Consider the following 144,179-nt stretch of genomic DNA (forward strand, 5'->3'; position numbering starts at 1 on the left):
AGAGCTAATCACACTTTCATCAAACATTCAAATACGAAAGCACCTAAAGTAGCAATCCTCTTTGACTATCTAAGGATTTTATGTGAAATCTAGAGCCAATTGAGGAGGACTAGGGCATGGGGCACCCTAGTCCCTGAGATCTAGGTCCAATTTCCTATTATGGGTTTGTGCTTGTTTGTTAATATCTCCCAAAAAATTTCAGCTTTGACAGAAACCTTTAACTATACGTGGAAGCCAAAAAATGGTGTGTTTAAGGCTATATAGGGTTTTTTCTTAGTCAAACCCCTTGTTTTGCTGATTTCCACCTCCACAAATAGCCAATGTTGTATTTGAAAATGTGTGTGTGCGCTCTAGAATCTCACATGTCCATAAGATTGTTATGGGCTAAATGCAAACTAAAGTTCTACCCTATGTTTTGAGTAAAAACCTAAAATGAGTGTAATGACAATGCTTTAAATCATAAATACAATACAAATATAAAGAAATAATACAAATTTCAAAATTAGTATTATGTAGATCTAAAGCTCAATATAGAGATATGAAAACAACATGAAACCATACCAAATCCTAAGGAAGTGGTACAAGCCAATAAATAGTTGGTGATTTCCTTATCATTCTTCAATATCTCCTAAAGCTTTCACAATAGATAAAAATGTTGATGAAGACTTAATTAATGGATGAATTGCAGATCTGAGACATCACAAAATAATAACACTTTCACTTCACAAGGATGTCCTTTCAAATTGCTAGAATTAAATCCTCATCAAATGAGGGAAATAAATGCCATATATATAAAACCCTAACTTTAAATTTGATAAAAAGATGACTTAGAATTGATGAATTTTGACACTAAGAAAGATTTGAATATGATAAGACTGACCAAATAAGCTCCCAAAATTTAGGGAAAAAACTATACTACCTAGTCCGACCTTTTTTTTTAATTTTCTATGAATATGAGCTATCATGATTCTAATGCTAAATCCAACATGGTGGCACAAGTTAAGATGTTTAAATGTGTGAAATATATCTTGAAGATTGAAATTAGGGTAGGACTAGGATTAAATAAAAAGGGGTGCACCTAATATTAAGGGCCCAATTTTATGATATCTAAATTGATGAGAGAGGACTTAGGTTTAATTAAATTAATATTTAAATGCCTAGAAAGAAGTCCTAAAATGTAAAATGCAATGGGACACACTAAGGCGAGTGCTAACCTAAGCGATGAATTGGATAACCTAATTAAGGGTGTACAATTTACAATGCTACATGTAGTCCCCACTTTAGTGGTCATATGACACCACGTGCATATGCAAGCTAAAGTACAAAAAAGTAAAAATTCATGGGAAAAGGGATATGTCCAGTATGCATGTAAAATTCATCTTATTAACAATGTATCAATTAGAAATCAAGGGAAATCACAAATCCCTATCTAATCAAAGAATCTAACAAACAAGACAATGAAATAATGCAATATCAAGAAATAAGAATTATAAATCATTCAAATCAAACTAAAACTCCCTATTCCAAGATTGCATATTGCTTCCATTGCTCTTCTCTTCTCTGTGGTATGATGGCTCTCAAATATTGCGCTGGTAACCTACAAGTGACACAAAGATTCAAAGTTCATGATTATTGAAAATGGAGACTAGATGCTCAATTTATAGATTTTTGGATGAGATTGATTGAAAGGTGGAACAGATTGATCAAGAGGTGGAACTCAGGTGAGCTCACATGAAAATTGATAGTTGAACTGCTGATTGTAGGAGTGAAACTCAATAGATTGAATAGATTAATTGAGTCAACTGATTGAGAAAAAGCTGGCTAAAGGAAGAAAAAGAATGATTGGAGGAAATAAAGAGGATGACAAAGAAAGCTTAATTTAGAAAAAGCTAACGGGAAGATAGAAATAGAGACTAGAGAGATAAATGATTTAATTAATTAATTTAGCATGTACTTGTATTTTGACATAGATTTTCAATTTAATCTTTGCATGAGATTTTAATTCAAATATTGAATTTATTTAATTCAATTTAGTATTTGAATATATTTAGAACTTGACTTTGATTTTCAATTTGGTTTTTGAAATCATGCACATGTAACTGAAATTAGAAGAATATGAAATTAAATGAAATTAGAATTTGGGGATTTGGAAATGGAATAATTAATTAGTTAATTAAATAATTTAAAGAAACTATTTAATTATTAAAAAATTGAATTTTAAGAAAATAATAAAGATTATTTAATTTAAAGGATTAAACCACAATTAATTATATAATAAATATTTAATTAACATTTAGAAGAGAGTTGAATGATTAGATCATTGGAGATAGAAATTGAATAATTAGTAATTTTTAAATAATAAATATTATTTAAATTGGGGAATTAATTAGAATTAATTAAATAATAAATATTTAATTAATATTATAAAATGATTAAAATGATTAAATGATGATAGAAATAGAAGATAGACTAATTAGTAAGATGATGAGGAAATATGAAATAAGAAGAATATGATTAATTAAATTAATTAAATAATTAAAGAATTATTTAACTAATTAGAGGAATAATTAGTACATGATCAATGAGACATTTTTAGGTGTCTACATTTGCCCCTCTTTGAGACAAAGTCGAAATGACATTATTTCAAAGAAAACAAAAAATTCTGCCTCGGTACTACTGTAGTGTAAATATTGCCCCTCAGAAAAGGTGGTCGGAAAATTTCAAAATTGAGACCATGTTTTTGATATCAATTTAATGAGAAAGCATGTAAAATTTCATGCGATTTCGAGATCGTTTGAGTAGGCTACAAGGTGTTTGAAGTTGGCAGGGACCACGTGCGTCGAGGTGTCAAGAAACCCTAATCTTGTGCTTTAAATAGAGATTTTTAGGTTTTCACTTGCTCATTTGCAATTTGGGAATTCCTTGGTTTTCTCTACATTTTTTGTGCTTTTTTCTGAATATTTGATCGTCATGGTTGGTTATAGAGCTTGATTGCACCTGTCTGACCGAGTACGTTCATATCAGAGACCTCCTAGGACTAGCGGCATGGTATTTGTCCAAATTTTTTCCTGATTTATGCCTGTTTTTCAAAAAAAATTCCATGATCAATTTTTGCACTGTGTCACGCATTCACTTGTCGATGTTTATGCATTCATTGTTAATGTGTCGCAAACGCTTTTATTTTTACGCACATGTCTTAAGTGTTACACATTAGCTTTAAACATGTCGCATTCATGTATAACTTTACACATAAGTGTTTATTGTTATGCAAGAGCTCATATCATTACGCATTAGCATCAAACATCACGCAAGAGTCATAATTGTTCCGCATTAGTCATAACTATCAGGCATTCGTTGTAAATGTAATTTTTGTCATGCGTTTGAAAATATTTTAGTTTTTCGGGATCTGATATCTGATATTTTCAACATTTTCTCATTGTAGGAGAACATTGGTGTGTTATACTACCGACAGAGCAGGCCTAGTGGACTTGATCTTCGAGCTAACTTACTTGATGAGGAGATTGAGCATATCCGACAACTTGGTCTATATCATGTTTTACATTTGCCAGAGGTTACGGCCAACAGGGCCATGATTACAACTTTGATAGAGTGGTGGCACTTTGAGACTTGTTCTTTTCATCTTCTAACTGGTGAGGCATCCATCACCTTAGAGGATGTATGGCATATAACGCATATACCTATTCATGGTGAGAGAGTTGTATATGACCATGATGATGGCATTGTTGGACTATGTGCACTTTTCGAGTGTGAGATTCAGGACTTGCAGATCAGTGGTCGTTATGACATCCCTTGGGCCCGATTAGACTATGATGACATGACTATTGTATTATGCGGTGTTGTTGGTGGTTTACTGATACCTGACAGACGAGGTCATGGGTTTCCAGTTGGATGGGACAAAGTGCTCCATGATATGATTGTTCATCGTCGACTATATGCGTGGGGTCCTTGTCTACTAGCCATGTTATACTATCAGTTGCATGGTATTGTGTATCTTGGATACCGATCTATCAGTTGTGGTGTTACTTTGCTCCAGACATGGGCATGGGAGCATATTTCTATCTCTAGGCCTATCATTCATGTAGATTTGCAGCCTGGTGAGCCTTATGCTTTCAGGTATACAACAGGTATCAGACATAGGGGTTCGGGGAACACCTTGTATTGGAGACATCAGTTTGACATATTGTAGCATTTTATTTGGAGACCATACTTAGATTGCCCCGGTTGGGAGGATGATGCAGTACACTTGCCTTTCTACCGACAACAAAAATATCTTATTGGGAGGACCTTTGAGACCCAACGGATTATCTAGATGTATCTTCCAGGGCAGGTTTTGAGAAAATTCGGTGAAGTATAGGGGACACTAGTGGTTACTGCTTATTTTGCTAGGCATAGGCCAATGCCTTTGACTAATCCTATTGTTTCGATTATAGCACAACAAATTCACCATCCTAGACAACGGTTGAGGATAGACGCAGGGGAGAGAGTTGGAGGAGAAGGAGAGGGTGGAGCTAAGAGAGGAGGTGATGCACGCGACCAAGCAGATAGGTATTTCATTGTTGTGCAGGAGGCTATTTATTATAGATAGGCATATGAGAGAGCCATCCCTGAGGGTCAGAGAGAGCCTAGCTTCAGTGTGTTTATGGGGAGGAGATCGAGTAGATCTACTTCACAACGGACTAGTAGTGGTGGCGTTATGGGACCACCTTGACATCCTGGGGCAGGATCTAGTGGACAGGATCCACTTGCTAACAAAGGCAGTGTTGGTTGAGACATTTTTTGATCATGTTATCTGAGCCTCTGGGCTTTATTTATTGTATTCACACACATTATCATTTTTGAGCTATATATATATGATATGCAGGCTTTTTGACAATGATCTATTTATGTTTTGCTTCTTATGTATGCTTATATGATGCTATGAGTTTTTATGATGCATATCTATTTGATTCTATATGCAATGGTAGTACATGTATGTATTAATGATGTAAATGAAATCTTAAATGAATGCAATTAACTCTATAATGAATGCAAATGAATCTATAATGAATGCAATGAAATCTATAATGAATGCTTAATGGAATCTATAATGGATGCAAATGAATCTATAATGAAATGCAATGAAATCTATAATGAATGCTTAATGGAATCTATAATGGAATGCAATGAAATCTATAATGAATACTTAATGGAATCTATAATGAATGCTCAATGGAATGTATAATGAATGTTTTTTGTATGATAATGGTTGAACCAATTTTAACTCAGATACACCTTGAAGAAATGTTAGATAGATGATAGAGAGAAAATTTGATGATAGAAAGAATGTTAGAAAGAATGCGATTTAGACAGAAGATGAGAAATCAACAAACTATCAATAAGCAAATGAGATTAGAATGAAATTGAATGAATCATGATCTTGTGTCACATATTTTATTGCATCAATATATATTCATCACTGAGCCTTATTATTGAACAATGAAGCTTAGCACATCAGGGTATAAGGAATCAAGATTCAAAGATATCTCATTGTAGAAACAAACATGTAGCAGACAAGGAGTGAACCCTCCATTTTGGGAATTACGCTAGGGGTCGAGGTATGTGTGGCATCCAATAGCTGGAAGCTCCTTCACAGACACCCACTAGAGCAATTTCCCTAGAATTTCATCGGTTCACACCACAAACAACAAACAAAGAAAAAGATAATGCCCATCATAGCTCCTCTAGTCACTTGTGGACATCCTTACGTAGCATAGGAACAATATCTATCACCAAATGATAAAAGATAAAGACTGACCCAGACAAAATTCAGCAGCTATACTGACCTTGTGCCTTCGTTCTCAGTTGCTTGATGTGATGGTTGATAATGTCTGATCTTAGAAAGTTGCGGACCCTGTTTAAGATTGACCTGTTTGATTTCGAGTGTATCCTCTTATGTTTAAGACAAGATAATGATCACGTTGATATGGATATGATACGATTGATAAGACAATTTGATCAATTGATTGTAGATGTTTCACTGGATAGTCGTATCCTTTGTTAACTTGGTGCGAAGTGTTTGTTGGATATCTGCTAGGGTATTTGTTTCTCACAAGACATTTTATTGCAAGTTTTTTGTGATTGATTTTCATTTTTTAGTTCTTTTCCAAGACCTTTTTTGATGTTTTTGGATTATGTAGATCGATATTTGAATGTTTTTTGTTTTTCAGGACATTTTTCATATGTTTTTGGTCTTTGATTTTTTCAGGATGTTATATGGATGTGTTTGATTGTTTTTAGTTTTCCAAAGTTTTTTGGATTGTGAGTCTTTTTCAATGTTGTTGGATTTTGAGTTTTTTCAATGTTTTTGGATTTTGAGTTTTTTCAATGTTTTTGGATTTTTTCAGTTATGCCCCCAATGTGCAGACCTGCATGACATGATGATCTGTAGAATGCATGTGGAGACAAATGAATTTTTGACATGACCTATGTGAATGCAATATGCAGGATGAATATGCATTTCCTATTCGAACAAGGTAGACTATGTTTGTTTTTGCCTTTGTAATACATCAATTGAAATGGAGGTGCAAAAATTTTCATAGATAAGCAGTCAATCGACCCCTAAGGCCCTTTGGAACATTCATCTCAACACACTTAGTGACTAGGATTTATAAATGGAGACAGAAAACTTCCCCATTAGTTCTTGAAACTTTGATCTTCTTTTGCCCATGTGTGTGCAGATGAGTTAATTCCTACTCTTGTGTTCACTAAAGATCCTTAGCATCCTATATGACTAGCTACATGGATTATCCCAACTTCAAAAGCATCTCAAATAGAGCCTCGCTGCCAGCAAGCCTTGAGATCTCCGATGAGGTTATAGACTATAATTTCTCAAATATTGCTTCATTGCCAGTAGGCATTCATAGCCCTGATGGAGTTACTTGCATGTTCCCATAGTCAAGCTTTTTTATCGCATTTGTATACATGATATTTTAGTTATATATCATTGCTCTTTTTCCTTGAGATGGATATTTGGCATAGCTCTTTTTTTTTTTTTCCTTTTTCTCTTTTTCTTGCCTTGACTTGTAAGTAATTAAACCTACTTGGGTGTGACAATTACAGCGGCGCTGAAGTAGAATTTTAGATTTTTCACTAGTCATATGATCAACTAGGTGTCTAGAATGAATTAGAGATTTTGTTAATATGTTTGAGATATAGCAATTGATAGATTGTGGGTTAACAAGTCTCAAATAGTGAAATCACTACCCAACCATAAGTAAAGCATTGTCACAGGGTAATGTTGAAAATGAATGACCTCAGGGTCTCAAAAACTTCATGTCTGAATATCTAAGAAAGGAAATGACCCTTGCTGCTCTTAAACGCAAACTAATGATAAACTTGGATAGTTGCCTTGTTTTATTAATGTTGCTATATGAAAATGTCGAAACTTTTGAGAATGCAATACATTTAAAAAAGAAACTATATGTAATGCAGTGTTTTAAATGATATGATATGCAATGCGGAAAGTAAAACCTAAACTACATAGCCCTTAGGTATAATATCGCTTAAGGTGCATGTTGTTCATAGGGTCACAGAGTGGATCTCCCTCCATGGTAGCCAAATTATATGCTCCATTGCCTATGACCCTTGTTATAATGAAAGGACCTAGCCAGTTAGGTTCAAATTTCCTAGGCCTTTCTCGTTCCGCTAGGTTCCTTTGATTCTCTTTAAGTACTAGATCTCCCACTTGAAACGTTCGTGGGTGGACCCATTTATTATAACTTTGTCTCAATCTATTTTGATATCCTTGTAGATGGCTAAACGTTGTTTGTCTTTTTTCATCAAGGGTTTCGAGTTCTTGTAATCTTGCTACCCTGTAGTCTTCCTCTGATATGATGTTCTATAAGGAGACTCTTAGAGACCGTATTTCTATTTCAATGGGGAGTATCGCTTATGTCCCATAGACCAAGGAATATGGTGTTGCTCCTGTAGGTGTGCGCACTCCTCTTCTGTAAGCCCAAAGAGCAGGATTTACCTGGAGATGCCAGTCCCGTCCTGTGTCAGTGACTACTTTCTTAATAATTTTTAATATTGTTTTATTTCTAAGGAGGATGTTGTATGCATTTCCTTTTTTGTTTCTGTGATCTTTAATGTTTCCAATTGTGTAGTGAGAGGTGCGGTCTGATTGATAGGTACCTGATTATCCACACTGTCTTTCAGGTAATTGCAATGTTGGAATGGATTTGGATCACCCTTTATGGTGATTTCAATACCATTGTATGGGAATTTGACACAATGATGAAATGTGGATGGTACTGCTTGCATGGTGTGGATCCATGGGTGGCCCAATAACATGTTATATCCCAGTTCTTTATCCAAGACTTGAAAAGTGACCTCTTTCGTTATGGGTCCTACTTGTACAAGTAATGTTACAATGCCTTTTGATTGACGTTCTTCATCATCGTAAGCCTTGATATTTATCCTCTTGGAAGAATCAATGTGAAGTTCAGAATATCCTAGTGCTTTGACCAACTTTAAAGTACAAACGTTGAGACCAGCTCCCCCATCTATGAGTACTCTTCCGATTCTTCTCTTATGAATGTAAGCTTCCAGATGTAGTGGGTCATTATGAAGCAGTCTATCACTAGGAATATCTTGTTCTGTGAATGCAATACATGTGCCTTGTGTCATATTTCCCACCATAGACTGGAAGGAACTTTCATCTATATCTCTGTCCACTACTGAATCTTGAAGTGCTTTGTCCAGTATAGCTCTATGAGTGGGCGAAATATGCAATAGTTTGAATAATGATATTTGTGCCAGAGTTTTCTTAAGTTGCTCAACAACATTGTAAGTCCCTACTACTGGTGGTTGATTTTGTGGTATTCCTTGTAAAGTTACCTTTGATCTGTGAGTAACTACTGCACAATCTCTGTCTCTAGGAGTTATGGTGATTGTAGTGACTGTATCATTTGACGTACAAGATTTATCTATATCATAGGTTGTTTTACCAAGATTTATGTTAAATCCATCTTCATGGTCTTTATGTGTATGTTTGGCATCCATAATGTGCTCTATGAGTTCATATTCAAACCAACCTGAGTGAGATGGTTGATCATGCCCCCAGTCTCTGAGACAAAGATTTCTATTATCATCGTACTTCGGTGCCTCTGATATCATGCAAATTTGGTTATCATCTCTATGAGTGTCTTGATATTGGTCATCTTGATCAAGTGTTTCTTGTGAATCATTGTTTGCTATATCTGTTGAGCTAATGGCATGAATAGTGTAGTCGTATGAGACCTTTGTGTAGTTAGTTGTATTGTCTTGGGTACCCGATGTGGTAGCTTTCCCTTTGTCATGCTTAACAAAAGGATCCTTAAAAATTGTATGATTTGTGTTTACTGAGGTTTTATCGATATCAATTGTGATGTCCCCTTGGTCTATCATATCTTGGACCAAGTTTTTTAATTTGTAGCAACTTGTTGTTTTATGATCTTTAGTCCGATTATAATCGCAGAAATCATTATCATTCCACCATGTGGGTTTGAAAGAACCTGGTTCATATATTCTTACTTTAGGTAAAGTGATCATGTTTGTCTATATTAAATTTTTGAGCACTGACTCAATAGAGGTGTGTAATTTCTTCTTGGAGCATTTACCCTGGGGTATCTTGTGTTCATGTTTTGTGTAGAATTTACATTTTCCAAGGTTGTGTTATTCCCTATATGTGGATTAGATGACTGACTCATTCCCAAAGATAAAATGGGTTGAGTTCTATTTATCATTCTGGCCTCTACAATACCATCATTGGTTACATTTTTGTTTTTCGACCAAAACTTAGATTTGTCATTGTTGTTGGTGTTGCCATACTTAATAAGACCTTGTTCTACTAGTCCCTTCTCACATTTGAGAGCCTTTTCCGTGATTTGTTTGAATGTAGTTAAACATTGCATTTGTATTGGATATTTAATCTTAGGAATCAAATTTTTTGTGAACATATCCACTTGCTCTGTTTCTGGGATAACTTTCTTGCACCTCCTATAGAGAGCCCTCCATCATTGTATGAAGGATGCAAATGTTTCATTCTCATATTGTTTAGCGGCACATAAGTCCATCAAAGTAACCGGGGTGTCAATATTGTGTGAGAAGTTTGTAATAAATTGTTCAACTAATTCTCCCCATGATGTGATGGTTGGTGGTAAATGTGAAAACCACTCTAAAGTCAGCCCTCCCAGACTTTTAGTAAATAGTCTCATTAGATAAGTATCTTCAGAGGCAACCTCTATACATCCCGTCAAAAATTCTTTGATATGATCTCTAGGATCACCCTTCCCTTGATATCTATCAAATTTAGGCGTTTCAAAATGTTGTGGGAAAGGTGGCACATATAATGTGTGATTGAACAGATAAGGACGTAAGTCCTACATTGTGTAGCTCTTTTTATCGTTACCAGTTTGCATGGTCGCCATTTGTTGTTGTAAATTCTGTATTTGTTATGTTAGAATATCTGTTTGTGTCAAAGGTATACCTTGTGTTTGTGTATGCCCTACAAAAGGATTCGTGGTTGCATAACTAGGAGGTTGTTGGAAGGTTGTTGTTCATAAAAAATGATTAACCCAAGTTCACCTGCAATCCTTCTATGAAATGGCCAATTTCAGTCTATGAAACACATCAGGGCTTGGACAACATAACATAAGACCCTAAATGATCCTCTTGCACTTCAGGTTCTGCTAGACCTGGGGGGAACACCCTTTTGATGCACTGAATCAAACTCATTTACTCATCATGACAACATCAATGAAGCAGATAAACCATTCCACAAGCTCAACAAATTAGATAACACATACAGATTGGCTAAATCTTGTACAAATAATGGGTGAAACAAAACTTGGGAAGGATACAACACAACCCCTAAACACAAAGGGAAAATATTTTCTTTAAATTTGTAAATCTGAAACTATCCCCAAATCTGCAAGACCAGTGCCTTGTTCATTGGGCAATAGAGTCACACACAGAACTACAAAAGTGTATCCTAGTCACAAATTGGTTTTCCTTAAACAATATTCCTGCATTAATACCTTATCTAATGCATTACTCAATTTATTCACAAAATCATCAGATCTGGGACACATTCCATTATTCATGACTGATTACAGAGTTTAAAACCTTCATTGAAGGATACCCACAAACAATCACACAACCTCCTTGAAATTGACAAATTTCATACTCCTTGAGGATTCAATTCATAATAATGGAATACATACACAGAGACAATAATGTGGGAAATTTACTCATGCTTGACACGAATAAGACCTACAACTAGAAAAAAATCTACTATCCTGCAATGTAACCTTTATACCCTGAAAAGATCCATAGAATTTTACACATTTGGGTCAAGCAATTCAAAACTGGAAGCCATGAAAACTGGAGCACTTCCTCACAAAATTCTGGAACCCTCACAATAGAGAAGAAATGGGAATAAGAAGCGGAGGGAAAAAAGATTAGGTCTGCAACCAAAATTGCTTGTATGATTCTATTCCTTATCTTGAGAGCTTTCCAGTGATATATAATACTTGGTATTTTGGGCAAAAATGGACCTCTGGGCGAATTAATCTTGAATATGGATCCATCATTTAAATTTTTGGATTTTCAATATAGTTTTCAACTATATATTTAACTTGATTTTAACTTTGATTTTTGGCCTGACACCCCGCCACATGGTAGTCTCTGATTCGCCGATAGGGTCCACTGGGTGCCACCTCGGATGACACCTCATCAATCTACCACCTCACTACCTCGTGTATGCCACCCGTCTGCTTACTTGTCGGCCACATCGTCGCCACCTCAACGACACCTCAGCGGGACCCGCGAGTTGGACCTCCACCTGGACCTGCCGCTTGTCTTTCGCCATTTCGCAATGGCGAACGGGCGTGCATCTTCGGGCTCCAAAATCAAGCGTGTCGTTGATCATCTTGAATCTACATGCTCTTTAAACCTTCGCGATTTCGCAAAGCTTAACCGGCGAACATCTTCCTTTCGCAAAATTGCGTCAGCCATTGGATCTCCTGTACTTGCAGGGTCTTTAACACTTTGCCATTTTGCTTGAGCTTTTCGCCATTTCACAGGGTTTAACCAGCGAGCATCTTTGGCTTGTGAATCAGCACTGACCGTCGATCTCCTACAACTTTCTCGCTGGTTAAGCTATCCATTCTCTGCAAAACTCGCCTACCTCGAGATCCGTGCCTGCGTGGGGTCCACCTGGTCACCACTCAGCCTGCTTGGTCACCTCGAGAAGCACGCCAGTGCATGCGGAGTCTGCCTGGGCGCCCATCAGCACCTTGTGTCAAAAGCCTCTAGCTTTCGACACTATACTTGTGTGGAGCCTTGCTTAGAAATGCTAAAGTTTTCCCTTGCCCAACCAATGTGGGATTAATACTCAAGCCTGGTACTGCACTTTTGAAGGTTTTCTGAATGTTTTAATGGCATTTTTTGCATTTGCTTGGAAATTTTAATACACCTTGCTTCATACCAAACGTAGAGGAGGGAGGACTGGAGATTTTCCTGCGAACTACATTTATTGAAAGTTTAAAATGCCCTTTGCCAAGACCACACAGGAGGACAGGAGGAGAGGATGATGGCACTTGCATTGAAATAAAATTTAATAACCTTTCAACAATCACACACTGGAGAGATTTTGGATTTTGGATTTTGGAATGATACTGCTAATTGCCTTTGCTTTGGTTTCAACGCTGCTCTCTACAGAATGCTGGCTATTGTATTTGCAGAAACCTCCTTAGCCATACCACGCTGCCAATTGCATTAATTTAAGAGTTTCATTGACATACAACCATGCCACGCTGCCTTCACTAGTACCCACATGGGGAAAGGATGCTAGTAGAGTCAATTTCATTTGGTTAAATGCTACCCTCAAAAACTCCACGCAAAGGATTAAACTGTTGTTTGCATTGGCTTGAGGTTTTAATGCCTTTTCAGCAAGCTCATGCAGAGGGAGAGGATGAGCCTTTGGGATTTATGCCTGGCAAAATATTTGACTGGTTGTAACTTCAATATTTCCCATGAGTCTGTCACCATGCCACGTAAAGGATGCTGCTGCTATACAGCTGCGAATTACATTACCTGGAGTTTACAACACTGTTGTTACATGCCTTCCCTTTAATGCAGAGGATCCACGAGGGGAACTAGGGGGATGACTGGGAGCTCAATTTTTATAATCTGCAACCACACGATGCTCCACCTCCTAGCTTACATGTACCAAAGGAAATTGGCACATACACCCGCTATTTGCTTTGGCTAACAAGTTCCATACTACTTCTCCTCCACCATACCACGCAGGGGGGTTTCATTGGTTTCCATGTGAGGGAGAAGATGCCTGGCAAGAGAGCTCCATGCCACACTCTACCAGATTGCATTTTGTTGGAAGTTTCTATGGTCTTCCTCAGTCTTCCACACTACAATCGATGAGAATCTTGGTCTTCATCCAGTGGCAATGTTGCAGTAACAAAAAGATATTGTGCAGCCAAGGGTGCAGAACTCGTAACAATAGTTGCCAAATTCTTATCTATACTGAGGCAATTTAATCAATCACCCGCAAGTGGCACATAAAAGAAGAATGGATCAACAGATATTGCAACCATGCATGATATAATAAAAAATATGTTCCGCCTCTGAAGGACCTCATCTTGAGGATCAAATAACCTTTTCTCTTTTTTGATCAATTTAAGATCCTCTAGAAAGACTACCCTGGACACTTCATTTACTAATGAACAACCATTTAAATATTCTGAAATTCTCTCAGGGAACCAAGTCGCCAATAAAATCAATCTGCGAGCATAAGCCAAGTTGGGCCCCAAAGTCGGTCCGACAAATTTTTTTTTTCGTTTTCATGCAACAGACCTTTGAAATGCCTCAGCAAACTTAAAAATACCCTTAGAATCCATCGGCACCATTTTCGGATCATCAAACTGAGTTTTACAACTTTCAGGCACTTGCACCACATTTTCGCATTTAATCGCGAAGACGTAATTTTCAAACCGGTCAAAACACCTTTCTGGACCTCGCCATCTGATAGGCATGTACTTTGATATACAAGAATGAACTCTACCAAATGGTTTTTCAAGATGAATCTCGAGTGAAGAGATATTAATGGTCAAAGATGACCAACTAGCTTTGTCGGCACTGTGGACCTGATGAAGTCAATGCGCAAGCAACACATGATGCCTTTCTTAAAAATATCAAACGATCTCCGTAGACCCTCAAATCTGAGACATAGGTACCTTGAAGTATATATCAAATCTTAGAACACTCAGTTCGACCAAAAGAATGACTGGGTGCGAATGGCACGCTCATGAAAATAGCAACTTTAACTAATATAGCAATGAAAGTACGGATCACTGAAATAGATGGCCTAAGAAACCCTTTTGAAAACCGATGAAACATATTAGCAGGAGCTTGAAACTGGAAACATATCTTGTCATTTATACCAAAAATAGCTCGGAATAAACATTCTAACATGACATTCATAGAGGCAACTTTTACACTTATGCAAAACAGGGCTACGACTAGGTCCTGAAACAGGGACTTGTCAAACCATACAAACTGCAAACAGATTGAGCTTTGAAAACTAAGCAGATGGATTCATAAAGACTTGAAATTTTTCATAGAGGCACACTTTTATGCATATAATTCAATTCACTTTTAAATTCTTCATGACGATCAATAGGACAAAAGATATAAGGACTCAAAGTAGGCTACTCAATAAAATCTGCATTTGCACTTACCATACACTTTCAGCTCACCCCTTGAAATGGGTACCTAGTAAACTTATCCAAACTGAATTTTGAAAGTTGCAACACACTAAATAGGCCAAATGAAAGGTGTAGGACACATTTCCCAAGCCTTACCCTTTGAAAATCAACTGGCTCCATTTTACCTTCTCTCTAACTAGGCCATTCAAACTGACTCATTTTATGATGATTTAGAAATGCAAAGCAAAATTTTGAAATGGGCCTCAAAAATTGACTCAAATTTAATGAGTCCCAACAAGTACCAAGATTATAACCTTGTGTGTTGTGCATTCCGCTAGGTACTGTGAAATAGGTGATATGCGAACCCATGTTTGGTTGAGTTGTACTTGTTGTATTGGCAAGACCTAGATTTGCATTTTGATGACTATATGTGGATCCCATAGAATAGGAAACTGGAGGTTAGGTTGCACTTGTTGCTTGTGTTTGAATAGGTGCCGAGACACTTGATATTATCGATATGCTTTGTGATGGTATACTAGCATTGATCGTCGAGGATGACACACTTGTTTGAAAGTTTGCATTTGTGTTGACATTTGTTTGGATAGGTACGCTTTGAGGAAAACTGGAGGTTGTTGCTTGTATTTGTGTCAAGGGTGGTGTTTGACTGTTATCTTGACCTAAAGTTTTTCCTGTTGGTAAGATTTTTGTGACGTCAAAATCCTCAGGTAGTTTTGCCCCATTCTGTATTAACAACAAAAGATACTTGTCCCTATCGCTATGTATAAGTGTATCTAGGATCATGAGGACATGTGGGTTTTTTTGTGTGGACTCAATTTCTTCCTTTGTCAAATGTTGTTGTAATTCATTTAGGGTGGACATTGTCTGTGTACCTGAGTGTTGACCTGTTAACATGTCCATATTCCAAGTAGGGTTTATAGACAGTGTGTTGTTTGGGTCCATTATTCCTTTTTCTTTTTGCGACCTTGTGATGGGCATCTAAAATTGCTTATATGAGGGTGGTTCTATGCAATACGATGACTTAACACTAGAATGTAGATGTAAATATGAGGTATGCAAGGCTATACTAGACTCTCTATTGAGGATTTTGATGTGAGACCTTTTGAGCATTTCTAGATTTCTCTAATGCAAGTCTTTCCATTTCTTGACTAAGTTGTTCAGCCTCGATCTCTCTATCAATTCTACAGGAAATATTAGACTCAATGTTTATCTCATGTATGACTCCTATATATTGAGGTGCGCTTCTTATTAAGTCCCAAGCTAAGTTAGCTAGACCATCAATGATTTCTCGTTGACCGCCGTTTGGAACTAGATTAGGTTGCTCGAAGGGGAGAAAACCATCACCTGGGAGACCCATGAAGACACATGCTATGAATCTATAATTGACAATGAATGTAGATGTATATGAGGTCTAGATGGTGACATATATGATAATGTAGGACTATGTAACTAATATGGATGATAATGCAAAAGACTTAGGATGATAATGAGGATGTAAGTGGGACTATGCAAAAGATGTAGGACGATAATGAGACCGTAAGTGGGACTATGCAAAAGACGTAGGACGATAATGAGGACATGAGTGGGACTATGTAAAAGATGTAGGACGATAATGAGGACGTAAGTGGGACTATACAAAAGATGTAGGACGATAATGAGGACGTAAGTGGGACTATACAAAAGATGTAGGACGATAATGAGGACGTAAGTGGGACTATGCAAAAGATGTGGGACGATAATGAGGACATAAGTGGGACTATGCAAAAGATGTAGGACGATAATGAGGACATAAGTGGGACTATGCAAAAGACGTAGGATGATAATGAGGACGTAAGTGGGACTATGCAAGGACTATGTAAAAGATTGCCTAGGGTCACAAGTATGTACGGACTTTTGAGTTTTGGTTTCAAAATGGACTTTGTTTTATCTAACTTTGTGTGTGGGACAATGTTTTGTAGTTTTCCAAATCAGAGAACAATTGCTGGTAGGTATGTATAGCTGACTGACTCAATTTTCATACAATCTCAGAAAATTCGGAGATATGTGGGATAGGGCCTAAAATAGCCCAAGGGACTGACTCAATGTTGGTCTAGCACAATGATACATAAAAAAGAATGGAATACAATCTTAGGCTAGATAGGGGAAACCATTCAAATGAGGCTCTTACAATAAAATACCGAAACAAAATGAATAGATAGAGAGTCTGGCAGCATTGGCTCCACTCCACGGCACACACTTCTCGGGCATGCCAGTCTCTCTTACCCGGAAGATCTGAAGATCTTATAGCTGAGGGATTTCTGTATCATAGTGTAAGGTACATGAAGGGTATCTATGGGGTACGATCCGCACTCCCAGAATCACTGAATGTAGGATTTTTGGCAACTAGATTGGTTCATAGTATTAGGTTTCGAGGGGTCTCGATCCAACAACAAATTCTCAGAGTAATCCCCTTAAGACTTTAGTTGAGCTTATCGGTGTAGGGAAGGCCCCCACATACGTCGAATTCACTCAACACTCTAGCCACCTGACTAGTATATTTATATAGCGACTCGAAAAACCCACTCGAGAGTATGCTGGGAGAGATGATATCCCCAATGCATCCCAATTCGAAGTACCTTTGTGGGGTGATGAAAACCCCAGTCAAAGATACCCCTCACTATGTAGAATAAAATAAAATTTGGATGTTGTTTTCACCTTCCTCCTTTCTCCCAAGACCCCGAAGGCGGGTGGAAAGTTGGTTAATGTAACAGTAGGTCCACCCTAGACATAATAAAAAATTCTTTACCTTAAAAAAAAGAAAAATGATTTAATCTAATGCAGCCTGATTCACATTCATTTTATAGCCCAAATTTAGGTGTTAGATACGCATGTGCATGTCTATTTTAAACACCAAATCAAAATATGAAGGCATACATGTCAATTTTAACCATTTGTTGATTTTAAGCACCAAAAAAACCAAGTGTGAGATACAAGCATGTCAATTTTAGCCCATGTTCATTTTAAGCACCAACAACGAAGTATGAAATTATCCATGCATGTCCATTTTAACTGTTGTTGATTTTAAGCACCAAAAAAATGAAGTGTGAGGTCATGCATGCAAAAATACTAATCTAATCCTCTCTGCAAATTCGTCATAGGTTGTAAACAGAAGATTAGTAGTAAAGTCCAACCAACAGAAACTCAAAACTTGACAGAAATGAATGCGTAATCCTACCTATGTGATTGTGTAATACTTATAGATCGAATGCATGAACCTGACAGATTGAATGCGTGATGATGACTGATTGATTGCGTAGCACTAACAGGTCGATTGTGTGACAGACATGCAGACAACAACAAAAGTTAAAAACTAAAAAAAATAAGAAAACTAAACCTGATCAGGAACCTGCAAAACAAATTGTGAAGCCCTAGCCAAATCTCTCATCAGCCATTCAATATTGATTAGATCATATTTAACTTGATAAGAAAGAACTCAGCTATTATATCTATCAAGGGCCAGTTGTTCTTCTGAATCCTGTATCAATTTTTCTGCCTTGAGAACCTTTTGATAGCGTTTGACTTCTCTTCTTTGTTGTTTCATCCTTCTTGCACCTGAAATCCTGAACTATACTTTTCTTGCCATAAAGTATTATAATTAAATTATGAAATAAAAGCAATTTGATCCCAGATTAACCTAGTATTAAGGGCCCGATTTTATGATATGTAAATTGATGAGAGAGGACTTAGGTTTAATTAAATTAATATTTAAATGCCTAGAAAGAAGTCCTAAAATGCAAAATGCAATGGGACGCACTAAGGCGAGTGCTAACCTAAGCGATGAATTGGATAACCTAATTAAGGGTGTACAATTTACAATGCTACATGTAGTCCCCACTTTAGTGGTCATATGACACCACATGCATATGCAAGCTAAAGTACAAAAAAGTAAAAATTCATGGGAAAAGGGATATGTCCTGTATGCATGTAAAATTCATCTTATTAACAATGTATCAATTAGAAATCAAGGGAAATCACGAATCCCTATCTAATCAAAGAATCTAACAAACAAGACAATGAAATAATGCAATATCAAGAAATAAGAATTTTAAATCATTCAAATCAAGCTAAAACTCCCTATTCCAAGATTGCATATCGCTTCCATTGCTCTTCTCTTCTCTGTGGTATGATGGCTCTCAGATATTGCACTGGTAACTTGCAAGTGACACAAAGATTCAAAGTTCGTGATTATTGAAAATGGAGACTGGATGCTCAATTTATAAATTTTTGGATGAGATTGATTGAAAGGTGGAACTCAGGTGAGCTCACATGAAAATTGATAGCTGAGCTACTGATTGTAGGAGTGAAACTCAATAGATTGAATACATTAATTGAGTCAACTGATTGAGAAAAAGCTGACTAAAGGAAGAAAAAAAATGATTGGAGGAAATAAAGAGGATGACAAAGAAAGCTTAATTTAGAAAAATCTAACTGGAAGATAGAAATAGAGATTGGAGAGATAAATGATTTAATTAATTAATTTAGCATGTTCTTGCATTTTGACTTAGATTTTCAATTTAATCTTTGCATGAGATTTTAATTCAATTTAGTATTTGAATATATTTAGAACTTGACTTTGATTTTCAATTTGGGTTTTGAAATCATGCACATGTAACTGAAATTAGAAGAAATTAGAAGAATATGAAATTAAATGAAATTAGAATTTGGGGATTTGGAATGGAATAATTAATTAGTTAATTAAATAATTTAAAGAAACTATTTAATTATTTAGAAATTGAATTTTAACTAAATAATAAAGATTATTTAATTTAGAGGATTAAACCACAATTAATTATATAATAAATATTTAATTAACATTTAGAAGAGAGTTGAATGATTAGATGATTGGAGATAGAAATTGAATAATTAGTAATTTTTAAATAATAAATATTATTTAAATTGGGGAATTAATCAGAATTAATTAAATAATAAATATTTAATTAATATTAGAAAATGATTAAAATGATGATAGAAATAGAAGATAGAATAATTAGTAAGATGATGAGGAAATATGAAATAAGAAGAATATGATTAATTAAATTAATTAAATAATTAAAGAATTATTTAACTAATTAGAGGAATAATTAGTACATGATCAATGAGACATTTTTAGGTGTCTACATGTCCATAATATGACAAACGAAGCCCACCGTAATATCTGTAGTACATTGTTAGGACCTGCATCCTACAAACCCACATTGTTAGTTTAAATCACAAAATCACCTAAAATGCTTTCTAAGAATGATGAAATTTGAGGTAGCTATACACTTCCCCTATTTCAGCTTTCTAATTAGTGTGTTGAAATAGGGTATCATGTATACCATATTGAATTGTGAAGGATTTTGGTGAAAATGCTTACAATGAGATTCGATTCAAGATCAAATTGAAAAAAAAGATTATTTTGTAAGAAAGAGAGTTGAAGCATGATTCCAATGCAACCAACGGTGTGAGAATCAAAGCTCTCTAGCTCAAGATATGAGATATTAAGTGTAAAATGTAGAATTAGGGTTTAGAAAACAATTACCTTTAAATAGCATCATAAATACTATTTACATGTCATTTTCATATTTTTGTCTTATAGCATAGAAGAGACCACGAAGTGATAAATTCCATGATGACAACTAGAAGAGCCCATCAGACTGGAGAATCTAAGGCAATCACTCTTGGAAGACGTCCCACTTGATGAGGTAGGCACGACAACTTATGCTCTATTGATCTTGTTGTGTTTTGATTGATTTCATAGCCTAATTTGGACATGGGCCACCCAGCTTGGATGTCATCATCCTAGCTGGGCGGCATGGTTCCCTCAAGGTGCCATGGTCCCAAAAAGGGCACCAAGTGGCACACATGGGGCTAAGGTAGATTTAGTCTTGATGATGTTACTAATACATGACATTTGATGTGTTTAGGAGTTATCATATATGTGGGAACATACCTCAAGTCATATATATAACCATCTTTCAAGCCAGATCCCTCACTTCACACTTGATGAGTAGAGACTTCTTCAAGCAGTCAAATTATGGTGAGTATGTTGCTTGCTAGCGATCAAATTTCATGGGCCAATGATGATGGCCTTGATGGAGAGGTGGGATCTTGATGTGTCTGCCTTCTATTTAATTGTCGGGGAGATGACAGTTACACTAGAGGGCGTTTATCACATCTTGCGATTACTATTGAGAGGGAGGACTGTGAGATATCAGTCACCTCAATCATGAGAAGATTTTAGGGAAGAGAAAATATACTGCATCAATACAATCATGCCTTGAGAGACAAGAGGTCAGATATTCATCTGATGGCTATTGAATTTGATGAGTAATATCCCATTGATCGGGAGATTGATGATTACCACAATGGTGTTAATCATATGCCTAGATGGTAGTGGTCATCACATCCATGGAGGATTGAACTATGCCATATGTGAGATGGAGGAGAATTACATTGTGTTTTCATGGGGACACAACATGCTAACACATCTATACCATGACTTGGGAGATTATGTTTACTATGAGGGGAAGAGTTTGATGACATGCACTCTTATACAAGTGTGAATTTTCAAGCACATTTCATGTACATAGCTAGTAGGGTTCCTTGTGGATGTTGCTTTTTATGAGCCTCAGGCACATGCATATCCATGCACGAGATCCTAGTAGAGAGGTGACTTGCTATATTGGAGAGTTGTTATAGATTGTCTTCAACTAGATGGTATTGTATGGAGGTCATACATATGGATGGACACTTGGCCAAGTCAACATGTATAGCTATGAAAGATTTAGTGGGACTGTCAATTGGAGGGTTGTCAGTTACATCATCATCCCATTATATTTTGATAGAGTGATGAGGAAGTTCAATCTAGAGTAGGGCTACCATAAAATAATGTTGATCTACATATGACACTATTGTAGTGTCATGAGACTAGGAGCCAAAGCTAGACCTACAACACAGGAGGTGGAGATTACCTAATGATGATAAGGATATATAGGACAAACCCATGCCACCATTCAAGGATGACGTAGGGATACAACATAGCTGTGTGAGATGGTGGGAGGGTTCCTATCTAGAACCCATATTTCCTCTAGACTACCCGAGAGAGAATCCTAATCCTTGGGTGAGGCCAATAGATTCATGCAGCTATGAGGGAGGAGAGGAGACCTCAGAGAGACCTAGCGAGATAGATGGGGAGGTGCATGAGTAGGCGGAGGATCAGGTATAGGATGATGATGATGCCCCAGATCATACACAAGATGATATTCAAGAGGCTGATCCCCCACTAGTAGAGGATAGAGGATAGGTCATGGTAGAGGGAGAGGGAAATGACACAACCTTAGAGAGACCTACCTCGAGGATATGTAGGTCATCCACACCTATGCCACACTCTACAATATTGAGATAGCATGAGTGAGGGGAGAGTAGTGGGGTCATGCCACATACCATAGTGGCTTGGATTCCGGTCTCAGTCGGTCCTACTTGGAAGGAAGGGGATCCAAGTAAGAAATGTTATTAGAGTTAAAGTTAAAGTTTATAGATTATTAAGTTTATGTTTCTAATATTATATTCTCTCTCTCTACAACCAGCCCATATGGGTGGCATGACTTTCTTTGTCAAATACTTGGAAATATCATCACTTCATTGCACATTCCATAGTCCTCGTAGATCATGCACATATCTCAACAGTTTCAGGTGACATGAGGATGTATTTGATGTTGTTAGAATGGAACTACAGCTTGGATGAGAGGAGAGAGTGTGGCTACAATGTGATCTTACTAAGGCCCAAGTGGAGTTGGTGATGTATAGAGGCATTGTGATGAATAGGGATAGGAGGTGATTTCTTGGAAGATTTGGCTTCTCAAAAGACGTATTGATGATGTTACTTAGTTCTATTTTTAGGTCTGGCTTGATCTAGAAGTCAAGGTGTTGATTTGAAAGTCGAGGTTGTTGTATAGTGTGTGGATAATGTTTTGGGTGCGGTATTGGTGATGTATGTAACATGTTGATATGTTCAAAGAGGAAAATTGTGATGTGGTCTACTTCTCATTCCTTCCACCACCACAATGTTTAGTATTGACCTATTTAAGATCTTTGTCTTGGCTTACTTGGAAGATTATGTTTTTTTTGGAGATAGTATATGTATGCGTATGATTTGGATGAGTTAGCCTGGCATTTTTGTGAATGGTTAATTATTCAGAAGATATGTGAAATTGAAATAATCCATTTATTATTGTGAAGTGTGTTGCAGATAGTTACTAGAAGTAGTTCCGACAGTGCAGACTATTTTTCAGTGTTGGAGTTACTTTTCTATCTTTCTTTCTTCGGCAGTCAACCCTCTGAAAATGAGCCTTTCTGAGCAGTGAGCCCTCCTGTAGTGAGCATTTTTGGCAGTGAGCCATTCTTTGTAAAAATCACCTTAATCGGTATCACCTTAACTGATGTTTTTATATTAAGAATTAGCATTCTCTGTGGTTTTTCCCTTCTTGGGTTTTTTCCATGTAAATTCTGGTGTTGTTTGTGTCTGATCTATGTTTTCATGTTTATATGTCTTGATTAAGTCTGGTAGTTATTCCAGATCTGTGAATAAATTTTTAAAGAAGATTTTAATTGTCAACTAATTCACCCCCCCTCTTAGTTGCCTAGATATTCAACATTGCACATGGTTCACTAGGACCTAATATTAATAAGGGTCTTATTAAGCTCCTATTTCTAGATGGAGGCATATGAATTTGTTAAATACTTCTTATAAAATTATAGCTAAAGTTATTGCTACAAAAATTAAACTTGTGGCAAAAGGGATAGTTAGACTAGAATAAACTAGATTCCTTGGTGGGAGATTTATTCTTGATAACTTGATTCTTCCTTGGGAAACTACTAAATGGGCCCAATAATCATGCCAAAATGCTTTATTAGTGAAGCTATATTTTTATAAATATAATGATAGAATGTGTTGGAGCTTTCTTCTTAAGATGTTTCCATGGTTGGGATTTGTGCCTAAGATTTGTAAACATGTCCAAAATCTCTTTAAAAATGGTAATGCTCAGCTAGTTATAAAAAAACAATTGCCAAACACCTTCCATTTACAATGTTCAATAAGACAAGGATATCTTTTATTATATTATATTTATGTTCTTTCTACTGATGCTCTTGGATATTTGTTACAAAAGTACAATCATATGAACTTGATAAAGGGTGTTTCTATACTTGATGATGTAGCAGTCCTTAACTCTCATTTTGCTAATGATAGCATGCTCTTTCTTCAAAACTATAAAGAAGAGATTGATAATATGAATGAAATAATTAAAATTTATTTTGTCGTGTCTAGTTCTTAGTTAGCACACCATAAAATTGATTTCCTTATGGTGAAAAATGATTCAACCCCTTTATTGGATACCAAAAGAATGGAAACAATTTAAACACAGGCAAATTTTTTGCTACTTGGGCATTCTCTTTTGGCTTGGTGTCACTCTTTCTAATATGTGAACTTGGTTTCTAAACAAGCTAAAGAATAAACTCTACACTTGGGGGAATAGGTTTTTATTCTTGGTAGGGAAGATTCAAGTTGTGAACTGTACATTTTTTGCTTCACATTTGTGCTACTCATCTTGTTGGATGCCTTCAGAAAAAAGGCTATGAAGATTTAAATGAATTCATCCATCATTTTTATGGTCTAATTGGAATGGTGGGGTTGGTTTTACATCTACTCCATGGCTACATAAAATCCAAACATAAACTAAAGGGGGTAGGGTTTGTTGGACCCAAAAACTCAAGGAATGTGGTTGCCAACTAGATAGATAGTTAGAGCAATTTCCAAAGATGAAGCATGGAATATCTTGGTTCATCATAAAATTATATTGGCTTCTATCAAAAGAAACGACAATCAATTTGATGGTTAGATAAAAAAATTCTTGCTCCTTTCTTTCAACTAAAAGCTTCATTCTCTCTTTTATCTATATGGAAGGCTTTGCAATTAGTTTGTAAATGTTTAAACTAGAAAATTTATTCCTTAAATCATGGGGTTAGTTTTGATTCATCATCCATTTGATGGAATGGATTGGTCCAATATCAAGAAAACCCTCCTATTGTTGTATTCTTGAAACAAGCTTACTACCTATTCAATGAAGACATTCATCAATTTGGGAATTCGTGAGATTTTAATATTTTAGATTGGGAAAAATGGCAAAAAATTATTAATGATTTTGGTTTAAACAATAAGTTTGAAGTATTTATTATCTTCTTGAGATCGTTGGTGCCCATAGACCATGTTATAATGCTATGCTCTTCCATAAAACGTCATTTTATCAAAGATAGGTGGTGGTTGTCTAGATTTCATTTTGGTTGTTTTCCTTTAGAAAAAAAAAATCTAAGTCTCATTCCTTGTTGTCTCTAACTCCAAGGCTAAATAAAAAATGGAAATGAAAATATAAGAAAAAAATTGGAAAAGTTTGAGTGCTCAAATTTGGAGTTCGAAAGTAGAGGCTATTGCACAAGTTTTGGCTTTGAAAGTCTCACACTTCAAACTTTTCATTGGTGTCAAGTTAAGATGCATGATGGTGTAGTCAATTAAGTGTCCTTTCTATCAACTTATTGAAAGCTTAAAACATATTTTTTGAGATTGTTCTTGGGTCAAAAGGATATGGAACGTTATTCCAAATTCTTTCCCATCAATTTTTAGCATAGACTAAGCTATAAAGAAGCTATTTTGGGCCTTAATTTGCAAAACAATGTTGTAGATTCTATGAGACATGTTTTGCTTAATATATGAAAAAGTATAAGTTTTTCAGTTTTTTCAAATCATAATTCTCATCAAGAAGGTGAAATGTTAAAGTTTTACACTAATATCATTTTCCAAATCGTTTCTTTGTGTTGTCAATTGTAGGGGATGCCTAAAGAAAAGATGAAGATTGGCAATTGCTTAGTTAAGATAAGTTCCAAATGTTACAATTTCATGAAAAGGACACCTTATGTTCAAAATAGTTAAATGTATGTTAAAAATCAGAATCTGACATCAACATTGTATGGTAGTTCTTGGGGATATTCCGATTCATTATGGACTGTTTTCTAATGACTTTGTAATTATTGATAATTTGGTAGTTTGTTAGTTGTCATTCTAGTTTGTTTATAAGTTGTTTTGTAATGTCTTTGTAACTAATGTTTATTTGACAGCTTATTGGTTGCCATTCTATTTGTAAATTTGTATACCATACTTCAATTAAAAAAAAATTGGTTTGAGTGATTCCAAAATAGAAAAATTAAGATATACTGTTGTATTATCATCTAATCACTATACTCACATCTTATAATTATCTACCATATATATTATACTAACATATGTATGGTGATTAAAATTTTAATGAATCTTGATATATTCAACTAACCATTCTTTAATTTCTTATATAATAATAAATCTCTTTCAATCATCAACTAATTATAGGTATTGAACTATCTAATCCTAAGAGAATTTATTGATTATACTCATTTAAATATTTGATCAAAAATATGATTTTAAAAGAGAATCTAGTCTCCTTTCACACATTAAAAACATGTCCACATAAACTATTGAAAATCTCACTAGTAGAGTACCTATATGTCACTATTAGAATACCTAAGGTTTTTTGTTGTGAGGGATAAGGTGGTCACTTAAAACAAAATAATGGAAATGTAGTGTGGTATCTTTTTAGGGTCAAAGTCATGTGGCCTACAAAGAGAGGGACACTTCAATTATCTTATGCTTATCCAAGGGTCACACCACGTTGATATGCTTGCCTAGGTAACAAACAAAATGCCTTACATAACCCCTGAAATAAAATATAAAATATGGTTCCTACTTTTAAAGGATCATATAATGTTAACATGTATGTTTAAATAGCCTTTTTACTACAATTTTAGTAATATTCTTGGGAATATTTCTTTAGAAACTAGATGCTTTGTGGCATTTGGGCATATTCTTTTGATTCATGCTAGGAAAGTTAATTTATTCTTATTATTTGCTTTCGTAGTGGACTATAGTGAGTATGATTAAATAGTTTAGACGTTTGTGTAAATTAAAAGGAAAATTAAATTTTAATTATTAAGAATATTCTAAGTTAGAATTATTAGTGTGTTGTTGGATATGATGCCATTTAGTTTCTAGTTGGGTGTTTAAGTTATTAATAGAAATGGAAAAGGGGGAGGGATGTTGCGTGTAACTCTTTAGATGCATGTGATATGTTACATAGGTTGTTGGGCATATATAGATTTTTTTTGTTTTTTCTTATTGTTGCATTTATCATGAAGAAGTTAGGTTTGCATAGGGTTAACTTTAATTAATAGTGTATCTTTTATAAAGTAAGGAGGGGTAATAGGCACATTCATCCATCATAAAACTATAAGAGATTAGTAAAACATGTTTTTACGAGAGGTAGAATTATTAGAGAAAGAATCATTAAAAAGTTAATTAACAAGAGGTAGAGACCTCAATTACAACTAGTAGACAAGTAAGATCCTTGATTGCTTTCAATACATCCATCACCAACTTCACCTTATCTATTAGAGAAGTGGTATCCACCATACCCATAACCTTGTTATGTTGTCCCAAGATAGCTTTTCCTTTGAAGGTACATGAGAAAATTATTGATTGTGTTTCTTGACCTTCTCAAGCTCTTGAATCGAGAATAATTATACTAGTCATGGAACTCTACATCAACTATTTAATGAAAGCAATGAAAAAAGAGAGATAAGCCATGATATTAAATCTTGATTACCAGCAATATTATGAATGCTAGTTTCCAAATTGTCGATCTTGTCTCTCAAATGGCCTTGGGAGGTCCAAGAATTTTTTTTAATGTGCAACGAGAGTTACACAACTTTTTTCCAATTCCTCTTCTCAAATGGCCTAACAAAGGTCTAGAGGGTGTCATTTCCTCAATTTGGATGGAAGGAGGTGAGTTATGTTTTTATTTAACATGATACTCATAGAGTTGACTTGAGTGTTAGCAAGATTAGTAATGAGGATGGAAACTTTCCCAAAATCAGGGTTGTGACTTTAGATGTAGACACATGACTGACACTATACAAATGAGCCTAGGTGAAGACACATGATTGACACTACAAGTTTTACAAGATATACAAGGGATTGGGACTGTGGATGAGGATGCAAATACAAGCATGATATTTCCCTAGTCAAGATGAAAAGCCATCATGGATTTATGTTTGATGGGTTGTTGTTGATGTGGGAAGGATGTATCACGAAACATCATAAGGATTGGGAAGGATGCATCCTGATGATGATTACTAGATCGTGATCAAGGTTTGCAAAAAGGTTGGGAACAATACCATGGATGTTATTGGAGTGGTTGATAGATGTTTGATGTTAGATTGCAAGAAGGATGTGGATAGTGTTTGCATGCAATGGTGGCTTTCTAGGAGCACTGGGATTGATGGGATGGATGGCATTGGATTGCATGGAGGTAGCCTAGATCAAGATACTAATGGAAAAGGATGGGATAGGTGATGGAATGATATGATAGGAGGGATGAAAGGATGGAGGATAGGATGTCAAGGATTTGGAGATGGAAGCATTATGGGTGTGGATGGGACATGAAAGGATGAGGGATGCAGGGATTAGTAGATGGATGGTGGGTGTGATAGGGTCTCTTAGGACTATGTCACAAGGGAAATAAGATGTCCCCACTCTAGATATTTCATGTGTGATGAGGCATTAGGAGGCATGTGATAGGATGGATTATGGGGTGACAAGAGCATGAGGTATGTGGATGGAGGATAGGATGATGGATGGATAAGGACTATGAAGTTATGTGTAAGGATTATATGAATGGGAAGAAGGATGTTTAGCTAGGGGGTTAGATGGATGAAAAGTTTGATGGGGAAATGGATGCCAAGAGGTTTCCAAAGCATGCATACATGGTGGCCTTTTCTTTTTATCAAGATCCAAAGGAGGGTGGAGGAAGTCAAATGGATAGGATATGATGGGTATGATAGATAGGATGAATGGAGGAAGAGATGAATGAATAGCTAGAAGAACGTGCCCCCCCAGTATGGAGAGAAAATGGATTAGGGAATCACACAAGATGCTTGTTTGTTAGGTTTTCATCATGGTACTTGCCCAAGGTGCCTGTTTGCTAAGTTTTCACCATTGGGTCTGTGACTCTTTTTTTTTTTTAAATTATATTTTTTGGGAGGAGTTGTTGGCAATTTGGCATTAAGTTGTCATTGATGTCAACCAGTTTGGAAAGGTCACCGGTAAGTTAGAAGTGGTGACCGATATGATGGAAATACACATGAGAGTGAGCTTAGAGAAGGAAGGCTATTGGTGTTCACCCCAACAATAAGAATAATAACTCTAATTGAAGTCTCAATCTGAAGTTTGGACATTCATTTGGTAAAGTCACTATTTCCATAGCTAGTGTTCATTTGATTGTCAACCCAGGGACGTAGTACTTGAAATGGGTCTGCATTATATATGCACTAAGTTCCTACAACAACTATTCTGCATTACTGGAACAACTAACATTATGCAGAAAAAGGTAAACAAGAATGGAAACTATGGAAAGGCTATAGGAAAATTTCTTAATAAATTCATAAAAGCAATGTTGGATAAATTCAATATGGATAAACAAAAATTACTCTATTCTGGCTTGGCTGCAGGAACAATCAGTGGATCTATTTCCAGTGGCTATAGGAACAGTCAATGCAAGAACTTCTACTGCAGCTAAGGAAAGAAAACTAATTTTAACGAACACACATGATCACTCACTAAGTTGGCCCCCTTGGATGACTGATACTAGGCTTCCTGAAAACAACTCTTAACATATCATAATAACAAAACTTTATTCATTGCTTTCTAAAAGTGATTACATAGTTTTAATATGAAAAGAAACTCAAGAATGATTATCAAAAATCCTCTACTCTATTCTTCTCCCTTCCGTCTAACTAAATTTGAGAAGAAGAAGAGATTCTTATTAAAATGAAATTAACTACAATAGACAACACAAATCACACCCAAAAGAAGAGGCAGATGATTGACCAATAGAAGAGATAACTAGAGTTATGTTGTAGGAAACGTGGATCTAAACCGAACCACACTCATTGCATGTCATGGCGGTATTTGTAAATTCAATGCCCACTGAAGTTAGACATTGGTAGTGTTGCTTGACTACTCCGCTTGTGTCGTCCCTTATGCTTGCTCATCTCTTCTACAGTTTGATCTTCAGTTATCTCTTACGTATCCTTCCCTTCATCAGGCGCAATAGGAGAATATCCACCACAACATCATTTATTACCTGCACTACAAAATAAATAACATACAATAACATACACACACATTTTACTTAATCAACACATCTATTAATTTCACACATGATCTTGCCCGAAATAATCTGCATGGCAACAAGAATAAATCACATGGCTGCAAGAATAAATGGCATGGCTGCAGGAATATACTGGTAAAGATTAAACATGATTTAATAAGTTCAGGCTTAACATATGGAATACATAGAGTCAATTTCCAATACATCACTACTACTATGCAAACCAAAAGATGTCAAAAACTCAAGAGTTCTGAGGATAAAAACATGACAAAGTCTCAACTTATCATGCCCCCCAACTTTAAGAGCTTGTTGATTCTACAGCAAAAGGAAAATTTCTAACTCTTGCACCTGCTCTTAGATCACCAATGGTTCCTTGACATGTTCCTCCTGAAGCTAAATTCCAGTAGAATCCTTTCATCTTTTCCAGCCTGGACCATCTGGCTGATTCTTTTGTAATTGCATTATAAGGCTGATGCATAGGCTGACATCCCAATAGTGGCCACATGAGAATAGGAGGCTAAAAGATCAGTGGTAGCCACTTGTTGGTCTTCTCTCTGCCTAACTGTATAAATCTGGGGGCTCTCTGCATAACTGCATGAAAATTTTGTAGTGAATAAGGTTCTCCCTGCTTCAATTTATCTAGTAAGTTATTCCAGTGTTGAGTTAACCCATCTATTACAGTTGCACTGTCAGTCTGAACTAAATGCTCATATGCCTAGTATATCTTTTCTCTCATTGGAAGAACTAGTTTCCTAACATCATCTCTTACCAGTAATTTCTGCCATTCATAATAAATAACTCTTGGTTGTTTTGATTCTTTCCTTAATGGCAATGGACAATCAAACTCTAAATCTTTATATGCTCTAGCTTGTGCCCCCATGCTGATCTCATTTTGGATCCATGACATTAAAGCTTTGATATAGATATCCCCAATATATAATAAAGGGTTCCACTCACTGTCTGAGGGTACAACATAGTTATGTAAATAGAATTTACATAGCAAATTCTTCATAGCTAGTGGAGAGGTCTGGTAAGCATAAAAGAATTATTTAGGGGTTTCTAAAGAGGGGCTAAGGTCCCTATTAATGTGGTTCAATTTGAAATTTAAATACCTTTCCTTCAAATGCATAGAATAAATCCTTGGAGGTGCCCTACATTGCATCAATTCGGGGACCATAATAGCAATTGTTTCAACCTTAGCCTCTAATTCCTTAATTTTGTTATCCCTCTTTTCTATTTCTTTTTGCTATTTATCAATAATCCCTTGCAATCTAGCCCTCTCTATTTCCCATTGTCTATAAAATGTTAAAGCAATAGATAAAATTCTTAGGGATAAAGGAGGTCAAATAGGTGTTACCTTAGGTCGTGGGATTTCTTCAATAAATTCCTCAATCTATGCTGGAATCTCTCCAACGTTTTCCTCAAACTGATGTGAAGTGTGTCCAACAGTCTCTTCAAACTCCTCTGGAATCTCTCCAATTATTTCTTCAGGCTGCTATGAAATATCTCCAACAATTTTCTCAAGATGTTGTGCATTTTCTTCAACAGTTTCCTCAAGATGTTGTGGAATTTCTTCATTAACCTCCTTAAGCTATTGTGCCACAAAAGCAAGATTTGACAGTCTATCTTCATCAACTTCTACCTAGATTATAGCATCCGCAAGGCTTCCTTCTTCTTGTATTTCAATATCTACATGGCTTCCTTCTTCTGATGTTTCCACTGCAATAACCTCTGTTGGATCACCTGCTGGATGAGGCTTTTGGTCCTACTTTGTGTTCTTCTCATATAAACCTTTGGAGTGGTTGCAGGAATGGTTTCAGCTGTTGTAGGAGTTTTTCTTTTTGTCCTACGTCTCTTGGCTGCATGAGAAATTTGAGTTGCATGCGGATAGGCCATAGGTTCCTTCCCTTTTCTCTTAGCAATTGGTTACTCTCTTTGAAGAGAAGTGGAGGGTTGCTCCACATTTGCTTCACCCCTCTCTTCTTCCACATTAACCACAACTCCTTCAGCAATGAGCAAATCATCCTCTGCAACAACTATGGGAGAAGAGGGTTCTACCATATTTTCTTCTTCAACTGGTGGATCCTCTGCAACAGAAGCATCTCCAATGGGAGCATCCTCATCCCCAAACTACAATATATCCTCAAATACCCCCCATTCCATCTATTAAATGTCTCTAAGGGAATGTTCTACAAGCAGTTTAACCAATCCATGATGCCTAACAGAACGATTTCCATTTTTCTGCGTCTCCTTAGCACTTGCAGAAATGAGGTGGTATAGAAAATTAGGGACATTCACTCTCCGGCCATGCCGTAAATGACTAAGTAATTTAAAATGTGGTGAATGTAGATTTGAGTATCTCCCTTCACAAGTAATGTATTTCATGACATACAAAGCTACCTGAGGCCACTCTATTGGCAGGGAAACTCTTCTAGTTCATTGCTTGTCCATCGTTAGAGGTCCATCTGTGGGAATTGTAAATTTTTCCCTGGCACTCCTTGCATCTTTTGATTCTGGAAACAATTCTCCTTCCCACGGAAACCCTATTACTTCAGTTATTCGTTGCTTCGTAGCAATAACCCTTAAACCTTTAACCATAGCTTCTCTTTTGTTAAAGGAATGCATAAATTCTGTAGCTATTTCTTCATTAAAGTCTCTTATTTTCAAAAAGTAATCAATTCAGCCATGGTGTCTAAAATAATGCTTACAAAGAGCATCCTGTAGCAACACTTCATGAATTGTTGGCTCATGGTGGATTGGATCACCACCCATCTCTTACTCTGCTAGTATTGAACACTCTGTAGCTGAGAAATGGAGGAACAAAATATTCGACAGACTTGCTAAATTGAAAATTCCATACATATCTCAATTTCGGCGACAAAATTTATTATTTCCTTGCACGAAATAATAACTTGTTAAACAATGATGGCAAGCAATCAATTCTAGGAACCAAAAAGGATGGATAATTACTAACTTTGGAAACTGAACCATAAAGCACCCCCCCAAACTTAACCTAGAACGTGTCCACACAAGCTAACGAGATTTTAGGGAGTGTATGCGGATTTAGAAAGGCTTAATCATAATGAAATAATAAATGCGTAATTAAAACAAAAAATATATGTACATACCTGTAGTTGTACGAAAATGATGATGAAATGAACTGAAATGACATATAAGAAAGTGAGATGGAATGACGTGGATGAAATTTTATTTATGGAGAAGAATATTCCCATAAGATATGGAAATATTTATTGTGAAATGATGCAAGAATAATTATGAAGCGGCAAGCATGTTCACTGCAATGGCTGCAAGAACCTTACCTTTATTACTTTGCTCAATTGCAACATGAAGCTGAGCAGTTATTGCAGGATCCTTGTCAGTTGCTACAAGAACCTTGTTAGTTGTTGTAGGAACCTTTGTTGCATCCTTTTGGTCAAATTGCTGCAGGAACTCCTCTTTAGTGGTTGGCTTATGATACAGACGCAGTCGGTGACCATTCACCAAAAGCTTAAACCAAACATGATCAATTGTGGTCAAACGAACAACTCCATTATTGAAAACTTCTTCTATCTCATATGGACCTAACCACCTAGTTTGTAGCTTCCCCATAGCATCTTTATATCTAGAATCATACACTAGTGCTTGGTCACCTGCTTTGAACTTCTTCTCTTTGATATACTTATCATGCCACTTTGCTCTCTGATTTTGAATCAGTTATGTCTGCTGGACAACCATTTTCCTCCATCTGTCTAAGGTATTCAATTGCTGAATATGTTCTTTTTGTGCTTCAGATAATGTCATATTTAATGGCAAAGCTATCCTAAGAGTTTTATGCTCAAATTCAATAGGCATCATTGCTGCTTTTCCATAAACTATCTCAAAAGGTGTAAAACCAATTCGTGTTTTCCAAGTTGTTCTGTATGCCCAAATTGCTTTTGAAAGCCTATGAGACCAGTCTTTTTATGAACAGATACTATTTTAGTAAAAATAGCCTCAAGCTCCCTATTTGTAACTTCTACCTGCCCATTAGCTTGTGGATGATATGGAGTAGACTTCTTGTGTCTTATATTGTATTCATTGACCAAAGTTGTTTTCAATGTTGAAGTAAATTGAGGTCCCTGGTCTGAGACAATCTCTCTTGGTACTCCATATCTTGTAAATATCTCTTCATAAAGAAACTCAACCACCTTATTATCTCTTGCATGTGTCATGGCACGAGCTTCCACCCATTTTGTTACATAGTCTGTACATACCAAAATGTAGGATTTACCATTAGGAGGTGGATCAATTGGGCCAACAAAATCTAAACTCCATTTATCAAATGGTGCTACTGATATTAGTGGATATAATGTCATCTCATCAATTTTTGTAGGTCTTCCCATACGCTGGCATCTGTCACATTTCCTTGTATACTATGTTGCATCCTTGTGTAATGTGGGCCAATAGTATCCTGTATTTAGTACTTTGAGTGTTGTTCTTTTGGTAGCAAAATGTCCTCCACATGGCTCATCATGACATGCATGCAGGATATCATATGTTTCATCTTCTCTCACACATCTTCTCATGACTTGGTCAGGCCCAGTATAAAACAAACAATCAGCAATCCATGAGAAGTTAAAACTTTTTTCAACTAGCAATCTTCTTTCTTTAGGAGAGAAATGAATTGGCATTTTAGCAATAGCTAAATAGTTGGTAATATCAACATACCAGGGAGTATGAGCTTGGATAAGAAATAAATGTTCATCTGGAAAAGTATCATCTATCACTGTAGAATCTTCTTGTAACTAAAGTCTTGAAAGATAGTCTGCAACCACATTAGACTCCTCTGGCTTATCAACAACTGTGATATCAAATTCTTGCATCAACAATAACTAGCGAGCCAATCTACCAGTAATTGAAGGCTTATTCATGAGATATTTGATTACAGTATGATCTGTATGCACAAATATGGGATATCATGTGATATAGTGCCTGAATTTGTTGAGTGCATATATAACAGCTGACATTTCCTTTTCGGTGACTGTGTAATTTAACTCAGGTCCTTGTAATTTCCTGCTAATATAATATATTGCACTTTCCAATTTGTCAATCTTTTGTCCTAATACTGCCCCTATTGCATAATCAGATGCATCTGTATGAATTTGAAATGGTAAAAACCAATTTGGACCTTTAAGAACTGGTGCTTGAGTCAAGGCAGCTTAAGCTTTAAGAAAGCTTCATTGCATGCAGAGGTCCATTTAAATTCCATATCTTTGGTAAGCAATGAATATAATGGACTTGCAATTTTACTGAAATCTTTGATAAACCTTCTATAGTATCCAACATGACCAAGGAAACTTCTTACATCTTTTTGCTTCATAGGGGCATTAATATGCTAAATGTCTTCAATCTTTGTTGGATCCACCTGTATTCCTTTTACAGAGATATGATGACGAAGGACTATTCCTTCCTGCATCATGATGAAGCATTTCTCACTATTTAATGGCAAACTATAGTCCTCACATCGCTGCAAAACTTTTTTCAGGTTCCCTAATGCTTGTTCAAATTTAGAACCATAAGTTGTAAAGTCATCCATATAGATTTCCATAATGTCTTGAGATATATCAGAAAAGATACTAATCAATGCTCTTTGAAAAGTGGTTGGAGTATTACACAACCCAAAAGGAAAACAGAATATGCATATGTGCCCCAAGGACAAGTAAATGTTGTCTTCTCTTGATCCTCTGGGGCTATTTGATTGTAACCACTGAGTCCATCAAGGAATGAAAAGTATCTTTTACCAGCCAATGAATCCAATACCTGATCAACAAATGGTAATGGAAAATGATCTTTTCTTGTTGCTAAATTCGGGGCTCTATAATCAACACATACCCTCCATTTTCCTCCTTTCTTAGGGACTATGACCAAAAGTGATACCCATTGGCTATCAGAGATAGGATAGATAAACCCGACCTTTAACAACTTCTGCAATTCTTCTTTAACTATCTCTTTTAAGGCCCAAGATTGATTCTTCTTTGAGGCTGTCTGGGTGGGCAACATTCTTCTTTTATATAGATACCGTGGGTGCAAACTGTTGGATCTATCCTATGCATATCCTTGTAATCCCATGCAAAAGTATTTTTATGATATTTCAACAAGTCCACAAGGGCCTCTTTTTGAGTATTTGAAAGATCTCCATTGATATTTAAACATTTATTCAAATCAACTTCTATCTTGATAGTAAGATCAATTTGGTTCATATTAGAAAAATGAGAAGATACTTCCTGTGGCAACAAAGTATGCAATATATCAGTGGCTGCAAGAAAGTCCAAACCTGCAATATTCAGAACCAACTCCTGCAATTTATGTTCTTCTATTAACTCATTTATCAGAATTTTATAAAGAATTGATTTTTCATCATGTAATTGCATGAACGACCCTCGATTAATCATCATAAGGTGATTAATAGAGTCAACTCTCTCAGATTCTTCTCCCAAAATAGGCCAAACGGCTTGTTGTTGATCAAGCTGGGGTTGTGCAAGAGAATACAAGGCTAATGTTTTTGTAGAATTCTCATCTAAAATATTCATATCCCCTAATCTACATCCAATATATGCATCAGTTGTGGCAAGCCAAGGTCCTCTCAAAATCATCGGATATCCTCCCAATGTTGCCTTTGGAGATAGAATCATAAAGTCTGCAGGGTATTCCCAGGAATCCAAAATAACCACTACATCTTCAATCATACCATCAGGTCTCACTGAACTTTGGGTGTAGGCCTTAGACTATTGATTCCAAGTTGTTTCATTACTTCTCTTGTCATCACATTAATGGCTGCCCCTAAATCAATTAAAACATTTCTTATCTAGCTGCCATTAATGACTATACTTACCACAGGACTACCTGGATCAAAATATTTTGGAATGGCAATCTTGCCTAACAAATATCTGCCAGTTGACCCATAACATGCACTATTTGTGGATCCTTCTTCTTCCTGCTAGGTTTTTTTAGACATGCTTCTCTCAGTGCCTTACCATATATGAGAACATCTTTTATTGCTTGCAACAATGGAATTTTAACACAAATATGCTTCAGTTGATCTATAATATCAAAGTCTTGCTCTTGTTCTGTGGGAACTTCCTTTTCTTGCAATCTCTAGGGAAATCATGGTAATATCTGCTTCTGAGGTATTGCATTTGTTGGATCAGAGATTTCTTGTTCTTCTTGTACCTTAGTGATAACTGGAGGAGATGTATTAGGCAGTTTTGTCCCAGATCGGAGGTGAAAATCACTTAGAGATAGAGAATAGGCTGGGTATTGATTAAGATTTGTTGAATAAGCTTCTTGTTGTTGCTGAGATTTAATATTAGGATTTGGTAGTGGTTGAGTAGGCAACTGCGTCGGCTTAGGTGTGACAATAGTGGCTATAGGAGGAGGCATTAGTGCAGGAGGCTGTGGTTACTGAATAGGTTGTTGATAACTAGAAGATTGGGCATTCCATGGCTAACTCCCCCTCCATTGAGAAGTAGGTTGCCAATTCCCTTGAAACTGACTTCCTTGGCTTTGAGGTGGACACCAATTCCCTTGTGGCTACTGCCACTGTGGCATTTGATTACCAAAATGCTGCCCTTGGGCTTGAGAACCATACCACTTTTGATAATTACCAAGATTTTGAGCATAAGGTAGTTGCCATTGATTATTTGGCACATAAGAATTTCCACTATAACCAGAAAAAGATAGTGGATCCAGAGGCATACCTTGTCTTTGGAAATTTGGCCTTCTTTGAGCAACATAGAAGACTTGCTCATCCTCACCTTGTATTGGCTTAAAGTCAGGAACTTCCATGTTTGCAACCATTTTGCATTAGCAATCCTTCTTTTGCTGTCTACAATGAGGGCAAAATTCTGCAAGAAATGCATCAGATTCTTCATGCTTCTTCTTAGCTGCAAGTGTATCCAACTAGGTAGCCATATTATTTATAATGTCCTCCTTAAAGTCCTTCAATAGATGGCTAAGTTCCAATCTAGAAACTCTACTACCAGATGCTGATAAAGGTGTTCCTGGCTTGAAACGCCTATTCTTCTTAGAAGAAGATCTAGAATACTTCTTACAAATTTGTCTTATTTGAGCCCAAGTGGATTGTGTAATGTCACCTCCTCCCATAAGATTCAAAGAATCAATGCATTCATCACTGATTACCCTCAAAAATATCAACTTGAGGGAATCTTCATTTAGAGTACTATGTTTGGACTTCTTGACACTAAATAGAAACCTCTCCAGATAATCTTCAAGACTCTCATCTTCCTTTTGTGTCATTCTAAAGATATCATCCCCATGACGATCAATGCCTCTATAATAATATTTATATTTTGCAAGAAACAACCATTTCATCTCATCCCATGTATTGATTGTGTTACTACCCAAGCTCATAAACCATCTCAAAGATGACTCCTTCAAGGTGGCAGGAAATTTTTTGAGTCTGTGGGCATCGGTAGTATAGTCAAAACTCCTACAGAGAACATCAAACTCAAACATAAATGTGTCTGGGTCCTCTGTCACCAATCCATAGAATTTAGGGAGGGAAGAAGCTAGAATGTTCTTGAGATTGGCATTATCATGTTGATCAGATATGGGGAATTCAAATAGTGGGTCTGGTTGTGGTGGTGGATTATTTCCACCAGGAGGTTGGTTTCCTTGCATTGGATTTGTGGGGGTTGTTACTATATGAAATTCTTCTTCTTGAGGTCCAAAGAGGAAATGAAGACTACCTTCTGGGAATTCAGATTCAGGGTGATTCAAATTCTCTGGGGTTTGATAAAGTTCAGCAAAAGGATTTATATCTGAGGAATTATTTTCTACATGATTAGGATGTCTGGGCAGAAATCTACCTAGAACATCTCTTCTTCGTCTATGCATGCAGATTCATGAAATTTTTCGAACAGTCAAGTATGCCAAAAAAAACAATTAACTGAAAACTGAAAAGACAATAACCATAACAGGTTCTCAGTTTGACAACATCCCCGACAATGACGCCAAAAATGGTCACCCCAACAATAAGAATAATAACTCTAATTGAAGTCTCAATCTGAAGTTTGGACATTCATTTGGTAAAGTCATTATTTCCATAGCTAGTGTTCATTTGATTGTCAACCCAGGCACGTAGTACTTGAAATGGGTCTGCACTATATATGCACTAAGTTTCTGCAACAACTATTCTGCATTACTGCAACAACTAACATTATGCGGAAAAATGTAAACAAGAATGGAAACTATGGAAAGGCTACAGGAAAATTTATTAATAAGTTCATAAAAGCAATGTTGGATAAATTCAATATGGATAAACAAAAATTACTCTGTTCTTGCTTGGCTGCAGGAACAGTTAGTGGATCTGTTTCAAGTGGCTGCAGGAATAGTCAACGCAAGAACTTCTACTGTAGCTAAGGAAAGAAAACTAATTTTAATGAACACACAGGATCACTCACCAAGTGGACCCCCTTGGATGATTGATACCAGGCTACCTGAAAACAAATCTTAACATATCAGAATAACAGAACTTTATTCATTGCTTTCTGAAAGTGATTACATAATTTTAATATGAAAAGAAACTCATTAATGATTATCAAAAATCCTCTTCTCTATTCTTCTCCCTTCTGTCTAACTAACCCTAAGAAGAAGAAGAGGTTCTTATTAAAAAGAAATTAACTACAATAGACAACACAAATCACTCCCAGAAGAAGAGGTGGATGATTGACCGATAGAAGAGATAACTGGAGTTATGCTATAGGAAACGTGGATCTAAACCAAACCACAATCATTGCATGTCATGGCAGTATTTGCAAATTCAATGCCCACTGAAGTTAGACATTGGTAGTGTCACTTGAGTGCTCTACTTATGCCATCCCTTACACTTGCTCAGCTCTTCTACAGTTTGATCTTTGGTTATCTCTTACATATCCTTCCCTTCATCAGGCGCAATAGGAGAATATCCACCGCAACATCATTTATTACCTATACTACAAAAGAAATTACAAGAACATACATATGCATTTTACTTAATCAACACATCTATTAATTTCACACATGATCTTGCCCTAAATAATCTGCATGGCAACAAGAATAAATCACATGGCTGCAAGAATAAATTGCATGGCTATAGGAATAGACTAACAAAGATTAAACATGATTTAATAAGTTTAGGCATAACATATAGAATACATATAGTCAATTTCCAATACATCACTACTACTATGCAAACCAAAAGATGTCAAAAACTCAAGAGTTCTGAGGATAAAAACATGACAAAGTCTCAACTTATCAACCGGTACACATGACTTGTGTCATCTACCGGTAAAGAAGGCTTATCGGTAAGGCATAAAATGGGATGAAGGTTGTTTGTTTGTTATGAAGGCACAACAACTGGTAAACAAAACATAAAGGATGTTTGATGGTCATACCAGTAAGATAGACTAAACTTGTAGTCAACCTTGGTTGATAAAGTATGCCAAACCAACATAGGAATCCAAGCAAAGGTGAATGTCGACAAGCATGATAGCTGGATGTTAGGTGGAGGTATTGCACAGGTCGGTGGAGTGTGCATCGATGTAACAAATCTGCAAGCAAGTCGACTTTTATGAGGAAACCGCAAGTCACGAAGGATTCCAGAAGATTGCGGCTTGAAGATTCCACAACTTCATTGATCATGCAAGAAGATTTGATCTTCGTACCTATTTGGTGAAGGAAATAGCAAAACCATTAATGGCAAGTGACAGAGAAAAGTAGAAAAGCGTGGTGTAGACCTCCAGATTTAAAAAACGCACATTGGAATGCAGAATTTGGCTGGTGATTGATCGTTGTCATAAAGATCATATCCCTGAAAAGCAAATCGAATCAAAGGGGATTCAGATTGAGATGGAAAAGGAAAACCTAACACGACAGTGTTTGAATGCATTCTTGGCGGGAATCCATGGTTATAAATACATAAGCTCAAAACATAAAAGATTTATTCTTGAGGAGAAGAAGAAGACTGAAGAGAGCTTGAATGCAGAGAAGAATCATCTTCCTTAGAATTTATTCTAAGAAAGTTGTAGAGTGAGTCAACAAGCAAACCGGTGAGAGGCTTTAATCGATAGTGATTGAGTACCGGTATAACTATAGCAGGTCCAGCTGCTAAGCAAAATGGTGAGGTGTGGTTGAGCAAGGTGGCATCCAAGTGTGACACAGTGATTTGTGAGACTGTGAGAGAGAAAGAGAGAGAAGAGAGGCCAAGAATCAGAGAGAGTGATCTCATAACTGGCAGTGCAGGATCTTGTAAAGAAGAGAAGACTGTCAACCGATAGTAACATATTCTATCAAGAGTTATAGAACTCATTTGCAACAAGAGGCCATAACTGCATCTAAATTGTATTTCAATATACATCACCAAGTTGGAGTTTGGTGCAGGGGTTCGTGCTCCTTGGATTGGTGCTCCTTGAGTTGGTGCCCTTAAAACTTTGTAATTCAGTGTTTCACTTGTGAGGCTGGATTGGAGCAGTAGTCTCTTCTTTAGTCTCCTCATTTGCTTTACTAGTTTGGTTGTTTAGTGCTTAAGATAACAACCAGTATTCTGAAGTTGCCTTAAAAGTAAAAATAGTTTAGGAACCACTGATTCGCCTCCCTCTCAGTGGTACTCTATGTTCAATAGGAGTTTTATGGATGGAGATGGATGTGGATAAATGGATTTGGAAGATTAGGGAGATGGATGGAGGACTCAAGCATCAAGCTCCATATCAAGGTAATCGGATCCCATGTGTAGTGATCAATGGATGTTGGTCCAACCTTTTTAGGATGAGTGGATTATGTGAAGGCATGAATGAGATGGTTTTGATGGAGGATATATGTGGTGTAAGGGATATGATGGTGGAAAGTGCTGAGATGGAGTGATGGAAATTTAGTTTGACAGGGGAATGTTGTTAGGACCAACATTGGCACATGTTGTGGGGGGTGGAGGAGAAACAAATGGAGGATATGGGGATGATGGAAGAGTTAGGATGGGAAATTTTTGGACAGAGGGACCCAAAATGGATTTAGGAGATGGAGGAGGGGAATAACTACCTTGTGGATTAGCAACATTGGATTCCATTGGGGTTTTTTATTTTGGTTGCATTTTTTTTTCCTTTGGGATACATATCATTTTTCCTTTTCCTTTAGTGGGCCTTTGTGGCCTGTTGGGAGTGTCGAATTTTTGCCTTAGTCCATGACCCTTTTTGTCTCCTAAATCCCCTTGGAGTAGGGTTTTACAGTCGGGTTGGAAGGTTTAAGTGTTGCCTTACAAATCTCTTGGTTCTATTATTTTAGTTTATTGACCAGTGGTAGCGGGTTTTCGATTTTTAAGTTGTCATCAAGAGGGTTTCTTGTCTTGTTTTGACCGGCCCTGTGTGTTAGGTCTCCTATGTTGGGTCGGTTATGTTAATAAAAATGTCAAGGTTTTCTTTGTCACCAGTGAGATTAAGAATTTGAAATCCTAGATATCCTAGCATGCCCACAACTCACGACCCCATTATCCATCATTAGTAGTAATGTGCTAAAAAGAATCACTTAAGTGTCATCTTCATGAGTTTTGGCATCGTGGGATGGCGGGGTCATAGTTTTGGAGATCTTAATCCTTACCCTGCAAGCCTCATCTTGAAGTTTCCCAGACATCGTGGGGTGGCAGGATACTAATTAAGTCAAGAAAAAATTTACCCTGTGTGGCCCCCATGGTGAGAAGTATCTACTTGCAGGATAGAAGGATAGGCTATAAATTTGGAAGTAGCCTTACCTCGTGAGCAACATAAGAGGCAAACATTACGCTCATGGGATAGTGGGACACCTCGATATATTAGCGCCGAGTTTACCCTGCAAGGGTTGTGATGCACTGAAGATTTGGTTGCAGGGTAGCAGGGTAGGTTCAACTAGGAAGCAAATAAGCTACCACCATGGTTTAATTAAGGTATGAAAAGGAACTATTGAGCAGGATAGTAGGATGTTGTTGGCAACTAAGGAATTATTGCCTCACAATGGTCAAAAGGTTAAGCAAAATATGGTGTAGGATAGTGAGAGTAAAGAGAATAGTGGCCCCCATCCCCCTTCATGGATGGAAGTAGGGATGTAATGAAAGGAGAGTAGCTCATCCCCAATGTGTAAATATAACCCAAGGTAGGTATCTTGCTGGCTAGCTAGGAAATTATAAGAAATAAAGAAAAGATTACCCCACAGGGATAAAGATGGCTCATGAAGGATGATGCAAGGCAGCAGGACAAATACATATTGGCTTCTCTGCTACCTCGTAAGAGAAATACAAGGTGGATGATCATATTGTAGGATAACAAGTGTGAAGAGATAGTGAGGCCCTGCTATCTCCTAGCATGAAAAGCGATAGAGATATGACCCTGCTATCTCCTAGGATAACAAGTGTGAAGAGATAGTGAGGCCCTGCTATCTCCTAGTAAAAGAAGAAGAGGGTCCCTGCTATCCCGCCCAAGAAAAATTTAACATGTGGACATGGTTTTAGAAATAAATAAAGAATCAAAGGGGGTGAGGGTTGAGTTGTGCATGCAATGTCATCATTCAATGAGGGTCATGTTGGATATTGTTGCTGCTACGATATGTTATTGTCATTGATGTCTATATATTCCTGTGTTGTTGAGAGTTGTTTTGTATTCTAGTGATTGCATTGCACTAATATAGTTGATTTATCTTTTTGGGATGCTGGAATAATTTATTCCCTATTGGTTTTAGTGATCCAGGAGACTGCTTGATCATATTATTTGATCTGGTTTATAGTTCAATCTTTATGTATAGTGGTTGACAGAGTTTGGTATTTTCTCCAGTGAGCTTCAGTATGATCATATCTTTGGCTACGTATTTGGGAGAATGTTTTTGATGTTCATTTGTATCTTCATTTCAGATGGTTCATGATTTGGTTCTCTGCAAGTTATCTTTCTAGTCTGAATTGCTACTATTGAGTGTTCTTGTGAGTTAGCATGTTGATCGATGAAGACTTGCATAAGTGGTGTTGGTGCAACTATTGTGGATGGTTCTAATGTGATTGTTGGTGTTTCTTGATTATGTCCTATTTGTCTTGGTGGTCCACATTGATTCTTGTGTGCATTCTTGGTGATTTTGTTGATCCAGTGATATTCTTTGTGTTATGCGGTATTCTTGGTGGTGTAGCGTGTTGTGGTTGATCTTGGTAAGATTTTTGGTGGTGATGCGTGTTTGGAGATTTGATTTAGGTCCATGTTATGTTATGTATATCATTATATTGGTCTGGTGGATCACATATGTATCGTGTGATGTAATTTTGTAATTGTGAGTTGAGGGTTTGGCCGACCTTTTAGTCAAGGTTGATGATTTGTATATATAGATGGTATAGTCATGTAATTTGGGTATTAGTGTTGTGTCTACATTATTAGAGAGATATATTTGTGGTGTATGAACGAATTTATCATTCGGTGTGGTATGTTGAGCTGAGATTGTTGTAGGGCAGACAAATGTGCTTAACCAAAACTGTCATCAGGCATAAGGAGATGCTATATTTGCAATTCATGTAATTTGGATTGTAATTCGAATCTTAGTGTAAGGTAGTGAGCCTTCCATGAGGATTGTATCCTTCTGCATCATCTTATTTTGAACAATGAGCTCTAGGTAGTATGCTTGAATGGATGTACATTCCCCATTGTAATATTACACATACTACTATAGAGTATCATCTTATTGTGGGCAGGTTCCCACCATTGTTTTTCCCTTAGCCGGGTTTTCCACATCAAAATATTGGTGTTATGTGTTGTGGTTTCATTGTTCTTATCTTTATTGTTGTTGTTGTTGTTGTTATGATTTGAGATCATGCTTAAATTTTTTAATCCAGTAAAAACTGATTCACCCCACCCCCTTAGTTTTCCTTCTTGGTTGCTGCTAACAATTGGTATCAGAGCTAGATCCTTCAGAAGAAGCTTGACCTTTTGAGGAGATCCAGGATGGAAACTTATGTGTTCAAGAAGGAGAGTCCTAGATTTGATAGAAGTAATTACACTATTTGGAAGGACTAGATGGAAGTTCACTTGAAATGTCTTGGAGATGAGTATTGGAAGACCACAAAGAATGTTTACAATATTCTTCGAAATGGACCAGTTACTACTACTAAGATCAAGGATGTCGAACATAACATAAGGGCGAAGAAAGAATTGATGAGTGCCTTGACCGATTCAGAGATGACTAATGTGATGGGTTTACACACTGCACATGAGATCTGGAAGAAGCTAGAGACCTTTTATGAAGGTGATACACAAGTTAAAGTTGCTAAGTTGCAGAGCTTAAAACGGAAGTATGAAGCATTGAAGATTGCAAAAGACGAAAAACATATCAACCTTTATGGCTAAGGTGAATGATCTTGTCATGAATATCATATGTTTTGGTGTAACCCTTGAAGAAGATAAGATTGTTGCTAAGGTGTTGAGATCATTGCCTCTTGCTTACAAACATAAAGTACCAATTATTGATGAGATCCAAAGTGTGACTACAGTGACTAGAGATATCTTGGTTGGAAAGCTTATTACATTTGAATTGAGCGAATTTGGAGAATCTCATAGGAAAGAGAGAAGAGAGATATGGAAGAGAAAGAAAGAGAATTAGATGAGCTTGAAGCCCTTATTTCTCAGAGATTGCCTAAGGGAGTTGGTAAGCATGATGGAAAGTTACCTTTGAAATGTTTCTCTTGTAATAAGATATGTCATTTTGCCTCTAGGTTCCCTAAGAGAATGTTTGGATATGATAAGCATGATAAATTTGAAAGGCGTGATAGATCTGACAAGAATGATAGATATGAGAAGCATCATAAGTATGATAAGCCCTATAAGCTCTACCAGAAGTACATAAATCAAAAGAGATGCTATTATGCTATTGATGAAGGCGTGATAGATGAGGAATCTGAAAATGGGAATTCCAAACATGAATTTGTATTTATTGCTATCAAGGAAGATGATCTGGTATCAATGAATCCTACAATTTGCATTGTTGAAGAGAAATATTTAGCTACTAAGATTGAAGAGAAAGATGAATGGGTGATTGACAACGGCTGTTCACATCATATGATAAGTGATAAAAGTAAATTTGTGAATATGGAAAGGTATGATGGTGGAATAGTGAAATTTGGAGATGACAAAGCTTGTGTGATTTGTGGTAGAGGTTCTATATCTTTCAATGGTAAGCATAATACTGATGATGTCTTGTATGTTGAAGGATTGAAGCATAATCTTTTGAGTGTTGGATAAATGGTTGACAAGGGATATGATTTGCAATTCAAGAATGGTAAATGTAAGATCCTAAATGTCTCTGGTATAAAGATTGCATCAGGTACTAAAACTAAAGGTAATATCTTTCACTTGAATGCTAGCGAGAAAATTCGTTTAATTTCTCAGGTTGATAAAAGTTGGTTGTGGCATAGAAGAATGTGTCATGTTAATTTTGACTATATGGTAAAGATAAGTTCTACTCAAGCTATTAGAGATATGCCTAAGATTGTGAAGCCTACTAATCTAACATGTAAGGAATGTCAGATGGGAAAGAAAACAAAAATTTCATTCAAGAGTAAGTTGTATTCATCTAATGGATTGCTAGATCTGGTTCACACTGACTTATGCGGTCGTCCTAGAGTGAGAAGCATGCACAGAGAGAGATATTTCATGTTGTTGGTTGATGATCATTCAAGGATGATGTGGGTTACCTTCTTAAGAGAGAAATCATAAGCATTGGAGAAATTCAAGATATTAAAAGCCCGAGTGGAGACTGAGACATGATTGAAGTTGAAATTTCTAAGATCTGACAAAGGAGGAGAATCTATATCAGGAGAGTTTGATACATTTTATGAGAGGAATGGAATTAGAAGACAATTATCTGCTTCTAGAACCCCTCAACATAATGGAGTTGTTGAAAGGAAAAACAAAACTATCTTAGATTGGACTATGTTGATTGAAGGAAATGTTGCATAGACCTTTTCAAGAGAAGTTGTTAGCATTGTTGTTTACACATTCAACTGGGTGCATATTAAAGGTGATTCTGGTATGATTCCTTATGAGCTATGGTTTGGTCATGTTCCTATAGTTAGATATTTTATAATTTTTGGAAGTAAAAGTTATATCAAAAGAGATGAGGATATAGGAAAGTTTGATGCAAGATGTGATGAAGGAATCTCTTGGGATATTCTACTAAGAGCAAGGCCTACTGGTGCTACAATAAGAGACTGAAGAAGATGGTTGAGAATGCAAATGTAAAGGTAAATGAATGTCTTGGAAGGATAATCAGAGCATGCAATTATGATTTTGATGATTAAGATATTCCTAAGCATGTGTAGATAGAGATCTGGAAGCAGATTAATCCAGTGGAGACAGGTAATCCAAATATTGATGATGTTGGTGAAGAAGTACAAGAGCTTGGAAATCAAAACAATCAAAAGACACTAGGTATGCAAGATTGAATCATTCATAAAATCATATTATTGGTGACAAGAATAAAGGTGTGATGACTAGGAGAAGGATTGGTGCTGAAGAAATATATATTCGATTTCAAAGATTAAGCCTAAGGATGTTGCGGAAGCATGTAAAGATGAAAACTAGTTAAAATCAATGAAAGATGAACTAAATCAGATTGAAAATAATAACAGTTTGGAACTTGTTTTGAGACCTAAAGACAAGAATGTGATTGGTACTAAATGGGTGTTCAGAAATAAAATGAATGAAGTTGATGAAGTTGTCAGAAACAAAGCTAGATTGGTATGCAAAGGTTGTTCTCAGATGGAAGGTATTGACTATGAAGAAACTTTTTCTCCTGTAGCTAGGATTGAAGATGTTAGGTTGTTGCTTGCGTATGCTACTTATAAGAAATCCAAGGTATATCAAATAGATGTCAAGTCATCCTTTTTGAATGGTGACCTTGAGGAGGAAGTCTACATTGAGCAACCAAATGGATTTTTGTTATCAGATGAATGAGATATGGTATACAAATTGAAGAACTCTCTGTATGGATTGAAGCAAGCCCCTAGAGCCTGGTATGCTAGATTGGATAAGTATTTACTGAAGTTGGGATTCTGTAAAGGCACTGTTGATAGTAATTTGTACTTCAAATTTGAGAATGATAACATTCTGATTGTTGAAGTCTTTGTTGATGATATCATTTCTGGCAGTAATGATGATTTGAGTATGAAGTTTGTTGATGATATGCAAAAGGAATTTTAGATGTCTATGACAGGTGAGATGAAATTATTCTTAGGATTGCAGTTTACTTAGACCGGTAAAGGTATTTTCATTTCTCAATCTAAGTATGTGAAAGAATTGTTGAAGAAGTTTGGAATAGTTGATTCTAATCCCGTTGGAACTCCTATGGTGACTGAATGAAAATTGTCTAAGAATCATGAATCTCTGAAAGTTAATCAAAGTTTATATAGATCTATGGTTGGTGGGTTTTTGTACTTAAGTCATACTAGACCAGATATTATGCATGTTGTTTGTCTTTGTGCTAGAATTCAATCAGATCCTAAAGAGACTCATGTTGCTATTGTAAAGAGGATTTTCAGATACTTGAAGGGGACTATTAACTATGGTTTGTGGTATCCGAAGAATGATGATTTCCTTCTATGTGCCTATATTGATGTTGATTGGGCTGGTGATGTTGATGACCGAAAGAGAACTACCGGTGGAGAATTATTTTTGGGAAAGAAGTAAATTTCATGGTCCAACAAGAAACAAGATGATGTGTCTTTATCTATTGCTGAAGTTGAATGCATTGTATTGTCATTGATGTCAACTGGTAAGTCTTCCAATCGGTAAGAAAGTCGGTATGCAAGATATTGTTACTGACATTGGATATTGTTGGCATGTTGATGTCAACCGGTATGGGATGTCAACTAGTAAGTCTGCCAATCGGTAAGTAAGAAAACCCATTTAGTAACTCAGTGAAATACAATGAGATACACTCACAAACATGCAACATATAATTTCACATTGCATAGATAAAATAAAGTGTCAGTACATAGCAATAATCCATAAAATGGCATAAATAACAAGTACTAAAATACTGCAAATAAATTATGCATCTCATATCCATATAAAGCATGAAATAATGTCATATAAGTCTGAATAACACATCATGGTAATGTATCCACTAAAAGTAAACAATAATAAAATATGAGTCTAATGAGTTCAAACAAGGAGGGGTACTACAAGTGCAGTCTGATATAAAATGACCTAACCAACAGAATATTGAAGTGCACGATACGAATATTAACCAGTTAGTTTATACTGGTAGCATGTTTAGTCGGTAACCAAAGTTGAACCAACAAAATCAAGTGAGCTGGATGTTGACAGAGATGTCAGGTGGACTCTAAGTGGCAAACATGCATTGGGTAAATGAATGGTGTGTCGGTGAGGTAGTTGTCGACTAAGTCCATATTAATTTCAACTATGAAAATCATGGATCGGTTGTAGAGGATTGTGGCTCAAAGCAGATCGAAGGGCATAAATTTGATTCTTTGGCATCATGATCGAAGCATGATATTTGATCATCTAGTTGATCTAGAGAAAGAAACTGTTGAATCATTTATTGATCAAAAAAAACAAGACTGATAAAAAGAGTCAAGTTTGCTAAATATAGTAAATGTTCATAGGAAGAATAAAAAAAATGACAAAGCTTTTTGATGTACTATTTTAGGTTGTCGATTCAGGAAAGATGAGATCCAATTTCATTTGGATCGAGGTTGATAAAGAAAACCCTAAGCATGTGAAGTTTGAGTTTGTGTTTTGGTGGGAAAGCATATATATTAATATGTAGATCAAAAACTTAAGGTTCTTGGAGAGAGCGTGCTTGGTGAGAGATTTATGATACAGTGAATCTGTGCGAGGAAAGAGTTGATCAGTCTAAGTTACAGAGAAAATATTGAAGAGACTGAGTGTTGGAGAAGAACCAGTAAGGAAGCTTTAACTAGCAAGGGTTAAGGTAACTGGTAAACTGTTATAGAGTATAAAGGTTTGTTAAATCGGCAGTGTTTGTTAGGATTAATGATAGTCCCAAAGATGCTAAGAGGGGGGGGGGTGAATCAATATCTAACCGGTGAACATAATATTTAACCTTATTAAGTATTTTGTATTCCAAAATAGTGTACCGGTAAACAAGAATTAATGCAGTAAATATGAACAATAAAGACAACATAGAAAGCATACCATAACACAAGATGTTTAACGAGGAAACCTGGTGTGGGAAAAGCCTTGGTGGGATTTGTGACCCACAATATGCACTCACTGGCCAATGAATGGATATTACTTACAATGTGGTGCCTGCACATGCAGGAAAGCCAACTACCTAGAGCTCACTACTCAATTACAAATGGAAGTCTCACTGACTTACAAAATGGATTATGAGAATCCAACATAATGTATTGCTACAATTCAACATTTGCTATGCCAGGTTCAGTACTAGTTTAAGCTCATACTATAACCATAACCATATACAAAATTTGCCTTAATATTTGCTCATCACTTTTCTACATCCATACTTCTTATGTAAATGATTTAAAATATCTCATACATATATGAGTCTATTACAATATGCCATGTCGGGTTTACAAAAAGATATTTATAATTAGATACAATAAACAAAAGTTTGTTCATGTCAGCTAGGGTGCCGATATACATTCTTGCCGTTGTCAGTGAAGTGTTTGTCAGTGCCAGTGTTTGCTAGTGATTTACCAGATGAATGCCACAAGGTTGCTTGTAGGTTTCCAGTAGGTTGCCATCAATGACAACACCACCATTTCTCACTAGAGTGTAGAATGGCAACAGTGTTTGAACCGGTAAGGAAGCTTTGACTAGAAAGGGTTAAGGTAACTAGTAAACTGTTATAGAGTATAACAATCTATTAAATTGACAGTGTCTAAACCGGTAAGAGATCAACAGAGAGTGAAGGAGAGAAAGGTGAGTTTCAAAGAAGATCAGGCAAGGCTAAAAATGAGTTGATAGAGGATTTAGAAAGTAAGAACAAAATACCAGTAGAACAAAGAAGAAGTAATACAGAAAAGAAGTTTAACCAGCAGAGTGAATAGTTTCCAAGTGTTACAAAACTCATTTGTAACTAGGTGTTTATCATTGTATTGAGTTTATATCTCATTATGTTTCACTCAGTTGGTGTTCAGTGCAAGGGTTGGTGCTCTTTGAGTTGGTGCTCAAAATATAATAGGAGTTGGTGCTCCTATGGGTAGGTGCTCCTTGGGTTGGTGTCCTAAACATTGTAAAACCCTTATATCACTATGAGGTTGGATTGGAGTAGTAGATCTCTAGCAGCATTTCTCACCGAGGTTTTTCCCACATTGGGTTTTCCTTGTATATCCAGTGTTATATGATGTGCTCTTGCATGATATTGCTTGTTATCAATTTCATTATCCTACTGGTTGCACACATTGTTTGAAATTATTTATAATCACTTATTCACCCCCCCTCTCAGTGATATCTTGTGTTCTACATTTGGTATCAGAGCATTGATGAATACTAAGAGGGGGGGTGAATTAGTATGCCAAAAATCTCTGTACTTAAACATTTACACAGTCTGAATATAAATTGGTAAAACAGTCTAACAGATAGACCGGTTATCACACATGCAAACCAAAATGCGAATAAAGAATTCACCCACAAAAGCAATACAACCATAACACAAGATATTTGATGTGGAAACCCAACTGGGAAAAACCACAGTGAGATGGAACTCACAAGTCACTATCTGCAGAATAGAAACCATACCGGTTAAGGTCAGACCGGTTAAGGTCTTACAATGTTCTTCACCAGAACAGATCCTGTTAGGAATCTCAATCTCTATTAGGAGATAAGTATGATTAAAGACTACCTTGTTAGAGGATTTTAGATTCACAGAAGTGAACCACCTTGTTAGAGGATTTTACAAAGGCTTTGAGGCCTACCCAGTTAAGGGCTACAGACTTGTCAAAGATGTGAGTAATCAACAAGTTTTTGATCTATCTTATAGCACAGACTGCTTGGTTAGATCCAGTATAGTTCACTGCTAATGCATTCCAGCATTACTTCAGTCTTCTTTATATCTTTCTATTTACAACTTGATCTTCTCAGATAAGATCACTTTTACAACAACTTAACAACCACCTTAAACCCTAGCCACAACATAAACCCCTTTAGCAATAGTTACAACAACTCAAAACCCTAGACATGATGTCCTTTTAAAGGAATCTGATTTCATGTTGGTCCAATAGGATTACATTACAATTTCCTAGGTTCAATGAATCTAGACATACTTAGTAACACGACACAAAAATCACCGTCAGTGTGTCGGCACCATCAATCAATCGGTGGGTTGGTAACTCATCACAAAATGTCAGTTGGTAACTCATCACAGAGTATTACCGGTTCATACAAAATACCGGTTGCCGGTTTGGCAAAAATGAAGACTGGTGAGAATGTGTTATGTTGCTTTTCTCCCTTGTACCGGTTGAGATCTATGAACTGCTTGGGGTCGTTATGCCGCTTCAGACTGGGAAACAAATTCTGAAAAATCATTAGTCTAAAGACTAGAATACAACATACCGGTTGGAACAAATATCAGTTGAGCTCTAGCTCATACATATAAAGGGGATCTTAATACAAATGTGTGTCCATCAATGACAATCACAACATAAACATCAAAAATGCCAACAATCTCCCCCTTTGGCATTGATGGCAACACTTAGGAAAATAAAATTTTGACATCTAAGTGCTTTTACAACAAAAACTTGCCATTAACAAAATTGCTCCCCCTAAGCATATACACTATCCCTTAATCAACACAATGTATAGCAATTTTGCATACAGAGCATAATCATTGAGACATCAGAGCATATAGCATATATCAAAATTTCAAAAATAGATACATCTCCCTATTTGTCTTCAAAATAGATAGAGTACTTCTCCCCCTGTATCAGAAGATCAAAATTTTAAAACCAAAAATAGATACTTCTTTCCCTTTGCCAACAATGACAAAGTACCACTGAACAACCCTGTTACCATTTGATATATTAAAAAAAACTTATGACAACAATGAATAATATTTGTCAAAAACCGATTTATAGTCCTGCGAAAATTGTTTCATGGATAGAGACCAGGACTCAAGTAAGGAGGTGGCCACTTCTTTTTATGTTTGCATCTGGTATATCTGTTCCTCCATGGCATCAACTGTGCTCAACTCCTACGTGACTATCAAGACATCCAGGTTCAGATAACACTTCTGAAGAATTTGCAGATGTGGAAGTAAAACCAGTTGTAGCTCCTGCAAATCTTTAGATCGTGTACTGATCTCTTGCTCTATTTTGGCTGACTAGATCTAGAACCAGTGAATGGTTTGCCCATATGTTGCAAAGGAATCATAAGGTGTCTTAAATGTGCCCAAGTAGGATTGTAAGTCCATTTGCAGTTTTTGCTTCTTGGCTAACACATCATCGCAGAATAGATGAGGTTGACAGATTTTGCTTAGTAGCAAGTTTCCCTCATCCAAGGCACTCCTTATGTCCTTTTGGTCTTTCAGCAGTTCAGTCCTAAGCACATTCATCCTTTTCACCAAAGAAATGTTAAGAGCCTTTTGGTGCTCTTTCTTGACATTTGCCTCGGCTGCTTCTTCCAGACTCTGCACCTAACCATCCACTACAGTACATAGTAGTTTGAGCTGTGCTAGTGATGATTCAGTGTTAGGAAGATTGGTACCGAGGATTAAATCGGTAAGGGTGTCTACAGCCACCTGAATTATGTCCTGTTCCTTTTTCCTGCGAATAATCTCAAGGCGCTCTTGAGCAACCTTGATGCTTTGCATAAGCTCCGACTCACTTGCAGATTGGAGATTGATAGGACTGGAGATATCAGCCGGTTTGGCTTGACTCCCGGTTGCCTTCAAAGTCTCCATTTGAGTGCTCTCCATTGCTTTTGCTGCCTTGTCTGCTTCTGCCTTTTTCCTTTTCTCTGCTTCTTTCTTTTGTTCCTTATCTTGCTCTTCTTTCTTTTTCCTATCTTCTTCTTTCCTCTTTTCCTCTTTTCCTCTTCTTTCTCTTTTTCTTCCTTCTTCTTCTTTTCTTCCTCTTCCATCTTTTTCTTCTCTTACTCCTCCTCCTTCTTCTTTTCTTCCTCTTCCTTCTTCTTATTTTCTTCCTCTTCCTTCTTCTTCTTTTCTTCCTCTTCTTTCTTCCTCTTCTCTTCCTCTTCTTTCTTTCTCTTCTCTTCCTTATCCTCTTCTTCTTTCTTCTTCCTTTCCTCTTCTTGCTTCTTCTCCTCTTCATCTTTTTGTTTCTCCTTTTCCTCTTTTCTCTTTTTCTCATCTTCATCCCTCTTCTTCTTCTCTTCCTGTTCTTGAGCCGCTTCCTGTGTGTCCTTAGCTTGCTCACCACCCTGTTTGGCTTGTTGCCCCTGTTTTGTTCCCTCAGAAGGTATGTCTTGAGTGATATCTTCTACATCCAGGGCATCGACATCAATAGTGTCGATTGGTTCTTCAACCAGGTTTCCTTCCTCATCAAAAACTTCATCCGGTTTGGATACAACTGGTTCTTTTTCCGCTTGGAGGTTGGCCATTTTTTCTTTGTGAGAGTTGATAGCATAATCCATATGCTGATGAGTATCTTTTTCAACATCATCAATTCTCCCCTCCAACAACCAGAGTCTTCTTCTCCTTGTGAAGAAGAGACCTTTATTTTGATCTAGGACATCAAATAATTCTGAATTTGAGAGGTTGGGAAAGTACTGTGCAAAGACTTTCTCCCTAATCTCCTATTCTTTTTCAATGGCAATGCACCATTTATTATCTAATCCTTTAAATAAAGAATCCGGTGTCTAAGATTCAATCTCTGATGGTGACCGGTCATTTTTACATAGAGAAATGATGATTTCCTGTAATACTTCTTCCTTTTCCTCATCACTAAAATCATCATAATAATCTACTAAATCATGAAGTAATTTTCTCCTAATATTCTTAACCGTCCTTTGAAAATGTGTCAAAGGTTTGTATGAGGAGATATCAATATTTACCGGTGCGGATGCTGCCGGTTCATTCTTCTTCATTTTCTTTGACTGTCTGGCCTTCTTTGGCTTTTCATCAAACTCGGTCTCTTCGAGTCCGGTTCATTTGTCTTCATCTTCCTTTTTCTTTCAAAGAATTTTACCGGTGTCTCCTTCGGTTTCTTCTTTGTCGGTGACCACCTGGTCAATCTTGGAGTTGCAGTGGTAGCTGGTGTCGATGCTGCAGGCATTGCTTTGGCTTTCTTTGCTGCCGGTTCTTTTCCTTTCTTAACTGATGGTTCTTTAGCTGGTGCAATCCTCTCTAAGTAGGTTCCAATCCTTTTAGCCTTTGGATCAAGAGGTGAGGCAATAAGGGTTGAGGCATACCCTTCCAGCATATCATACATAACTTCATAGCCCATTGGCTCCACTTCCTCCATTTTGGGTGCAACAGCCTCCATTAAGCATTTGTCCACCTGAATGGTGAAATAGATGTCATCTTCATATTTCTTAACTATATCACCTAATATCCTTACCCTTTGACTCATCTTTCTTCTGAACTCATCAAAATATTTGTTTAGTACTTTAGGGTAATCGGCTCCAATGGCTTGTATACTTTCCTTGATCTGCTTGGTTACCGATTGGTCAGAAGACCACTTGACATCTCTTACTCTAGGAAAGTAGCCTTGGAAATAGAAGAACAACCCTATCAGTAGTTGTCCAAACTTAAACCTTAGTGCATTATCCTATTTGATCGCCTTTAAATTCAACAAGAGTTACCTCTACATACCGATGCATAAGTCAAAAGATGCATCCTCCTTAATCATCCAGTAAGCAGCATTTACTGCTACAGTAGATAAAGAATTAATCCTGCTGGCTAAAAACATTCTGTAGCCTATCACCATGCAGGCTTATTTCACCAGATCATCCTTGATAGGATTAACTGTCATACCTTGTGAGTCACTTGTTGAACCGGTGAGCTTGGCCATTTCAGTTTTTCTTACCATTCTTAGGGCTGGCACTTCCCCTGTGTTGCAAAAACTGGTGACTGCATGAATTTCCAAAGGCATGATATCATGCGTTCTCTCTAGGTACATCTTGTCACCGTGGACTCTACTCAAAATGATCCTGATGTGATCCTCCGTAAAATCTTCTAGAAAGTATACTACATTATGGAGTTCTTTCTTCTCTAAGATACTAAACTCTAGTTTTATCTTTGTGTCCTTGCCACAAAATAAACCTAACTGGGTGTGAATAGCTAAAGACCCTAGGTCTTCTATTTTGCAATCAATATAATCAGAAATTCCTTCTTCAACTATGACTCTAGCTAAAACTTGTGATAAGGCATTATATTTGGACTTCCTCTAAATAAATTTTTTTGACTCAATGGATGTACTGGAACTGGAATGAGATGCGGAAGCCATTGTTGAGTATTTTCAAGAACACAAAAAATACCTTTACAACGCGAATTTAGGGCTTCCTGATTCTGCTTCACTCCACTCTCTGTCGGTTGCCAAATCACCACTTTGTGTTCTTCACGACCACTTGCAAACTAGATTTGAATCTCCTTCAAGTTTTATCAATTTCTTGAAATCTTCGCTCAAATCGCCTTTTCTTCGCTCTGCACTTGAAAAACTTTCCTTCACTCAAAAATAGATAGTGAGAAATGATTTGAAATATGCTTTTATACATGTCTCTCACCTCCCGCCATTAATGCTCCTCTATTAGGGCGAAACCCCTAATTTGCCTCCTTTATCATTTTTGGTCTTCTGCCAAGCGACAGGTATCACGTACCGGTTAACGCCTTTTACCTATGTAACCAGGGGTTCATAATCATTTCGTCATTTGCTCCCCCTAAGCCTCTTTGAAGCTTAGTTTACCGATTCTGATATTTCCACACTAGGTGCAGAAACTGGTTCCTCTTCCAACATTGTTGGTTTCTTCCTCCAGGTTTTATTCATGTTTGCTTGAACTTTTTCAACATCAACTTCTCCTTTCTGAGTGACCGGTATATCATCAAATATACTCTTTTTGCTTCTACAGAATCTTACAATGTGACCCAGTTTGTTGCAGTGATAGCAAACCAATCCAGGTGCTCTCCAAGGTCCATTGTTCATATTTCCATTCTTCCTTCTGCATGTAGACACAGTGTGTCCATGTCCATAACAAATCCAACAATTTTCTCTCCATTTGGTTGCTGGTTGATAATCATTGTTTCTTGACTGATAATTGTAGGCATTGAACTGGTTAGGGTTCCGGTTTACAAAAGATTCCGGACCAGCTGCTTGGGTCCTCTGAGGATATCTTCCGATATTGTTCATGACAGACCTGCATTCAAATGCTTTATGCCCAAACTTGTTGCATGCATAACAATGACCATTGAACTTATTGGATCTAGGTACATTGTTGATAAAATATGGAAAATTATTGTAGGCTTCACTCCTACATACATTGGTAGTGTGTCCTTCTTTAAGATAGTTAAAGCAAACAGGTTTGAATTTTTGCTTACCTTTTCCTTTGTGTCGATTGCTTCTTTGATTCTTCAACGTTTATTCCTGAGGATTCTCCTTCCTCATGTCCAGAGAAACCAAGACCATTGGTATTCTTTACCGGTCTAGATGACTCAAGCTTTTGCTCTAGCTTGACAGTACTTTTGCCAAACTTAGCAAGTATTTTCTTTGACTCAGAGAGTTAGGAGATAAGTCTGATTAAAGACTACCTTGTTAGAGGATTTTAGATTCACATAAGTGAACCACCTTGTTAGAGGATTTTACAAAGGCTTTGAGGCCTACCCGGTTAAGGGCTACAGACTTGTCAAAGATGTGAGTAATCAACAAGTGTTTGATCTATCTTATAGCACAGACTGCTTGGTTAGATCCAGTATAGTTCACTGCTAATGCATTCCAGCATTACTTTAGTCTTCTTTATCTCTTTCTATTTACAACTCAATCTTCTTAGATAAGATCGCTCTTACAACAACTCAACAACTACCTTAAACCCTAGCCACAACATAAACCCTTTCAGCAACAGTTACAACAACTCAAAACCCTAGACATGATGTCCTTTTAAAGGAATCTGATTTCATGTTGGTCCAATAGGATTACATTACAATTTTCTAGGTTCAATGAATCTAGACATACTCAGTAACATGACACAAAAAGCACCGTCAGTGTGTTGGCACCGTCAATCAATCGATGGGTTGGTAACTCATCACAAAATGCTAGTTGGTAACTCATCACAGAGTATTACCGGTTCATACAAAATACCGGTTGCTGGTTTGGCAAAAATGAAGACTGGTAAGAATGTGTTATACCGCTTTGCTCCCTTGTACCAGTTGAGATCTATGAACTGCTTGGGGTCATTATGCCCCTTCAGACTGGGAAACACATTCTAAAAAATCATTAGTCTAAAGACTAGAATACAACATACCGGTTGGAACAAATACCGGTTGAGCTCTAGCTCATACATATAAAGGGAATCTTAATACAAGTGTGTGTCCATCAATGACAGTCACAACATAAACATCAAAAATGCTAACAAGCATTAGGTTCCATGTTTGTCAAAGCTTTCTCTAGCTTGGGTAGATTCTGGTTTATGAACACAATGGCAAGGAATGAATCCTCCTCCTCCAAAGCTCTCACATTTGATGGTACCAACTATGCCTTCTGGAGCAGAAGAATGGAAACCTCTATGTCCTCCCTAGGTTTTGATGTTTTGATTTGTGTGCACAATGGGTATATTGTCCCTAATAATCCTCCTACAAATCTAGATGCTAAGAAGCAGTACGAAAACAATGCCAAGGCCAAGCATGCTATTCTCAGTGGTCTGTCTGACAATGAGTTTGTTAAGGTCATGCACTTCTCATTCACTAAGGAAACTTGGGATAAGTTGAAAATATTGTTTGAAAGAGATGTCAAGGTCAAGGAGGCTAAATTGCAAACATTAAGGGGTTAGCTTGAAGGCTTGAAGATGAAAGATGAAGAGAATATTGATGATCATCTTCATAGAATTGATGAAATGGTGAACACTATTAGAGGAGTTGGAGAAGATATAGTTGATGAAGTGATTATCAAAAAGGTACTTAGATCACTCACATCTAAGTATTACACAAAGGTCTCTTCAATAGAAGAAGCCAAGGATTTGAAAACCTTTTCAATGGATGAGTTGTTTGGGTCCCTAACCGCTTATGAGATGAGAACAATCGGTGAAGGAAATTCAAAGAAAGAGGTTTTCAACTCCATCAAAAATGGTAAGGAAGAAATTATTCATGGAGAATCTAGTGAAGACTTGGACACAGTGGTAGCAAAATTTGTAAGGAAACTTAAAAGAGGATCCAGTAAGTATAAAGGAAAATTACCTCTAAAATGTTTTAACTGTGGTAAAATAGGACACTTTGCTTCAAAATGTCCCTATAGTGAGAATGTTGGAGAGGAGCAGCAAGGCACCAACAAAACTTTGGGTAAGGAAAAAAAGAAGAATTCTTACCGACAAGATAGAAGAAGCTATCGAAAGCAAAACAACTTGTACACTATTGAAGATGATGCCACAGATGAAGAAAGTGCCTTAGAAAATGACTGTTGTGAGGATAAAAGAGAAACTAATCTCTTTATGGCACTAGATGAACCGGTTGATGAAGATAATGAATCTAAAGACATTGAAGCTAAAGTAGACCTGGAAGGTGAGCTTATAAGTGCTCTTGAGGAGCTGAGTAAAACAAGAAGAGATCTCAAGAAGGTTAAGTGTGTTGTTGTTGAAGAAAAAGACCGTTCGAAGCAATCCCTGGATGAGTTAAAGAAAATAATTTATGATTTGACACTCCAGTTGGAAGAGGCCAAAAGGATATCTGAAGTTGCATCCTTTGATTTGATAAAGAAGGAGAAGGAGCATCAAAATTTGGAAGAAGAAATTGTGAGGCTCGGAAAGGAGCTTGAAAAGATTAAAGATGAATTGAAGATGAGAAGCAAGTATGAGGGCAACACTGAAGCCTTGGACAAAATGTTGAGTAATCATAATCACTCAAAAGATACCAGAGGTTTAGGCTTTGAAGAAGGACATAGTTCAAATAGAAAAGACACATCTGGCAAGGAGATACAGTTTACTTCTTCAAGTGAGAGTAAAGAAAAACAAACCTTTATTGTCGACAAAGCTACCGAGAAGAGGACCTATGCTGAAGCTACAAGAAATCTTCCTGTGAACTGAAATACTCAGAACTAGAAGGCTTACTCTCTGTACTAGAATGCAAACCATAAAAGCAAGTTAAATATTTATGAAGAGGGGTTCACTAAAGTAAATGGCATGAGAGGAAAAAATTTGATGAGACAAAGGTTTGCTGGTCCAATGCACCAAGATTGGTATGTACCTAAATTCCATGGTTACTGTTACCAGTGTAATAACTTTGGTCATAGAATTTATGATTGTAGTTTGTTACGTAAGCCTCCTACTAGTTTTGAAAGTAGAATTTTGTTTGCTGCACTGGGGGAGATTAATGTCACATGTTATCAATGTAATGGTTTTGGTCATAAGAGTTTTGAATGTAGGAGAAGTCAACTGGTATCCTACAATAGTTTTTCAAATTCATCATTCAATGTCAATGTGAAATGATATCATTGTCAAAATGTTGGCCACATTGCAAAGCATTGCAAACTCAGGATCTCTAAGAAAAAAAATCATTACCGAATTAGAAACTAGAAGCAAAACCAGAGCAAAAATTTGCAACTGACAAGAATAAGGAAGCCAACCCGGTTTGAGTTGAGAAGGATAAGAATAAAGCATAATCAAGTCTGATTGTGCAAACTGCCCTGTATCCAGAAAGAAGAAATTTATGGGTTGTAGATAGTGGATGTTCCAATCACATGACCGAAGACAAAAAGAAGTTCATCAAGTTTGATTATTGGAATGGAGGTTCGGTGAGGTTCAGAGACAACTCTTCCATCAAGATAAAAGGAAAAGGTACTCTGAATATAGATGGAAAATTAAAAGAACATGATGTATACTATGTGTTGGCATTATGATGCATTTTGTATGACCAATGAAATGGTTGTCATTGTTGGCAACATCATATTCTAAGTCTCTATAGTCCATCAATAAAGGAGTAAAGGGTTCTTATTCCTATCGGCAGTGAGTAGACCGGTATACAGAGGTTAACTGGCTAAGCAGTGAGTAGATCGGTATATAGGAGTTAACCGACTAAGCAATGATTAGATCGGTATATAGGGGTTAACCAACTAAGTAGAAAGTAGATCGGTATACAAGAGGTAACCAGTTAGGCAGAATTGGACCAATACATAGGCAACAACCGATAATATAGGAGTCTCAATCGATAGACTTAGAAACATCTAGTTGAACTGGCAGTCTTCCCTATTAAACCAGCGAGCTTTTCAACATGAATGGTTGTCTTGACTGATATTCCCGGGATGAATTTTGGAGAGAAATTTGAGGCACGATAATAGATTTTTTGAATTTGATTTTTGAAAGGAAAGTTGGCGCCAGAACTAAAGGCTAATATATTCACATCATTCATTCTGATTATTATGATTGGGAGTATGAGAAAAATATCTGTGTGAATATTAACTATTAGGATTCCCAAAGATACTGAGAGGGGGGGTGAATCAATATCTAACTAGTAAATAGATTTTCTGATCTTATTAAGTAAACTGCATTCTAAAACAGTGTGTCGGTAAACAAGAATTAATGCAGCAAATATGAACAATAAACAAAACATAGAAAGCACACCATAACACAAGATTTTTAACGAGAAAACCTGGTGTGGGAAAAAACTTGGTTAGATTTGTGACCCACAATATTCACTTACTGGCCAATGAATGGATATTACTTACAATAGGGGCCTGCAAATGCAGGAAGGCCAACTGCTTAAATCTCACTGCTTAATTACAAAAGGAAGTCTCACTGACTTACAAAATGGATTATGCAAATCCAATATAATGTACTGCTTTAGTTCAGTATCTGCTATGCCAGGTTCAGAACCGGTTTAAGCTCATGCAATAACCATAAACCTTACTCAAAAATTTTCCTTAATATTCACATGTTACTTCTGCAATAATCTTCCCATGTTCACATCTATAAATGATCTACAAGATCTCATACTTATATATGACTCTTATTACAATACGCCTTGTCAGCTTACAAAAAGATATTACAAATAAATACAATATGCAATAAACAAAATCTTGTCGGTTAGGGTGTCAGTAATCATCTTTGTCGTTGCCGGTAAACTATCTGTCGATGTAGACTCTGTCGGTGCCATAGGATTGCAAGGTTGCCATTAATGACAATACCTTCAATCACCTACAATTTCTCATTGGAGTGTGCAATTCCAACATTAACAAGGCGAACAAAATAGAGTGTTATAGATAGAGGTATGAATCGGTGAAGCCAACATAGATCAAAAGAACAGAGCATGCAAAGTGGATCTATGAGACACAGGTAGTGTCATCAGACATATCAATAATCTTCATTTCCTTTTAACAATTGCAGCATTGTAAATCCCTTAACAGGGTGAACCTTAACCAATTTTTTATATAAAATCTCTTAACAAAGTCACTTCAGATATGAAGTTGTAAAATCCTCTAGCAAGGTGAACTTTAACAAGTTCTAAGGTATTCTTAACCAGATACCAATCACTTCTAACAGGGTGATGTTCTCAGAAATAACTAGTTGTAAGCTCTTAACAGGGCACTCTTTTTCACTGCAGTAAAAGAGATTGTGGGTTATCCCCACCATGGTTTTCTCCCTCTAACCGAGGGTTTCCATGTATAATTGCTAGTGTTATGTAATGCTTATTTGTGCATGCAACTCTCTTTTCTCTGATGTTCTTTTCTTTCATGAATAATGCAATGTTTAAGTTAATTTGGAAGGATAGTTGTAGATTGGTCAGTTTGAAAGTTTGAATTGTGACTAAACTATTTTGACTGATTCACCCCCCCTCTCAGTCATTGGTTAATACTGACAATTGGTATCAGAGCCAAGGTCCTCTGAAGAAAAGTTTGAAAACTTGAGGAAAAAGATCATGGAAGAATACTAGTATCAGAAGCAGATTGATGAAGCTAATGAAATGATTTCTCAACTAAAAGAAAGACTAAGAAAATCACTTGCTAAAAGGAAGGAACTAGCTCTACAACTAAATGAGAGTCAAGATATCATAGATAAACTCTCTGAACAAAGTGGATCTAAAGAAGCAGAAGAAGCAGTCTCAGAACTGATGGAAAAGAACAAGAAGCTGACTGAAGAAATCACATATCTAAAAAGAGAGCATGAAAGTCAAGCCCTTAGAATGACTGAAATACTAGAAGCCAACAGGATAGCATATGAAAGAAAAAGAGATGCAGAAGAAGTTTTGTCAAAAGACGAAAAAGCCAAAAGGTTTGCTGAAGAAGCCCTAAGAGAAAATGATGCAATCATCATTGAAAAAGATGAGGAAATCCAAATTCTCACTCAGGAGAATGAAGCCATGCATGAGCATCTGCATGACAAAGCATAGGAAAATGAGAAGATGATGAAAGAGATTGAACAACTAAAAAATGAGTTGAAAGATGCAAATTAGAGAAATGAAAAGCTGAGAAAATTTAATGAAAGCTCTGAGAATATAGATGAACAATTAAAAGCTCAGAGGAGAACAAAGGAGACAACCGGTCCTGGTTACTCCAGTACAGTTCCTATGGAAACTGGAGAATCATCTAAATCCAAAAGGATGAAGGATGATAAAAGGAACAAATCAGAAATGAAAGGTATGAAGTTTTCTAAATCTTCTTGCAATTATTGTGGTAAACCGGGTCATAAGTCTAATGTCTGTAGAAATCAACCGGTCAGTCAAAAGAAGTCTTTCACCTTTGATGGTTATTGCTATAACTATCACAAGTATGGACACACTACTTATGAGTGTATATCTCAATCTAGCGGCATGTCTAGTAGAAGAATCTTTAATGGATATTGCTTTACATGCAATAAATATGGACACAAAGTTGAGGAATGCATGTTCAAGACAAATGCATCAATATCTCTGTCCAAACCGGCTGGCCCTAGTAGAAAGAGTAATCAGTTCAATGCCAACTATTTCAATTGTGGCAATTTTGGTCATGGTGCAACAAATTGCAGAATGAGAATGGGTCAGAGAAATAACACAGGACCATGGAAAACAACTAGTATGGCATGTTTCAATTGCCATAAGATCGATCACTTATCCAGACAATGCAATAATGGATCCTATAACTGGTCTAAAGACAAGAACCAGTTTGGAAAGAATAAAGGGCCAAATGACTTCAAAGGAAAGAAGATAATTGAAGAGGTGAGGAATGAAATGAAAAAGATATGGACTAAGAAGGAAGAAAGAAAAGAAGGAGATAATCATTCTGAAACTAAGTCATCATCCACCAGTGATGACAAATCTTCTTCAAACTAAGCATATTGATGCTTAGGGGGAGCACATATGGTAAGATCATTATTGAATCCCCTCGACCAATATGAGGTTATGTCTATCTACATAGTTTAGAAGCTTAAAATTTTGTTTAAAGCTCTTATTTGGTAAATGTTTTGAGGGTTAGTGTAAATGTTGTTTGTGTCCTGGTATCTGTAACAAGAAATCGGTAAGAAGTAAATCGGTGCACCTTAAGTTGTAAATGGTCAAAAATAGTCGTTGTATTGAAACACTGATAAACCTTAACAAATAAATAAAGAAATGACAATACATTTCATTTACCTTGCTTTCTTGTGAACATTCTTGAGCTCTCGTGCGACCTAAGGCGATCGAAATCTTGCTAGTGCTATTTGTGTGAAGTGATCAAGCAGTGTGATAGTGGTGATTGGCAACCCTAGAGGAGAAGGTATTCAAACCTTGTTTTTGAAAAAAATGTTTGAATTTTATCATGGAAGCTTTTGTGTCAACTCTTGTGTTGGTTGAAGCAATTAAAGAACCACAACCCAAGTTCAAGCTGCATCCTATGAAGGCTGGAGAGATCGACATGAACGGTGCCCTATCATCTATTATCCTCCTATGTGTTACTGATTGAAGATATTCGCTCCTTCATCCACTGCAAGCTTGAAAAACTTGGAGATAAATTCATTTGAAATAAATTCAAAGGGTTATGTGATCGTGATCTGTTGAAGGTAGAACATTTGCATCAAAATACCAAGGGTTTGTCGAATCTTGTTGATTTTTCCAATCAATTTAATGTCGATTAGGTCAGGTTTGTGCTAAGAAGAGTGCATGATCAATTTCTATGGCTGGAAACTGAAGCACCAATCAAAATAAAAAAGGATGTGATCCAAAGAGTAACAGGGTTAAGCACAACCAGCGAAGCACTAACCCTAAGAACAATATCATCCACTGAAGTCACTCGGTTGACTCAATATTGATATGACAAGAGAGAAATGACAATCACTCACATTGAGAATGTAGAAGTGAGGTTTTCTTCTATAGTGCTGGGTTATAGGGTCTATCAATCAAGCCGCATGAATAGTGTGTCGGGCGGCGATATCCATGCAGCCTATCGAATCATCAAGGAGGATTCTACAAATGATATCTGTGAGATTATTAGAAGTCAATTCCTGGTGATCATGGATTGAATTAAGAAGGACAAGAAGCAATCATTCAAGTATGGTTCATTACTAGTATGTATATTCTTCTATGTGCAAAATTTCTTTCCCGGTAAGGGAAATGTAGTGTGGTATGAAGATAAACCTATCATGGTTCATATAGGTGAAATGATTAGAGATTTAGGTGATAAGTTTAGAGAAACAATGTAGGGTTATTTTAAAGAATTCCAAACCAGAATGCACAAATGAGAGAGAATTACAACTGGTATAGTTCAAAAGTACAAGGACAACATTTATTTTTTTGTTGACACTGATTGTTGCATTATTCAAGCGGTTCAACCTAGAACCTTTTGGATACCTACTATGGGTTATGAGGTCGGGCAAACATTACTAAAGTATATGAAAACATGTTACTATCTAAATTAATAGATAGAAAAGGAAAGAGATTTGGAACTTGTGAGGAGGCAAGCTCCAAAATAACAAGGGAACTCAAGGAGCCTATCATACAAAAGAGAGTAAGGAAAATGATTGACACATTAGACAAGAAGTATGGAGGTGAAGCATCTGGTGCCACTACTTCCACTAGTACAAGTGAACAAACAAGGTCCAAATCAAACAAAGTTGAAGAACAAATAGGAGAAAAGAATAAAATGTCGAAGGCAAAACCCAAGGGTACTGCATCTAGCAAGCCGACATCATACGCCAAAGGAAAGAGCTTAGATACTCATGCATCTTCCCCAGGTAAAGGTAGACTGGTAGGAGTGGCATATGCAAGAAAGAAAAAGAGTGAAGGGATAGTTGACACAAAGGCAAAAAAGGAGCCCAAGAAGGCTGAAAAGGAGGGTGATAACACTGACACCCAATCTGATGTGGAAATAGAAGAAGTCATAAGAAGTGGTAGAAATGTAGTTCCAACTGTTGATGAATTGGTCCATGGGATCAAATAGTATGGAGGTCTATCTGGTGTTGGGAGAAAATATCCCCTCTGCAACAAGGAGGACAAAAGAAAAATTAAAGAAGCACTTGTTTGGAACATACATAAGTTCTACAGAACTCCCAGTGAACTATATGGAATAATTCCATTAGACTTGCAAAATCAAATTGAAGCGAGATGGAAAACAACTTTAGCTATTCAGAAAGGGCATGGGATAAAAGCACTCATGGAAGTGCAACATGATCTTGATTATAATCAAGCATCTATAATGGCAGAAGCATGTGTTCAACGCTTTAGAATAAGGAACATAATAGGGAGAGTGGCCATAGGAGATGTCCAAAGTGTGCATGATGAGTGTATTTCCTCATGGAAAACAATCTTGAGCCAGCAAAGGGAAGTTGAAGAAGAAATAGAAAAGGGAATAAAACAGGACCAAGGTGCAATTGCCCTTGACAAAGGGAAAGGAAAAGACAAAGAATCTACTGAAGGTTTTGATGTTTTCATAGTTTTGATATCATAGGTAATGTTGTGTCAGATATTCCTAATCTGACAAAGGATTTTGAGCAACTGGTCAAACACAAATCAACTATTTAAACTTTTGGTACTGATGTTACATCGGTAAACGGAACTGATAAAACTAAGCATCCTGATGAAGATGAAGTCATAATTGAAGATATACCTCATAGAACTTTGGTAACAATAAATCCTATTGACAATGAACCTCTTTTGTCAGAAAAAGAGGAAGGAAATCCAAAGGAAGCAAAAAAGAAGGAAGAAGAGATGAAGGAAACAAAGGAGACCAAGGAATCAAAACAACACAAGAAGAAAGAGGATTCTTCATCTGGTCAACCTAAAGATGGTAAGAAAATAGTGGTGGACACCCCTCTGGTAAAGAGGAAGTTAGATTTAGAAAAGGAGAGTGAAAAGAAGAAAGTTAAATTCACCATCGTAGCTAGCTCTAAGGTTAAGGCTGAAGAAAAGGAAGAAGAAATAGAGGAGGAAGAAGAGGAAGAATCTATAATCGACATAAAGAATATGACCCCTAAATAATTAATGAAAGTTTCTGAAAAATTGAAACTTCAAGCTGAAAAGGAAAAACTTAGAGGAAAGAAAAAGAAGACCAAAATTCTTAATACTGCAAAGACCATTTTGTGTGATCTCATTCCTGACATTGTTGTTGATGACAATGCACCACCATTGATCAGTTGGGCACTCTTATCAAAGAAATCAATTCAGAGCCAACCAATCTGGAGAAGGTTGCAATTAGACAGTATGAAACAATGAGAGGTGAAAAATTAATGGAACAAATATCAGTTGACAAAGTTGCTCTCTCCACCAGCACTGAAGAGGTCAAATCTATACTACAGAAAGTTGGCCAATTATTGGTCAAATCATCAAGTTTCACTGATTTAATCAAATATCTTGAAGATAAAAGAGCTCAAACTCAAAGGGAAATCCAAGATTTGATAGGTTCTTTTGATCCTCTTAGAAGCTCTGCAATGACCTTTAGTGGAAAGGTCAAATAGTTAACTCATGAAATCAAAAAGTTAAAAGAGGAAGAGGATAAATGAGCTCTTAATCTGTTAGAGCTATAGTGCTACCTTGTACCGATCATTGATTTCATGGAAAGGGATGTCAAAGAAGCCGAGAGCCTCATAAGTGCACCTGACTGTAAGACAGTAGATGATATGGAGGATTTTGTTACAATTTTGCATGGATACTTCAACACCATGAAACAGGTAAAGCCTTCATGGAAATCCTCTTTGCAAGCTGCTAAGGAAAATTTCAAAGACATTTTTTCTTTACTTTCATGAATTATTTTGTATATTATTTGCCACTGATTTCAAAAGGGGGAGTTTGTATATACATAAGGCACATAAACAGGGGATCAAAACTAGCACATACATGACTATTTTGCAGTGTTTCCCACCAATTCCAAAGGGGGGGTTTGCTGGCATTATGATGCATTTTGTATGACCGATGAAATGGTTGTCATTGTTGGCAACATCAACTTCTAAGTCTCTACAGTCCATCGATAAAGGAGTAAATGGTAACCGATGAAGAACAAGGGTCCTTATTCCTATTGGCAGTGAGTAGACCGGTATATAGGGGTTAACCAGCAAAGTAGAAAGTAGACCAGTATACAGGAGGTAATTGGATAGGTAGAATTGGACCGGTACATAGGTGACAACTGACAATATAGGAGTCTCAGCCGATAGACTTAGAAATGTCCAGTTGAACTGGCAATCTTCCCTATTCAACTCGTGAGATTTTTAGCATGAACGGTTGTTTTGACCGATATTCCCAGAATGATTTTTGGAGAGCAATTTGAGGCGCGATAACAAATTTTTTGAATCTATTTTTTAGAGGGAAAGTTGGCACGAGAACTAAAGACTAATATATTCACATCATTCATTCTAATTATTATGATTGGGAGTATGAAAAAAATATCTATGTCAATGTTAATAGGGCGAACAAAATAGAGTGTTGTAGATAGACGTATGAATTGGTGAAGCCAACATAGATCAGAAGAACATAGCATGCAAAGTGGATCTATGAGACAGAGGTAGTGTCATCAGATAGATCAATAATCTTTGTTGCCTTCTAACAATTGCAGCATTGTAAATCCCTTAACACAGTGAACCTTAATCAGTTCTTTATGTAAAATCTCTTAACTGAGTCACTTCAGATATGAAGTTGTAAAATCCTCTAGCAAGGTGAACTTTAACATATTCTAAGGTATTCTTAACCAGATACCAGTCACTTCTAACAGGGTGATGTTCTCAGAAAGAACTGGTTGTAAGCTCTTAATAGGGCACTCTTTTTCACTACAATAAAATATATTGTGGGTTATCCCCACTGTGGCTTTCTCCTTCTAACTGAGGGTTTCCATGTATAATTTCTAGTGTTATGTGATGCTTATTTGTGCATGCAAATCTCTTTTCTTTGATTGTCTTTGATTTCATGATTAATGCAATGTTTAAGTTAATTTGGAAGGATAGCTATAGACCAATCAATTTGAAAGTTTGAATTGTGACTAAACTATTTTGACTAATTCACTCCCCCCTCTCAGTCACCGGTTAATACTAATAGTATGTGGAAGGACTAAAGCATAATTTTCTAAGTGTGAGTCAAATGTGTGATAAAGGATACAAATTCACATTTACCTCTACTGGTTTTCAGATAAGGAAGGATAGTACCAGACAAATTGTTGCAGAAGGTAAAAGGTCAGATGGAAATGTGTACAATCTGAAGGAATACTTTGAATCCCAATGCATGATGGGACAAATAGATGAGAGTTTGTTGTGGCATGGAAGATTAGGCCATATAAACTTTGATAATCTAGTTAAGGTGAGCAAGAAAGGTTATGTAAGACATATACCACCAATTATCAAACTGATAATTACTTTTTGTGATGAATGTTTAAGAGGAAAGAAGACTAAAGTAACCTTCAAGATCAAAGAACATAATACCTCAAGGCCCTTAGAACTTTTGCATACAGATCTGTGTGGACATGGAAAGGGTTAAACCTTCACTGTCTAAAATTCTCCAAAGAAAAGGATAGATCTAACTACAACCAGTGAGGAAATGAAGCTGGGGATGAAGAATGGTATTGCATGGAGGAAAAATGTAGACCTGAAAGGAAAAGGGAAAATAGGAGAAGATCGCTTCACCAGAAGCAAGAACATGAGAATGAAGTCTGGAAGGCCTTCCACTAGTAGAAGACAAGTAGATGTTGCTGCCCACACATCAAGTCAAGTGTGGAAGAAGAAGGGATCTGATGGAAGACCTGCAAAGAATGAACATCCCAGGATTCATTCCCAGAGAAGCAGATATGGAGATCCCAAAGCAGTAAGATCACCTCCATAAATTTTTAAGTAATAAGCCTCCTTTCTCTGGTTATTGTTTTGCATGTTAAGATTATGGCCATGAGGCAGAAGAATGTAAAATGAGATCTAGGAATAGACAAAGTGTTCTTCCTAGGTATAATAAATCATATGGCTATAGATTTCATGCATATAAGCAGAATGTTTCACAGAGTAGAAACATGCATGTTCCCTTTCCCGGTTATACTAACAAGAATCCATGCACTGCTCCTAAGAATATAAACATTGGGAATGGATTAGGTCATAAAAGTTATGAATGCAGGAAGAAGAATATGCATTCCTATAGCAACCAGTGGATCAATCATGATCTGTGTGAGGGAAGTTATAGGGGATATGAGCAGCCTAGACCTGTTGGGAACAAGAGGAGAAATGTTACTGCACAATCAAGGAATTCAAGGAAACCGGTAACCAGCCAAAATGGTATGATCAAAAAAGGAAGAGAAAAATGGTATGTTATAAGGTTCCCCAATCATGAGATTGGCATGGTGTTGGCATTTTTGACAATTGAAGCTGTGATTGTCATTGATGGACACACACTTGCATTGAGATCACTTTTGTATGTATGAGTTATGCTCAACCGACAATTGTTCCCAACCAGTATGATGCATTATAGTCTTTAGACTATCGGTGTTTTGCATAATGTGTTTACCGGTCTGAAGTAATATGTTGACCCCAAGCGATTCGAGGATCTTAAGTGGTATGAAGGATCAAAGTGGAAAAACACATATTTCCCAGTCTTCATTTTTGTCAAACTGGCAACCAATATTTTGTATGAACCGGTAATACTCTGTGATGAGTTACCATCCACCAATTGTTTATCGGTGCTGACACTTAAAAGGTGCTTTTTTTGTCGTGTTACAGAATATGTCTAGATGCATTGAACCTAGGAAATTGTAATGTAATCCTATTGGACCGACATGAAATCAGATTCCTTTATAAGGACATCATGTCTAGGGTTTTAAGTTGTTGCTAGGGTTTAAGGTGGTTGATGAGTTAGAGAGAGTGTGAATGTGTGGAAGACTGAAGTAATGCTGGAATGCATTAGGAACGAGCTATCAAGGATCTAACCAAGCAATCTGTGCTATTTGCTAGATCACTCACTTGTTGATTGCTCACATCTTTGACAAGTCTGAAGCCCTTAACCGGGTAGGCCCAAAAGCCTTTTGTAAATCCTCTAACAAGGTGGTTCACATCTGTGGATCTAAAATCCTCTAGCAAGGTAGTCCTTAACCAGACTTATCTCCTAACAGAGATTGAGATTCCTAACAGGATCTGTTCTGGTAAAGAACATTGTATGACCTTGACCGGTCTGGTTCCTATTTTGTATATAGTTACTTGTGAGTTCCATCTCACTGTGGTTTTTCCCATTTGGGTTTCCACATCAAAATCTCTTGTGTTATGGTATTTGTGCTTCTATGGGTGAATGCATTATTTGCTATTTGGTTTGCATGTGTGCTAACCGGTTTGTCTGCTAAACTGTTTTACCGGTTTGCTGGTAGTCTAGTAAAGTGTTTAAGTACAATGATTTTTGGCATACTAATTCACCCCCACTCTTAGTATTCATCAATTGGTATCAGAGCCAATGTTTCTATAAGTCTAACCACTTGGAAAGAGATATGGGGGAATACACTATGAGGGAACTTACTCATCGGCTCACTCAGTCTGAGCAAGCCTATGATGATCTTATGGTCAAATATAAGGCCTCTCAGGCAAAAAGGAGAGAACACGTTGAAAAACTAATGGAGCTATCTGAAAATAGTTCTTCCGATGAAGCGGACATGGAAGCCATAATTCAAGAAGTAGAAAAGCTAAATGAGTCCAATTCCAACTAGAGAAAAGAGTTGGAAGGACTAACTATTTGAATGTGCTAAGAGCTTGAGAACTGGAGGAAAGCTAAAGATCTGGTAAAAGACAAAGATCATGAAATCTCCAAGCTGAAGCAAGAGATCAGTGCCCTAACTGCTCAACTCCATGCGAGCAAAGTGGAAAAGGAAGACATGAAAGGAGAACTAAACATGGCCATCTCTGAGAATGCAAACTTGATGGAAATAAATGCTGCTATTTCCAAAGAACTCTCTGAGTCAAAGGAAATACTTGCTAAGTTCAACAAGAGTACTATCAAGCTAGAGCAAAAGCTTGAATCTGCCAAACCTGTCAAGAATACTGATGGACTTGGTTATTCTGGTCATGAGGAAGGTGAGACCTCTGGTAAAAATGTTGGAGCATCGAAGAAACAACCGACATCAAAGCATAAAGGTAAGCAAAAGTTTAAACTTGTTTTCTTTAACTGTATTAAAGAAGGACATACTGCCAATGTGTGTAGGAGCAAAGCCTATGATAATTTTCCTTACTTTTTAAACAATGTACCTAGATCCAATAAGTTCAATGGTAATTTTTATGCATGCAACAAGTTTAGGCATAGAGCATCTGAATGCAAGTCTATTATAAACAACACTAGAAGATATCCTTAGAGGACTCAAGGAGTTGGTCCAAAACCTTTTGTGAACCAGAATCACAACTGGTTTAATGCCTTTAATCATCAGTCAGGAGGTGGTGGCTATCAAGTGGCGACCGGATGGAGAGCAAATTGTTTGATCTGTCATTGTCATGGTCATACTAATGCAACATGTAGGAGGGAAAATGGTAACATGAATAATGGACCTTGGAGAGCACTTGGAATGGTCTACTATCATTGCAACAAACCAGGTCACATTGCTAGATTCTGCAGAACAAGAAAGAACATATCAGATGACATATCGGTTACTCCAGAACGAAAGATTGATATTGAAACTATTCAAGTGGATATGAACAAAACCTAGAAGAAGAAACCAGCAATGTTGCAAGAAGAACCGGTTTCTGCACCTAGTGTGGAAATCACGGAACCGGTGAACTAAGCATTAGAAAAGCTTAGGGGGAGAAAATGGTGAAATGTTTCGAACCCCCAGTTTACACTGATAAAAGACCTTAACCGGTATGTGATACCTGTCATTTGGTAGAAGACTAGAAATGGTAACATGAAAATTAGGGTTTACACCCTAATGGTGGAGCATTTATTATGGTAGGTGAGGAATATGTTTAAAAGGAATTTTCAAATTATTTCTCACTATCATTTTTCAAGCGAAGAAAAAGTGATTTGTGTTGCGATTCAAAGAAATTTTGAAACCCTGAAGAAGATTCAGAAGCAATTATCAAACGATCAAGAGAAGAAATCAAAGTGGTGATTCAGCAACAGATGAAGTGTGAGGTGAAGTGGAATTAGCAAGCCCAAAATTCTTGATTTTCGAAAGGTATTTCTTGAGTTTTCTATTTTATCATGGCTTCCACATCACATGCTATCTCTAGTGCAACTGTTGATTCTATGAACTTTATTCAATGCAAGTCCAAATATAATGCCCTATCACAAGTACCTGTTGGTGTAATAGTGGAAGAAGGCATTTCTAATTATATAGATTGTAAAATTGAAGACCTAGGGTCTCTTGCAATCCATTCTTAGCTAGGTCTATTCTGTGGGAAGGATAAAAAGATCAAACTAGAGTATAGCATCTTGGAGAAGAAGAAGCTTCACAATGCGGTTTACTTCCTAGAGGATTTCACAGATGACCACATTCGAATCATTCTGAACAGATTTCATGGTGACAAGATGTATCTTGAGAGAACTCATGATATCACACTACAAGCTATTCATGTCATCACCGGTTTCTGCAACGTCGGTGAACTGCCAGCCCTAAGGAAGGTCATCAAGACCAAAATGACCAAGCTCACCGGTTCAGTGAGCGACTCACGAGGAATGAATGTCAATTCCATCAAGGATGACTTGGTGAAATATGCATGTATGGTGATAGGATACTAGACATTTCATGCCAGCAGAATTAACTCTATATCAGTTGTAGAGATAAATGCCGCTTACAGGATGATCAAGGAAGATGCATCGTTTGATCTATGCACCTGCATGCAAAGATAACTTCTGTTAAATCTCAAATCAATCAAATAGAATAATGCATTGAAACGTAAGTTTGGACAACTACTGGTAGGGTTATTCTTCTACTTCCAAGGTTATTCCCCAAGAGTTGGAGATATTCAATGGTTTGTCGACCAACTGGTTACCAAGCAGATCAAAGAGAGCCTGCAAGCAGTTGGAACTGGTTACCTTGAAGTTCTGAACAAGTACTTTGATGAGTTCAGAAGAAAGATGAGCCTAAGGATGAGGATATCCAATGACAATGTCAAGAAATATGAAGAGGACATCTGCTTTATCATCAAAGTGGATGAATGCATAATGGAGGCCGTTGAGCCCAGACAGGAAGAAGTGGAGCCTATGGGCTATGAGGTGATGTATGATATGTTGAACGGGTATGCCTCTACCCTACTTGCCTCGCCTCTTGATTTGAAGGCAAAGAGAATAGGCACCTATCTAGAAAGGGTGACACCAGTTAAAGAACCCTTAGCAAAGAAAGGGAAGGCAGTGCCTTCAGCATCCACACCGGTTACTCCATCAAGTCCCAAAGTGACCAAGTGGTCACCTGCAAAGAAGAAACCAAAAGTGGCACTTGCCAAATTCTTTGAGAGGAAGAGGAAGACAAAGAATAATTCACCGGACTCAGAAGAAACTGTGTCTAAAGAAAAACCCAAGAAGAGAAGACAAACAAGGAAAAAGACAAAGAATGACTGACATCATCGGCACTGGTAAATATTGACATTTCTTCCTACAAACCTTTGACACATTGTCAAAGAACTATTAAAAATATTAGGAGAAAGTTATTGAATGATTTATGAGATCATTTTGATGATTTCAATGATGAAGAAAAGGAAAAAGTAGAGCAAGAAATTATTAAGTATTTGTGTGCTAATGATCGGTCACCTTCAGAAATTAGATCTGAGACACTAGATTCTTTGTGTAAGTCTTTAGACAATAAATGGCGCATTTCCATAGAGAAGGAATAGGAAATAAGGGAGAAATTTTTTTCCCAACACTTTCCTGACCTGTCCAATTCTGAGCTATTTGAAGTCATCAATCAAAATAAAGGACTCTTCTTCACTAGAAGGAGAAGACTCTGGTTATTAAAAGGGAGAATTGATGATGTTATAAAGGACACTCATCTGCATATGACAATTGTTGTACATATGCACAAAGTGCTTCAAGCCATCAAGAAGGTTGAGCAAGAACCGGCAATATCAAAACCGGATGAAGTGTTTGATAATGAAGGAAACCCGGTTACTGAAACTGTAGACACTATTGATGTTGATGCTCTAGATGTAGAGGATGTTGCTCAAGGTACACCATCAAAAGAAACATGATAGGAGAAGCAAGGAGAATAGGTAGAAAAGAAAAAGGAAGTAGAGGACAAAAAGGAGGAAGCAAAGAAGAAAGAGGAGGAGAAGAAAAAGGAAGAAGATGAGGAGAAAAGGAAAGAGGAGGAAAAGGGAAAGGAGGATGAGAAGAAAAGGAAAGAGGAGGAAAAGAGAAAAGAGGATGAGAAGAAAAGGAAAGAGGAGGAAAAGAGAAAAGACGAAGAAGAGAAAAAGAAACAAGAAGATGCGAAGAAGAAGAAATAAGAAGAGGATAAGGAAGAGGAGAAGAGAAAGGAAGTGGAGAAGAAGAAAGCAAAGGAGGATAAGGAAGAGGAGAAGAGAAAGGAAGCAGAGAAGAAGAAAGAAGAGGAGGAAAAGGAAGAGGAGTGGCAAAAAGAAGTGAAGAAGAAAAAGAAGGAAGAAGAGAAAGAAGAAGCGGCAAAAAGCACTCAGATGGAGACTCCAAGGGCAACAGGTAGTCAAGCCAAACCAGCTGACCTCACCAGTCCTATTGACCTCCAGTCTACAAATGAAATTGAGCTTCTATAGAGCATTAAGGTTGCTCAAGAAAGCCTTGAAGTGATAAGGAGGAAGAAGGAGGAAGATGTGATCCAAGCTGTGGTGGACACTCTTATCAGTTTGTTACCTAGCACAAACCTCCCCAATACTGATTCATCACTGGCGCAATTGAAGCTCCTATGCACCATAGTGGATGATCAAGTGCAGAGCCTAAAAGAGGTAGCAGAGGCAAATGCCAAGAAAGAGCATCAAAAGGCTCTCAACATTGCCCTAGTGAAGAAGCTAAATGAGCTCCGATCCGATCTACAAAAAGCTCAAAAAGATATAAGGGATGCTTTGAATGAGGGGAATCTACTACAGAGTAAGATTTGCCAACCCCATCTCTTCTGTGATGATGTGCTTGTACAGAAGCAAAATCTACAATCTGACTTGCAGTTATACATGAGCACCTTCAAGCCACCATATGATTCTTTTATAGCTTATGGGCAAACCATTCACTGGTTTCATATCCAATCTGCCAAAATAGAGTTGGAAATCAGCAACTGGACTCGAGATTTGCAGGAACTACAACTGGTTCTACTCCCACGCCTGCAAATACTTCAAAAATGTTATCTCAATCTAGATGCCTTAATGGTGACTCAAGAGATGAGCACAATAGATGCCATGGAAGAATAGGTCTTCCAGATGTAGACAGAGAAAGAAGTGGCTACCTCCCTACTTGAGTCCTAGTCCTTATCTATGAAACAATTTTTGCAAGACTTTAAATTAGTTTTTGACAAGTTTTACTCTTTACTGTCATAAACACTTATTCTTTTAATACTAATGAAACAGGGGTTGGTCTATAATATTTTGTTGTCATTGTTGGCAAAGGGGGAGAAGTATAAATTTTGAATGTTTTGATGTATATTTTCATGTTATTTCTGTTAAGAAGTAGTATACATTGTATTTTCTGCAAAAGGGATAGTGTATATGCTTGGGGGGAGTAATTTTGATTATGGCATATTTTTGTTGTAAAACACTTAGATGTCAAAATTTTCCTAAGTGTTTCCATCAATTCCAAAGGGGGAGATTGTTGGCATTTTTGATGATTGAATTTGTGATTGTAATTGATGGACACACACTTACATTGAGATCACTTTTATAAGTATGAGTTATGCTCAACCGGAAATTGTTCCCAACCGGTATGATGCATTATAGTCTTTAGACTATCGGTGTTTTGCAGAATGTGTTTACCGGTCTGAAGCGGTATGTTGACCCCAAGCGGTTCAAGGATCTCAAGTGGTACGAAGGATCAAAGTGGAAAAACACATATTTCCCAGTCTTCATTTTTGTCAAACCGGCAACCGGTATTTTGTATGAACCGGTAATACTCTGTGATGAGTTACCAACCGGCATTTTGTGATGAGTTACCATCCACCGATTGTTTAGCGGTGCCGACACTTTAACGATGCTTTTTGTGTTGTGTTACAGAATATGTCTAGATGCATTGAACCTAGGAAATTGTAATGTAACCCTATTGGACCAACATGAAATTAGATTCCTTTATAAGGACATCATGTCTAGGGTTTTAAGTTGTGTTTAAGGTGGTTGATGAGTTAGAGAGAGTGTGAATGTGTGGAAGACTGAAGTAATGCTAGAATGCATTAGGAATGAGCTATCAAGGATCTAACCAAGCAATCTATGCTATTTTCTAGATCACTCACTTGTTAATTACTCACATCTTCGACAAGTCTGAAGCCCTTAACTGGGTAGGACCAAAAGCCTTTTGTAAATCCTCTAACAAGGTGGTTCACATCTGTGGATCTAAAATCCTCTAGCAAGGCAGTCCTTAATTGGACTTATCTCCTAACAAAGATTGAGATTCCTAACAGGATCTATTCTGGTAAAGAACATTGTATGACCTTAACCGGTCTAGTTCCTATTCTGCAGATAGTTACTTGTGAGTTCCATCTCACCGTGGTTTTTCCCATTTGGGTTTTCACATAAAAATCTCTTGTGTTATGGTTTTTGTGCTTCTGTGGGTGAATGCATTATTTTCTATTTGGTTTGCATGTGTTCTAACCGGTTTGTCTGCTAAACTGTTTTACCGGTTTGCTGGTAGTCTAGTAAAGTGTTTAAGTACAGTGATTTTTGGCATACTAATTCACACCCCCCCTCTTAGTATTCATCACATGGATGTTGTATGCTACTATAACACTATTTGCAAAGAGGGGACCAATGAGGATAAGAAGTTCAACCCTTCTGCCAAGACTACAGATGTGGAAAGGAAAGAAATCAAGCAGACATGGAGGAAGAAGTCAGAAGATAAGAGCATGGATCGTCATTGTGCATTCAATGCACAAGTGATATCTCTTGTGGCTTCAAGGAGATGCAGGACTAAGGGGGAGTTACATGTTGACCAGATCTTTCACCCCTTAGTTGAAAATGGACAAGAAGATGAACAAGTTGCTGCAAGTAAGAGGAAGAAAATGAAATGGAAATGTGTTTGTAGTTACCACCTTGACTACACATGGAAGATGGTTTACTGCTATAGGTAAAATGAATGGTAGCAGAGGTAATTGGAACCGAGAGACAAAGGTAAAGAGGAAAGTGTCCTGGTAGAGATAAGAGACTGGTATGTGCAACATGTTACCGGCATATATGTTGATTAGTGTTGCAGGTTACGTAAGTCAATGAGTTGAGGGATAATTGCAGTAACTCTGGTAGCTTGGATGGATGAGGCTATGTCTTAGGTGTTATTGGAAAGGACCTGAATGACACATGTTGGTCTAGTAGTTGATCTTATGAGCATACATATTTATGGGTCAACTTGTTGGATATGTGACCTTCAGTTGGCATTGTCATCATGATGATAGATGTTACAGGTATTGACGTGGGTCCCAATTTAGGACCTGACTAAATTGATAAAGATCAGAGGTCTGGGTTTTAGGGGGAGTTCAGGGCCTTACTTTAGATTAATATCAGATATATGGAACATAGAAGCAGATCAAGTAGATGCTTGATAATACTATAAAATAAATTGCTCATCTGACTATGGTTCATCAGTTGAAAGTAAGAGAAGTCTGGAAAACCGGTAGGACCACATGCACAAAAGAAGAAATTCATTCCTCATCTGGTTCTCAGCAAAAGAGAGAGAAACCGGTGTATGTTGTTAAGGGTTGTTTGGTACTTGAGTCTTTCCATCTCAAGTGTTGATGATTGAGATGATGTTGTGTATAATCTTCAAAGGGGAAGAAATATTTATGTCAGTGCCTGATAGATAGGAGGAATGTTATCCTGAGAGTGCCCTTTGCCATTGTTGTCAAAGGGGGAGAAATATATTGTAGTATATCAGATACTACATGTGTTGACATCAATGCCAAAGGGGGATATCATTGGAATTGTGTTGTCATTGATGTCAACTGATATAGGACGTTACTGGTATCACTAACATCAATGTCAACTAAATAAACAAGAGGTTGTTGGCATTAGAGTGTGATGTCAACTGGAATAGAAGATGGACTGGCATGGGAGAAGAAATTATGTGATGTCATTGGTGACAACTAGGTGACCATCTTCATGCAAAAGGAAGAACCGGCATGTACCGGTATGCTAGAGGTGCAGTAAAGTGACCACTAAGTAAAAGGGTTGCTGATATGGTGTTGCATATAACCGGCATGAAAAGACTACATGATGGGTATTGATTGTGATGAAGAGGGGGAATGCTATTTGAATCACATCAACACTAGAGGAGAAGTATGATAAGGCCACCAGATTGCTAGTGTAAGGTTAACTAGCAAGACTCCCATCGGATGAAGAAGCTATCGCAAGCTAGGTGATAGGTTGATAGAGTGTACTGCCTCTGTGTGCAAGTTGACTTATGGAAAACTATTGGTAAATATGTCATGTTGAAGATGTGTCCTCCCCTCGATAAATTCACACTTGTACTGACACAATAATTCCCTGAGATAGGTAGGTGATTGAATAAAGAAACTGGATGTACAAGTGGAAGATGAGGAAGTCTCCAAAGCATGAGATTAGAAATGCATATTGGATAAGCAAGTGAAAACAAGGTGAGCTACTGGGACATTGAAGGAAAAATAAAGAGTTGAGATGGTGTATTTGTCATCTCGACAAACTAGTTGAGAGGAGAGCCGACTTGATGAAGAAGGATGCTAGTGAGTCTCCAGGAACATACATGGTGATATCGGGATGCCAATGAAGGTTGATGCAGAACAGTTGGGGTTTGATGACTTGGTGTCAACAATGAGTCTCACCAGGAAGAAGGAAAGTATTTTATTCCACTGGCCGACACATCTACCAAAATGTGCATTGGTTCATCAAAGAAGAAACAAGGAAGATAAGGTTCTCACCTATTAAAGTGAAATGTAGACATAAGGGTTTCACTGGCATGAAGGAAACGATATGTTGTCGATCAGGAGAAGATGTGCATGATGCTGCTGCAAAATGAACAAAGCTATACATGGACAAGATAGAAAAGGTGATGGCAGGAATGATAACCAGCAAGATGATTTGCGTCAGTAGGGTCAGTAAATCGGTATGTGTGTACCAGTTATGTGGGTGGTCGGTGACTAAGCTAAACTGACAGAGCAATGTGCCAAGGTGGATAATGATAGTAATTCCACATAGAGGTGAAGTGGTGAACTTGCACAGGTCGGTGTGGAGTATCGATGAGGTAGTTGGAAGTTGGTCCAACATTAATGGTGACTACGAAGCTCGAGGGATGTTTGCAAAGGGGTCGTGGCTCAAGGTAGGACGAATATGATCATATCCATGACGTGCACTGATCGATGCAGATTGTCTGGATGTAGATCGAAGTTGTTGAAGCAATCCATCAAGTCATTAATGGTGATTGGCCAAGAGGTGTATCGATAGGTTGGTTGTAGGTTGTTGAAAAAGGAAGGTGTAATTTGAAAGGCATGATCAAGAAGGCACAACAATGGCAGAGATGTGCAGATAGCTTTCCTTGATAACAGATCAGATAAAATCTGATTGGATTTGGTTTGCCTCGAGGTTGATGACTAAACACTAACTGCCCATATTTTTGAATTTTCTTTTGGTGGGAAAACTAGGTTATAAATAAGGAATCCAAAATCATTGAAGGTTGTTGCTGAATAGAAGAAGATAGAGTTGCTACATGTGAGAGAAGATCAATCAAGTTCTCATCAAATGAGGTTGAAGTGTTCAACCGGTAGAAATGCAGAACTGGTAGTGTCCATATCGGTAGAGAAGAAGAAAAGGTAACTGCAAAGAAGGAAGGCATGGAACCGACTGAGTGAAGTATCGGTGGAGAGTAGTAGAGAAGTTGAAAGAAGTGAGAACCGACAGAGAGAGGTGAACCGGTAAAGTAGCAGTAGCAAAGAGAGAGGTGTACTGGTGTAGCAAAGAAGGTGTCTCATCGACAGAGTAAGGTATATGAAATGGTTACAAGATTCACTTGTAACAGAATAACTACTTTTATATTTGATGCTATCATTGTGATCACTGAGTTCTAGCTCGGTGCAGGGGTTGTAGCTCCTTTGGGTTGTATCCCATAAATTATTTAGGGGCTGGTGCTCCTTGGGTTGGTGCCCTAAACTTTGTAGTAGATTTCATTGTGAGGCTAGATTGGAGCAGTAGATTTCAGCAGCATTGCTCACTGAGGTTTTTCCTATCTTGGGTTTTCCTCCTACATGCTAGTGTTATGTGATGTCCCTTTGTGTGTGATTGCATTTGTGTTGGTATCCCCACTAACCTATATGTCTGCATTGAGTTAGTTCTGTGAACTGGTATACTCTCATAAGATAACAAAAGGGAAAATATTGAGAACCACTTATTCACCCCCTCTCAGTGGTGCATTGTGTCTAATAGTATATGTGGATGATATAATTTTTGGAGGCAACAAGGATATACCATGTAAAGAGTTTCATGATCAGATGCAATCAAAGTTTGAGATGTCAATGCTTGGAGAGATGTCATATTTTCTTGGTTTACAATTTTCACAGAAAGATAAAGGAATATTTATCTCTCAAACCAACTATGTAAGAGATATGTTAAAGAAGTTTCAGATGGAAGACAACAAACTAGTAACTACCCCCATGGTGACCGGATGCAAGTTGAGCAAGGTTGATGAGTCACCAGAAGTGGATCAGACACTGTATAGATCCATGATTGGTAGTCTGTTATACCTTACCGCCTCAAGACCGGATATAGTGCAGGTGGTATGTATGGTGGCAAGATTTCAAGCTGCACCTAAATAGTCATATGAGAATGCAATTAGAAGAATCTTCACGTACCTATAAGGAACACCTAATTATGGCTTATGGTATCCAAAGCAATGAGATTTCAATTTACAGGCCTACATTGATGCTGATTGGGCAGGTTATATTGATGACCAAAAAAGCACAAGTGGTGGTGCATTCTTTTTAGGTGACCAGTTAGTTTCATGGCTCAACAAGAAGTGGGATTCAATCTCCTTATCTGTTGTCGAGGCAAAATATATATTGTTGCTGCTACATGTTGTGTTCAGGTGTTATGGATGAAGAAGACCCTCAAGGAAATTCAGATAGAAATATCTGACCCTATTTCAATCTGGTGTGATAACTCAAGTGCAATCAACATTTCAAAGACTCTGGTTATGCACTCAAGGACGAAGCACATTGCTATCAAACACGACTTTCTTAGAGAGAAGGTTGCAGAGAAAGAAGTGAAGGTAAAATATGCTCCTATAGGTGAACAAGTTGTTGACATTTTCACAAAACCTCTACCGGTAAATTCATTTGAATATCTAAGACACAAGTTAGGAGTTTTCTCACCAGCTTTATGCACTTAAATATGTATGCAGATCTTTGGTTCAGGGGGATTTCATAGCCATATATTTTTTACTCTTGGACCATATGTTGTACTCAGGGGGAGAGTATGCATCCCCAACTTGTTTGTGATTTTCTTAGTTGTGTCAGTTGATTCTTCAATTCACAAGACTGGCAGAATTTTTAGTATCCAAAAGGAAATTAGGTTTGGGACTTTGGAAAGTTGTCTATTCAATTTGTCTATCTACCAAAGTCACAATCAGCTTGACAGGTAAAGTAACTTCATAGGGGAGAATGTGCTCCCTAGTCCATGTTTGTGGTTGTTTTTTAGTGCCTATTCAATTTATACTTAATAAAATATCACAAATTGACCCGTCCGGTCAAAAGGTATAAGTAGTCTGGCCTACCAAGAGATACAATATACTAGTTCATGAATTAATTGCAAAGGGGGAGACCTTAGAAATCTATCCTGGCCCTTTGTCATTGTTGTCAAAGGGGGAGAAAGTTAGCAGTGGTTAAAGTTAATAGGGGGAGAAAGTAAATAACTAGAAAAAAAAAGAACTGTAGTTAGACATAGTGCATATTGTAAGCCCAGGTTGTGGAGATTAACCCGATAATATGGGTGTTGCCATCAATGCCAAAGGGGTGTATTGTTGGCATTGTATTATCGTTGATGTCAACCAGTAAGTCTACCAATCAGTAAGCAAGGTGGTATGCAAGATATTGTTACCGACATTGGATATTGTTAGCATGTTGATGTCAACTGGTATGGAATGTCAACCAGTAAGTCTACCAACTGGTAAGCAAGAAACCTAGTAATTGTAGTCTGATATAACATGACCTAACCGACAGAATAGTGAAGTGCATGATATGAAGGTTAACCAATTAGTGTATACCGGTAGCATGTTCAATCGGTGACCAAAGTTGAACCGACACAATCAAGTGATTTGGATGTTGACAAATATGTCAGGTGGACTCCAAGTGGAAAATGTGCATTGGGTAAATTAATGGTGCGTCGGTGAAGTAGTTGTCGACTAAGTCTGTATTATTGTCAACTACAAAAATCACGGATCAATTTCAGAGGATTGTAGCTCAAAGCAGATCGAAGGGCGGAGATTTGATTCTTTGACATCATGATCAAAGCAAGATATTTGATCGTCTAGTTGATCTGGAGAAAGAAACTGCTAAAGCATTTATTGATCAAAAAAATCAAGACTCATGAACATAGTCAAGTTTGCTAAATATAGTAAACATTCATAGGAAGAATAAAAAATATGACAGAGCTTTTTGATGTACTATTTCAGGCTGTTGATTCAGGAAAGATGAGATCCAATATGATTTGGATCGAGGTTGGTAAAGAAAACCCTAAGCGCATGAAGTTTGAGTTTGTGTTTTGGCAGGAAAGCATATATATAAATATGCAGATCAAAAACTTGGTTGGAGCACTAATACATTTGGCCTAAAATTCCAACAAAGGTTTCCAATGGAGAAGGCATATTGTGACCAAATTTGATTTTTTTTTTGAAAAAATGCCCGCATTCGTTAGAATTCCGATGATAATTCAACATTTTGTTTTGACAGAGAAGGAATTGGCAATGAGATTTGTGTTTTTTTTAAAAGTGCCTGCGTTTGTCAAAATTCCGATGACCGTAGAAAAAAAAAAAAAAAGGTCATTTGATAAACATTAACCCCGCCTCTTCATCCCATCGACCTTTGCGATATTCACAAAAACATTGGGCATTACAAGGAGGGAAATAGTTCTAGATTGCGGTGCCGCCAAGATCCAGTTGACGAAAAAAGGTAGGATTATCAACCAATTCATTCAAGCAATGTTTTCTTGAAGAAAAAATCTTTATGTTTGTGACAATGTGTCAAATTTTCTTTATGTAGTGATGAAATTGTTTGAAATATACATAGGAGGTTGCATTTGTGTTGGTTGATGATCAAGTTTTATCTTTATTATAATGAATTTTCCTGCTCATAATGTTTTTTTCCCTAGCTCATATTCAGTCCGGTAGAAAAAGAGAAAAATAAGATTGATTTGGATGGTTGGTCAAATGAAATGATCAATTATCCTCTTTATAGGCATAACCTCTTAGGGCAAACCCTAATTAAGGACCGGGATGACCTAAACCTGTGTGATCAAATAGGGAAGAACACAGATTGTGCCACTCTTGTATCCGACATCCGTTGGAAGTGGCCTGAACGTAGGCACTAGCTGAGGAGCTTACCTTGGGTATGGATGTTGGTATATATGTTTGTGATAGAAACTCCCTACTATAGGACTGTCAGACCACTGTGTAGTGATCGAGTGCCATTTTTTGTTGGTGTTTTGGAAGGGAGGATAACCATATCGTGATAGGAAGGTGGTATACAATAGAAGCTGAGAGGTATAAGGTTATGAGGTGTGGGTTAGGATAAGATAGGGAGGTATGTGATGAAGGATGTAATGGTGAAAGAGTAGGTTAGGATATGTTAGGATCGAGATAATGAACTCTTTTGTGAGCTAACTTAACTGGTGAATCCCTCACAAAATGCATTTCTCTCAACCAAATCAATTTTGATCTAGATTAACTTATTTGTAAAAACACTCACAAATATTTCCCACTCTGCACTTCATGCTTGAAATTCCACTTAATTCAACACCAAACATTTAGTTTTCCCACAAATCCTTACTGAAACTACTATTAACAATAAAATTAGGAACAAACAGACGATTTGAATACTTTCAACTTAAAATTAATGAATCTTGACTTAGCTTAGCCATGTCAAAACTAGGGGCAGCAAAAAGATTCAAATTTATTTCCCTCAAAATTGAGTCTTGACCTCATTTAACCACATTTATTAACACTTGAAATGATCACTTATCCCAATTACATCAAGTTACTCACCTAGGATACAAATTTCAAGGCACGTGGAGTAAGGAGACACTTTAAAAAGTGCACAACATATTCAAATAATAAGTTCGACCATGATACCAATGGATAAAGTGCCAAGGTTATGGTACCAAAAAAAATAGGGCACATCCAAGATTTACCTTTGTTGACAGATCTTAAGAATGTGTTTCACGCAACCCTTAATTCACATCAAATTAAAGGAGGCTCATAAACTTGCCCACAATTTTTTGTGAAAACAACAACAAAAGCTTTAAAATCTACAAGAACGCTCTAGAAAACCATTTGTTGCAAACTACTGAGTGGCTATCTAATGCAACCCCAACAATGACAGGGCAAATTCTAGATAAAGGTTCAATTCTCTCACCAAAAAAATTATTATATTTTGATCTCATCGTAGAAAAATTCAAAAAGATTTCTTGCCCCAAAATTATTGAGTATCAACCATATTTAACAAGCTACATGAATTATCTAAAAGATCACTTGATCTATTTTACTTTATTTTGACATAGCATAGCCAACCATGAGTAGTAGCTCAAAATGTTATCAAAGATAGGTTAGGTTATGAGGTGTGGGTATAAAATGGAAGCTGAGAGGTATAAGGTTATGAGATGTGGGTTAGGATAAGATAGGGAGGTAAGTGATGAAGGATATAATGGTGAAAGAGTAAGTTAGGATATGTTAGGGGTTTGGAAGGTAGGAAAGTGAATGGGGGAGATAAAAGGATGTGAATGATGGAATGGGGTTAGGTAGGTGAAGTAAAAGTAAATGTGTATGAGGTTAAGGTTTAGGATAGGATGTAGGAAAGTGAAGGAGGTTAAGAGAGGGGATATGAAAGGTAGATTGAAGGTAATAATGATAGGAAGTGAGGTAAAGGTTATGAGGTGTGGGTTAGGATAAGATAGGGAGGTAAGTGATGAAGGATGTAATGGTGAAAGAGTAAGTTAGGATATGTTAGGGGTTTGGAAGGTAGGAAAGTGAATGGGGGGAGATAAAAGGATATGAATGATGGAATGGGGTTAGGTAGGTGAAGTAAAAGTAAATGTGTATGAGGTTAAGGTTTAGGATAGGATGTAGGAAAGTGAAGGAGGTTAAGAGAGGGGATATGAAAGGTAGATGGAAGGTAATAATCATAGGAAGTGAGCTAAAGGTTATGAGGTGTGGGTTAGAAAATAGGGTGTAGGAAATAGAAGGAAAGGTCATCCATGCCATAGTGCTTCAAGAGGAGCACATTCACATGAGGGATAAGACAAGTCATTTCATGTTGTAGTGTACCTCCTTAAACCTTCCACCAACACCAAACTCAATACCAAAATCTTTCCCAATCTCGCTAATGGACTAACTCAACTTACTGTCAAATTGTGACAGTCAATGCAAGGTTTAGGACAGTAGTAATTAGGATCTTCTAATCATGGTGGGGCCTAGCCAACATAGGGTTATATGAGGCAGGGGTAAGTTCAACAATGATGTGTATTAAGATTTATACCTATAGTGATATGTATTATTGTGCCCTGGATAGTACAGAGTCAAATGATATTGGGTTCTAAGGCTGTTTTTGCTTATGGTGGCATTGCACAATATAATTTGTTGTGGATTAGTGTTCAAAATGAAGTTGGTTAATTAATCAGAATTAAGAGAATAGGCCCTAAAAATGGACTCTAAGGTGATGGGGATCATTACTATTTATAGGTACTATAGTTATATTCATTCATCTGATTTAGAATTTGGGCAGGTTTGTGTAGTAGCCGAATTATGACTTGAAATATGAATGGAGCCATTGACTGGGAAGACCCACCATGTGAACATAACTGTTCACCAAGTAGGGTCCAACTTGTGGTGACAACATTGATGCATGCATGCTATGAAACTCAAATTGGTTATAGTCCTAGAGGAGCTTTGATGTTCATATCATTAATTGCTTTAGGTTTCTTGCCATGATATACATAATGTTTGAGTAGAATGCATTGCATTCTAACTATAGAACAATTGTTTTCTGTCTGATGAAGCAACCTGTAACACAGTTCACTTTTTCACAAGTCCATTATTTCCCTTGGAAGACTTGATATGCACGGAGTTTGACATGGTTTGCCATGCCAAAATCAAGCTCCCCTTCTCATTGTGATTAGGTGGGTCATGTGGTTATTGATATCAATGACTTCTTTGAGTGTTTTCTTGAAGTAGTTATTTTCTTTCACTAGGATTTACTAGAATTATCTTATTTGAGTTTTCTTTTGTTTTCAAGAGATACCTAGTTTGATAAGCAAACATACATGTTTTTTTGCTATTGATTTTTTTGAGAATTATAAGTTCCTATTTTCTTAGACTTGTTTTCTCTTTGGGAGGAAGCCAAAACAAAAACTTACAGCTACACAACCAAACAAAAGAATTCTTAAGGAAACCTGAATGAATTTGTAAAGAAATCAGATATCATTCAAGATCCAAGTTGAAAGTATCCTCAAGATTTACCCTAGTGCTATTGGACATGTTTCTTGAACAGTAGCAAGCCTGAGGAAACCTTAACAAAATGGCATGCGCCTAGTCATATTTCTAATCACTATTGGTAACACAAAATCATGTTTACAATGTACATCTCTTCTGTAGTGTGGCATTTCTCTTGATTGTTTCTCTCTGATGAGCATTAAGGCCAAAACTTAAAGAGTTGCACTTTGTAGTGATGACATGAAGTTTTGATTGTCTATTGATTTCAGTATTAGTATATACATTATAAACTCATCTGAATCAAAAACCTAAGCAGGCATCTTAGTAACTTCTGATGGTTGCCTATTGCTCTAAACATGATTAGGCTTTTTCACTATGTTGACTACCACCTTTAATGAACTTCCATCATAAAGACTTATTACTATTGCCCTCTTTGACTATCACAAGATGACTAAAATGTTTGCATAGATCTAGGACTAGTAAGATCCTTATATAATTACTAGGAGTCATGTCAGAGACACATAAAAGCATGAGACCCAAGTTAGTAAGATCCTCTAATACTTAGTCATAGATCACATTCTAACAACAAATAGAAGGTTATATCTTGGTAACCTAACTATTCCATGAGTAGTAGCTCAAAATGTTATCAAAGCTAGGTTAGGTTAGGAGCCCCAAGAACCTATAATGTGTCTTATGATGGGTGTTGAAAATAATCTACACTCAAGCCAACAATGGAATGGTAAGAAAGGGGGCAGTAGATAACAACCTCTAGTCACCTTCATGTACCAAAGCCACTAGTACCACACATTTAGTATGAAAAATCCTTCACTTATCATCCACCATATGGCCTAATTATCAAATTTATTTCTTCTACATGTAAAAGCCATATGCACAAGATGGAATGACAATTGGTAGATTTAAAACCAATATTCCACAACCTTTGCTAAGATCCTTTCTGCCATTACCAAAATGTGAGGTTTGTAATAGGATGCGACATCGATCAAAGCATAATAGAGATGAGATTTCATAGTGTTTTAAAGAAGATATCATAGTTTTTCCAAAAAATGTCAAAACCCTACCTAGTGTTTACCAAGAGGAGTAAATAATGTATAGTTTTGTCTCCCATGCATATAAATTCACCCAAATGTGTGGGAAGGCCTTTTTTCATGCTATGTATCATATTATGTTGTGTGCAGGGCTCCAAATTAGATTTGGTACGTGTTTGGGCATGAGGACAGTCTGATATCTCTTATGTATCAGACAGTAAAAGGCAGTAAGAGTGAAGAATTTGGTGGGAAGACCAAGCGATTGGTATTTTGAAGTGGTTGATGACAAAGAGAGGGGTGAGGTGATCCTATGCATCCTTTGGAAGGGTTTGTGGATCAAAACCAAATGAAATAGATTAAATTTCTATGACTGTCCTAAGGGTATTGATTGTCACAGTCATAGTTTTACTAGTGATATTGTTTTTGTTTTACAGAGTTGTGTTTGTAAACCCAAGTGTGGACATGTAATGGAGTCATGAGATGTCTTAAGACTACATCAAAACTTAACAACAACATAGTGTGTAGGCACCTAAAATATGAAAGGACTACATATTGGAAGGCGTGTGTGATGATGCCATGAAAGGTCTAATATCCCTTTGTATCGGACTGAGAAAAGCAGTGAAAGACAAAAAAATGCATTGAGAAGGAAAAAGGTTGAATTGCCTAACATTTGTTGTTGAAGTGATGTGTGGGACCCTACCAAGTCAAATACCTTGTTGTAGTTTCAGAGGGTGGAAAAATAATAAGAATGTTATTTACCGTCCTAATAGACCATCCATCATAACAATTATTACCAATATTGATGTGTGCATTGCAAACAAAGTTCTAGAGGATGGCTCTTTCTATTGTAATACCAAGTGAGTGTTCATAGACCTTGTGTAGGGCCCTCTAAACCTAGAGTAAGGAGTTTGAAGCCTACATGCATTGATTTTGCCTTGTGGCCATCAATGAGTGTTGACCCAATATGGGAAGTCTTGAGACTGACAATTTTGGAAGTGTGGCATTGTTGAGAGCCAACACTTATGTGTGAACCCCATCTTCACGTATTGTGATTAGTTGCCATGATACTTGACCCTATCCTCATGGTGTTGGCTCAATTCATATTATTGTGTTTTGTTGAAGAAACATGATGTGAGAAGTTTGATGCAGAGGTAAGGGCAGAACTCAGTATTTCATATTAGGACAACAACCACATTGATTAGGCAAGTCAGATAAGGTCTCTCCAATGTTTAGGATATTGAATTCACATTAGACACTCATGGATTACCCCAATTAGACATTAGTCAACTTAAGATATGATACAAGGATTGCATACCACAAAGACATTAGATATGTTTTGAGATGAAAAAGAAGAGTTAAATGGTTTTGATTCATTGATGATAATTTCTATTTTCAAGTAATTTAATTTGGTATATTATACTGAAACGTGATTTCATAACTAACATTTCAACTTCTATATAACCAGTTCTATAGCTCGATTTTCTTGCCTGTGAAGAAAGACCATGTCAGACAATATCAACGAACAACAAAATAAGGAGACAATTGCTAGATTGTGGTCTAACTTGAAAAGAAAAGGTGATGGAAAATGTTACTGTCCCTGCAAAATTTGTAAGGGGTTAAAGACTAGAAGACTTCTAATCAAAACAACTAAGAAACATTGTAGGCTGCATGGTCACATTGAAGGTGGACATGATTATCATCCATTGGTAAGTTTTTCATTATATCGTTTTAACAATTTGTATACATAATAAATCACTTGATGATGAGATCATGATCATGGTTTATTTATGTTTATCAATTTCATATAGGTCGAGCACCCTAGAGCACATGATATGGAACAACACAGCCCAGAGAATATGGTTTTTGAAGTGGACGAACATGGAGGTGTGAATATCGAAGCTGAAGATAATGATCCCATGGAAGATGATGACCATGAGCCACAAAACACAATTGAAGATGATGGTACAAATACATTGATCCATGACACATTTAGTACTTGTGCAGCTAATCATGATGATGAAGATGACCTTGATGTTGTTCATGATGTTCCTCTACTTGAGAAGGCATCTGAGGCCCTTTACGAAGGCTCGCAGACAACTCTTCTCTTCGTTGTATTGATGTTGGTGAACTTGAAGGTTATGAATGGTTTATCCAAAATAACAATCTCACGTATGCTAAGGTATGTCATATATGTCATAATAAATGGTGAATCATGTTGTACCATTAATATTCTTTATATTAACAAATTATATTTTTTTGCTATAGATTGATAGGTGAGTTTTTGTTAGCACCATCAAATATTCTACCTCGCTCATACCGAGAATTATCTGCCATTATGAAAGATATTGGAATGGAGTATCAAGCAATAGATGCTTGTCCCAATGATCATATTGTATATCACAAATAACATGAATTTCAAACTGAATGCCTTGAACGCCATATTAGTAGATATCGAACAGATCAAATAACAAAAAGGGTTCCTCACAAGGTTCTTTGCTATATTCTCATTATTCCACGTATGCAATGATTATTCAAGTGCACTAGCTTGGCACAATATATGGATTACCATGCACACAATAGAAGTCAAGATGACATTATTTGAATTCTTGGGGATGGTTCAACATTTATGGACATAGAGGAAAAGTGGCCACTCTTTAAAGAAGAACCTCGTAATCTCAGGCTTTCAATGGCAACGGACGGTGTCAATCCATTTGGAGAGATGAGATTTGTTTACTCAGTGTGGCCTATTTTTGTTATCAACAATAACATTCCTCCATGGATGTCAATAAAGAGGGAGCACATAATGTTAGCAATGATTGTTCCAGGTATTTATCATTTAAATATAATCATCTACATTTAATTATAATTATTGCAGTAAAATGGTCATAATAATTATGTAATGTTTTTGTTCATTCGATTAGGTAAGTACCAAGTTAAAGATATGAATGTATATATCAAGCCTCTTATCGACGCATTGCTGGAGCTATAGAATGGTGTCACTATGTATGACGTCTCTAGACCAATTGGACAAAGACAATTTCAATTCCATGTGATGCTTCTATGGACAATACACAATGCCCTAGGACTAAAACATTTTTGTGGTATGTTATAGTGTTTAAGTTGTGCATGAACATTATAATTCAAAAAATTATCATATTTAATCCAATTATACATTATCTTGTAGGTCTTCAAACAAAGGGAAAATTTGCATGTCTTGTTTGTGGTCCAAAGATGAAATCTCGTCATTCAAAAAGTTTAGGAAAGCAAGTGTTTGATGAGTATAGGAACTTTCTCCACAAAAATCATAAGTATCAAAATACTGAAAAACATCTTTTCAATGGGAAAGAAGAGAATACATCAAAGCCACAAAGAATGACACCTCACCTATGGAAGCTGGAATATAATAGAATTAATCATCAAGGTAATGCCATTTCATCTAATGGTTTGTCATAAAACATCTTCTCTATTTTGTTTTGTTTACTGATGATGTGATTGATGATCATGAAGGTCGTGAAGGCATAAATGACCACCTTCCTAAGGGACTAAAAAGTTATCCTCAAAAATTTAGTAGGTTTCCCTACTACAAGCAGTTACATATTGTACATTTGTTTGATACTATGCATATTGGAAAGAATATAACAGAGACATTATGGAAAATATTGGATGGAAGGCATGACAAAGAAAAAATTGTCAAAACATGTAGTGACATTCAAGATTCCAATCATGCAATGATAAATGTCATTTAATCAAATAGCCATAGAGACCACATTAATATAAGTGCGCTTCATTGGTTATTAACGGCCCAGCAAAACAATGCTATAAAAGAAGTCATATGAAAAATTCAATTTCCCACAGGATTTGTTGCGAACATAAACAATCTCATATCAAAGAAAAGTGAATTTGGGCCAGGGATGAAAACGCATGATTGACATACCTTCATTAAGGTAATTTATGTTCTTGTGTTTTTACTATGTATTTAAGTATTGCGTGTATGTGTACTTTTTATTGTATTATGTTAAAAAAAACATTGTTGTAGTACGTTCTACCTCTATCTCTCCCAGACGACTTCGACAATAATGTCAAGCAAGTCATATATGATCTTGAAAAATACATGAGGTAAGTAGTGATATTTGTTCAGCTCGTTGTATAGATATTATATTTGTGATTTGTTTTACTTGTTATGTAATATATTTTTTTGTGTCTTGAATATCTTGTAGGTGGTTGTCATGTAAATAAATCCTTAAAGAAGATATAAAATATTGGAAGAGAAAAATTCCTCTTTTAATGTGTGAAATGCAAAAGTGTCTACCTCTAGCTTTTTTCAATGCACAAGAACACTACCTCATACACCAAGTTGAGGAGATTGAATTGTGTGGACCTATACACACTAGGTCAATGTGGATGGTTGAGAGACACTTGAAATTTTTGAAGGTTTTGGTTCGACAAAGAACACATCCTGAGGGTTCTATGGTAGAGGGATATATGGTATACCATACTATGGTGTACATTTCTGAATAGCTTCCTAAGTTTGTAGCAAAGATCCACGTGGATCGCATTTGGGATCCCAACCCCATTAACAAATTCGAAGGGGAGTACTTGATAGGGAAAGGTATATTGAGGAAAGTGAGAGGTAATTATAAGATGTTATTGTAGTTGATTAATTCTTAATCTTCAAAATAATTCAGTTGTAAGACGTCTATTTATTTTTTGTACAGTTGGTCGAGAGTGGGATGCACTACATTTGTATATTGCAAACAATCTTGATTGAATGACGGTATGGATTGAACGTTGTCAAAATTTTGGACACACGTTAACATGGGAAGGTGTGGCTTCATTGGTTAAAGAAGCTCATTGTAATGGAAATTCCAATGTTACACAAAGGGAAATTGATTTAGCATATGGTTTAAGAGATAAACATGTACGTATAAATTTATTAAACACACATATGTTTATCAACTCACAATGCAATAAATTTTACATGTTTGATATATCACAGGTCAAACACCACAACGCTATGTGCTGCAATGGTCATAAATTTCGCATAAAAAAGTTGGATGACACAAAGAAAACTTGTGATTCTGGCATCACTGCAGTCTTTGAGGTGACAAATATTTCATCGAGAAATGACATACTTCCTCAACATACTCAAAATCGATACTATGGCATTTTGGATGATATGCTTGGCAAAGAGCTTCTAATCGATTACAGTTTGAATCATATAGATACAAACAAAGTTAATATCATGGGGGTTGTACATACTATATACCATTTAAATTAACCAACCTCCAATTAATGAATCCAATATACCATTTTATTATGAATTTTTTTTGCTAAGTCTATTGGGTTAATTTCGCTAACATTTTTATAGTTTTGTCACAAGGCGACATGGATCCATCACATATCGTAGACAGGAATGTAGGTTGTGACACTTCTATCGAGAAGGTAAACCTCATTGTAATTGTACAAATTAGATAGAATTAAATTGTTACATTATTATGTTCTTTTTTTTTAGTGATTTAGACTAATTTTGTAATTGTTAATGATATTCTTGACACACACGGATGTTCAAGGAAAGGGAAAGGGAGCTGTAGTACCTGAGCACCTCTCTAGGGATGTGGAATCAATAGGATTAAGCGATGATGACCCTAAAAATTCCACACACCCTATGGAATTCATAAAAAATCCTCTTAGAAAAATTACTAAAGAGATTGTTGCTTTGGAAGTCATGCATCCTATGACTGATGAGATATGAGAGAGGGTGCAAGTATTGATTTGGACAGCAGAAGACTTGCAAGTAAGCAGTAATGAAAGCTTTAATTATAACAAAAGTTTAATAATGGTTTATATTTTATTCTCTTTTATATCATTAACTAAAATATGCACGTGTTGTTTTTACAGCAATTTATCCGCCCTCATGAAAGTCATTGCCATGATCAGGGTGTTGCAGGTTCTTCAGGTGATGACGATTTTATTGTATTATCGCTTGCTTGGCTTATCACTTTCAGTACCCAAAACGCATTATACTTGATACTGTAAATCTTCAAAATAAAGGTTCATCCTTGTTTACAATTATTGCACTTTTCATATATTTAGTGTTTGATATATTTAATGTATTATTCTTTAGGTGTTGTCAATGTTCCTATGCAAATGTCGTTGCTACCTCATCAGAGGTTAGCCTCACCTGTATTGCTGACTACAATGTTGGCAACACGTAGCATGCAGACATCCTCTATTGCATGTCATATTAGCCCGCCCACTATTGGTAGATCCCTCTTTTTCTCTATCTTTTTTCATGTGTTTATTTCCCTTCAAGCGTTCTTTCTTGGGGGCATTTCATAGTGGATTCATTTTTTGTAGGAAGAGATGCACATGAGGATGCGCCACAGGCGACTACTGCTGATAACATACCATCATTTCTTGGATCTTCTCGTATTGCTAGTATGGGAACGTTGAAGGCCACATTGGTGGTGAGCGACGAAGAAATGATTCCCTTAAAGATACAAAAGGTTCCAGGTACTTTAAAATTATAATTATATATAGTCTAATTGTAATTTACTTTATGATCACTCGTTTTGGACTAATGATCCCATGAATTTTTTGTAGGCAATGATATTTTCTATAAACATCTTAGTGACATTGCATTGCAGATATTTGGGCCCACCATACGTAAAAGGTGGTACATCATATGTGAACTAACCCTAATCCACTATTTTGATTTCATATCTTTCTACAATAGTTTTCCTTTGATCCATTTCTTGAATTGTAATAAATGTAGTTTCAGTTCATTTCTTAATTTAACAGGTTTTTTTTGCTTTAAAAGGTGGAATGACCAAGAAAAAAGGTTAAAAGATGAATTGACAAACCAAATGGTTGAGTGGTTTGGAAATGACACCTTTGACAAAACCAAGCTCCTTGAAAAAGATGGCACATATCTAAAGTATGTGAGGGACCAATACAGGACCCATTTAGAGAGGAACCTAAAGTACAAGTGTCCCTCGATGATTCCAGAGAGGGAGTGGAAGGACCTGATTTTGGATACCAAGGAGAGAATTGAAAGGAAAAAAGGAAATACACCACCAGACGCTAGAAGAAGGTACATGATACTATTAAGGATGTAATTATGTACTAATTAATTACTCTTTATATTTATATAATCTAACATATTTCAAACTTTTTATAGACTGACTGACATGTCAAAGGCAAACAAGGCAAGACAAGAAAAGCACGGGCAACACAAACTTGGCTCTGGCGGTTATATGAAACTTGTTGCACGAATTGTAAGTATCTCATTTAAACAAAATATTGCATCAAAATATTAATAAATTGCAAACGATTTTTTTTTATCAAATAATGCAAGGAAAATTCACGATACCAAGCAAAAATGCAAGGCTCTATATTCAATAGAGCACCCACAGAAGATGACAAGAGAATTTCCTACTAGCAAGGCTATTTAGTTGTGGTTGATCGGCTACGAGAACTGAGTGGGCATACACAATATTCGAGTGCATCCGTCATACAGGTAAATATGCTAAATGGAAATTGTTTCAAATTGAATAATTTACCAATAATCTAATTCACGTTGAGTTCCAACATAAAGTAACTATATTTATTTTAAATAAGCAAGCAATGATAACAATGTGCATGACATTGGAATGCAGCCTGATAATCATGAAACACCACCTGCACATGAAGGTCCGGATGTTCATCCTTGTAGTGGAGGTATTCATTTGCTATTCAGATTTATTTATGTAGTTATTAATACAATTAAACATCTTAATTTGTAATTAGAGTAGTAATTAATGTAACATTTTTTGTTAATATTTTAGAGCATGTAGTCGGTGGTGACCAAGTGGAGCATGATCTGGGTACAAAACATCAGGAATGTGATGCTCCCCACTCAGGTAAAGAGGACTATTGTTATTCCTTTAAACAAATATAATTGCAATTGGTCTTCAACATTAATGTAACCTTTAGTATTTCAACTCTAGATGATCTAGAGGGTGTTCAACATGTTGAGGTTGAGGCTAGAGAAAATGATGTGGCCCCATCAGTTAAAGAATGCAACAGTTATGTTCTCTAAATTAATGAAATACTTGTAACAATAATAAAACATATTTTGAATTTAACCCATTTCTATTATTACAAAGGACCCCCCTTCGCTTCAGTGTCCTCGTCCTCAGTATAGGACTAGGCATACATCAAGATCATGAGCAAAGGGTGAAACAACTACAGAGGGGGGAAATGATGAAGAAACCGATGTTCCACTTAGTCTTTTCATAGCTTCAAAGAAAAAACAAAAAAAGAAATGATTGTAATCTACCTTATTTGATAATGACTAATTTTTATGTGTTAGTGAATGTAATTATGTGCTAATTAATGGTTATGGATGATATGTGTTAATTAATATTGATGAATGTTGCGTGTTAATTAATGTTAATCAATGTTATGTGTTAATGAACGTTATGTGATATTAATAAATTAATGTTATATTTTATTAATGGTAGAAAGAATGAATGAATGAATGTTATCAGATGTTAACGGGGAATTTAGAGTGATGTTGTGGGGGGGGGGGGAGGGGCCAAATGAGCTTCCACCTTCATGTGGTTGGCCCTGTTAAGTAGAGAATATTAAACTATTCTCGAAACCAAGCGAAGCTCAACAAGATAACGCACTTTTCAATATTTCATTATGTTGCATAGTTAATCTTATTGAATAATGTATATTGAATCTTAATTGCAGGGTCCAATAGAGCCAACATGAACAACAACACCACAAGTTGTTGGGTATAATGAACTCCCATATTGTCTTGTTTGTACAAAAACCATATGAGTTGCTTCTAGTGTTGATATCCAAGGTGGGACTACAAAAGTTATGAATATGCCTCATCCTTGTAAGTTTTTTTATTACTTGTCATTTTCTTTAGCATTTTGTTACTTCATGAATGAGATGTTTTTAGATGTCCATTCCATGAATACCTCTCTATTGTATGCTTTATGATCTCGCTTCTAATTCAACTCTTTATATGTCCTAAAATTGTATGAGCCTAATAGCTTCTACTCTTGTTGATAGTTTGGTGGCTCTGAACAATGGCTCCTTTGAAGAAGCGCGATCCTTGTAATTTTGGCCTTCCATGATGTGAAAAAGAGGTTATGTTATGAATAATGGTCCAGATGATTTAGTTATTTCTTATTATGTTGAGTTTGAGTAAATTTGGGCTTCCTTGGCTATGGTCACTATTTCATACTAACTATTATCATTTAGTGTGATTTGAGCATGGACTTCAAGTAATCATGAGGGTAGAAACAATATTCAAGTGTAAGGGGGTACGCGGCCTTGACCAAGGGATGAAAGTATCGGGAAAGTATAAGTGATTCATGTGTAGATCAATGTATCATTCACCTATTAATTCCTAGGAACATTCTCAAATAAACAAGCAAAGAGGTATGTTGAGTGCATATATACATTTTATGCTGCCATGATATAAGTAAGATATCAAACATGTAACTTAGATTGATTTGCAATTTCATTCATAAATATTAGATCTTCCTTGTGGATTTTTTAATGCATATTGTCTCATTGATTTCAATATCTTTATTGCATGTACTTTTTTCAACATGAAACTCCACTCATTGAGGTCTCTTACTAAATGCAAGTCAATTATCCTATCAATGATGATACGTTTTGCATGCATTTTATGGGGAAATCTTATTAATAGCTACGATTGGGTTGTTAATTATTTTGTGAAAATATATACAAGTAGATTGGGACATTAGAGTTATAAACACCGTAAATTGTGTTTGAGATCATTGTACTAATTGTAACAGTCAACCACCATTGGCCCAAGGCCACACCAACACCATTGTGACACCAAGGTTTGTGCATACTAGTGTAAGGGCTACTCTTAAGAACTTTCATTACCATTATATATACACACCTAGTGGGGTTTCCAAACACAACTTGTTTGAGTAGGCAATATCACTGTTAAACATGTGATTGTCACAATTGGTACCCTTAGGACAGTCTTCAACCTATAGCCCACACTTCACCACTAATCCTTCATCAATAAAATTATGCGTGGATCCACTATCCACTAGACAAACCATTTGTTGCCCCTTAAGAACACCTCTCAATCAAAACGGGCAACTTCTGGGAACTCTAGATAATGTGGCTATGGTGCTGAGTGGAATTTCTTTGGTTGTAGTATCCTTCAATTCTACCTGTGGTTGTTGATCCTCATGATCTCTATCACCTCCAACACAAGCCTCTTGTTCTTCTTGTTCTCCATTATTATACATAACCTCAATCAAATGAACTTTACCATTCCCAAGGCAACAGTGTCCACGCTTCCAAGGTTCCTTACAATTGAAGCATAACTTCTTCCCTCTTAATTCATTCGTGGACTCTTGATCAATTTTTGGTGGTGTTCTCTTCTATTGATTAAAGCTCTTTTTATTCAATTTCCAAGGGTTGAAACCTTTCTTCTGTGGCTGAAAAGAAGGTGTGGTCTCAAGGTCAACTTCTAACTCAATGGCATCATGCAAGGTGTTAGGCTTATGTGCCTTGACCAATCCCCTTAATTTGTCACTCAAACGTTCCACAAACAGTATAGTGACTCTCTTTTCCGATACATCTAGAACCATGACAAAAATATTTTGGAACTCATTCATATGTGATTTCACATGTCCAACTTGTTTAAGATGAGCCAAATCCCTATAATAGACTTCTACATCTTTCCAGTCAAAGTGAGTAATTAGATTATTAACAAATTTTTCATAAGAGTGTATAATGGCATGATCTTGTGACACTAATCCATGGTGCCACCAGTCATATGTTACTCCCCAAATGCATAGTAGTAGACTATATAGTCTTATCTTCCTCCATGGGCTTAAGTGATAAGAAGGATAAGCTATACAGTTTAATAAGGTTTCTTACATAATTAAATGGAATTGAATTCCATTTTATCTTTTTGCTCCTCATATTAATTTTATCATCTTATTCCCTTAATGATTCCTTTCCTTAGCCTATGGGAACAAAATAGGCTGGAAAATTATTTATTATTTAAGCTTGGTGAGAAGGGACATCGCAATATGCTTCATATCTTATGTGTATTTGCTTCATGCCTGATGTGTTTTCAGCGTGTTTATTCCATGTGTGTTTTACATGTATGCATCTCTCATGTATGCTTTTGTCTTGTGTATGCTTCATATCTTATGTATATTTTCTTCATGTCTAATGTGTTTTCAGTGTGTTTACTCCATGCGTGTTTCATGATTACTTTATGCTTAATAGTTATGAAAATGCCACTTCTTGGTAGTTTTTCCCACTTCTTCAAGAAGCCATAATCTTGCATCCAAATTAAAATAAGGTACATGTTTGAGACCATGAAGGCCCTTCTTCAATCTGCAAACATGAGTCTCATGCTCAAGCACTTCAAAGTCCCCTGACATTTCTTAATAGGTTGATTAGGGAGGAAAATAAATGTCTCAAACACCTCTAAAAGTTAGATCTCGCTAACAAATATTCACTTCCACATCTTAATAATGGCAATATGAATGAATTAACCATAATTTGTTCCTCATGTGCTAATCTCTAGATGATACAACGAAGCTATTTGTCTCATTTGCAATAAATAGATGAGACACAGCTTGTAAATTGTCACAAAAACACCTCACAAGAAGTTCACCTAATTCTTCTTGATCCTAAACATGTATTACCTTACATACATATGAATTGCAGTGCTAATACACAAAAATCCTCCTTATTGAATTCTTACTACCCAAAGTTCAAATACATAGCTTTGCAAGCTTATGCTAGAGAGAATTTGATGTCTCATAGAGCATCATGCATTGAATACAAGCATCTATTATAGGGAAGATGTTGGGCATTACTAACTGTTGTAGCTCGAGGTTCCTGATGCAATCTGGACCTCTTCTTCCCAGTAAGAAAATCTCTCATTAATCTTATTACTACAAATGTTGTTACACACATAATAAGTTTTAAAGGAAAGTCATAAGGATGTACTAAATAGTCAAGAGAGTGTTTCAATTGCCCTACAAACCTAAGTTAATAATGGATGAATGAAACAAATCAGGAATTTGCAAAGACTTTGGAGAGCATATGGAGAAAGGTTTATATAAGTGTCATGAAGACAAAAGACTGTGATAGGTATAGGAAAACATTGTAAAGTGAAGTGTACAGTGAATAGAGTTTAAGTGAACAAGAGAATAGTTGGATAGAGGTCCTTGCCCTACTCATTTTCAAGGTTGAGTTCATCATTGTGTACAATAGCGAAGATAGGGAAAGATAACAACCTATATGAGTATGAAGACAATAATCATGTCCAAAATCATGAAAAGTAAGGCCATATAATGTATGAAAGAAAGTGTTGTGGAGTCAAAGTATGAAAAATTGTTGTTGCATTTGTGTTTTCAGTGTATTAAGAATCTCTTCAAGGCATAAATCTAAAATAATTGCCTTCATTGTGTCTATGGTGGGCCTTTGTTATTGTTTTTGTAATATTAATGTTGTTGCAAGGTATCAACATTGTTTGAAGTATATGGATCCTATTGCACATGTTGAAGTTGCAGCTATAATAAAATCATATAAATATAAGGTAATCAAATTTAAGTTTCATATAATTGAGTTCCAGACAACTTGCAGCAAGTAGAGAGCAAGGAAATGCTAGACACTTCTCAACTTATGTCTACAGTGAAAAGGCATGCATATAGGAAGTGTTGAAATAGTAGCTAGCTCAAATACATGTCTATTGTATTTTAATATTGTCAATGATAATTAAAATACACATGTATTATCTCTCATACAATTTGAACTATTTTGGGTTGGACCCAAACGCATGTAACATGAAGGCAAATGATGTAACTTCGGGCTGGGATCAAATACATGTAACTTGTAATTATATCTTGCTATGGATAGGACAAGACCTATGTATAATGTAACTTGTAGATAGGGTAGGCCCAATTTGGGTAGTAAAATCAAATATGTATTTTGAGCAATTATGTAATTGGTTGGGCCCAAACTCATGTAGCGTGTGGTAAAAGGCAAACAAGCAATAACGTGTTAATAGGTCAAGACCTATTTGGACGATATAAATAATATTATTATTAAATTAATAAGCAAACTGACTTAGGGTATTGGCGCCAAAGGTTGGATATAAAACCAACAAAAAATGAAGTCATCTTCATTATCATATGCAATCTGCTCTCCAATATTGGTGATCTCTCTCTCTCTCTCTCTCTCTCTCTCTCTCTCTCTCTCTCTCTCTCTCTCTCTCTCTCTCTCTCTCTCTCTCTCTCTCTCTCTCTCTCTTATGCGAACTTGATTCTCATTTTCTGTGTGAAGTTATTAAGGCTGGAAGTTAGGTGATGCTATCAAGATCATCTTGCAAAATTAACAAAGACTCACCTTGTGCAAATTTGATGTTGATCTTCCCTAGTCATATGTTGTTGATAAGGGCTATGATCTTCATTGTTTATATAAAGAGAAATTCAGATCTGCTAACCTAATGATTGGACAATAGTCTTAGATAAGTTCACTTGCCTTGTAATTGCCTACATTTGAGATAATACATATTGTAGTTTGTTGAAGGTTTTTCACCTCCAAGAGGGGGTTTTTCCCAGGGTATTGGTGTGTCTTGTCTTGTGTTTTCATTGTTGTTATTGTTCTGTTATAACTTGATTATTTAAGATTAACATCTGATTTCTTAAAATTAACTTGGGTAAAGTGGAATAGGGTATGTAGAGACCCTAGGAAGTGTTGGAACAAGTTGGTGAGGTTGATAGTTCTATTTGGGCATCTTGGTGAAGCCTAGTGAAGGAAGGTGAAACAAGAAGAGTTGAGTTTTCAAGAAGAAAGAATGATGAGTTGCATCTGTTCTCTTGGTGTTGTACTTATAAGATCACACTTTATATGAGATTATCAATTTAGGATATACTTATAAGTAATGTGTATATATAGTAGATAAATTCATTTCATGTATATATGTAGTAGATAATTTTTGGTAGCTCCCAAGAACAACTAACTTAGATAAGGTAGATAAAGTCATTTCATCTCTCTAATTGGCTTTAAAGGCTCTTATATTTGGGTTAGCTAATTCCCTATCAGCACCGTTTTTAATAGGTTTACTAGTACTTAGTGGTTCATACAGTCCTCTTAGGAGTTGGACCATCTCAACCATGGTGCGCCTGATCATATTAGCTTGAAATCAGTGCGCCTCATATTAGCTTCAAACCTATGCCCCCTATTGGTAGCTGATGGGGATAGAATATCATTCGATGTATATATCAATGAGGTTTTCTTTAGGTCTAGATAATAATATTTTTAAAAAATAAAAATAAATGTTCGTCAGAATTATGACGAAGACTAAGCTTTCCACCGACAATGGGATCGTCGAATCAACAGCATTCTCATCGGTGCAAAGTTTCTGGAGTCATCAAAATTCTAACTCAAACTACACAAACATCTGACGAGGATATTGTATGTCCGATGACACTTCATTATCGGATGGTCATCGATGCATATTAATAGACCAATGACACAACCATCAGACAAACAACATCCTCGTCAGTGCAAACTTTTAGACTTTTGTCGAGTTTCTGACGCAGTCTAAACAAACATCCGATGGGGATGTTGTATGTCCAACGACTTTTTTGACCGAAAGAGCGATCATGCCCGTTATTAGCAGAGTCCATCGGATTGTTGTATTTCTAACAGTTAGAGGCATTGTTGACAAGTCTGACAACAATTTTTCGACGACTACTTTTATCGACACTCCAATGAAAAGTAGTCACAATCCTGACAATCAGCCGTCGGAAATTAGCCCCGAATGTACTAGTGGAGAGAGTGTTCTTTATGAGATATTTATGATACAGTAAATCTCTACAAGGAAAGAGTTAATTAGTCTAAGTGAGAGAGAAAATATTGAAGCGACTGAGTGTTGGAGAAGAACTGGTAAGGGAGGTTTAACTGGCAAGGGTTAAGGTAACTGACAAACTGTTACAGAGTATAAAAGTCTATTAAACCGACAATGTCTGAACCGGTAAGAGATCAACAGAGAGTGAAGGAGAGCAAGGTGAGTTTCAGAGAAGATCCAGCAAGGCTAAAACTAAGTTGATAGAGGATTCAAAAAGTAAGAACAGAAGACTAATAGAACAAAGAAGCATTAATAAAGAAAATAAGTTTAACCGACAGAGTGAATAGTTTCTAGGTGTTAAAAAATTCATTTGTAACCAGGTGTTTATCATTGTATTGATTTTATATCTCATTGTATTTCACTGATTTGGTGCTTGGTGCAGGGGTTGGTGCTCCTTGAGTTGGTGCTCCTTTGGGTAGGTGCCCATAAATTGCTAGGGGTTGGTTCTCCTTGGGTTGGTGCCCTAAATATTGTAAAACTATTATTTCACTGTGAGGCTGAATTGGAGCAAAAGATCTCCATCAACATTTATCATCGAGGTTTTTCCCACATTGGGTTTTCCTCGTATATCTAGTGTTATGTGAATTTCTCATGTGTGATTGCTTGTTAGTACTTTCATTATCCTACCAGTTGCACACATTGTTTCAAATTGTTTATAATCATTGATTCACCCCCCCTCTCAGTGATATCTTATACAAATTGTACTCAAGTATTTTGGATGAAGAAGATTGTGAAGGATATCAGAGTAATTTATGATGAGCCTACTATTATATATTGTGACAATTTAAGTGTTATTAACATTTCAAAGAATCTGGTGTTGCATTCTAAAACAAAGCATGTGTCCACAAAATATCATTTCTTGAGGGAAAAGGTCAATGATGAGGAAGTCAGATTGGAATATGTATCTATAAAGGATCAGATTGCACATATTTTCACTAAGCCTTTGTCTATTGATACATTTTCTTATTTGAGAGACAAGTTAGGGGTCTCTTCCCCTCCTATTGAGAACCAGATGCATGAAGTTACATCAATTCGATGGATGTCAGAGCATTATCTTTTTATCCATGTTAATGAGTTGGTGTTGCTACTCAGCCAGAGTAGTCAATATGTGGTTCTTATTTTCAGTTGTGGGTTTATCCAAAGGGGGAGATTGTCCTTCTTAGAGGATGTGTTTTGGGAGAAAGCACAATTTGTATTTTGTCTTTGACATTGTTGTCAAAGAGGGAGAGAGTCATGTGAAAAACTACTTTATTCTTTGGAGCTTTGTGTCCATGATCTTAGGGGGAGTTTGTTGTAGATTGTTTGTGATGATTTATTTCCTTTACATTGATTGTTTTTACATTCATATGTTGCCATCAATTTAAAAGGGGGAGATTATTGGATATTGTTACTACTAAGATATGTTGTTGTCATTGATGTCAAAATATTCCTATGTTGCTGAGAATTATTTGGTGTTTCGGTGATTGCATTGCACTGATATAGTTGATTTATCTATTTGGGATGTTGTAATACTTTATTCCCTATTGGTTTCAATGATTTGGGAGACTGCTTGATCATATTATTTGATCTGGTTTAAAGTTTAGTCTTTCTATGCAATGGTTGGTAGAGTTTGGTATTTGCTCCAGTGAGCTTCGGTATGATCATATCTTTGGCAACGGATTTGGGAAAATGTTTTTGATGTTAATGTGTATCTTCAGTTCAAATGGTTCATGATTTGGTACTTTGTAAGTTATCTTTCTAGTCTGAATTATTGTTGTTGAGTGTTTATGTGAGTTAGCGTATTGATCGATGAAAATTTGCATAAGTGGTGTCAGTGCAGCTATTGCAGATGGTTCTCATGTGCTTGTTGGTGTTTCTTGATCATGTCCTATTTGTCTTGGTAGTTTGCATTGATTCTTGTTTGCATTCTTGGTTATTTTGTCGATCCAATGATATTCTTCATGTTATGCGGTATTTTAGGTGGTGTAGCATGTTGTGGTTGATCTTGGTGAGATTTTTTATGGTGATGCATGTTTGGAGATTTGATTTAGGTCCATTTTGTTGAGACATGGACCAACTAGGAATCAAACCTAGGACCTTCCAGACACTACTAGAGTGCTCTACCACTGAGCTACTAACCCCTCTTGGACCAGTCCATCATCGGTCCAGGTGTTGCTTATTTCCAACACCGACACCCCTCCTTAAGCCACACCTCTCGTGTGCTTTGGGATCCTATCCTAGACCTAGCTCTAATACCATGTTGAGACATGGACTAGCTAGGACCCAAACCTAGGACCTTCCATACATTACTGGAGTGCTCTACCACTGCGCTACTAGCCCTTCTTGGACTAGTCCATCATCGGTCCGGGTATGGCTTATTTACAACACCAACACATTTTATGTCATTTATATCATTATATTGGTCCAGTGGTTCACATATGTATCATGTGATGTAATCTTGTAATTGTGAGTTGAGGGTTTGGTCAACCTTGTAGTCATGGCAGATTTGTATATATAGATGGTATAGTCATGTAATTTGGGTATCGGTGTTGTGTATGCATTATTAGAGAGAGAGATATGTGGTGCATGAGTGAATTTATGGTATGGTGTGGTATGATGGACAAATGTGCTTAAACAGAACTTCCATCAAGCATAAGGAGGTGCTATATTTGCACTTCATGTAATCTGGATTGTAATCTGAATCTTATTGTAAGGTAGTGAGCCTTCCTTAAGGGTTCTAGCCTTCTGGGTCATTTTAATTTGATTAGTGAGCTCTAGGTAGTGTGCCTGAATGCATGTGCATTCCCCATTGTAATATTTACACACAATAGTCTAGAGTATCATCTTATAGTGGGTAGGTTCCCACCATGGCTTTTCCCTTAGCCATTTTTTCCACGTCAAAATCTTGGTGTTATGTGTTGTGGTTCCATTGTTCTTATCTTTATTGTTGTTGATATTGTTATGATATGAGATTGTGCTTAAATTGTTTAATCTGGTGAAAATTTATTCACCCCCCTCTTAGTCTTCCTTCTTGGTTGCTGGTAACAGATCAAAGCGACATCTTGATCATTCAATTACAAATCAACGGTGGATTTTAAATCTTGAAGCCACCAACCTGTCAGAGAATGCACGTATTAATTAAATGGCAACTCCTTTCTAAGCGATAAAAGCAAAAATATGAGTTGTAATCATTCACCTTGCATTCAAGAAGATATCACAAAGTGAATACAGAGAGACCGAAGGCGACCCATAGCATTCCTCAAGATACCATTGCGACCAAGTGCTTGCAGAAACCCAGTAAGTTAATTTTAAACCTCTCTTTGTGCCTTGTGTAGGGAATTAGTGAGTGTGTGAGGGGTTTTTTATGAACAAAATCATAGTTTTTATCCCAGCTATGTGGGTAGGGATTTCTTATTTTAAATTTAGAGCATTTTAGCAACCTAGAGCTCTAAAATGGCCTCCCCAGTGAAATATTTCACCTCCCCTACCACCAAAAAAGACTCCTGAAATGGGAGCAAGCTCTAATGTGCCAAAAACTACCCATGTCATCTCGCTTACCATTGTGCACCCAATCTAAGAAATCTCAAATGTGTTGGCTACTGAACCAATCCCTACAACTATTGTGTAAGCATCCCCTAGTGCTTAATTAAGCATGCCCTCTTAAAAGGATCCCTCGAAACCCAAAAGAAGGAGAGGACCAAAAAATGTAGCCACTATAATCTCAGAGGATGAACCATCTGAGGAGCCTAGTTCTTCCCTGACAAATAGGAAACCTACACCCAAGAGAAGAAGGGTTTCCACCAAAACATCAGTTGCAACATCATCTGTAGAAGTTCCTACCACAGGAAACCCCTAGGTGGTTGAATCAGACCCACAAGAAGAGGCTCCCAAGCCAAAAAGAAAAAGCCCCCCCACTAAGAAATCCACATCTTTGGCTACATCATCATCTGAGTAGGCCTCTACTTTGAAACAAAATCCCCCTACCATAGACAATATAAACTCTTCTCATTAAGAGTAGCATGCACAGGCCTCGAATTCATCATTCCCAGCTAAGACTACTAAGGAAATAGCTAAATAGGTGGAGGAGAAATTAGAAGAGATGGAACATAAGAAGAAGAAAGAGACAAGAGGCCTACATCAGGATCTCTTGGAATTATTCAAATGCTCAAACATGCATGAGACCTTTAAAAATGTGTTCAATGACCATATCTCCCACTACAGAGATGGCATTACTATTGATAGAGGGTGGGACATGTTCTATTAATTCTATGGGAATAGGGATAAAGCAATCCTAGTTTCAAAAACTTGGAACCTTACCTTGGGGAAACTAGTAGTCCCAAATGTTTTTGTGGAGACAATGCTAATTAGAGAGCTAGGCAAGCATTATCACCCTCAAAGTATGACTGTAAGAATGGCCAATGACTACATTTTTCTTGATATATCAAAGCAGACCATCATTCAATGTTTTGACCTAGATTAAAGTGTCATCAAGGGAATTGATAAGAAGAGAGTAGCAGTTGAATATACTTTAAAGAGAAATTTTTACAAGGAGTGGGTGATGTCTCAGTATAGAAAGAGGATGTACAAAGGTGGGTGAAATTACATTCTGGATTTAGAAAGGGAATAGTCTAGAAACTTTTGAAGATTGTTTTGTGAAGACTTATTATGCCCTTTGCCAAGTTCTGGGTGAAGATTGTGGGCTGACCCAGATGCTAATTAAGTACATGACGATGGCAATTAAAATCCAGCACTTTGAAATAAATGAATTATATGATTTTGTAACACACATTCAGGAGAAGCTACATGAAGGGCTCATAAATGCAAAAGATGATAAATTTCAATTGAACTTCAAACATTATTCTTTATTATGTCACAAGATTATTTTTTAGAATAGGACAGATTGGGATGAGGCCTTGTAGGTGAAAAGGTTTGACGCTCGAATAGGTGTAAGATGGTCAATTTAGAGATGGACCCAAGTGTGGGACAAGGGTCTAAACACTTTATCCACATTACATTTAAAAGAGGGGGAAATTCACTAGATCCAATCTCTTAGGGAAGAGATTGAATACTAAATGAACTGATAATGGGATACAAATGACAAGCTAACCCCTCTTTTAGATTGGAAAATGATTGAATTATGTGTTGTAGAACTAAGTGTAAAAGTAGCAAAGAACTGATTATAACTCAAGATAGAAGCGTGAGATGAAGCTATGCACCAGGATCTGGCTATAATATGTCGAGATGAAGCTTCTCTACGAATCTAAGGAAAAGTTGTCAGGATCGTGTTGAAAGTGTCCATGATCCTCCGAAAAATCCGCGAAATGAAAAAGGGTTTTTCTACCTCTGCAAATGGAGTCCGAATCTGCAAACACATCTACACACCTACAACCAACACATAGAAAAGAGAGGGAAAGGGGTTGGGATTGGGGGTTTGCCTTTAGTTCAGACCCCAATTTTGGAATTAACCAAATGATGAAAGAAAGTACTTGCAAGTAAATGTAAATGAAAGATTGAAATGTAAGTCACCTCAAGGGAGGTTGTACATAGAATGTATGTAGATTTTATTTTATTGAATTGAATGTTGAAAGGGATCTCCTCTTCAATGGTTGAATACTTGACTTGAATGCAAGACCTAGCCTTGAAGGGAGACTTGAGAATAATCAAACCTGGAAAGAAATGCTTGAAGGCTTGAATGCATGATCTCATATATTCCGACTTATTCAAATTCTCACTTATGCCAATGGGAAGGACAAATGTGACATATATACTTGTCAATTACATTTAATTGACTGATTTTTTGCCACAAGCTGACACAGGAAAAGTTTTTCCCACTTTATGCAAAGTCCAATGCAAAGATAGGACAGAGGGGGGCCCCAAAATAGGGAAAGGACAAGGGCGCCATGACCCTATCCTAGGGGGAACAGGGGTGCCATGCCCCTATCGTGCTCTTGTCTCAAGATAGAAAGTAAGTTTAGGCAGTGCGAAGGGCAGAACAAGTGCGATTTCTGGGGGTTGAGCAAGTCTTGGGTCTTCGATCAGGCTTGGGGATTCAAATCACCAACGTGAAGACCCTAATGTGGTCACAAATTATAAGGGTCACAAGTTTATGACACTACATTTAGCCCCCACTTTAGCGGGAGTATAAGTATATGCCAATACTGTCGGTAAAGTACAAGGAAACAAGATTGAAATATTTCTACCATGTTAAGGAGGCAAGATGCACCAAGCCCCCAGTGGATTAAGGATCTTACAACATCGATTGACAAAGTAAAAGGGAAGATCAAGAAGGGAAAACCATGACTACAAGCAGCGAGGTTCCCCTCACTATGAGTCACGAAAAAAATACCAAAATTATAAAGCAAAGTTGAGTTCACTAAATAATTCTAAGTATCGAAAAAGGAAAATATGAGCAGACTGTATGCCCCCACGTTAAAGCGATCATGCACGCCTTATCAGGAGTGATTTCTTTAAGGTAGGATAAACCCAAGAGAGAGAAGAGAGGGAGCATGTTATCACAGGGATTTAGCCCCCAAATGAGGAATAAACCTAAGGATAATAAGCACAAAATATGAGGTAGTTTCTCTTTCCTTGGGGTCAGTATGTTGTATGATAACTCATCTATATCATATATGTATATGTGCATATAATAATCATCATTCCCCAAAGAAAGGACATTACCTTGGAAGAAAGGGAATAGAGGATGTCTTTCACGTCAACATGAAAGAGACCAAAAGAGATCTCAATGCTTTGCATCATCCTCAAGTAGACATTGAGGGAAAAATAGAAGAACAAGGATACACATAGAAGAATAGTCACAAAAGAGAAAGAAAGGAGAGAGAGAAAGAGAAGATCTACAGTGCTAATATTGCTAATTTAGCATGATATCCACCTCCCAATCTTGTTGATCACTATTTCGGGAAGGCGAGCAACATGCCAAAGGAGTGACATTGAGCATGATTCATGGAGCTATCACAAGATCCAAACAAAGACTATGCTCATGTGGTAAGTCACTTTGTTCTATTTTAGGAGCTAGAATTAGAGTTTGTGAAAAATCAGTTTATAAATGCTTGTCCACATCAACATATTCATAATCACTATCAGAAGCATTAGGAGTTTTATTGTCATCATGAATAACATTTTCACTCATTTCTTCATCAATATTTATAAAAGGAGGAGCACGAACATGAATAGGAGTAAAACCATCACATGTTTTGTCCAACTTATGATTTGGAGATGTAGGTTCAACATCTTGCTTAGGAGAAAAGGGAATCATACCAACTTTCAGAGTCTTGGTAAATTGACAACTTCACGAGCTCGAGCACGATGCCTTCATTGATAGTCTCTTGCACAAAGATTTCGTTGAGTCTTAGCGGAAGACTGAGAAGGAGGAGGAATATTTATGAAAGGAGGAACAATCTCCTCTTTGATAATTGAAGGCTTCGATTGAGGTCTTTTAGGTTGGACAAGAGGAGAGGTAGGCCTCTTCTCCCTATAAGAGCAAGGAGGTGTAACTGTGCCATATTAATGAGGAATATTAGGTCTAGGAAGGAGACTGGATCCATCATGGGGAGGTGGTACAGGTCTAACCTTAGGAGGAATATTGTTGTTCTTCTCAAGAGAAGTCATAGTCACATCCATAGGAATAGGTTGAGGAGTTTCCTTAGGAGGACGATTAGTCCTATCCATTAGGGGATGGATTTCATCTTCAAGAAGGATGGGAATGTCAAGTGTTGGGGATCTAGATTGACTCAAGGATAAGATCATATCTTTCTTCCATTTTTTATAAGATTGAAAAATAGCATCATTCCTTTGTGGAAGAGATTGAAATTGCTTAGACCAAAAGAGATCAATAGGAACACTAGGGCTTCTTTCGGATGGACAAAATAAGCTATGGTTCACAGTTATGATTTCTCTATTGTGAGGAAATTTCAAACACTTATGAATAGGAGAAGCAATAGCCTTCATCGAAGATAGCCAAGGGTAGCCCAACTTCACACAAAATTGTTCGGAAGAGGGAATGATAACAAAGTTGACATCCATATATTTAGTGTGAACTTCAATAGGGAGGGTGATAGAACCAATGGTAGGACAAGAGAATCCATCAAATAACTTCACAACCACATTAGAGTCATCATAGATCAGTTTATGCAATCGTAAAGTGAAGAGGCACTCTTCAGTGATGATATTAACCATGCAAGAGAGATCAACAAGAGCACCACGACAAGGTATGTCGTTAACCTTCACAACTATGTATAAAGGCTCATCAGGTGACCTAATGGTCTCACTAGGGTCGAATGTAATACAAGGATCTTTAGGTATCTTTTGTTTCTCTACCATATTCACCAAATTATGAAATGTATTAGTCAAATCAGAAGGAGAGAAAGAGGTATGTTCAGTCTCAATCATGTTAGAAGTATGAGAAGGCAAAGGATCAGTGAAAATATTAAGATTTTGATTAGGAGGATCTACTGATTTGTTTCCCTTATCATTCACACCTACCACAGATATAGTATTATTATCAATCAAATCTTGAATCTTACTTTTTCAATGCAAAAATTTTCTCAGTATCACGACTAGGCTAATGATAAAATTGACAAAAGGAATTGTTATCAAAACAAGGGGATGCAAGCTTAGATGGGTCAACTGGTTTGATAGGAGGAAGTTTGATCACATTTCTTTGTAATAACTGAGACATAATACTATGTAAAGATTCATTCAAAGGAGTAAATTGTCTTTCTCTTTAAAAGAATTTAGAAATAGGAGGCACACCTATTGTAGCATTCACATTGTTGTTGTTGATTGTATCATTGAACTTGATGAAGCTTTTTGTTGGTTTGAACTTCACAAATGGTTATTGAACACTTTCCCCCTTATCACTTGGAGCCATAGGATTAGATTGCTCCATTTGACTCACAACCAGTTGATAATTGTGGAGTGTTGCGCACAACTATGAAAGGGAAGTAAACTCAGACAAAAGAAGCTTTTCCCTAATATCTTTTTGCAAATTAGAAATGAAAATTATTTGAATATCATTATCAGGTACAGGAAAAGAAATTTGAGCACACAAATGCTTATATCTACCAATGAAATCAATCACTTTTTCCTTAACACCTTGTTTACAATGTATTAAATCAATAAAAGTGATTGTAGGACCAATGTTGTTTTGAAATTTTTGAATGAAATCATTTGCTAATTGTTGAAAAGAAGTGATATAATAAGAAGGCAAAGAGAAATACCATTCTAAAGCCTTATCTCTTAGTGTTCTTGCAAACAATTTTGCAAGAAATCTTTGATCATAAGCAAAATCAGTACACAAGATTTGAAATGTTTTAACATGTGTGAGAGGATCACCTTTTCCATTATAGAGTTCCAATTGAGGGACTTCAACATGCTTAGGTTGGATAGCTTTAACAATATCAAGAGAAATTAGGCTCGCAACATCAAATGTGGGCACACTAAACTTGGATTGACTCATGGAAGCAATTTGTTGTTGTAAGGAAGACACAGTTTGAGCAAGATTATTAATGGTCGCTTCGTTAGAAGAATTGATATTAGACATGGTTGATTGAGAAGGTGGTGTGATGTTATTGAAGGAAGGCATGGATTGAGAATAAGGTGGTGGGACATTATGATAAGTGGGCATAGGTGATGATTGAGTAGGAAATGGAACACTTAAAGGAGGAATAAAATTGTTGAATGAATTGCCCTCTTGTGCCACATTGATTGGTTGAGGGATAATAGGAATACTTATAGAAGATATACGTAAAGATGGAGGATTAAATGAAGAAGAGGGATTTCCCCTATGACCAATGGTTGTAGGAATGACATTTTGAGTTGATGTAGCCATGATGTTTGAAGTGAAATAGGAATACTAGCCATAGGAGTGGTCGAAGGAATAGAAGAATTGATTTGATTCGAAGGTTGTGAATAACCTAAGTTCTCAGCACAACTCTTGATAGGCATGACATTATAATCAACAATATATCAATTCCATTCTTATCACTTTGAATCATTCATTTAAGGCATTCAATTAATGGAAGAGCTTCACTATTAGGGTATTCTTGGGACATCCATTATTGAAAGTTATCAAATTGATTGTCCAATTTTGAAAGTTGATCTATGGAAACTCTAGTTAAAGCTTCTTCTTGTTCATCATGGGATTCATCAATCGGATAGATAGGGACATGATTAGGATGTGAAGAATTAGCATTATCCTCATTAAATAAGTCACCCAAATTATGCTCCATCTCTCCAGTAATTAAACCTTGGGAAGCCTTAATTTTAATGTTTCATCTAACAGGGATAGTATAGGTAGGACTAATAGTGGTGAAACTCATGCACTAGAGGGAAAATTGGAAATACTGGATTTGAATTTTGAATAATAGGAACAAAGTGCACAAAAATTGAATAATGCAAAATTTGAGAAAATAATGATTAAACAATTTGAACTTTGTTGAAAGAAGAAAATGACACAATTTCAAAAAATAATTGTTATGATAAATGAGAGAAAATTGGAATTTAAAATTAGGGCCAATGGGATACCACTTAATTTTAAAATTGATAAAATCAGAATTTTTTAAATTAGGGCAAATTATAATTAACCACTTAATTTTTTAAAAATTCTTGAAATTTGAAATGTTGAATTTTGAAGGTATTTTTTTATTTTAGAGGGATCAAAAATTGACAAAAGCAACCAATTTTCTATATTTAAGCTATTAAATACGGTCATAACAATCTCTCAAAATTTTAGGAAAAAAGCGAGGGACTGTGTTGAAAGTGCACATAGTCCGACCAACTTTTTTCGAAATTTTTAGGGATTAAAGTTATGATGATTTTAAAGCTAACCTCAAAAAATTGGTTGATTTTACGATCTCTAGATAGGCAAAATGAAGGGTTGAATGTGAAAATAGGACACTATTAGGGTTATGAGAAAAAAAAAGGAATTGAATTGAAAATTTGAGAAGGGTCAAACCTAATGGATAGGGACACCTTGAAAAATTTTCAGAAAAATGAAATTCACTTAAATTGATTGAAATTTGCACAAAATCCAATTAAATTTGAAAATTAGGGTTTTAGGACCTAACCACTTAATTTTTGAAATTTTGAATTTTGAAAAAGGAGGGAAACTGAAAATTTGAATTGTAGGAAAGAAGATAAGTCTGAAAATAGTCACAAATCTAAAAATTAAATAGAAATTCAATTTTTGCATAATTTGAAGGTGATTTTTGAAATTTAGGGTTTTGACAATAAACCTCTAAATTTAATGAATTTGATTTACAAATTGAACAAGACAATGAAGAAATTGAATTTGACAAACAAAGTAATTTTCAGATCTAAGACAATAGCAAGAAATTTTTATAAAGCACAAGTTCAATTTCAATTTTAAAAACGAGGGTTTCAAATGAATTAACTAAGTTTGCAGAAAAATTAAACTTGTAAATGAAAAATATAAAATGATTTTAAGAAGAAAGCATGTAAGATGTCAAGTTCACCAAAATGTAATGATGAAAAAGGTGAATGATGGAGAGATCAAGAGGAAAGCTTTTCTTCCCTCCGAGGAGAGATGGAAGTTTCGCTATGGATTTCCCCTCAAACACTTTATCCACATTACATTTAAAAGAGGGGTAAATTCACTAGATCCAATCTCTTAGGGAAGAGATTGAATACTAAATGAATTGATAATGGGATAGAAATGACAAGCTAACCCCTCTTTTAGAATGGAAAATGATTCAATTATGTGTTGTAGAACTAAGTGTAAAAGTAGCAAAGAACTAATTATAACTCAAGATAGAAGTGTGAGATGAAGTTGTGCATCTGGATCTGGCTATAATATGTCGAGACAAAGCTGCCCTACGAATTTGAGGAAAATTTGTTGGGACTATGCTGAAAGTGTCCACGGTCATTCAAAAAATCCGCGAAATGAAAAGGGTTTTTTTCACCTCTACAAATGGAATCTGAATCTACAAACACAGCTATGCACCTGCAACCTACACACAAAAAAGAGAGGAAAGGGGGTTGGGATTGGTGTTTGCCTTTAGGTCAAACCTCAGTTTTGGAATTAACCAAATGATGAAAGAAAGTACTTGCAAGTAAATGTAAATGAAAGATTGAAATGTAAGTCACTTCAAGGGAGGTTGTAAATAGAATGTATGTAGATTTGTTTGTATTGAATTAAATTTTGAAAGGGATCTCTTCTTCAATGGTTGAATCCTTGACTTGAATGCAACACCTAGCCTTGAAGGGAAACTTGAGAATGCTCAATGGTGTAAAGGAATGCTTGAATGCTTGAATGCTCTTGAATGCTTGAATGCGTGATCTCATGTATTCCCACTTATTCAACTTCTCACTTATGCCAATGGTAAGGACAAATGCAGCATATATACTTGCCAATTAGGGTTAATTGACTGATATTTTGTCACAAGCTGACACAGGAAAAATTTTTCCCTCTTTATGCAAAGATAGGACAAAGGGGGCCCCAAAATAGGTCAAGGATAGGGGTGCCACGCCCCTATCCTACCCTTGTCTCAAGACAGGAAGCAGGTTCAGGCAATGCAGAGGGCAGAACAAGTGCGGTTTTTGAGGATTGAGAAATTCTCGAGTCTTTGATCAGGCTTGGGGATTCAAATCGCCAACGTGAAGACCCTAATATGGTCTCAAATTACAAGGGTCGCAATTTTATGACACTACAGTTTGACCATTTCATTGTTAGAGTCCTAGGAATATGTAGAGTCAATCTACCTAGACTTCCAATGAAAATAGTAGAGATCTTAAGAATAAGGAATGCAAGGGCTAAGAATGTTGAGTATCCAGAAGTAGCATTTTCCCACAACTTTGGTGATAGTCAGGGTGTATGGGTGCCCTCAGCCACCTCATATTTTGCCAATTACCTCCTCAAGGCTTGCCTTCATGGAATTCATGTGCCAGCTAACATGGATGGAGAAAGAATTAGTTAGGACTAATAAAAGGGACAACACCTCCCTCGGATGATTGTGTATGAATATTTTAGTGTGGGGAGTGATGCTCTTGAAAAGGTGCAGAATTTCATGGTGAGCACCTATCAGCTCAAAGTGTGTTAGGCCAAAAATTTTGATCCTAAAGGTTATATTAATGATTTAAGAGCCCAAAAATTAAGGGTAAAGGGATATTCCCATCATTTTGATGAGCATGAGGACTTGATCAGAAATGCTAATCCTCTCGAGGTTATACAGAGAAGGAAGAAATTGGAATACCTCAAGAAATTGGAAAGGGATAGAAAAGAAGAAGACCCTAACTTTTAGGGATTTTGTTCCAACATCCAAAATGATTTTCCCAGGATGATGTGTAAGATGAGTACTTTTGAAGATATAATCACAGGTGAGTTAGCCCGGAGGCAAGTTGAGTAAACGAGCTAGGGTGTTTGAGGAAAGGCTTGTTGATATTCCCCTGATTGCTCCCATGGAAAAGGGGAAAACAATTTTAACTAAAGGGACTTCAAAAGATTCCTCCTCACAACTTTCTCCAAAAGAGGAAAAACCTTCAACAAGTATGATTAAAAAAATTGAGAAGGGGAAAGCCAAACTTTCTTATTTTGTTGAGGTGGTTGATAGTGAGATACACACAAGTGTGCAACCACCTTACCCTCCAAGAGAGACCTTCAAGGATGATGAGGTGACAAAGGTTCTAATGGTCTTGGATAGGGCAGTCATTCCAAGTGTCATCCCTGAAGAAGAGGCTAATGATGAAAGGATAATTTCCTCAATGCAATTCATGTCTGATGACAATTTTGTTAACACACTGGAATTCAAATCCTTCTAGCTAAGAGAAAAGTTGAAGAATTTATCAGAAGAAGAGATTCAAAATTTTGACAAAAATAATATTAAGTGTACTCCCCAAGAGGTAAGGGAAATGGTAAAAAATAGTGGCATGTTACTTGTCCCAAGTTGGGATCTAGAAAAGATTTTTGTTCTTGATCAAGTGACGAGACAACGAGACCCAATATATGCACAAGAATTTGGGGAACATGGGTCAGGCTTTAATCCAAGCATAAAAGAATTTGCACTTTGGGCTAAAGCACCAAATACAGATAAACCTATTGTTTTGCATGGGGTTGAGAAGAAGGTAGGGGATAAAATTATTATAACCCTAGCTCATACAACACCAATGGAAGCTACTACAATTTCATTTTATGTTGCACATTTTGCAAAGGCGGTTGGTGAGGAAGAGGAGAAAAGGCATGAAGCTCTCAAAGAAATACATGTTGCTCTAACTATTGATCACAATAAACTTTATATTGAGAATGTAAGATTAAGAAAGGAGTTGGAAAAGAGGGACTCAATATCCTTGACAGGGCCCAAGCCAGAAGAATTAGAAAAACTAAAGGAGGATTTGCAAAAGGCAAAGGAAGAAGCAGAGAAAAAGTATTTAGAAATCAGAAAAGCAACAATTTTGCAAATCTCAAATAGGGTACTTAATAAATTGGATGAAGTCCACACCTCCTATTATTTGGTATCACAATTGTGTGGTCAGTTGGATGACATTCTTTCAACCTCTCAGGGTCACATGGCTCCCTAAGGCCACAATGTTGAGATAAATTCTTTTGGAAATATAAAATGTGCTTACTGCACCTCAAAATATGGAGACAACATGGAGGAATTACAATTTGTTAATAAAAGAGCTCCCCTACATGGAGGGAGAAAAGGTTGATTCATTCAGAGGTCTTCAAAAGTGGGATATTCCCACTATATAGGATGGGCAGGTAAAAGATCTTCATAGATGGTGACAAGATTTCAGAGAGGCAATTAATGTAGTTTTGGACTTATTGACTAAAGATCCCAATCAACAAGATACATTTCACTTGATCATAGATAAAATCATTGATGTTGACTCCTTGTATCATAAATTCACTTTGGAAACTATAATTGTACTTTATCAAAAAACAAAGGAAGTTATGAATAAGCTGCAAAACTTGAAGTCTTTTGTTTAGCCCATCGTTGACATCAACATTTGGCATGAGAAGTACTACTCACTGGAAGAAGAACAACTAGAAGAAGAAGATAAAATTTTGTTCCTTTTTTGTGTCTCCCCTCATTCTTTTTGGAAAATCCCATTTTTGGAAGGAGGTTGTGATCACCCAATCAACATGTATGTGGTCCAACATAGTATAGCCTCCAATGCCAGAAGTGTAACAACAACAGATGTTGCATCGAAAGAATGCCCCAGCCGTATTCTTTCAGGACTATTGCATAATTTTCAAGGAGTTAGTTATGGCAGTCACCTTCCAACCCCTCTTTCTAGGGTGGTTTTTTTTAATGTACCTATGAAAGATACCTTTGGCATATTCTATTATATGTAGCAATCATTTTTTGACACTTGTCTTGATCGGCCTGAAACTTGTTTTGCTCCCTTGTCTTATAAAAGGGAAATTCTAGCTAGGGAAAAAGGATTGTGAATTTTTTTTGAAGTAGTGTGTATTAGGAGCTGAAAGTAATAGAGAAGATTTTTTCTATATAGATTCTATTGTGAGCATTTTTATGTGATGTATCTTGTATATTATGAAAATCAATAGAAAATCATTCTCAGTTTTCTCCTTTCTTTTGTGTATGTGTTGTATGAATCATTGTATTAATGATACTATGATTTGCCTTCTCTAATGGGGAATGTATGTTCTTAGTAATGGATTTCATTTCAAGTAAATGGAGTAAATTATGTTATATGATCATTACATCACGTATATAGGAGAATGTGAGGAAATTTGTACTAATTTTGATTAAACACTATATGCAAGTCATAAATGTTTAATGATGGGGTTAAAATGATGAGATTTCACATTGTTGTTCACGGTTAATCTGTAGTTAGACTCTATTCTCCATAGGATAGGCATTGGACATATCTGCATATTTGTTTTAGGATCATATATCAAAGTATCTTTTCATTTCTATTTGTAGGAGTAGTTTTAGTCTAGAAACCAGACCCAATGGTAGCATAAGTGTTTATAAACTAAGGTTGCAGCCAAAACCAAGAGTTTATCCATTACCTTGGTACATTTTCATTGGGATAATTTCTTTATTTTACAATGCCACGAGTCTAGCAAGTAATGAGTTATTTGGGCATTGTTTAGGGAGACCCACCTAGGTTTTGCAAAGCCTAAAGTGCAGAAGATTTCAATCTAGAGACTAAACCTTGTTCATTGGCCAAAACCTATTCTAAGTTTGTTGATGAGTTAGTGGCTATTTCTTTAAGATTTAGAATCTGTTGATCTAGAAACCAACATGGCCTTTGAGATTTATTGTATTTTTTATCATATTTTTTTGGGGGGGGGAATATCCTTTTGAGTGGACATGGTGATCTTTAGATTGTTGTGGATGTTTAGCTTTATGCATTTTTTATTTGGCATCCAAATTGTTGCTAGTAGAATTGGAAGGAGTGTGATAAGATGTATGACATGGAGGGAATATGGATGTAGGATGTTGGATAGGATGTAGGGGTATGCACCTTTGTTGATCTTGATTACAAATTAAAGGAGTGGGATGTTTATGATGGGAAATAGGGGTTGGTGATTGGTGCATGAGAAGATGAGTGAGATTTTATGTGGGATGAGATTTTGTGATATAAGGGTCCAAAAAGGATTTAGCATGTGGGGGATATGTAATTATGGATTTTGGGATATAGAGACCAAAATAGATGTGGAGAGTGAAGGAGTAAAATGGATGGCTGTTTTGAGTTTATATGATGTAGGAGGGGGATGGCAATAAATGATTTCAAAGAATGATGGCAAGATGTGATGGTGGGTTTGAAAGCATGCTTGGATTTTGTATTAGTTGTACCAATGTTTTTGGATGAAATGTCTTGCGATATGTAGCCAAGACCATGAGATCATGGATGTTCTTTGACATGGATGGACTCCAAGGTACCTTTCTCATGTAAGCCTAAGCCTTTACCTTGACAGTTCATTTTTGTAAGCATTCGATCCAAAATAGAATATTTAATTTAGGGAAGAAGATGTGAGTCCATTATTAGATAGAGGATGGGTGGTGTTTATGAGGTGTTCTTCTGCTACAAGGGAACCACCATGGATGAATGTAAGTGAACCAAGGGGATAGAGTGATGGTGGTGGGATGGTTTCGATGGGGGTGATAAAGGATAAAGAAATGGATTTGATGGGATTGGAATTTCTTGACTTGGATGTGGGGGTGATAAGGTATCATGAGATGGAGGAGGTGGGATGATAGGATGATAATGGATGAAGGGATGATAATGGATCTTGAGATGGAGTAGGTGGAATGGTAGGATCTTAATTTGGATTGATGGATATTTCAACATGCTTTGGAACATGATATTGGTACGACGGGGTTGGTGTGGATGGTGTGATGAGGGGTGAGTGGGTAGACTCTTCAGATGGAATGGATGGATGGGAGGTTCATTGGATTGAGTTTGAAAGATGGTAGGAGTAGGAGATGGGGATTGTGGTTGTATGATGCTAATGGATGGGGAGGCTTCGATGGTGTTAGAATATGGAATAGGATTGATAGGTGTGGTAGGTGGAAGGACCTCATCAATAGTGTCCTCGCATGATGGATCGGGGTGACATGACTCATCAAACTTGGGAGTTGGGTTTTGTGATGGCCTCTTTGTGAAATTGTGCATTCAAGGTTGAGGTGGATGGTTAGCATTCATAGATGGTGGGAAGATGAGATAGTTCACATATGATGATGTGGGAGTGTCTTGCGAACCTAGTTGATTGATTGATGGTGGAGAAGTAGTGGATTGGGACATACCATATGAAGTGGATTCAGAAATATAGGCGGATTGTGGAAGGGAAATTGCATAAATGGAGGAGTGAATGGAAGGTGGTGAATTGGGATACTTGATGGAGTGGATGGAGATGCATCAATGTAGGATGGGGTGGATGAAGGTGGGTTGATATATGATGGAGTGAAAGATGATGAAGTAATGTATTATGGAGTGGAATTTGATAGTGGATTGAGACAGGATAAAGTGGAGGGTGGATTATGATAGGATAGAGTGGATGGCAGATCAAGAGTATGGATTTCATATTAGATTGGTGGATAATGAGATGGTAGTGTTGTTATGAAAAGATGGAGATTTGGATATGACCATGGGGAAAGGTGGAGGCATGGATATTGCATACGGGGGATATGTGGGTGTGATATAAGAGGGAAAAATAGATAGCTAACATTGTGGATTTCCCTTGTCAAAGGTAGGATAGTGATTATGAGTGGATATGCATGGAGGAATGGTGGGGTAGCTAGGATGAGAGATTTTATTTTAGAAGACATTTGGAGCAAGCTAGCTAAGCTTGTTAAGGATGATAGCATCAAGATTTTCTATTTCATTCTCATCTTGATCAACAAGACTCTCATCATCATTGGAATGGGGTGAAGTGGAAGGAAATGAAGGATGACCAAACTCATCATGACAAAATTGTGACAAGATGATTATTTGATGAGTTAGATAGGGATAAAGGATGAAAATGGATGACAAACAAAATCTCAAATAGGATTGGTAAAAAGCTCAGACTAGGATTTGGGTTAAGATCAAACTAGGATTTGGATTAAGCTCAAACTAGGATGAGGACTAACTCTAAATTTGATGGAAAGATAAATGGGATATGATAGGAATGACTTAGTTATCTAAGGATGGAATGACTGACTAATGTTGGATGGAGGATTTTGTGATGCTTAAGGATTAGTTGACACTAGGGAATGAGTTTAAATGCCTAATTGATACTTCGATGGATGGAATTATCACCTAAGACAAACTTATGTTATCAAGAAATGGGATAATCAATGTCAATCTAACCTCTAGATCGAGGTGATTTGGCAACAACAATGGATTACCCTACTCTAGATGAGATTGTTCTTATAGAAGGAAAAAGGATGATGGTAGATTAAAATGTAAGCATTATCAACTTAGAGACAGAAGGTCAATCACTAATATGGATTGATTGGATTGATGATTTGGATTTGTGGATGGGGTGGGTCTATAAAAAGATAGCATAAACCCACTAGACTATAGGTCAAACTCCCTAAAATGGCTAAATAGTGACTATGCTAAGTATATTCAGGCCTACTAAATGATAAAGTAATTTTGCCAAACAATAGGGCAATTTTGCTAGAAGACAGAGATGACTCAAAAAGGTGAATCTGTCAAACTAGGAGGAAAATCTACTAGATGATGGAGATGACTAGAAAAGAAAAATCCATTGGAATAGGAGGCAAATCCGTTGGAGAACTGATGGACTAGGAAAGGTGAATCCACTAGAGGATGGATAGGATTGGGAAAGGCAAATACACTAGACTAGGAGATGAATCTGCAAGAGGATGGATTGACTAGGAAAAGGTGAATCTATCAAACTAAAGGGTGAATCCGTTGAAGGATGGTGATGATAGACTAGATTGACTGAGATGGAAAAAAGACTAAAAACACTAAAAATAGTAATGCATAAGAGCCGACTTAGACTGGACTAAAGAAGGTAATTTAGTGGATATCCACAAGAAGACATGCTAGATATGCCAACAACCTAGCTAGACAAGCGAGAATACCTACTACACTAGGCTCATAGAGCACTAATACCACAAAGGGTGAATAGCTAGAGCTCTGGGCCTATAAAGAGATTTCCCTTCACTCTCTCTTAAGGAGGCTAGATAAGCCCAACTAAGAGATTCCTATATCAACCCAAATAAGTACATCATGACTAACTTTGGAGTACAATCTACATCCCCTACACTAGTCTAGCAGTAGGTGAAGTCTTCTATCTAGGATAATAAGAAACTAAGGGCATCCTCCATATACACAAGGTACATGAGGCACATTCGTGAACACCACTTCATCACAAGCATGATTTGGGAAGGTCAGTTAATCCCTTTGAACCAGCCTTGCACCCCCATCTTGGTATCACCCAATCTTTGAGATTTCGCTAAACACGAAATGAGATGGATTGGGATACAACTTTAGTTCTCACCCCTTTATATACCCCACTAGTACACATGGTTGAGGTCGTTCTTTGGTGTGATGAAATCCCCAAATAAGTCTCCTATAAAAAAAAATAAAAAATAGTTTGTGTGTATTTCTCTTACACCTAAGACCTGTGAAAGCGAGGGGAGAGGATACACACTAACTCAAGAAGACAAAATTGTGCAAGTGCACTAGAGACAAAAATATTAACTTAGAAAATTATAGTGTTTCTAAATTAGTGATAAAAAGGATTTCCTTTGACCGCATCTTGCAAATGATAAATTAGTAGTTTGTGTCTTTTTATCCCCACTTTTCCACGTTTTGGTCTTGTGAAACAAAGTATTAGTAGTTTGGGAGGGGTCTTTGACAAGTGGAGTAAGCTGCAAATTCAAATTTAGTCAACCACTACATGTAAATATTAGCATATCAGTTCAAACTATAATGTTTGAAATTATATGACAAGCAAATCCGCTAATAATAAAGTTAAATCTGCTAAATTATTGCAAGTACATTGATGCACAAAGCAAATCTGCTAAACCACAGAGTGTATTCATTGATCAGTAGGAATATCCGCTAAATGACAAGGCATATCCATTGACAAAATAGAAAATCTGCTAAAATAAGCATAGATCCACCAAAAAATTTATGGATCTGCGGGTTTATATAAATTTTGGACCATTTACCACTTTTAGTGTATCCACCAGTTAAGAGTTGTTATGTCTGTTGAGTAACAAATCAAATCTGTTGCAATATTTAAGTGAATCTGCTTATCCATAGAGTGTATCCGCTCCTATACAAAGTGGATCTGGTAGTTGATTGTGAGGGTATTTTTGGGATCTGACTAGCAAAATAGCTAGAGCTTTGGGCCTATAAAGAGATTTTCCTTCACTCTCTCTCAAAGAAGCTAGATAAGCCCAACCAAGAGATTCTTATATCAACCCAAATACGTAGCTCATGAGTAACTTCAGGGTATGATCTACATCCCCTGCACCAGTATAGCAATGGGTGAAGTCTAACATCTAGGTTGATACAAGCAATTAAGGGCATCCTTAATATATGCAAGGTACGTGAGACACATCCATGAACACCACTCCATCACAAGCGTGGGTCGGGAAGGTCAGTTAAGCCCTTCGGGCCATCCCTACACCCTTATCCTAGTATCACCCAAGCTTCAAGATTTCACTAAACACAGTGTGAGATGGATTGAACTACAAATTTAGTTCTCACCCCTTTATATACCCTAGGGCATCGATATGTGTTGTTGAGGTCATCCTTTGGAGTGATGAAATCCCCAAAAAGACCTCCTATCAAAAATAAAAAGAGTTCATGTATGTTTCTCTTACACCCAAGATTCGTGAAGGTGAGGGAAGAGGATACCCACACACTAACTCGAGAAGATAAAATTGTGCATGTGCACCAGAGACGGAAGAAATTTGTATATTACCTTAAAAAATTGAAGTGTTCCTATACTACTGATAAAAAGGATTGTCTTTGACAGCATCCCACAAATGATAAATTAGTTGTTTGTGTTTTTTATCCTTCTTGTCCATGTTTTGGTCCTATGAAAAAAAGTATTAGTAGTTTGGGAGCGGTCTTCGACAGGCAGAGAAACTTGCACATGCAGATTTAGTTAACCACTACAGGTAAATATTAGCAAATTAGTTCAAACTATAATATTGGAAATTATATGACAAGCAAATCCGCTAATAGGAAATTTAAATCTACTAAATTATTGCAAGTTCGTTGATGCACATAACTGATCTGCTAAAAAATAGAGCATATACATTGATCAGTAGGGGTATCTACTAAATCACAAGGCGTTTTTCATCAACAAACTAGACAATCTACTAAAATAAGCATAGATACACCAGAACTTTAGCAAATATGTGGGTTTATATGAATTTTGGACCATTTACCATTTTTAGCGTATCCACCAGTCAAGAGTTGTTATGTCTGTTGAGTAATAGAGAAAATCCACTAGAATGTTTAAGCGAATTTGCTTATCTAAAGAGCGTATCTACTCCTATACAAAGTGGATCTACTAGTTGACTATGAGGGTATTTTTGGGATCCAACCAGCGAATTCACTAGTCTAGGAGAAAATATGTCGATACATGTGAAGCTTTGTCAATTTGCAACCTACAAATTATGAGGAGTGAAATAGCAAAATGATAAAAAAAAAAATAGACCTATGATGTGGGTCCCACCAGGCATGTTAGAATGTGTGCGAAGAAATGTGAATTCAAAATGTGTACAAAAAAATTTGAGTTCAAAAGGAGTGCAAACAATAAAGGAAAACACTCAAACACACATATTAAAGCAACATCAAGATTTGACTAAAAAGGAGTTAAAAGAGAATAAACAAATAATATCAAACCCCTTGTTGAGTATATTTCCCCATGATATTTGATTTGGATGTGTGCTCACTCAAGATTTTGATAGCATAATGACACTCAAATGAAAAATGGGTGAGAGATTTTTATTTTTAGTGTGTGTGTGTGTGTGTGTGTGTGTGTGTGTGTGTGAGTGAGAGAGAGAGAGAGAGAGAGAGAGGGAGAGAGTATGATGATGAGGAAGACGATAAAAATGGATAAGGGTTTGATAGATATGATTTGGGTGAGATTGGATAAATGATTGAGATTGATTGATTAAGATCAATGGTTGTGAATGGAGGAGAGGAATAAAGGAATTAAAAATTCTTTTTTAGGACACTTGAGGGGACAAACCCATGTGCTTGTGTAAGAATCCCATGTGCTTGATGTGATGGTAGGACTTGACTTCACTCAATCAAGGATTAAGTGTCTACACATGTTCTTAGTAGAGGGGATTAGGTGGATATTAGGATTATGATTAGAATGCAAGTGGGAGATGTAGGAGGATGCAAGTGGATGAGAGTATATAGGATTTGTGAAATAATTTTAATTCAAAATTGGAGGAAAGGGGTGATGAAGATTTTAATTAAATAAACAAGGATATTTATAAATGGATAAGGGTCTAAGGAGTAGTGTTGAATAGGTAAATTAATTAAATTAATTACCTTAGGAAAAAGACTAGAAAATGGAGGAATAAAGATAATTAATTAAACAATAATGAATTATTCAATTAATAGAAATGGCTAGAATAGATGAATAATGGAAATATATTGATCAAATGCAAGTGATCAATTTTAGGTGTCTATAATTAGGCCTTAGTGGATGAGGATTTTAGTTTTATTAAGAAGGACCTCCATGATGGATTTTTATAAGGAGATGTAAAAAGTTATGGAAAAGTACCCATGTTTTAAGTGATTTAGTCTAGTATAAAAAGATACACTTGTACTTGTTATACCCTACATACTCATCCCTACATTTTGCCTGATAAAATAGGGTCCCCCTATTTTTTTCCCCTTTGTCCATTGTTTTATCCATCCCCCCTCTTTACTTTTGTTTTGTTTTATTTTCTTTCCTTGTTTTTCCCTTTGTTTTATTTGTTTTATTTTTGCCTTTGGGATTCTAGGCCCGAAAGGAATCTAAGGATTCTATCCTCAAGTATCTTTGGATACCACGTCCCTATTTTTCTTTCTTTCCCTTGTTGCTTTTTGGTGTTCTATGGGACTTTGAGCCCCGAAGGAACTTTAGAATTTAGTCTTGAGGTTTCCTCCCTTGCTAAACCTCTATTCCTGGTATTGTTTGTATGTCTACCTTTGGGATCTCAGGACCCACAATAATTTTGATTTTACTAGAGTTATTTTGTCCTAGATTCTTGTTTTTAGCCTCTTGACCTCTTCTTCAGAAGTTTGGGCTTTGGAGAATCACTCACATCAACCCAATATGACTACATTAATGACACCTCAAAAGTTAGTATTTAACAATAACATGGTTTATTTGGAAACACCTTGCATTATGGAGAGCTCATTTGTGAACCCTAGGTGACTATCACCTATAGTGAGAAAATATTTGTGCCTTTTAAGCTTGATCATGTGTTCGATCACCTCAATTCATGTGTTCACTATCCCTCCTCATTCATTTGTCTTATGTTTGTAGGGATTGGTTTCTCTTCCTCTTCTCTTTCCTTTCCTTTTGATTTTTTGTCTTGTTTGTTTCCTCTATGTTCTAACTGAATTCCCTTTTAGGGATTCAATGCCCAGACCTTTGTCTTCTGGGTGTGCCCTAAAAATTTGAGTTTAGATTCTATGGATTTGAACTTTATCATCATTAAGGTCGTAAATCCTCAATTGAAGATTCAAAACCCCTGCATTATTTTACCATGACCTAGCTTGATCATGTCATAAAATCCACATTTAGGGTTTGTAATTCATTCTAATTCAAAAGAAATATTCATAAACCCTAGTGATTTTTGTCGAGTGCATAAAACCCTATTCCAGTTTACTCAAAATTGGTTGTGTTGGAATATCCTTTTTATAGGACCTCAAGTCCTAGGAATTTCAATAAACCTCACACTTCAATGCTAGAAACCTTTCAAATCCTGAATCTATGAGATCACCCTAGTTATAATCAAAAGAATTTGTAAAGAAACTTATACCTTGAGGCCTCAAGTCTGAAAGAATTGACCACATCATTTGAGTTAATGCCTTGAAACCTGAGGTTTTCAATTGTTGAAAACCTCAACAAACACTCACACTTGGTTGCAAGAGAAACATTTGATTTAGGACTTCAGACCCCGAAAGAGTCACTGTACAAAAATAAAATAACCATCAAATTCCTGAATACCTAAAACATCGAATTCCACAACCAACTACAAAGAGAAAAAAATCAATTTGGGATCTTAAACCCCATGGCTTTCCAAGAACTTAATCCTTTCTGCTCCAAAACTCCTATTTCCCCAAACCTTGGAGACTCCTTTACATAAAACACTTACTTTGATACTTTGGACCTCGAAGTAACCCAAAACCTTAAAGCTTCCTAATTCCCAAACCTCTAAAGCCCCAAAACCTAAAGGTCTTATATAAATTATTTTAGTTCAAGGCTTAGATCCCCAATGAGACCCAAAAGTTAAGAGAGACCTGCATTCCAAACTCCCAAAACCCGCAATTAGTAAATACTTGAAGCAATTTCTTCAAGATTTCAAGACCTGAAGGAGTGTAAAGACCAAAACCCAATGAATCTTGGTCCACTCGAAACCCCACTTCCTAGGGTACCTACCTACAACAAAGTATGTTTTCATTAGAGCCTTGAACCTTGAGGAATCAAGAGACTTAAAAACTTTCAGAACTCATAACTTGTGAAGGTTTGGTCCCTAGATCCCAAAACTTAAGTGATATACTATTCATTCTACAATTTGAGGCCCTAGGTGACAAAATCTTAAAAATCACTATCCTCCCAATTCTCTGATCTTTGAAGCTCTCAATTCCCCAAAGTCTGAAAACTCAAAGAATCAAGATTCCTAGGAATGGTAAATTTTGATTTAAGGAATCATTTATGGAGATAATGACTAAATTAATCAACTTTGCACATACACCAAATTTCTCAAGAGGAAGGTGAAAATGTGGGGACAAGTAGAAATAATACCAAGGCCAAGCTCAAACTAGAAAAAGTACCAATCATAATGAAATACTATTACCAACCTGAATGGTAACTCTGTCAAAGTTTTGAAGTGAATTCCAATGGATTATATACACTGAGATAACTCATATTGACATAGAAGTTGTGAGGAGAGTAGTCTGCTACCATGCAACCACCAATAAATGAAAGAAGATAGATAGATAAAGACTAGGTCATGCTACTACATTTCCTCAAGCAGTATAGAGTCCTAATTTAATAATGACCATTACTCAACACTACAACCATGCTACTAGACAGTTCATGGATGAAAAAGGCAATGTGATAGTATATCTCTCCCCAATTATGATAGAACCAGACCTTTGAGATCTAACAATATGACATTGTCCTTTAGATTAATGAGAAAGAAGCTCTAAAGGAGTACCTAAGGAATGTGGATAAGCACAAGGAACATTTGAATAGAGTATGGTTGGAAGATGAAAGGAAGTTTTTAGCTAAGGTTTTAAATAAGGCTCACCGATTAGACTTCAAGGATGCAGTGGCAAATATGATAACAATGCCTCAACAATGCATTTGGTAAAAAAGACTCCAAGAATTACTATCCCTAGAGTGATTATTAAATTTCCACCATAGTGAAGGGTAAATATTTATTTGATTGAGATCAACTGATTTCAAATAGTATACATGAACAAATTTCTAAGGTGACAACTACCAAGGGTTTATTTATGACTTCTTACGTAATCTAGATGGTAGAAAGGGTAGGTCATTTTCTTAGGTTTAGATTCTAAAGGAAAGAGAGGTGAAGGTTTGGGGACAATTACAGTATGGGACCATTTCAAACAACTTCTATTAAAGAAATCTAAAAAACATTTCAAAAGGGAAAATGATGCTTTCATTTATGCAATTATCAATACATTGACAAGGGATATAGGATTCAGAATGTCACGAGATGCAATGAAACTCAAGGCACCTCAAGCAAGTTGGATCATTCAAAACCCAAGTTCAACTTACATAAGACTTTGTAAATTCGTCCAAGATTCATTCCTTTTCCTTCACGGTTGTAGTAATATAGTGGTTCTTTTGGAGTTTGCATGTCAAATTGTAGAGGTCCAAGCCCTCCTAACCTCAAAACATAAGCCATGGCTGAAATTATCTTTTAAACTAGGTTTTTATGAATGCCCCAATGTGCTAGTAAGAAAGGATCACAATCCTATGAGAAAAATGAAATTCGTGATGCCAAAATCTTTCCCAAATAATTAACTTGCATTACAACATTTATGCTCTAACTTACAAGATTATTTTGACATAAGGAAAAAGAATTATTGCAAATTGACTACCTTTCAAATGAGGGCCTTTGGTTTCAATAAGGACATTTCTTATAAGTTCTCTAATGTTGTTGAAGTACTTGACCCATTCTATGATGAACAAAAGATTTCTCAAAGATATCATAACCCAATAAGATGGTCTAAGAAATAAAAGGCATGTATGTGGTCACAACTAAATTCATCTAAGTAAACTTAAGTCATGTGAATTAGTCCCTACTAGGAAGTAGTTAGGTAAAAGACCATTACTAGGTACAAAACCTTAATCACACCAACACTTAGCAAATATTGTTGGTATTTTGGTATGGTTTTGTCATTGATGTCAACACCTATCAAACTTATCAACTCTAGTACTTTGGAGAAATGGTTATATTCATCGGCAAGCAAGTGACTTTATGCACAGTCACTGGTATCTGGTACACCAGCAGGATATATTGTTCACCGACACTTGGAAAGACATGGAAAACATCTGGTTATGTTGAAGACATCATTTGGACACTTTGTCTTGGACATATGTTCATTGGTATATTCATGTTTGCATATTTGTTGTTACCGGCAAATAGGTCCAGATTAAGCACCGGCAGGCTTATCTATTCCAGATCAGCACGACACACTTTGGAGATGATTTTTTTGTTATTATAAATGCATTAAGCCGACATGTTGAATCAGATATTGCATCGGTTATTGATTTACTTGTAAATTGGTTTTATTGTAATATATTTTAGAGCCAACCTACTAAAATTGGTCTTAGGTTATGGTATATATGTAAGATCTTATTTGTAAGATCGATAGGTGATAAGGAAAAAGAATTATAAGAAGGTATATGCGAGAATAAGAAGAGCTATACATGCAAACATCATTTAAGGTGAAGCAAGGTTTTTGTGAAGGCATATCAGAACTAAACCGGTACTGAATCCAACATATGAAGATGCTATTTTGAGTAGTATATTATTATTGGATTTAACCATCCAATTGTAGTCAGTGTGACTCCTATTTGTGTTTGAGCAGTGAGCTCTAGGCGCTTGGCCTTTCTACATGTGCAGACTCCATTTGTATACACATACTATCTGTAGTAGTATCATCTGATTGTGGGTAAGGTTTCCCACTGTGGTTTTTCCTCTTACAGGGTTTCCACGAACAAATATTGGTGTTATGTGTAATGGATGTTATTGTCTTTCTATTTCATGCATTAATCTTTACACGTAGTGTAATTAATTGATAAACTGTCTACCGGCATAAAGTCTGATTTACCGATATTAAGCATTAAGGTTGGTTAAGTTGTTTTTTGTTTGAATTTATTTGACAACTGATTCACCCCCCCCCTCTCAGTTGTCTTCAGGACCTAACAATTGGTATCAGAGCTGAGTCCTGTTTTTGCAAAAGTTTAACAACTTGAGGAGATCAAATGTCTACTAACTATTTCAGGAAGGACGGTCCTAAACTTGATGGAACCAACTATGGCATATGGAAGATCGGAATGGAGACACATCTAAATTGCATTGGAAAGGACATCTGGGATGTTACAAAGAATGGCTACATTGCTCCTACTCAAAGTCAACCTAATCCACCTAACTTGGCTAAAGATGAGGAAAATGATTGCAAGGCAAGAAAAGCACTTTTGGGCGCATTATCAGATCAGCAAATCATGGGATTATCAGATAGATCAACTACTAAATCTATTTGGGATCATTTGGAAAGATTGAATAAAGGAGATTCCATAGTCAAAATTGCAAAACTTGAAAGCTTCTGGGTCAAGTATGAAAATCTAAAAATGGAAGAGGATGAAAGGATTTCTGCTTTTATGGAAAGAGTAAATGAAATTGTTTTGGGTATTAAATGTTGTGGAGGAACCTTAAGTGAAGATGAAATTGTTTCAAAAGTTTTAAGAGGATTTCCACTGGCATATAAAATGAAAGTTATTGCTATAAATGAATTGAGAACAATGCTTAATACATCAGTAACTACGGATACATTGATTGGAAAACTTTCAGCTTTTGAAATTGAGGAATTTGGTCCTGTTGCTACTATAAAGATAGATTTAGCCTTTAAAGCATCAACATCATCTGCACCATCTTTTGACAAATATGATTGGAAAGCCTTTTATGCAAGAGAACTTAAGGAAAGCAGGAGAGAAAATGAAGAACTTGAAGAACTTGAAGCACTACTTGCAAGGAAAATGCCTAAAGGTCCAGTTGGAAGTAAGTATGAAGGTAAAGCACCCTTTAAATGCTTTAACTATAATAAGATTGGTCATATGGCTTCAAGATACCCTGATAGACATGCTAGACTAAGAGAAGAAGCTAGAAGAACATACAAGCCTAACCCTAAATATCAGAGATACATTTTAAAAAAATAAAGATAAATCTTGTTGTCTTGTTGATGAAGGAGTCACTAATGATTCTGATGAAGATCCGACAGACAATGGATGGGTTTTTGTTGCTATAACAAAAGATCAACCGACACCTACTGTTCAACTAGTAGAGCAGGCCCTGGAAGCTAAAGTTGAAGTTAAGGATGAATGGATCATTGATTCAGGATGTTCACATCATATGACTGGTGATAAAGGTAAATTCTTGAACTTCCAGGAATATAATGGAGGTTTGGTAATATTTGGAGATGATAAAGCTTGTTTGATCAAAGGAAAAGGTACTATATCTCTTGATGGTAAGAATAATACTGACAATGTTTACTATGTAGAAGGTTTAAAGCATAATCTTTTGAGTGTTGGTCAATTAGTTGAGAAAGGATTTCAGTTACAAATCAAGAATGGAAAATGCAAAATTATGAACAGAACTAGTTTGGAAATTGCAACTGGTAATCAAACTAGAGGAAACATCTTTCATTTAAATAATAGTGAAAAGACATGCTTGATTGCACACATTGATGAAAGTTGGCTATGGCATAAGAGACTCTGTCATGTAAATTTTGATTGCATGGTAAAAATTAGTACTACTAAGGCAGTTAGAGATTTACCTAAGATTGTTAAACCTCACAATCCGGTATGTAAGGAATGTCAATTTGGAAAACAAGTTAGAGCATCTTTTAAAAGTATTCCAGAAAAATCCAATAATGTTCTTGACTTAATTCACACTGATTTATGTGGTCCAGCTAGAACTAAAATCTTACAAGGTGATAGATATTTCATGCTAATCATTGATGACTATTCTAAAATGTGTTGGGTTACTTTTCTCATAGAAAAATCAGAAGCACTTGGGAAGTTCAAACTATTCAAAGCAATGGTAGAAAATGAAATTGGTAAGAAAATCAAATGTCTGAGATCAAATCAAGGAGGTGAATTCACATCTAAAGAATTTAATACATTCTATGAAGTGAATGGAATCATAAGACAGTTATCAGCACCCCAAACACCACAGTAGAATGGAGTTGTAGAAAGGAAAAATAGAACTATCTTAGATGCAGCTAGACGTATGTTATTTGAAGAAAATCTACCACATGTATATTGGAGAGAGGCAGTAAGCACAGTGGTCTATACATTCAACAAAGTTCACATCAAAGGTGAAACTGGTAAGAGCCCTCATGAACTATGGTTTGGTATTACTCCTACTCTTAAATATTTTAGAATATTTGGAAGTAAATGCTATATTAGAAGAGATGAGTATATTGGCAAATTTGATCCTAGAAGTGATGAAGGAATATTTCTTCGTTATTCATCTAAGAGCAAAGCATATAGATGTTTTAACAAGAGATTGCAGAAAATTGTTGAGAGTACAAATGTGAAGATTGATGAACAATTTAGAGGAACTTCAAGGTATATAGACTCTGAACTAGCAATAGAGATACTGACAAATGAACCTACATTGAATCCACGGGTACAAAATGAAGATCCAGTTACCCCGGTATCATCTGAAAATTCCACTGTAACTAAGGAATAGCAGCAAACAAAGACACTCTGATATGTAAGATTGAACCACTCTGAAAATCAGATAACTGGGAACAAGTATCAAGGAGTTATGACAAGAGGTAGACTGGCAAATGAAGAGGTATGCCTTATTTCTCAAATTGAACCATCATCAATTAATGAGGCATGTGAAGATAAACATTGGATTAAAGCTATGGAAGAGGAACTAGAACAAATTGAGAAGAATAACACATGGACATTAGTTCCCCGGCCTAAAGACAAAAATGTGATTGGAACAAAATGGGTATTCAGAAACAAACTTAATGAAGATGGGAAGGTAATCAGAAATAAAGCAAGACTAGTGTGTAAGGGATATTCTCAGAAAGAAGGAATTGATTATAATGAAACCTTTGCACCGGTAGCTAGAATTGAGGCAGTCAGATTATTCTTGGCTTTTGCAGCACACAAGAACTACAAAGTATATCAAATAGATATTAAATGTACATTTCTAAATGGAGATCTTGAAGAAGAAGTTTACATTGAGCACCTTGATGGATTTTCTTTGACAGATAACAAAGATATGGTTTGCAAGCTAAGGAAAGCTCTGTATGGGTTGAAGCAAGCTCCAAGAGCTTGGTATGCTAGATTGGATAAATATCTTTTGAAAATTGGTTTTTCTAAAGGTAATGCTGACAGCAACTTATACTATAAAGTGACTAATGATGGCATCTTGGTTATAGAAGTGTTTGTTGATGATATAATCTTTGGAGGAGAAGATGGATTATGTAAAGACTTTTCTATTGAAATGCAACATGAATTTGAAATGTCTATGATTGGAGAGATAAAATTCTTTTTAGGATTGCAGATTTCACAAACTGATAAAGGTATATTCTTGAGTCAATCCAAATACCTAAAGGAGTTACTAAAGAAATTTGGGATGGAGAAATCTAAACCGGTAAGCACACCTATGACTACAAATGACAAATTATCACTAATGGATGAATCTACACCTATTAATCCGACTAGGTACAAATCTAGGATAGGAGGCCTATTGTATTTGACACAAACAAGACCTGATATTATGAATGCAGTATGTATTGTTTCAAGATTTCAGAGTAATCCTAAAGAAAATCATGAATCAACAGTAAAAAGGATTTTTTGGTACTTACAAGGCACTACAAATCTTGGTTTATGGTATCCTAGAGATGAAAACTTTGAATTATGTGCATACACATATGCAAATTGGGTAGGAGATGTGGATGATAGAAAAAGCACCACTGGTGGAGCATTTTTTCTTGGAAAAAGATTAATTTCTTGGTTGAGTAAGAAACAAAGTTGCACATCTTTATCAACAGCAGAATCAGAATATGTTGCAGCAGCAACTAACTGTACACAGGTATTATGGCTTAAGCAAATGTTGAAGGACATAAAGGTAAAATGCAAGGAACCTATAACTATATATTGTGATAACACTGCAGCAATTGATATATCTAAGAATCTGGTACTACACTCTAAAACTAAACATGTTTCTATCAAATTGAACTTTCTAAAAGAGAATGTTGAAGAAAAAGAAGTAAAACTGGTTTATATGAATACTAAAGAGCATATTGCAGATATTTTCACTAAGCCTTTGCCTAAGGAGACTTTTGAATATCTCAGAGACCAGCTTGGGGTCATACCCCCACCAGTAGAGACTTAGACAGTTGATGTTTGTCATCAACCGACATAACTAACAGAGAAATCTTTTATTTCGGCTTTGATGAGGAGAGCTACTTCTGAGGGGGAATAGTTGGCATACTAAATTGGTTGGTATTTTGTATTTGAACCTGGCTTTTGTATTGGCTTTGGAATTTGATGTCAAAGGGGGAGAGATTGATATGGAAAAACACAAGGAGAGACTATTACATTGAGAGAGACTGATTACTCTCTGTATCTAAATTTTGATTCCTATTATGATCTCTTTTGGGAGATTATTGGTTTATTGGTTTTTGGCATTTTTGTTTTGGCACTTTGATGGTTTTTCCATCTTGTGTTGTCATCAATGCCAAAGGGGGATATTATTGGTATTTTGGTATGGTTTTTTCATTGATGTCAACACCTATCAAACTTATCAACTCTGGTACTTTGGATAAATGGTTATATTCACCGGCAAGCAAGTGACTTTATGCATAGTCACCGGTATCTAGTACACCGGTAGGATATATTGTTCACCGGCACTTGGAATGACATGGAAAATGTCCGGTTATGTCGAAGACATCGTTTGGACACTTTGTCTTGGAGATATGTTCATTGGTATATTCGTGTTTGCATATTTGTTGTTACTGGCAAATAGGTCTAGATTAAGCACCGACAGGCTTATCTATTCCAGATCAGCACGATATGCTTTGGAGATGATTTTGTTGTTATTGTAAATGCATTAAGATGGCATGTTGAATTGGATATTGCATCGGTTATTGATTTACTTGTAAATTAATTTTATTGTGATATCTTTTAGAGCCAACCTACTAAAATTGGTCTTAGGTTATGGTATATATGTAAGATCTTATTTGTAAGATCGATAGGCGATAAGGAAAATGAATTATAATCAGGTATATGCGAGAATAAACAGAGCTATACACATGGACATCATTTAAGGTGAAGCAAGGTTTTTGTGAAGGCATATTAGAACTGAACCGGTACTGAATCCAGCATATGAAGATGCTATTTTGAGCAGTACATTATTATTGGATTTAACCATCCAATTGTAGTCAGTGTGACTCCTATTTATGTTTGAGCAGTGAGCTCTAGGCGCTTGGTCTTTCTGCATGTGCAGACCCCATTTGTATACACATACTATCTGCAGTAGTATCATCTGATTGTGGGTAAGGTTTCCCATCGTGGTTTTTCCCCTTATAGGGTTTCCACATACAAATATTGGTGTTATGTGTAATGGATGTTATTTTCTTTTTGTTTCATGCATTAATCTTTATCGGTACTATAATTAACTGATAAACTGTCTACTGGCATAAAGTCTGATTTACCGGTATTAAGTATTAAGGTTGGTTAAGTTGTTTTTGGGTTGAATTTATTTGACAACTGATTCACCCCCCCCTCCCCCCACCTCTCAGTTATCTTCGGGACCTAACAGATATTAGATCCACATAGGGAGAATGCTAACTTCCTAAAGCATCTAGATTCAAAATTGGTGGCCTCTACTGACCCTTATGCTAGAAGGGGTATGAATCCTCTATAAATGAGACTGTGTCTAGCAGGAGATTCATCACTACATGTCCAATCAAATGAATTTGTTGTCAAGATAGGAACCACAATAGAAAGAATAGGTGCATGTGGCTTGTACTTTGCTAACAAATTAGCAGTGGTGCCACCACGAGTTAGAACCACAATAAGATTTTCACTAGCTTTGGTTTTTGTATGCACTACATATGATGCAAGGCTTTCCAAAGGGCTCATAGGTAGAGGAGTGGATCTTATTAGTTCTTTTAATATATAACTATAGTCCAATGAGGAATCAACTTCTATACATATGTGAGACATGATCTTCATTACTACTTAGGATATGCCCCTACTGCAGTCTCACCACTAAGAATGACATGGGCAATACCATCAAGAACAACATTGGCCACATCTGTAGCTTCAACATGGGTTGTACAAGGAGACCTAATGATAGATTCCAATATTTGGGTGGTAGTAATTACAAAAATTTCCAAGGAGGTTGCATTTGTAAATCATCATCTTATTTGCCAAAAAAAAAAATTCCAATGGGATCTCCCTACTAGGATATCTATGGGAAACCATGAATGCATCTAACTCCTTCAAAATCTAATCAAATTTGATCACATCTTTCTGATTCTCAACTTGCAAGGAAAAAAATTAAGAAAATAATGTTTAATCCTTGATAAACAAAACTAGGTTGGTTTGTTCTTACATTTTCCTCTCCAATTGAGATAAATACACTATTTACTAGCCAGGTTAGTCAAATATTTTGTTGCAATGCACAATTAGGATTAAACTAATCCAGAAAGGCTCTTTGTAATGCCCCGCCAGGAAACCCTGAAGGGATAAAACTAAAACACAAGAATAGAGTGCAATAATTTTTATTTTTTTTAAGCTACACAACATTAAGATACAACAAGACATCAAAGTTCAGATTACACAGCGGAAGACATCAACTAACACCTAAAGAGTTTCCCAACGTGATTACTTAGTTACACATTTAGCTTAACTCACACTAATAAATCCAATAAGTTGATTATCTTATAACGAGATAATTCTTAAACAAGGATACTTTCTTTCAGATAGATGAAAATATAGATCACAATATAAGATTCATCCATTAAGATTTATCTTTATCCTTCATTCAAACTTTTCATTTAAATTTAAGTCATGCATCTAATTTAACAATACAGTTGAATTTCATCATAGACTAATGAGACCTTTCCATGCACACTTAATTTCCTTAACAATGATTGAATATAATCCATTATCCTAAGCTACATTCCTTCATATTCCAATTTACTGCATTCAAGAGAGGACTGCATACATGCATTTAAGATTAATTTCTTCTTACCCACTTAAACATTCTATCAAAATGTCATCCGTACATGCTAACACTAAACATGAAACATAAGAACAAAAGCATCACATAACACCAAGGTGGTCTCGGAATTCACCCCTAAAGGGCTACATCTCCGAGTCTGCTCAATTACAAAACCCCTCTGATAATTAATAAAGTTAAGAATACATGAGGCTCTCATTATTTACAATCCTGCCATCAAGGCGAAACATAACCAATATACAAACGACCACATCGGTCAATAAATACATAAACGATACCTAAATAGGAAAGGATCCAACTAAACATAATAGGAGCAAATACCAAGGTCCACTGGAGAATCCGCAAAACTAAGTCATCACAACCCAAGGTCTAGCATGAAATCAGGTTCTCACAAGGGCATAAGGAATAGGACAACTCCACAAAAGGTGCTCCTATCAAGACCATACAACCACACACTAGTGAATGTAGGGACAAGTGTCATCACACAACCTGGTATGGTTACCATGGCAGGTCTTCATAGGTTCCGACCCCATACATTGGGTTACCCTGGCAGCCTAATCCGAACCTCCGGCCCATCCAGGCCTCATGTGGACCCACACATCCTTTCGTGAAGACAAGGATGATGGTTTGCCATTTCAGGCCTTCTCACTGTATGTCAAGTCTATACTAGCACTCATCCCATGTGTGAGGCACAATTATCTTACTTAGTTATTAACATTCTAATCTATTGTTAGGTTATCACTTATTAGACTCACTTTCGATGGGTTACCCAACAACCACTTTGGGCGCGACCCCCAATTGAAAGCCACTTTCCCATACGACACTACACTATACTCAAATGAATTCAAAAAAAAAACAAGGAATACACATGGTCAAGCAAACGGAGTTCAAAATGGAGAAACAACCATTTGGTCAAACACGACTCATATGAGGTGCACTTACTGACAGTATTCTAACCAGAGACCTGACCAACTATGGTCAACCATGAATCATCATTCGACACCCACATAAAGGATATGACCAATACAACACCACAACAAAGTAATAGTCAAACTCAAGACCGAGGACTGAAACAAGTACCCCAAATCATTCCATACGACAGGGTCCTATCAAACAAAGCACAACTTGCCATTACTTAAGCAAAAGTGAATATAGAAATTAAACTCGCATAGGCAATAACCAGCAAATACAATCTTTTCCGAATTGATTTAAACATTAAATGTCGATCAAGTTTTCTAAATGATCTAAGTTAGATTGCAGTTATCCACCTCATCTAGGTAAAGGTTGTTCTTGGTTTTCTAACTCATTGAAGTTCATTTGCATCGAACATACATAAATATGCCATTATGAGTTCTTAAACCAATTTCACATGAATATAATTAAATAATCATTAACCAACTAAATAAGATATTTATTCTTCAAATAAAACATCATTCTCATACTAGCTCAAAAACAATCTCTCCAATTTCATCTTTTTCAAGCCCAGTTACACTATACGGATCAAGGAAACATAAACATATAAGGAATCCAAATAAAGATAGTCCATTCCTAACTTAACAAGTATTTCCTTACTAATATAGAAAAATGCCAAAATTAACTATTAATTAATATATGTATTTATTAATCCATGATTAATAAAATATAACAAATTAATAATTAATAACACTATTTAACAAATCAAGTAATTAATTAGAAAAATATGCATTAATTAAAAAAATGGAATTGAATATTAATTAATGTATATTTACCCTTATACAAATAATTAATAACAATTTAATCACAAATTATTAATTAATGACCAAAATTTCTTCATAATTAATACTTTATTTAAAATTCGGAATTATAATAATATTAAATTAACATATATATTTTTTTGATAAATAAAAAATATAAAAAAAAAAATTTAAAACATAATAAACAAAGGGGGGCGGCGAGGGCGCTTGGGCCCACCTCCCTTACATGGGGGTTGGGCAGTCGTGCCCTAGCCGTGGGCAGCGCCACCGTAGGGGACCCTACGGCCACCGCGGGGGTCATAGCTAGCTGCAACCGTCGCCGGTCACAAACCTGTGCAAGGGGGAGGAGGCGGCGGGTTGAGCCTTCGCCCCCCGAGCTGCAGCCACCGCGAGGGTCGCAGCTAGCTGCGGCCATCACCGGTCACAAACCTGCATAGGGGGAAGGAGGCGGCGGGTTGAGCCTTCGCTCCCCACCCCTCCAACCCCAATGATAAATTTATTTATTTATTTTTATTCACAATCAAATAATTCGATTTAAAAATCAAATCGATTTTGATTATAATTTTTGCTTTATATATATATATATATATATATATATATATATATATATATATATATATATATATATATATATATATATATATATATATATATATATATATATATATATATATATATATATATATATTTGTGGGAGAGCCCAACCTACAAGCTCCAAAAAACCTTCTTCCTCCCAAAACCCCCAAAAAAATTCCATCCAAAAATATTTTTCAAATATATTCTCAAAAAAAAAAAATTCAATCCCCCATATTTTCCAAAAGTCTTGGTTAAATGGGAGAAGTTTGACCAAAATTTTATTTTTGGAATTAAAATACTTTATTTAAAATAATTCACAAAAAATCATTCTTTTCCAACTATATCAATATATTAACTTGATTTTCAATTTAAAATTGATTTCTCAAATAGCTGAAATTAACCTTTCTATTTCAAAAATACCAACAAGATTAAATTAATTCGATTGCGATTAAATTTGAATCTTTCTTTTCACAAGCATAAACATAATAAATTAACATTAAAATTAACTATTTAATTGAACTTGGTCCTAATTTAAACTGAGCAATTCAAATTAACGATAATCGCATAAAGAAATCCTGTTTAATTTAGTCCATTAATCTTTAATGCACAAACACATATTTAATCAAATTAAATACTAAGGACCAATTACTCAATTTAACCATACAGACAAAACAAGCAACCCAAGAAGCCAAACGGACAGATGACCCGCAAACCCAACCAAAGGGAATATCGACGATGACTGGCGATGCTCACTTGAGCACGACTATGGTCAAACGAGGGTCTTACGACCACCTAATCCAAATTATAAGGACCAAAGAGGTACACTCAAACCTACAAATCTAGGTGGAGACGAACCTCGCACCCATGCGGCACTGTACCTGAAATCTCCTGCAACCAAGAGTCATACATGCATACATATATAAATTTAATGAAAGTGTTAGCCCGAGATTATAACACAAAATACGAGAATTAATAACTTGCATACAAATCGGTGCGAAAACCACATTAACAGATATGCACTAAATCAAAACATCTGACTATAATCATTATATTATGATAAACTAACCAAGATAAAACTGAGATTAAAAATTGATTAGGGCAGGGGTACTACACTCTTAGTTGTCAATATGGAAGGGGGATTAGGTTAGCAGGCTTCGGTGATTGCTAATAGCTTGGTTCGCTTAAATTGTGTGTCGCGGACCACAACAAGCAAATAAACATGCCTATTCAAAAAGATCCTTGTAATTTGATACTTATGAGATGTACATTTCTAACCACAATCAAGCCGCGTGTATAGACTACACTACATGGATTCAAACAATAGGAAACCAATAGAATTAAATAACATAGAACAAATTTAGCTCACATGCTATTATAAAAAATAAACATGGAAAATAAAATAAGGAAAGGAAATGAGAATAAGAAAAACAAAGTCTAGCATTCATATGATGCAATTAGTGAGAAATTAAATGAGAGGAAGATGTCCAAGATAGGCCACAGTGCAAGCAGAAACTATAACCAAAGAAGCAAAATAGGTTCCTTCACAAGGCATTACAAAAATCAACGGTAGAAGGCTAATAAAATAATAAAAATAAAAAAGGCATTACCAACAATGTTAAATAGAAAGGTCAAGTGATCGAAATACAAACCTACAATGATAGCAGAAAAGATGTAATGGCATGAGTGGATAACAAAAAGTCTAAAGCCAACATTTGAAAAAAAATAAAAATAGAAAAGCATTCACTAAAAATTTAAAAATATATTAGGAAAATAGAAGAGAAAATAGGGGGGAAAAATAACAACAACAAAGAGTCTTTAGCAAGTATGAAATTACTTTTTAAAAATGTGAGAAAATCATTTTTCATCCAAGAGATAAACTAATTCACCTCACTAAAATTCACATAACCCTAATTCATATCATAAAATTAAATGTTATGATCTGAAATCATCATTACTATAATTAATAAATTTTTGGCATTACCAAAATTTAAATTCACATTAAATGATTGGTAACTAAGTGTAGTTTTTATATATGTATAGGGTATTTGAATTTATAAATTAGGTATCTGTTGCCACAAAATTTTGCACCCTTGGTGATTAGACTTGATCACCAACCTTGTGAAACATGGAATCAATCTCCAAATGTGGGACTTTGCTAGATGTGAGATTGAATCTCCGGAGAAGGTCGACTACCTTTCCAATCTGAGTGCAAGTGTTGGACCAACCCAACACTAATAAAACTTAATCTACTAATCTAGTGGGGAAAAGGGAGAGAAGGAATGCTTAAAGGGAAATATGGTTTGACCT

Source organism: Cryptomeria japonica, chromosome 7 (assembly GCF_030272615.1).
Source record: "Cryptomeria japonica chromosome 7, Sugi_1.0, whole genome shotgun sequence".
NCBI classification, from domain to species: Eukaryota; Viridiplantae; Streptophyta; class Pinopsida; order Cupressales; family Cupressaceae; genus Cryptomeria; species Cryptomeria japonica.